The 140,562-nt window shown below is 56.5% G+C and overlaps 1 protein-coding gene and 1 non-coding gene across 3 annotated transcripts; both read left to right on the plus strand.

Moving 5' to 3' along the window:
- Positions 1-15,231: 15,231 nt before the first annotated feature.
- On the plus strand, positions 15,232-106,068 carry PDE9A (phosphodiesterase 9A). Of its 2 annotated transcripts, none has more exons than XM_047099463.1 (19): positions 15,232-15,473; positions 43,722-43,792; positions 45,405-45,482; positions 49,724-49,767; positions 78,602-78,656; positions 79,939-80,009; positions 83,558-83,642; positions 89,471-89,552; positions 91,337-91,411; positions 94,009-94,095; positions 94,852-94,956; positions 95,275-95,357; positions 96,493-96,649; positions 98,846-98,959; positions 100,823-100,927; positions 101,593-101,721; positions 102,868-102,963; positions 104,432-104,552; positions 105,633-106,068. In XM_047099463.1, exons 1-18 carry the CDS (start codon positions 15,405-15,407, stop codon positions 104,534-104,536), a joined length of 1,611 nt encoding a protein of 536 aa, XP_046955419.1. In that variant the 5' UTR covers positions 15,232-15,404; the 3' UTR covers positions 104,537-104,552; positions 105,633-106,068. The 2 variants fall into 2 exon arrangements, with proteins under 2 accessions (XP_046955419.1, XP_046955420.1); XM_047099464.1 differs by lacking the exon at positions 15,232-15,473 and adding an exon at positions 37,544-38,649.
- Positions 90,507-90,591, plus strand: TRNAG-UCC (transfer RNA glycine (anticodon UCC)). The gene has a single exon. It is a non-coding gene; the product is annotated as a tRNA-Gly (tRNA).
- Positions 106,069-140,562: the final 34,494 nt, after the last annotated feature.

Raw genomic sequence — 140,562 nt, forward strand, 5'->3', positions numbered from 1 at the left:
GGGCTCGAACCCATGAACCATGAGATCATGACCTAAATTGCAATCAAGACTCGGATGCTCAACTAAGTCCCCCAGGTGTCCTGTTGGGCTATTTCTGAGCAAAGTCCTAAAGCTGGCTCTGCTGACCTACAAAGCACAGAGACTGCCTCCTGGTCGCAGCTGCCCCCCACAGAGGGCCGACCACAGCCCACAGGGTAGCCTCCTCCAAGCTCGCGGCCCAGCGGGTCCCAGGAGGACGAAGTGACAGCAAGGGCTTTAGCACCGGCCTGCGGGAGACCTGCCCCAGGAGCAGACCCCGCCCCACATACTTTTATAAAGCTGTGGGTTTCACCAGGTGGGCTCCGAAGGGCCCGCTTAGGCTAGCTGGGTCTGGCCTGGGGACGCAGGAGGGGCAGGTCACTTTGGATGAAGGGCAAGGCGAGGGCTACCTTTCAACAGTGAGCTCTGACGTTGCCATTTCAACCTTGGGCCTCCCACCAAGAGGTCCGCTGCTTCGTTCTAAATCAGTGCGCGTTCCTTCTCGGCCAGCATCGTCTTCATTTTTATACCTGCCTGGGTGTGAGGCCTTCCCTGGCTGGTCCGGCAGGTCCCTTCCCAGCGTGTCTGTTTATTCCCTCACTAGCCTTTGATGGGAGCCACTTGCCGCCCGCACAGGAAGCTCTCACGAGAACATCCTTCCTACTGTCTCAGTCTTTCCACAGACTCCGAGTCCTGCCCCAGCCGGGGCAGGAGAAGGGCACCCGTCCAGGCCCTGCATCGCACGCGGTGCAGACAAAGAGCCGCACGGCCCCCGAGCTCCACAGCAGAAGGCTAACTCCCCAGACACTGCTGGGCAGGGAGCCTGGGGCGGTCCCGGAGCCGGGCAGCTGACGCCATGTGCTGGGTCACCCTGGCAGCCTGCCCAGCTGGACACTGCAGGGTCAGATGTCCCCCTCCTCACCTCTGCATCCGGGTGGCCCGGCCCTGAGATCCCGCCCACCCCAACAGCAGGACCCGTGGATCCCGGACTTGAACAATTAAGCAAAGGATGAGGGCGGGGGGAGCCAGATTTCCCACCATGGCCGGTGGGGAGGGGACGGAAGCCAAAGGAGGGGCCGGAAAGATCCCTTTGTGTGGTAACGGGTTAAAGTTGGAGATGCCAGGATGGTCGCATCTGATGCAATATAGATACGGAGGCTGTGAGTCTGTCAGTCTATCCACCTATATTTTCTTGCTCTGTCAGTCGAGGCAGCCCAGAAGCAGTGAGCCCACCCGGCCGGGTGTTGGTCTCATACACCGTCCTCCAGGCCGAGGCCCCGGGGCTCCCGGGGAAATGGCCGATCCAGGACTAGGGCAGGAATTACACGAGATAAGCCGAGTATCTTGCAGCTGTAGAAAGTTAGGAATTAGGAAGGAAGGAAGGAAGGAAGGAGATAAAGAGGGGGAAAGAAAGAAAGAAAGAAAGAAAGAAAGAAAGAAGAAAGAAAGAAAAGAAGAAAGAAAGAAAAGAAGGAAGGAAGAAAAAAGGAAGGAAGGAGAGGAAGGGAAGGAGGGAGGAAGGGAGGAGAGAAAGAGGGAGAAAGAAGGAAAGAAAGAAAGAAAGAAGAAAGAAAGAAGAAAGAAAGAGGAAGGAGGGAAGGAAGAAAGGAAAGAAGGAAGGAAGGAAGGAGAGGAAGGGAAGGAGGGAGGAAGGGAGGAGAGAAAGAGGGAGAAAGAAGGAAAGAAAGAAAGAAAGAAAGGGAGGAAGAAAGAAAGAAAGAAAGAAAGAGTAAGGAAGGAAGAAAAGAAGGAAGGAAGGAGAGGAAGGGAAGGAAGGAGGAAGGGAGGAGAGAAAGAGGGAGAAAGAAAGAAAGAAAGAAAGAAAGAAAGAGGAAGGAGGGAAGGAAGAAAGGAAAGAAGGAAGGAAGGAAGGAGAGGAAGGGAAGGAGGGAGGAAGGGAGGAGAGAAAGAGGGAGAAAGAAGGAAAGAAAGAAAGAAAGAAAGAAAGAAAGAAAGAGGAAGGAGGGAAGGAAGAAAGGAAGGAAGGAAGAAAAGAAGGCAGGAAGGAAGGAGAGGAAGGGAAGAAGGGAGGGAGGGAGGGAGGAAGAGCCCACATACAGGAATGTCAAAGGGACCCAGGAACCTATTGAAGGAGCTCCCAGTGACCAAGACTGGGACAGTTGGAGCAAGAAAATAAACAGTGGGTTATAACCCAGAGAAGAAACTGAATATCCAAGAGCCCGTACAGAGAAAATAAATGGTTGAATAAACAAATACGTAGGGGGAGAGCAGACCAATTTCCCACGCAGAATTCAGAACCACTTCTGTGAATGGACGGGGGCCACGCTCACTCTCCTCCCGCGCAGACTGGGCTCAGTGACCTCCCCCCAAAGAGGACACCGTGGGAGGGCACGATGGGGTGGCTTTGCAGGGAAGCCGCCTGACAGACACGTCCCAGCCCGGGGATCGGGCTCGGTGCCGACAGTGACGGGGCGTGTTGACAGCATGCGCCCTGGTCACGACACGGTCGAAATGGCTCTTAACCTCTGTGGCCGTCCTCCCCCCGCGCACACCCCAGTCTCATCATGAGAAAAACACCAGCCAGATGTCAGCGGAGGGGCGGCACAGCTGACGAGGGCTTCTTAAAACTGGCAAGGTCGTCGACAGCCGGGAAGGTCTGAGACACCGTCACAGCCAAGAGGTGCCTCAGGAGACCTGATGACCGAATGTAAGGGGACTTCCTGGGTGGGATCCCGGAACAGACCAAGGATATTAGGGAAACGAAATAAAAGAAGACAAAAACGAAACAAGAAACCCTGACCAAGTCTTGGACTTGCCACAAGAATACAGTTATCAAGGGGGTGCCTGGGGGGGGCTCAGTCGGTTGAGCGACCGACTTCGGCTCAGGTCAGGATCTCACGGTTCATGGGATCCAGCCCCACGCCGGGCTCTGTGCTGACAGCTCGGAGCCTGCTTGGGATTCTCTCTCTCGTCTCTCTCTAGCCCTCCCGCAGTCGTCATATCTCTCCCTCAAAATAAACAAACTTAAAAAAAAAATTTTTTTTTTAAAGAATACGGCATCCATAGCCGCTCACTGTGACAAGTGTAGCTCACGAAGAGAGGGCACTCCCAACGGGGACACCGTGCAGGGTATACGAGAGCTTTCTGTAGGACCTTTGCAAGTTTTCTGTAAGCCTCGAGCAGTTCCACCATAAAACCTTGGTTTTATAAACGTCATGAACTGTTCAGCCTGTGACTCACGGGTCGTATTGCCTGGGCAGTGACCCAGACACCTCGGCCCCTGCTGCAGTGACTCACGCTGGGCCCCGTGTGGCCCTCCGGGTTCCCTCCGGGACGCTGCTCACCCAGCGCCCAGGAAGGTACCCTCTGCTCGGGTCACAGGGCCGACAGGACGGGGGCTCCGGGCCGCCAGCCAGCCCTGGCACGGGCCTCAGGGGGAAGGGGCGTTGGGCGGAGGGGAGACAGACGGATAGACAGACACAGACTGAGACCCGGATCAGGGCAAATCCAAGCGTCCTGATACCCCTGGACGTAAGGAAGCCCCGCTCCGCGCCTCGGATATGACGTTTTACCCTGCGTGCCGTCCTGTGCTTTAGAACAGGGAGAAATTCGGAAAGCCGTGTCTCGCATCGTCGAAAAATTGGAATTTTTATGGGGCACGTCCAGAGGAGAAGCCCAGACTGAGTGTCCGCCGAAGCACCGAGCTTTCGTCTACACGGTGGCTGGGCCCCCTTGAGTCCCCCTGGCGTGTTATGCGGCTGAGGACTGGCCGGCCCTCGGAGGGCACCGCGGAGTTTGCCGCTAGGCTACTCTGAGCTCGAGGGGAAGGAGGGGCAGGAAGTAGATTCTCGTGCGGAGGACGCCGACGACACCCCAGGCGTGTCCCGTGACCACAGCTACAGAACTCCTCCTGTTCAAATGCCACCGAAATGCGGACGGCTGGTCGCCAGGGAGATGGCCTTTGGGAAGGGTGGCTCTGTGCACACAGGCGTCCCAGCGGGGCTCTTGGCTGATGCGTCAGCGGGATGGGCTCCTTTCCTGGAAGGCGGAAGGCGTGGGGGGGATGGGAAGCCCTTGCCAGGCCCCAGGTGATTCTCGTTAAGGACGGAAGTGACCCCGGGGGCGGGGGGGCCACCCTCCCAGCAGCCACGCTTCGCTGGGCGTTAGAAATTTTCTGTCGTGTTCAACTTGCTCTCAAGGGGCCTCTTTAGCAACCCTTAAACCTCCGCTGCCCCGAGGGGGACAAAACCACCACTGCCATGGCAACCGTGATCCCGTGCCTGTCACACAGCAACCGAGCCTCACAGGGCTTCCACACAGTGGTGTCAATTCTATCCACATACATTAGAAAGCACGGGGCGCCTGGCACCCGACCTCGGCTGAGGGCATGATCTCGCGGTTCGTGGGTTCGAGCCCCGCGTCGGGCTCTGTGCTGACAGCTCAGCCTGGAGCCCGCTTCGGGTTCTGTGTCTCCCTCTTTCGCTCCCTCTCTCTCTGCCCCTCCCCTGCTTGTGCTCTTTCTCTCTCTCCCTCTCTCTCAAAAATAAATAAACCCTAAAAAAATATTTGAGAGAAAGAAAGAAAGAAAGAAAGAAAGAAAGAAAAGAAGGAAGGAAGGAGAGGAGGAGGGAAGGAGGGAGGGAGGGAGGAAGGAAGGAGAGAAGGAGGGAAGGAGGGAGGAAGGGAAGGAAGGAGGGAAGGAGGGAGGGAGGGAAGAAGAGAAGGAGGGAAGGAAGGAGGGAAGGAAGGAGGGAAAGAAGGAGGGAGGGAAGGAAGGAGGGAGGAAGGAAGGAGAGAAGGAGGGAAGGAGGGAGGGAGGGAGGGAGGGAAGGAAGGAAGGAGGGAGAAAAGAAGCAGGGAGGGAGGAAGAAAGGAGGGAAGGAGAGAGGGAGAGAAGGAAGGAGAGAAGGAGGGAAAGAGGGAGGAAGGGAAGGAAGGAGGGAAGGAGGGAGGGAGGGAAGAAGAGAAGGAGGGAAGGAAGGAGGGAAGGAAGGAGGGAAAGAAGGAGGGAGGGAAGGAAGGAGAGAAGGAGGGAAGGAGGGAGGGAGGGAAGGAAGCATAAAGAGTCAGGACGGGGAAGAAGAAAGGCACGGATAGTCATGCCAGGTGCTGTATGTATACACCTCTACCATTTAATCCTTGCAAAGGCCCCGTGGGCCCATTTTACAGAGCGGAAAACTGAGGCTTAGCAATTCAGCCAGTGTTGCCCAGCAAGGAAGAGCTGGACTCCTGGTCCCGGGACCCGCGGCCCTGGTCAGCCCGGCCTCCTCTCACACGTCGCTTGCAGCCACGTCAGTCAGCTCTCGCCGCAGCTTTTGATCCTCCGGTGGCTTTCGTCACACCTGGAATGGAGCCCCAAATCCTGCCAAGCCGGCCTCTCTGACCCCTGCCCGCTCCTCTGCCTCCCCCGCCCGCCCCGTCTCCCCACCCCAGCGCTGGCTGTGTCTGGCTTCTCCTCGCTGCTGCTCCCTCCGTGTGCCCAGCTCTCCTTTCCGACAAGTCTCCTTCACTTGACTCAGTGTCTGCTCAAATGTCACCTCCTCCGTGACGACTTCCCTGACCGCAATATCTACAATGTCAGCCTAAGAAACTCTGTATCCTCTTTCTCTGCTTTATTCGTCACGTTACGGGTCTTATCTCTGTCCTGGTGTTGTACATCTATTTATACGACGTATTGTACGGTGTTTCCTCCATTGCCTATCTCCCCGCCAGAATACAAGTCCCGGGGCCGGGGGGGTGTTTGTGGTCGGTTTCCCCACCAGAATATAAGTCTCAAGTTGGTAGAACTGTGCGTGTCTTATTTACTGATAGAGCTTTCCTCCAGCCGCCCCGGAGAGAGGGGCTTAGACTGTGCGTGTGTGCGGGGGGGGGGGGGGGGGGAGGTGGGCGGCAACGGTGTGTCTGCTTTTGTTTTTTTGTTTTTTTTTTTTTTCAACGTTTATTTATTTTTGGGACAGAGAGAGACAGAGCATGAACGGGGGAGGGGCAGAGAGAGAGGGAGACACAGAATCGGAAACAGGCTCCAGGCTCTGAGCCATCCGCCCAGAGCCCGACGCGGGGCTCGAACCCACGGACCGCGATATCGTGACCTGAGCTGAAGTCGGACGCTTAACCGACGGAGCCACCCAGGCGCCCCTCCCTCTCTGTCTGCCTCCGAGCTCATCAGAGAGCAGGACCAGCCCCACAAATCTTCGCCCCAGGCCTGCTCCAGGCTCCCAGCTCCCTGCCCTTGGCCCCGTGCTTCACCCCGACCGATGCTCGGTGAGCTTTATTTGCTGTCGTCTGAACCGGGCTGGACCCAGAGGTCGGAAGGCCTGATGGATCCCGCCAGTCCACCTGCTTCACGCTTGGCCTTCGCGAGGTTCCGGTCAGAAACAGGCCATGAGAGACGCCGGTAAACCCTCTTGATTCCCCCCGTCTCCCACCTGGCCTAACTTCGTAGTGGAAGCTTCTTGGAAAATCTCCAGGCTTATCTGGTCCACTGATCAAGAAAAATGCTGTCCTTCACTTAAGGGTGTCATGATGGTGGTAAGAATAAGCCAGGCCCGGCGGCCAGGGGGAGGAAGGAAGGAAGGTAAGAAGGAAATCCACTGGTGTGGCGGGGGGGTGGGGAGGGTGGAGGGGGGCGGGAGGGCAATTTAAGGGAGCTGTGGAACCAAGCAGGGGTGGGGGGTGTCCAGGGGGTGATAAATCTGTCCTCTGGCGGCCGTAACCCAGCCCAGCTGCAGTCTGGAGAGACGGACTGGACGCACCTTTCTGAGGGGGAGGGCGGCCCAAGGCGCACGAGCCGACGCCGGGAACTTCACCCAGTCCCCGGCTCTCAGACCCAAGTGATTTAAATGAACAAATACCAGTAACAGCTCAGTTGCTAAGAAAGAAAACAAAAAAAGGAACGGGCTTTTCCTACTGTTAAGATCTCTCTTTGCCATCACGCTACCGTTTGCAAACTCTAGTCTGGCACCTGTTGGCGGAGGGGCGCGTTGGGTTTCTGCGCTTGCGTTTGGCGGAAGCTCGAGAAGACACCGGCAGGAAGGAGCCGTGTCCCCCACCTGCTGGGAGGATTCAGAGGCCCCTCCCGTTGGCCTCATACACCTCTGGTTTGGGTCCCGTGGGAGAGAGAGGGCGGCTCTCAGGCCAGGGGACAGGGAACCTCCAGCTCCTGTGGACAGGCGGGCACTTAGGAAATTAACCACAAATGTACAAGAGGCGTGGCCAGGGCGGAACTTGGAGTTCACGGAAGAGGTTCTTGCACTAAAATGCGTACCGGCTCTGACCCCTTAGAACTCGCATTGGGTGGACCTTTTTTTTTTTTTTTTTAATTTTTTTTTCAACGTTTATTTATTTTTGGGACAGAGAGAGACAGAGCATGAACGGGGGAGGGTCAGAGAGAGAGGGAGACACAGAATCGGAAGCAGGCTCCAGGCTCTGAGCCGTCAGCCCAGAGCCCGACGCGGGGCTCGAACTCACGGACCGCGAGATCGTGACCTGGCTGAAGTCGGACGCTTAACCGACTGCGCCACCCAGGCGCCCCAGGGTGGATCTTTAAGGTACCCCAAGGCGTTGTGGAAGCCATCCAAAATCACAAGCCTCGCGCTCAAGGACCACCCAGGAGGAATCCCGTTGAGCCGGAGTGCTAGGATCGGTGGACACACGCTGTCGGCAAATAACCAAGGACGGGTCTGCATAACAATGACTCTGGGCCCTATTTCTGGAAATGACGTCATCGGCCTGCCGTGGATCCCACGCACGGCCACCGGGTCAGCCTGGGCCGGGAGGTCATCTGGGTTCTCGGACCAGCCTGGATCCTGACTTAAAATTCTGCAGCTGCCCCACACGGTCACCGAGGGCGCTGCCGCACGCAGGGGGCGCGAAGGACCCACTCGGTGGCCCAGCACGGTCTCCAGCACCTGCCCAGGGGCCCGGATAGAAAGAAGGCAGCGTGCTGGGCAGGTGTCTGGGGCAGCCATGTCCCCACTTGCCAAAGAACCTGGGGTGACGGGGGCCGAAATGAAGGCGGGGTGGGTTGGCAAGCTGGGACCCCCCCCCCCCCCGGTGACCTGGGCCGGCGTGCGCAAGCCCCCACTCGGCCCACCTTCACACACCTGGAACCTCCTCTCGTTTTCAACGACGAGCCTGGTCTGTGTCCTTCTGACTGTTGACACGGCTCTGGGAACCAGAACGTGCTCTCCGCTCTGCCCCCGACCCGATCGCACGGAACACGGTCCAGAGAGACTGGGGGTCGCTTCACAGGCCGGCAGCCCCCGACCCAGGGCACGTGTCAGTCATTCGCACTCACCTCCGACCTCGGAGCTCCTCGCAGAGAACGGCCTGAGACACCAGCCAAGGTCCCTTGAAAGGGTTTGCAAGTCGAAAACGCACAGCGGTCCAAAGGGTGGGTGGCAGCCACGGTCAGCACTGGTCTGTGCGACAGGTCGGGGAGCACGAAGCCTCGGTGGAAAGTTGGGGGGGGGTCTGCCCGGCAGACGTGCGCAGGGACAGGTGAGGGTGCCCCAGAGAGCCCACTGTCAGCTGTCAGCTGACCAGGCCCCGGGGCTGCAGTGCGCGACTCCTGAGCTTCCGGTGTGCCCCTGTCCAGCTCTGCGGGGCAGACGGGAACCAAGTTCACCCCGAGGCTGGAGGGCGAAAGACGCCCTTGCAGGGTCAGCACGAGGCAGCCTTTCCGTCCTCGGAAACGTCACCGTAGCCAAGGCGTCCAGGATGCACGGTTGGCTCCCAGGACCCTCTTAACGTCCATTAAGGGCAAGGCCAAAAATTCAGCACAGGCCACGTGCAGAAGGAAGGCTGGCCGCTGAATCACACACGGCCACTCGTTCCTTAATGGGGTGCGGTTTGTCCACTCAGCCCCAGGAGGAGGGCCGGCCCCCATCGGGAAGACCCCCCACAACTCGGTCTTCCCTCCTGACGTCATAATTCAGCGAAGACGGTGGTAGTCACCACACCCAGCACAACGCGGCTTATTCCTGACACGACAACCACACGGCCCCGTGCTCCTACTGCGCGCCAGGCCCTGGGCCGGCGGACTCCCGCGCGTCGGCCTGTGCTCCCGACTAGTCTCCAGAGGGCTCCGGGCCGGGTCGTCCTCCCCATTTGATCGGTGAGGATCCCGAGGCACAGGGAGGGCACGTAAATTGTCCAGGGCCAGATGTGGGATCGCAGAGGTGTGGTGGGTCTCAGGGCCCCAGGGCAGGAGCTCCTTGCCTGGCTCCCGAGGTCAGGGGGTTCAGGGAAGTTGGCACCGTGTAGGTGATCCCTTAATGGAACTTGAAAAAGAGGTGATCAAGGGGAGGAGTGGATTGCGGCTCAGGCGATGATCTCAAGGTGCGTGAGGTTGAGCCCCGGGTCCAGCTTTGTGCTGACAGCACAGAGCCTGCTTGGAATCCTCTCCCTCTCTCTCTGCCCCTCCCCCACTCACAATGTCTCTCTCCAAATAAATAAGTAAACTTTAAAAGGAGAGAGAGAGTGGGGCGCCTGGGTGGCGCAGTCGGTTAAGCGTCCGACTTCAGCCAGGTCACGATCTCGCGGTCCGGGAGTTCGAGCCCCGCGTCGGGCTCTGGGCTGACGGCTCGGAGCCTGGAGCCTGTTTCCGATTCCGTGTCTCCCTCTCTCTCTGCCCCTCCCCCGTTCATGCTCTGTCTCTCTCTGTCCCAAAAAATAAAATAAAAACGTTAAAAAAAAAATTAAAAGGAGAGAGAGACAGAAAGAAAAGAAAAGAAAAGAAAAGAAAAGAAAAGAAAAGAAAAGAAAAGAAAATGCCTAGAACCCTACCCCCTGAACACACAAGCATTTCTTACTCCCTTTCCAAACCAGTTCAGCTCTGTGGCGGTTTTCGCAGAGCAACCCCGGTGTGCCACCTGTGCAGCCTGGGACGGTCCTGTCCCCGGCACGTGTCCAGCTTCAGCGTGTGGCTCGCGCCCCACGGACGGATGGTATGTGGGAACAAGAAGCCTGCGTGCAAACGCCTCTGCAGATCCTGCCGCGTCGCTGAAGGTTCCGTGCGTGACCTTTCCCTGGGTCTCCACACGCTCGTCATGATTTACCCTGTTGGATTCTCCCCTCGGCAAATGTGCCACAATTAGTTAGCCCGTGCCAATCTTTGGAAATGCAGGTCGTTTCTTTCTTTCTTCTTTTTTTAAAATTTTTTATTATAGATGGTACTTCCTTTCCAAGCTGAAAGGAAACCCAGAGTGCCCCCCAGAAGACCAAGAAGGGCCTTGATTCCTCACACACATAAGAGGCACATTATAAAGACACCATGAATAAAGCTGAGAGATAAGCCAGCAACTCGGAGGAAATATTTGTAAAATACACGATGGCCGATGAGCTGCTATCCTTTGCACACAAGGAGCCGGTTAAAAAAAATCCATAATAAGGGGCGCCTGGGTGGCTCAGTCTGACTTCGGCTCAGGTCATGATCTTGCAGTTCATGGGTTCGAGCCCCCCCACCGTCGGGCTCCGTGCTGACAGCTCGGAGCCTGGAGCCTGCTTCGGATTCTGTGCCTCCCTCTCTCTGCCCCTCCCCTGCTGGCGCTCTGTCTCTCTCTCTCTCAAAAATGAATAACGTTAAAAAGAATGTATTTTAATCAATAATAAAAAGATTTTTTTAATAAAACAAAGGGCAAAGCAAATGGATTTGCCACAGAAATACAAACGGCCCACAGTCCGGAGAGACGTCTCCCCTCGCTCGTAAGCACAGACATGCAAGTCGAAACAAGACGTCTCTTCCCTCTCCAGACTGGAAAACAAACAGGATTAAGTCGATCTTACTTTGCGGAGAGTGTGGCGACACGGCACCCCCGCTTTCTGACGGCGGGCACGTACGTCAGCCGCACCGTCACAGGCGGCAATTAAGCAAAATAAAAAATTGAGCTGTGCACACACTCCCACCCAGAAGTCTGACTTCCAAGAATGAGTCGCACAGAATAACAGCACAACTACCCAGGGATACGCAGCGGGTTGTTTTTGCACCACGGGCAACCACGATGTGCTGGGAAGATCTCCAGGCCCGTCCCGCGGGGAACCGGCGAACGAGGGGAGAGAAACGAACGTACGCGTGTCAGGGACCCGCGGGGGCGCGGGTTCGGAAGAGGGGACGTCCCCACCTCCGGATCCGGATGGGACTTTGCCTCTTCCACTGCACCGTTTGAAGCATTTACAACCGGTCGTAATTCTGTAATGACCAAAGCCATAAAAAGAAACAAGCTGATGTGGGTATAAATCAAACGCCAGGAACGCTGGCACCCGGATGGCTGCTGCCCGCACGTTTCTCCTCCCTTTGCCCCGGAGCTCGGGGCGGGCCGGTTCTCAAACTCTTGGCGCATCCTGCCCCACGGCTTTCCGCGAGGGTGAGAGCAGTTTGTGGGGTATTCGGTGCGTTACGTACGTGTGAGGCAGGCGGGTCCCTCCGAGGGGCTGGCGGTGCGGCTGTCAGAGGGTGACGCGCCTGATCTCTGGGCAGTTCATCCGTTTCCCTGCCCTACGGTGCTCCCAGAGTCCAGGGCGCTCCAATCCCCCTTCATGAGGCCGCTCGGTGACTGGCGTATGGGGGGCACTAATATACTCTGCTTGTTCAACGCGCTCATTCGGCGCCCCGCCCCCCCCATGGTTCGGAAAAAGAGTTGGCAGAGGAGGAGGTTGGATCCTTTTCAGGATGGTTATTACCAACACCAGGTAGACCCAAGAGAGAACAGGAAGGCGGTGTCCTCGGGGCACAGCAGCCCGCTGACCCATTTCCCCGCCCCGCCCCCCAGTCCCAGTCCAGGGGCCCCGCCAGGAGCCAGCGCTGGGCGCTGCTGGCCACAGGGGAAGACGCCGTGCCTGGCCCGGCCACTCCGGACACGCGTCTCCCTCTGCGGTTGGATGCATCCTCTAGACTTTTCCCGAGTGCCCGAACCCCCTTCCTCATCTCTGCATCCTTGCTGGAGACTGCCCACCCTGAAGGGACAGGGCAGACCCTCTCTCCTCCCCGTGTGGCTCCGTCTCCTCGAGCCGGAGATGAACAGCCGTGGGACCCGGGGCCCGGGGCCCGGCCCCTCCAGCCCCGGTCTCGGCTCAGCCCCTGTCATCTTCATTTTGGCCCTGATGCCTTACTCTGGCGTCTCCCTCGGCACAGTCCTTGTGGCAGATTAAAAGAGTAGGTTCCGCGCACAGGAACGGGCTTGAGTGTGTGGTACCAGAAGAAATGTGGTCGACGTGCGGGCCAGAGACGGAGCTGGACCCAGCCCTGGCTCTCAGACGCCGGGGGACTTTGCGCCTCTGGGGGCTCCTTCTCCTCCCCCTTCCCTGTGAGACTCGGGCAGGATCTGGCACTCGGACCTCCCAGACAACCAGAAGCTTCCTTCCCTGGGACTCCCCCTGGGACTATGCGAACGCAGCCGCCAAGTTCCTATAACGCTCTTGGGGCTCCTGCCCCCCGCCCCCAGCCCACCTGGCAGAGGCAGGCGGTTTCTTTCGTTTTTGTCTTGATTCTGGGAACTTACGTTGGCTGCATTCCTGGTGGCCAAGCCAGGGTCAGGAACACAGGTCAAGGACACCGGGGAGACGCTTGGGCTGATTTGGTGCACAGAGGGGAGAGCTGGCCCCTCCGAGCCTACCCCAGGGGCCGTCCAGGATGAAGGGGCGTGAATTTAGGCAGGAACACATTATATAAAAGGGAAGGAGAGCAAAAAGCAGAAATAATGTCAACCTAAGCAATGAGCAGAAAGGAAAGATCTGAGCAACCTCCCAAGTGGTTAAGGTTCCAGCCACTTCTCACGGCCCTGGTCCAACCACCAGTGTTCTTAGCAAACGCTACCGTAGGGGTGGGTTCTCGGCTCTCCCTGCCGCAGCCCTGCTGGCCAGCAGCGGGACGATCCTGTCCAAACACCAACACTCGAGTAGACCACATCCCGTGGGGCTGGCCAAGGAGAGTGCCACCGGGTCACTTGCGCGGTCCACATGGGGGCCTGCCGCCCCCTCGTCTCTGGGACCTCACTTCCCACTCCAGGCCCCCTCTGTCCACTCCCTCCCGCCCACCGGCCGCACTGGCGTGGAGGCTCTCCACACTTCGCTAGAAGGTTCTTTGCTCCTGGCTCCCCGACGCCTGTGTGCTGTCTACGTCAGCTCCCCACATGCCCCAGTTTGTATCTCCTTCCCCCGTGACGTCTCTCCTTCACACTCGTCATGACCCCACAGGCCACAGGTCACATTTGTCTGTCCCGTCTCGTCTGCGTCCCAGCGAAACGCCAGCTCCTCCAGGCCCAAGACCGTGTTTCTTCTCTCCTGACCGCCAGCTCCTAGAGACGCAGCGACGCACAGTGAGGACAGTGCTGGCTAGATCCGCCGGCCCGCTCGGGAATCAGGTGACGGCGGGTAATCCTCTTGGGCCCCCAACGGCTGCAGGCTCCCTGAACGAGAATGTGTGCGCAGGGCCGGTCCAGGAAACACTCAGGAGAGTGATTATTATTATTCTGAATCCAGACCCAGCCAGCCAGTGTGAGGACGCCCCCCCCACCCCGGGACGCCGGGAGCAGTCACAGAGCCCCACGCTCCGATCTGGGACCCAGAGCTCCGTGGAGAGCCGCACACGGCCTTTCCGGGGCGCCAGAGGGAGATGATTGGAGAGGGTCAGACCAGATGACTGTAAGACACAGGGAATAAACAAGCACCGGGCTAATGAGCCATCTGCTGGGTGGTGAGATTCCCACACCACACAGCGCACCAGCCCCACGGACCCATCGCTGGCTTAGCCCAAACAGCATCAGAACATTCGACAACAAAACTGAACCATGACAACAGTGCTTGCTCCAATTTTCTGGGGGCACGTGATCACAACTGTGAGTCAGGTGACCGACGACAGCCACCCAAACGAGGCCACCCCCGCACCAAAGTTCCCTTGCTGCCCTCTATCTCCCCCTAGTCACTTCTGAATCAAGTCTCGTGTGCCCAGGCTCTGACGTGGCCCCTTCGCTGGGCTGGAGGCCAGGGCAACGCTACGGGGACATGAAGCCACACGTGCCCGACTGTCCAAAGGCTGAGTGAGGAAGACCACTTCGCCTAAAGACGATGAGCCCCACCTTCCCCGGGGCTCCAGCCTGGCCAGTGCTCCGCGTGGCTGGGGTGGGGGGGCTCTGGAAAGCCTGGGCACCAGGTGAAAACCGGGTGGCCAGAGAAGGCAAAGGAGGTGACCGTTGGCAGTGGTCAGGCTGGCTCGGGCCGGCGTGGAGGGCGGGAGGAGCCTGTGTGCACCGGGCCCTCTCTCAAAAAGCAACACCCGGTTTTCACCAGCCCTCCCCCCATCGGGTTCCCACTGGGAGATCCCAGAGAACTGGGAGCCACAAAGGAGCCCCCACTGTGGTCTGCAGATCTCTCGCTGCCTGAAATCCCTTCTCTTTCCCTCCTGCCTTTCCCATACTCCCTGTAGCCACGAACCAGGTGTGGGGAGGGTGGGCAGAACAGCGCGGAAACCAGCACAGAGCCGGTGGCTGGGTAATCCTCACTCTGGCTCCAGTAAGGACAGAAATAAAATTGCCATTTCAGCTCTGGGTGCAGCTGGGAGAGGCTGTCAGTCCCGAGGATGTACGGAAAACTTAGGCGAGGGATGTGCATGAATGAGAAGCAACTTTTCTCATTTCCTCGTCAAATTAGGCGAGGATAGCAATCGCAGCAGGGGGAGGCTGAACCCAGGGGAGCTGCCCGATGTGAAACGGGGCCCGGGGTTGGCTAATGACTGCAGGTAGCCTGGGGGGGGGGGTGCCCCCAGACCCTGATGTGTCTGATTAGCCACCTGGGGCAAAGGAGTCACTATGGGCAACTGTCCGTGTGGGGAGGTGACCAGCCTGCAGCCAGAGGGGGTCGCTATGGGATTTTCTGGCCGGCGGAGGGGTGACCAGCCGGCAGCTAGAGGGGGTTACTGTGGGAATCTGGTCACATGGGGAGGTGACCAGCCTGCAGCCAGAGGGGTCACTCGCTATGGGCACCTGTCCAGAGGTCACTTGGAGGTAGGCTTCTCTCTTGGCCTGGTCCCCAAGGAGGCTGGAGTCAAGCGGAAGAAGAGGGGGTGTGCCCTAATGTGGGAAGGGAGGGAAGAGGGAGGAGGGAAGAGGTGGGAGGAGGAGGGAGGGAAGGGGAGGAATCGGGAGGGAGGGGGAGGTGGAGGAGGGAGAGAGGAGGTGGGAGGGAAACGGGGAAGGAGGAGGGGGCGGAGGGAGGAGGGGGGAGGCCGAGGCCGGAGGCGGAGCACGAGCCTAGACGCGCGCGCCAGAGGCGGCGGCAGAGCCCGCACCGGTGCGGCGCGGCGCTCTGGTTGGCTGGTCTCCTCCTCCCTCCCGCCGCCGCCCCCTCCTCCCTCCCACTCCCCGCCCTCCCCGCGGCGGCTGGCGTCGAGAAAGTACAGTAAAAAGTCCAAGTGCAGCCGCTCGGCGCACAAGATGGGGTCCGGCTCCTCCAGCTACCGGCCCAAGGCCATCTACTTGGACATCGATGGGCGCATTCAGAAGGTAGCCTCCTCCCCGCCCTTGCAGCCCCCGCTGGGTGCCCCCACCCCTGTGCTCCGTCCGCGCCCCCCACCCCCCTCCCCTCGTCAGCACCGTGGCCCTGCGATCCCGGGCAGTGGCCCCTCCCCGGGTGAAGGGCGACGCGCGGGGGAGGGGGGGGGGTCGCCGCGGCGTGTGGGGGACCGTCGTCTGTGCGTCCGCGCGCGCGTGGTGGGTCCGGGCTGCAGCCTCTGACAACTTGGGCTGGGGGACGGCGGGGCCCTGCGGAGCTGGCATCCCCACGCCTCGGGCCCCGTGGAAAGGGGACGACCCACGCGGGGGTATTTTTTCCGCCTCATGGGCAGAGCTTTCTCTGTAACAGATCTCATCCGGTTGAGTTTGCATGTTCAGAGGGCTGGTACGTTAAGCCTTTCATTTCGCTCGAAACGACCCCGAAGCAGACACCGCGGAGCCAATGGGCAGCGATGGGCAGCCCTGGGGGATGTGGTCCCCGCGCAGGGATGGTGACCGTGGCACTGAGGGTGACCGAGTATGCCGCCGCCCCCCCAACCCCCGGCCAGTAGCAGTGCCTCCTGCCCAGTGGGGAGCAGGTGCGGAGGGGGGATGGGGGTCTTAGAGAGAAGAGACCCTCGTACCTGCCCCCACTCCCTCCGTGTCCCCTCCCAGGCAGGCGGTCGCTCTGACCGCAAAGGGGGCTCCCTGAGGCTGCTCATCACCGCCCCCCCCCCAAAGCGACAGGCTCTGTGGTCCCTCTGCCCTTCTCTGGAGACATGAAGCCCTCCAGATGTCCAGTGACCCTAACCAACTTGAGTCTCATAGGAGAGGCTTCTGGGACAGACCCCCCCCCCTCTTTGTCCCGGGCCCCTCCCTTTCTAAACCCCTGGCCTGAGCCCAGAGAGTCCCGGACCCGTGCCTCTGATTGGCAGAGAGGGACAATAAGAAAGCTGGCTTTGGAGGGGGGATTTTCAGCTCTTCCTGAAGGCCCCGGGGGAGGGGGGGAAGCCACCGTGAGGCAATGACTCCCATTCTTCAGCTGCACGTTTCACGGAAGCCCCCGTAGCTGCCGTCTCTCCCCTTCTCTTCTCCAGGACCCCCCACCCCCACCCCTGCCAGGAAGCCAGGGGAGGGTGCCCCCGCCAGTCACGGAGTAGGCAGGGGGCAGGAGAGGGTCTCTCCGAGAGACCTGGAGTGCCTCTGCCAGCTTGCCAACAAGCCACCCTCACTGCCACTGTCCCCATGTCCGTCCCGGGGACGTGAGAACCCACCCTTCCCCCACCCCAGCCCGCCCTGGTCAAATCAGAGAGCAGGGAACAGGAAGCATCTGCAAGGGCAGGCTGGCAACCCTCTGGTTTCATGAGCGCTGGGCAGGTGGTCAGGACGGGCCTCCGGCCTCCCGACTTCAGGACTAGGCGTTTGCCGGACCGCTTTGGAGCCTCAACGGCCTCCTCAGAGGAGGAAACGGCCCCGCTTCAGGTGCACGCACACGCAGCCCCACACACGCACTTACACGCGTGCACGCGTGCTTCCACGCACAACGTGCGCACGAAACCATGCGTGCACACAGCACACACGTGCACAAACACAAACCCGCACACCCGCCTGCACACACACGAGCACACGCTCTCCCGCCCTGCCGGATGAGACTTCTCTGAGGCCGGCCCCCTCGATCTTTCGAAAGAGGTGAGATGAGACCCTGCCGCCGGGTCAGCACTGACAGCTTCTCCCCCAGAGCTTCCCAAAGGTCTCCCCGAGAAGCTGGATCGGAAGCGGGTGAAAGGCGGAAGGCGGGTGTCGGAGGGTGCGAGGGGAGGGCTGAGTCTGGGGGCTCCCGCCGGCGGTGCGGGCAGGCTGGCATGTAGGAGCGGACGCACCTGGGGTGGGGGCGACTTCCAGAAGGCAGCCCTTGAAGGCACACCCGCCCTCAGGAGCGGGAGGCCGCGGCCTCCGAGGGGCCCGATCTGCTGCCCCGGGGCGGCTCCACCCCTTCCCGTGGCTCTGAGCAAGTCCCCCCGCGGCGGAGCTGGCCTCCGCGTCCGAAAAGTGGGACGATCGCATCTGCTTTAGAGACTGGCCCGGGAAGCAGCAAGAGTGGGCGGCCGGAGCGCCTGGGGCTGCGGGACCCGGGTGGGCATCGGGCGCCCACCCCCGGCTCCGGCCACGAACGGCCTCTGGCCGCGGCGCGCAGGGGAGGGGAAGTGCGGGCAGGCGTCTGCAGCGCCTGCTACTGTTCCTCGACCTTGCTCGGAGCGCTCTGCCTTTGCCCTTGACGCTGTCGGAGGCTCGGCTGGACTTGCAGCCCTGGGCAGAGCCGCGCATTTGGGGTTTCCAGGCACGTGCCGGAAAATGACAATGGGCCACTCACCGCACGCCCAGCAGCACCGTGGGGACGTCAGACGTCTCTGCCGAGAGCGCTTCCAGCGGTGTTTTCTGTGGCTGCGCCCTCCTTCCTTAAGGTCACAGGCGCCCGGTTGATTCTGAAAGGTCCCCGCGTGCTGGCCGTGCTCTGTCTCCCTTTAACCCAGCAGAGCCCTCCTCCCCCACCGAAGGCCGTGGACACAGACCCCACGTTGCTTCCAAGGGGAAAGCGTGATGGGGGGACGGGGGAGGGGTTGAGGCGCGCGTCTTCTGGCGTGTGCGCTGCTTTGCCCCCCTGGTCACCAGTCCCGTGGCTCCGCCTTATTTCTGCCCTGTGCTCCGCGACTCACCCGGCTCTTGGTCACTGCACGCTCCCCCCAGAGAGGGCACAGATGCAGGGGAAGAACGCCCCCAGCAGTGACCCCCGCACATAGAACCGGGTCCAACAGAGCTTAGGGGGATCGTCCGGAGTTGTCCGAAGGGAGGCCGCCTTCCCCGTCCTGGGGCGATGAGGCTGGGGCGTCTCAGGTGCCCGGTGACACCATTGCAGCCATCGGATAGTTGGTTCAGTGCTTTTTGACATGAAGGCAACTCCAGACGCGCACGTCACATACAGTCCCCGGGGCATACAGTGTGACAACAGCAGTGGGAACTGGGGGGATCCTCGGACCGCCTTGGGGAATCGATCTTTCTCCTGCGAGCTTCCCTTCAGAGGCTGTGCACAGCGGGCTCGGAGGGCACAGGTGGCTTCTGCTTGGGGCCCGCCCCCCTCCTGCCCCCCCCCCCCAACACACACACAAAGGCAGCACACAGAGCCAGGCCGACCGCGGGCCACACTCTCAGAGCCTCACCCCTCCGTCCACATGGCCTGGGCGCGGTCCTTAACCTCTGCGCAAGGTGCGCGAACCGCCAGGGCTGCTTGACGTAGAATCAACGGGACAAGGCGAGTCACTTAGCCCGCTGTCCGGACGAGCTGTTGAACAGCTACCGTGTGCTGAGCGCTGGGTCCGGCGTGACCGTGACACCCACGATGCCATTCCCCCCGGTGATGGCCTCACAAATAGGCAACCACAGCTGCCGCAGGGCGCCCCGGGACAGACAGAAGGACACGGGGGCGGGGCAGGACGTGGGGGGCTTAATGAATACGTTCCCTTCCTTGGTTTAGACTGGCTGGGGTCGGGGGGCGTTTCGCAGACTGGGAAGCCTTAGGATGACCCGGATGGGGAGCCGCTGGTTGGCTAAGGGGACGGCCTCACTCACCTCCACACACCTGTCCCCATCACCTCTCCTCCCCTGCACCAGATGAAGCCGTCCCCTGCTCGTGTCGAAGGGGGAGCCGGGGTCCCCAATCCTGGATGGCTGGGAACCCCTGCTCCAGAGGACTCTTCTCTAGAAGCTAATGCTTCTTGTCTTCGCCCAGACGGTTGGCTTTTTTCTCTCCTCCGCGGCCCCCGGCCTCAGTACCTCTGCCTTCGCACTCACCTACCGCGCCCACGGAGAAAGGGTCCGCTCAGCTGGGATGTCCAGGGGATGGCAGGATGATACAGGTGGCGTTGGGGAGGTTGAGGGGCCCCTGCCTGGTGGCACGTCCAGGCATGGGTTTGATGACCTTACGGAGAAGACTGAGGCATTCATGTGACCCTTCAGCCTGGCCTTGGGCTTGGGCTGGTAAGAAGCCTCATGTGGACAAGAGTGGGCCTCCCGGCGCTCCCGAGGATAGAAGGGGCCACCTCTGCTGGTGCATCGCCCTGGGCTGGTGGCTCCCTCAGGGACAGTCCCCTGCCGATGGCACCCTGCCCGGCCCACCCTCAGCCCCCACTCCGAGCCATGGCATTCTTGTCCCAGCCTCACCGCAGCTGGGACCCCAGCCTCGCTCTGAACCTGGAGCCCAGGTCCCCAGAAGCAAACGGCCGCTTGACTTGGTGAAGCTGTGTCTACTCTAAAACGAGGGAACAAATGAGAAAACCCGAAAGTGGAGAGCGGTGTTGGAAAGTTGTTCTAGTATCTGTGAAAGACTGCTGGGTTCACCGATTGCGGTCGCCCCACCCGCTGACTGCAGTCCCTCCGCCCCAGTGCACCCGGCTGTCCTCCCTTCTCACCAGGAGCCGTGGTCCCCGGAGCCTGGGCCTGCAGTGCCTGGGTCCCGTTGAGTCCCTGCGGTCTCCTCTGCGGCCAGGCCTCCAACAGCCCTGCCTGCCGTCCCTCTCCCCGCCGCCTGCCTCCCTGTGCCCGCCACCCGCCCTGCTCCAGCCCTGCACCTTCCAAGGGACTCCAGGCTCCTCTGCCTTCCTTTCTTGCCTTGGGCACAAACAGCTATTACACTTCTTTAGGGCAACCCCACCTTCTCTTTTGCGAAACGTGGAGCTGCCCCTGCCCCCCCCCCGCATGTGGTCAGCACAGCCAGGCCCGGAGACCCCCTTTGGGGTATCTCCCCCCTTCCTGGAAAATATGTCTGTCTTGCCACCTGGCAGAGCCTGGTGAAATTGTCCTTTGGAATCTGAGATGCGTGCACCTGCCCTGCCCACGTGCAGAGCCGACGACGGAGGGGCCTCCGCTCCGTTTGCGCAGGACCGCGTCCACTGGCCGTGCGGACCCGTCGCGAGTTCTCGGGGCCTGGGCGCCGCTGTCACCCCTGCACGACCGCCAGGTGACGGCGACTCCCCGTGGCCATCCTCGAGCGCAGTCTGCTTGTCTTCCTTTAAGTGTTTGTAACTTACGATATTTAAGTGGATACTTGAAATGGTAACGTAAGCTAATCGCCAAGTTCGGAGACGCCCAGGTTCGGAGAGGGTCTCCAGCTGGAGATGGTCCGGTAGTGATGGGGGAGGAGGCGTTTTGCCTCCAGCTCTGTCCCCCTGGGCTTGCGATGACCCCTCTGTCTCCAGCTGGGTGGGAGCTGGGAGGGGGGATGTAACAAGAACGGGGGTGTCCGGTCTCTTACTGGACAAGTAGATCGACCAGACACCTCTCGGAGAGGAGGCCTGTCCAATCCTGTCTAGCCCGAGGGCACCGACGAGTCAGGGAACCACTGGTCTCCCTCCCCCTTCCCATTCGCCATGGCCCGAAGGCCTCTTAAACAGAAAGACGCGGAGATCTCTCAGACGGCCTGCAGCTCACCCTGTCTTGGAGGGGTGACCGCACAGAGTGGCGAGGACCACGGGCCCCGCAGACCCGGCTCTGTGGCTTGACCGCCAGGAAGCCCGAGGGAAGTCGCCTTCTCCTTGGTACAGTGGGCACGGCAGAGGCGCCCCCATGGGGTGACCGCGGATGGCACCAAGTGACAGGCAGAGTGCCCAGGGCGGAGCCGGCCCCGCAGGGAGGCTCACGTCCTGTCCTGATAGCAGCCCCCGGCCCGGCACCCCCCCCCCCCGCCACCCCCTGCCCCTCCCTCTCCCCTGGGAGACCGAGGCAGGAGCCGAAACAGCACTCTTGTCACTTGTCCGCATCTCTGTGAGGCCACCGCGAGCCCGAACTCAGCCCCCAGGACCCCAGGTGCCTGCTGGAGACACGACCCCTGGAGCCCCGAGCGGCCTGGGCCAGCGGCCTCCCCGGGGCCACCGTGGCCTCAAACACGTGCGGAGCACAGCTCTGGTCTTCAGGGAAGGAAAGCAAGGGCAGAGGAAGGGCTTGGTGTCCCATCAGACAGCTCACGTGACTTGCAAATGAAAGACGAATCAGGGACGCGGCCGAGCCGCCGATGTCAGTGCCGTTGACGGGGAGCCCAGGGCCCAGCCCGGCGGTGGGACGGCAGGGACGGGGGGGGGGGGCACAGGCAGACTTGGCTCCCTGGAGGCTGGGTCCCCACACCCTGGCTTTGCCTCCTGGGAGTGGTAGGCACGTCCCCAAGGCCCTTCCCCCAGCAAAAGGCACAGGCCGAGCCGCCTACATCCAGCCCCCGCTTCCTCGGCTGCCGATGACCCAGCGGCAGCACTACTGGGAACTGGGGCAGGTCTTTGGCTGGAAGGGATAAGGGAGTCCCCGGAAGACGCGGAGGGCCCCCCAAGTATCCACCTCGACAGCAACCCACCAGCTGATCTTGCCCCTAGGAAGGATGTCCCCGCGCGTCCTAACTCCCCCCTCGGGCACGCGGACGACCAGCTGAGAGGCGGCCGCCTCGAGGCACGTCCAGGCCCAACATTCCCGTCCTCCGCGGAGGCACGAGCTCCAGGCCGCGGGGACCGCTCGAAGCCGGCGCGGTTTGCAAGTTAGTGACCCTGGCCCCGAACTGGAGCTGGACCCACAGCCTCTTACTCGGCTCCCGGGGCCATCTCCTCCCGCTTGGTGGTCGAGTGTCTGCGTTCCCAGGGTTCCGGATCTTTCTGAGCAAAAAATATCCTAAGCGCGCACGTCAAGAGCCACCTGCGGGAGCGCGAGGAGCACGCGGCGTCTCTCCCCGGGTGTGTTGGGCACGCGGCCACGTGGCGGGAGGTGGCCCCAGACGGTTGCAACCTCAAAAAAACAAGTCTCTGTAGTTGACGGTGTGGTTCGTTTGCCTTGAGCGCACCCTCCCTGTCCTCCCGTCCCCCCTCGCCCCCGCCGCGGTACCACGCCTGCCCCCCGAATCCCCAAGCTGATCGCCCGAGGGGAGCGTTTGCCTGAACAGAAGCAGTACCCCTAAAAACACGGTCTAGAGCGTTAAAGTGGAGCTAGAAAGTCTCATCGAGTTAGCTTTGGGTGCCCTGCGCGACTTTTTTTTTTTAATTATAGCAAAATACATATAAAATTGGGGGCGCCTGGGTGGCTCGGTCGGTTAAGCGTCCGACGCTTGATCTCGGCTCAGGTCACGATCCCAGCGTTTGTGGGATCGAGCCCTGCATCAGGCTCTGCGCTCACAGCGCGGAGCCTGCTTGGGACTCTCTCACACGTGCGCGCCCTCTCAATATAAATAAGTCAACTTGAGAAAATAACGTGTAAAATTTACGATCTTAACCACTCCTGGCTGTAGAGCTCTGGGGCATGAAACAGATTCACAGTCGGGTCACCAGCATCCCCCCCGACCATCCTCCCCGCCTGAAACTGTGTCCCCAGTACATGCCGCTTCCCCGGCCCCCGGCGCCCACCCTCTGCTCTGTCTCCGTGGACCTGGCTCTCCGGGCCCCTCGGACGAATGGAATCAGTGCTTGTCCTTCTGTGCCTGGCGTGTCTCCTTGAGCACGATGTCCACGTCGTGGCATGGGTCCGCTTCCTGACTCCTTAAGACTGAATAACATCCCCCCCGTGTGTATGGCCCACATTCTGTCTCCTGGTTCCACTCTCGGTGAACCTGCCTGACGGTCTTTCAGCCTCCGTCGTTTCCCTTCTTTCCTCAGCGTGCAAAGCGCGGGCCGTGCTGTGGTGGCCCTCTTATCGTCTTTTCTGAAAAGCGTTGTCCTCCCCAAAGCCCTCCGCCGTTTCCTGGCCGCAGTTGCGTTGATCGAGGACGTGGTGTGTGGTGTGGCCGTGAAGGGTGACATGTTACAGGCGGGGACGGTAAACAGTTCGGGGAGGGTGGGCGCTTCTCGGATTCAGTGACGCTCTGTCCACGTACCGACGTTATGATGTCACAGTCCAGAGCACGGATTCTGGGGCACGCAGGCAAGTTCCTCACGTGCCTCGGTGGCTCCATCCGTGAAGGGGGGTAGAGGGAGCGTCTCCCTCGGGGGTCATTCGGATGAGACACAGGACTGTGTGTCCAGTGCCGAAGCGGGGCCAGACGTGGTGAGTGCCGCGTAGAGCCCTCGCCGCTTGTATTGATCTGTTGAGAGTTTATCTATTCACGCTGCGGACGGAAGGCAGTCAGATCCCCGTGTCTTGTTGGGAGGGCCTCGCCGAGACCCCCAGTTTCCCGCTGCGGGGCGGCAGGTGGCTCCCGGGCAGCTGGCCGTCAGTCCCCGCGCCCGGCCCGTGCCCAGGCGCGCTCTGTGACATGCAGAGATGCTTCCCGCCCAGGGACACCGTGCTTCCCGGGGCAGCCCTACGTCCACCCTCCTGCCCCCCAGCCTTCTCACCGAAGAGAGGACCCACACTTGCCTTTCCTTTCTCTTCTCGCCGGTTCAGAGGTGGGGCCACAGGGACTGAGGAGAGGAGGGAGGGCGGGCGGGGTGGCCGCTGACCCTGCCACGCCCGCTGCGCAAGATGAACGGGGACAGCCTGCCCCCCGCCCCCGGCCGCATTAGGGCTCCAGGCTCAAGCTTCATTGGTTTTGCCGGAAGGGGTGTGGGTGCCGCAAACACTCAACAGTAATTGTGCTGTTGAAGCGAGCGGGCCTCGGGCTCACGGTGTGTGGCTGGTCGCTGCCCGGGCTGCCCGCGGGGGGCTGCTGGCCACACCTCCCCCCACGGGCCCTTGGCCCCCCATGTGCAGCCCGGGGGAGCACCTCAGCCCTGGGAGAGCTGGGAGGTGCTTCGGGGAAACAAAGTCAGAGCCTACCCGTGCAGTGGCGGGAGTTGGCGGGACCTGGTACGTTCCCCGCTCCGTTTAGCCCAGAACACGGCCGTGAGGAAAAGCTGCCACCCTGTCCTGCCATCGGCACCACCAAAGGGACGGTCAGGGTAACGGGCATGGTGTCCAGATGGAGTCTGGTCACCCTGGAGGCCGGTCGCCCACTGGGCCGATTTGTTTTGTAAGCAGAACGGTTAACGGAGCCCTGGAGCCCGGTGATTCAGGCTCTTTATCCTCCCAGCTTCTGCCTTCCGGGTGTTTTTTGTTTTTTTTTTTTAAACTTTTATAGTCTTACAAATGCCAGAGAGAGAGGCAGCACCCAGTACCGCTGACATTATCCTCTAGAATCTTCAATAACGTTGAATTTACATTCGCAAGAGGGGCTAACCCCCGGGTGCTTACGGAAAGGCTGGCTGTCCACCGAAGCCGCTGGGTGCTGGGCGTGGCTGGGGAGCTGAGCCATTTCCAAAGTGCTGGGGGGAGGCCCCCAAAATGATGTCTTTGCCCAGAGTTGCGTTATATAAACTTCACACAGAGAACAGTTAAGATGTGAGCAGTGCTTAAAGTTTCATACATCCCCTCAGATCTCTAGAAGCTTCTGAAGCCTGAGACATCACTGCGGAGAACAGAAATTCCGGAGCTCAGAACAGACACCAGAAGGGCTGGGAAACAGGACTCCAGAGATGGCCGCGGCCTGCGGAGCCCTTAGGACTTTAGACTCCGCCCTCGAGCCGCCAGGGTGCAGAGCCGCGGTCCCATCCCAGCGTCAATTTGATCCCGTTTCGTGGGTGTTGTTTGGAAGGCTGAGCCCTAAGCAGCCGAGGAGGGAGATGGCCTCTGTGCCCCCCAGCCCAGAAAATTCCAAGGAGCCGGGGTCCAGAGAGGAGCTTCCCCTAGCAGAGGAGTGAGTAGGGAAGTGTAGGAGCAGTGAAGTCCCCGCCCCCGCAAATATTTCTGGAAGCGGTGCCGGGTGGCCCGGGGCTGAGCAGGTGAAGGAGGTGGGCATCAGCCTCGGGGCGCTGCGTGGACACGTGGGCAGGTGGGCAGGTAGCATGAAGGTCGGCGGGAGGTAGGGGGAGGCGCTGAGAAGCGACAGGTGGGTGGGGAGAGGGCTTTCTTGGAGTCAGAATCAGACCTGCCCCCCAGGTGCTGCCTGTGTTAGAGCCCTAATCAGTGTCGCCAGTGCTAGCGCCGTGGCCCTGAACGAGCCTGGAGGGCTGTGGCTGGGCGCGCCGGCTCCCACGGGCTCCTGTCCTGAAGGTGTAGACGCGTCACAGGCCACCCCACACCCTGCGCCCCACCTCTTGCCCGGAGCACCCTGTTTCTTCCAGCTAGCTCCCTGGCCTGCAGCTTCCCCCCCCCCCCAGGGCTTCCCCTGAAGCCCGGGGCCTCCCCAGGGATGGGGACCCTGGGTCTCCTGGGTGTTGGTGCGGGAGCAGCCGAGGCCGCAGGCTGGATGCAGAGCCCCTGACCCCCCGGTGTGGGTTTCTGATTCGGCCTCAGCCCCTGCAGTGAGCCCTCTGTGCGTCCTCCAGAGGGATCCAGGAGCAGACAGCTTGAGAGGACGCCCCGGAGCGAGGCGGGTCCAGGCAGCAAACGGACCCCTCCTAAGGGCCAGGCTCTCCTTCTGGAAGAAGGAGTCGGGGAGCTGGCGGCTTTCACGCAGCTGCTGTGAGCCCCAGGCATCAAACTAACGGTGAGCCGCGTGCGGGCCTTTGGCTCGGCGGGACTGCGGAGACACGGCCCGCGGCTGAGGTTCCGTCGCGGTGACAGGCCACCCCCAGAGTCCCATGGCGTTGAGCAGAAACCCTGACCTTTGCAGGGACGTGTGGCAGCCACCCAGGAGGCACGGGGCGTTTCAGCCTGGCGGGTGGAGGCCTCTGAAGGACAAGAGGCAGGGCGGGGGGGGGGGGGGCCACTCCAGCCACCTCGGCGGCAGGCACGCAGCCCGCTGGGACCAGCGCGAGGCCCCTGCCGCCCACACCCAGAGACACTTGTTTTCTGGCAGGAAAACCATCCTCGATTTTTCTGATGAAATCTCAAGGTCATGAAAAGGAAAGGGAAAAGAGGAGACCCCGGACGCAGGAAGGAGGGACTCCTCCCCCGTGCAGATGAGGGCTTCTGGATCCCTCCGCTCCGGGCGGCCACCCAGCTGCCCACTTTCTCCCACGTCTCCGATTTCCACGCCCTTGGCCTCGGCTCACCAGGGTGGCTGGGTGAGGGCGTCTGGCCCCGCCTGCCCGCGCCGTCCCCTCCCTGTGCCGCTGCCGGCGTCGTCCTCAGCTCGTGACTGATGCCGGCTGAGCTGTCCCCATCCTAACCTCCAGTCCTTCTGGGAGTATTACAGTTATTTCAAAGAGGATTTAAAGTTATATTTGGAGGAGCGTCATGAAAAAGAACTTTGAATAAAAACATGCCCCTGCCTCCGTTTGCCTGCCTTCCGCGCTGGCAACAGAGTGGCCTTGTAGAGGGAGCGGTGTGGCGCAGGACGGTCCCCGTGGCGTCACTAGCGGGAGGGAGCGGGGTTTGCCCGAGGCCGGGACCCCGGAAGGTGGACGGGAGGACGGAAAAATGTGACCCGCTTCTCCGGGTCGTCCTGGGCTGTCTCTGCTCACGGAAGCCGTGGGTTCCAGATTCCATGCGAGTTCAGGCCATCGTGTGTCTCGAGGCGGCCAGAGGTGGTGAGTGATTTCTGGGGTTCCGTGAAAATACTTGGATAAGGAGAGAATGATGGTGCGCGGATTCCTCTCGAGAGAAGTCGCGGTCCCCTGTGTGATGCCCGGGAAGGAGGCTGGAGAAGGAAGGGGCGTGAGCCTTCTGCCTTGACGGGTCTCCTCAAAGGGCTGCAGGACCCGGATCCCCAGGGTTTGCGCCCCGCTCCTGACCTCAGAGCCAACACCTGCCATTCGGCCAAAGCCTCTGGGACACCGTGCAGGACCCACTTCCCGCGAACAGCCCCTCCGCCCGCGCACTTCTGCCTCCCCCCCCACCCCCGATTTCGTTCCTGCTGGGACAGACGATGGAAGTGATGCCGCTCGCTCTCCAAGGTGCCGGAGCTCGGGTCTCCCTGGGGAGGGTTTTCCTGACTCCCAGGCTAGGTCTGGTTGCCACAGGGCTTCCCCACGTCTTTTCACCCTGCCCCGCCACCCCCTCGCCCCTCCCGGATGCGGCTGCGGGCTGCAGGCTGGGGGTCTCCCGTGGGTGGCCCTCCTCGCGGCCCCTCCCCCCGGGCGCGAAGGAGCCCGGGGCCCAGAACGGTCTCGCTGGCCGCACTCAGCCTCTTGATACAGCCGAGCCCAACAGAGCCCTGGGGGACAAGGGTGCAGGTCGGGCAGGAGAGCCAGGCAGGGGCCCAGTGAGGGGACACGGGACGGTCGGGCACCCTTGAATGGGACCCAAGAAGTAAAGCAATTGTCCACCGGAGAGACACCTTCAGACATGTCCCCACACAAAACGGTCCTTGGAAGGGGACTCCACCCCCACACATTTCTTACCCGTTCGGCTGTCGGCTCTTTCCATTTTCCGTCCCCTGTGGTCCATTATTTATCACGGCGGAGACTGGCCTCAGACACCAGAAGTAGAAAACGAAACAGAGCAAGCCGGAGAGTGACACGAGGGGTGAATGGGTCGGCCATGACAAATGGGTTCAGCGCGGAGGGGGCCGTGGGCCCTCGCAGACACAGGCGCAGGGAGAGGGGCCCTGAAATCCTGCCGAGCCCAGGCCCGGAGCCCGAGCTGGAGGGCTGTTTAGACGGTCTGGGCGGCCGTGTCCTGCTGATGAACATTGGCGACCAGGACAGGAGTTCCCATGGGTCCCCAGTCTGCTCTTGTCCGGCCTCCCCGCCCAGGCCCACATCGGCCCCTCCAGGAGGGGGGGGCGGGGGGACAAGGTGATGGGTCCCCTCTCTGGAATCCGTCCCCCCCGGCCCCTCCTGGGGTTTGCCCCCAGTCATATCCGCACTCCGTGCCTCACACAGCCTCAAGGATTCCTATTCTCTGCAAAGAGAGTCCAGTCTTAGAATGGAGGCCAAGGACGCAACGGCTCCTGGGACGACACCAGCGCATTCCCACTGTCAGCGTCGCTGAAAACAGCACCAATTTATTCTCTCGCGGTTCCGGAGGCCCGAGTCCAGGATCAGCGCCACGGGGTGCTGGCAGAGCTCCCCTCCCCCCCCCCCCGCCCCCGGAGGCTCTAGACGGAAGCATCCTTTGCTGCTTCCTACTTCGGGGGGCTGTCAGCACACTTTGGCTCGTGGCCACACACTCCAGCACCTTCCGAACCCTCTGTCTTCACATCACTCCTCCTCCCGTGTCACCTCTCCCTCTCTGCGGCCTCGCGATTCGGGGGTTTCCCGTACGGCCCATCCAGAGAATCCGGGCCAATCTCTTCCCAGGATCCTCAATCTTACCGCGTCTGCCGAGGCTTTGCCTCGGAGGGCGGAGAAGGACGCCACAGGGCTCTTAGCCGCCCAGTTGTACGTGTTTCCGGCCTCGGATTAAACCACAGGCCCTTGTCTCCAAGGCTCCTCACATAACGGCTGTTCCCCAAAGCCGGCGGGATCATCGGTCTGGAGGGCGGACGGGGCGCAGTGGGGTGGTCGCACCTTCCCTGCACCCGCGGCCCGGTGCGTCGTGCTCCTTGTGGCCTCCCGTCCCTCAAGGCCGGCCCTCCTTCACAGATGGGTCACATCTGCCTTTATTTGTGCGTGTGATGACGTCACTGCCTCCCCTGCCTGCCGGCTGCCCGCACACTCCAAGCAGGGTCCTACATTTCTGTCTACTCTACTCCCACACCCAATTTTGCTGTTCATTTTGACGGAGTTAACTCATGCCGTGCTGAGCAAACGTGCCTCCAGACCCGTTCACTTAACAGACGAGAGGGCCCCCAGTGCGTGCACGGGAGCCGAGAGGAGGTGCCTGGTGGGCCGCTAGCCGTGCGCCCGCCCCCCAGCCCCCTGCGCCACCGTGGCCCCGCTTGCTTATCCGGCAGCCCTGGGATCAGCAGACTGCAGTTTGCATCTGGCACGGACACGCGTGTAGCTGTAGGATCCTGACCCTCGGACTCCACACCTGTGCCGCGGGGATAGTCCCTGCCCAGCACACATCCGTCTGGCGCCCACGGCGTAGCAGGGATTTGCAAGTCTTTTACAAGGGCGACCAGCGTCTCGTCTGCCCCGAGTTGCAGAGGAGGACAGCGTGCCCACCAGCCCCGGGGCGCGTCAGAGGCAGAGCTGGGGCCGAACCAGGAAGGCTGGCTTCAGGTTCCGCGCGCCACAGCACAGACCTCAGGGAAAGGTCTACCCATGGGGTGCGAGGGTCACTCCAGCCCTCGGGCTCGGTGCGGCGACCGCCCTGTGGGGGCCTCCCGGCACCTCGAGGCACGTGGAGCTGTATTACCCCCACCGTGAGGATGAGAGGGCCCTGCAGGGGCAGGGAGGGTGGCATTTGGGGGATTCCCCTTGTGTTTGCGCCCAGCTAGCCCTCCCACGATTCCGGGAGACTTTGTGCCGCGTCCGAGGGCGGTCATCAGTAGTTCCGGTGTCCTTCGTCACCCTGAGCCGTCGCGTCCTCACCCCTCCCCGCCGACCATCGCCCCTCTGCCGGACACTCACGCACGCCCTTCCCCTCCATCACCGCTCCCTCGCTGTGTGACTCTGGAAAAGTTCCCGACGCTCTCTGAGCCTTCCCATCGACAAAACGGGAAGAAGGATACCCGCCCTCGAGCGTACTTTGAGGATCAAAGGTCATGAGCGTTCTTCACCAAACCGCGCAGGGAAAGGAAAGGGGACCGTGTCTCACACACTCACACTCGTGTTTGTTTTCAATTCGGGATCCAAAGCTGGCCCACACATTGTATTTGTTTGCGGTCTCCCTAAGCCTCTTCCTATCCGCGTGTTTCGTGCCCTTTACGTTCCTTGCCATTTATTGGGAGATGAACGCTTGCTACTTCTGATCCTTAAAGACACAGACACGGATACAGGCCCGGATACAGACCCAGATATGGAAATACAGATGCACCTGTAGCTCTGACGCCCCGAAGGATGATAAGGCAGATTGTTGTTAGTTTTCCTTCCATGTGAATATCGCCCCGTGGCTGTCTTGAACCGTAAGAAAGGATCCCGTAGGTTAGGGATCCACCCTGACGGGCATACAGATGAAGCCATATGTCTACCCTGGGTTTTCAGTCACCCCGCGGGGGAGATGTCAGGGTGCAGATGACTCGGGCTGGGCCCGTGCTGGTGGCCGTGGGGGTCGGGGGCCGCGGTGGGGCCCCGCTGGCGTGCACGCTCGAACGTTTCCAGAGTACAAAACTTCTCTTCTGTAGAGGAATGGATGTAATGAGTCTGACACATACTTATAAATGGTAGTTTCTGCTGTTACTTTATATTCTCTTCAAACGCAGTGACCAGAAAAATACCTCCTAACTTGGAAAGGGAAATGAGGCCTGATAGAGAGTTTATTTTAGCGGATTGCCTGACAGTTAACTGTAATCCACTCTGTGGCATCATCCTTGAGGGTTCGAAAACAAGGGGCAAAACAGTGAATACTGTGCTCACATTTACATGACTGTAACATTTGTAATTAGAGGTGAATTGCAGACAGATTGCAGACATAGATAGATGGAGAGAGAGGTAGACGGCCCACACGCTTCCTCGGCGACACGTGTTTATTTCTTGAGTATTTAAAAACATAAAATGTGGGATTGTGGTCTTGGTCTCTTTTTAGCCTGTTCTCTATATTAAACACTTGTAATTCTTGGGCACTAAAAAGCCGGTGGAAATTCGTCTTTTAATTCCCTCAAAGATAGAAAAGTTGTGAGTCCAGGGATGGGCCGTGATTTGGCCGCTTTATGGGCTGTGCGGGTTGAGCTCTAACTCCTGGAGCTGGGGCATGAGATCCGGGAGTCAGACTGAAATACCCTGGTTTGCTTTGAAGGCAGACAAAGCCTTATAAAAGCTTCTAGAAGCGGATGTAAACCTGAATAGGTTCTAGGAACTACAGAAAGTAAGTCACAGTTTGATAGACGAAAGATAAGGAATTTGAATTGGCTTCTTTTCCTCTGGGAGAGGAGCCTAAGTCAATATGCCACCAGAAGTACCGATAATTGAAAACAAGGCAAACGGAGGACGTATACGCCATTATGGGCAAGTGACAGTGGCAGAGGCCAAGAGACCACTCCTGCTTCCGTGCAGACCGCCCCTAGAGGTCTCCGTTCAGGAACGGCACGCGGCCCTGGGTTCAGAGCCAGGCGGGCCCAAGTTTGCATTTGGGACCACGCTGGCCAGGCCAGCTTCTTCTCTCTCTGTGGCTCGGAGCCCTCATCTGTGACAAGGGTGATGATGATGTCCCAGGGTCACTGGGCTCAGATTCTGGCTCAGGAATAGTCGTGATCCTGTCAGGTCGTGGTGATGGTGGTGGTGGTGAAGATGTGATGACAGACGTCAAGGTGGAGGTGATGGCGGAGGTGACAGTCGAGGTGACGATGGTGGCTCTGGCATCATCAGGGGTGTGACACAAACCAGCGGATGCAGATTTCAGCCCCAGCTCGTTTGCACAGGCCAACGCTTGGGTGCCAGTGCTCCCGGATCTGAGGGGCAGATCCTGTGCTCCGTGGGAGGCACAGGACCGCCCACAATTCTGCCCTCGGGGACCTCATCTTCCGAAGACTTTCTTCCATGTTTAACGAAGACAAAACGAACCCGGACCAGAGTGAGGTCACGCTGATCCCTGGGCCCAGCAACGTTTTCTCAACTCCTGCTTGGTGATTCGATGAACTAATCCATACCCGTCTGCGACGATCTGACCCCAGTTTTCATTGCACTTTGGATGTAGTTGAATGTGGTTAATGAGCAGTACAAGGAAATCAGAGCGATGGAACCTGCTCTGTGCCAGCTTTCCCAAGATAACACGTCCTTTCGTGCCACACTCTGCTGAAACACCCAGGAACGCCAACACGTCGAGGTCGAAGCTGTGTGCCCTTGCTGCCTCTTGCTTGTGAAAATGGCCTTTCACAAGGGGTCAAGGAGGAGCCTCCCCAGCCCCATCCCCAGGGAAGGGTTTCAAAGGGCCCCTCCTGTAATCACAGCGGCCACATAACTTAGCACTTAGTGCACACCAAGCTCTCTGTGTGTCATGATGAACCTTCCTGACATCCCAGAGGCACAGGAAAACTACTTTCCTCACTCTGCGGGACAGTCAGAGCCTCAGAGCGGTGAAGAAATCTGCCCTGGGTTGAGCCGGTAAGAGGAGAGGCTGGAAGTGAACTCACGTCTGTGGCTCCTCCCTGCTCACCCCTCTGCCCTGCACGTGCCTGGAGCAGTGCACAACACCAGCGTCCAGCCAGGGGTAATCCAAGGGATGTGAGACAGCTAAAATGGCCTATGCTCCAGGCAAACCAGGACCTGCCGGTTCAGACCAAGCCAGCTGAGAGCAGCCGCTCACCCAGCTGACTTACTCATGGCCAGACCCACTTACTCTGCCCTGATGGCCAAAGAGTTAGTGCTGTGATTTGCACAGTGCTAGCAACCCATCTGGTCCCCCCCCAACACACACAAAATTTTACACGCAATGCTAATATGTGAAGCTTATATAAAGTTAAGTGACATGTGTTAGTACCCATTTGTCCTGTGAGTTCACATCTATAGCACGCAGTAAAGAATGAATGGGAACAGAGGGGGTCCCTGCGTGAGCACTGGGGTTAGAATCGGGAGCTCGGGGCGGCATCCACCGGCTAACGGCCTCAGCGTCAGTTAACGTCACTGGCCCCAGATTTACTGGCCCCCAAGACACTCCCTGAGGAGCGCACCCTGGCCCACACTGTCCTGCGGACGTGAGCAGGGCTGTGTGGCCCCGTGACTCGGGGGCCAGGACTCGGCCTTAGGACAGCGGTCAGGGGCGGCCTCGTGGGGGCCAACCCAGCGGACCTGACCCCAAAGATAACGTGTCCCCCCCTCAGATCGTTGATACTTGGGTTATTACAGCCGAAGGTTTGCTTTGTAATTACATCTAAAGGAGTTTGAGGCGATCTACTGGAAGGAAGGAAATCTGAATCAGGGGTTGCCAAGACCCCGTCCTGCGCCCCCGTGCCCCAGGGCGGCTCTGGTCAACCAGAATGCGCCCTTCAGAAGTCAGCCGCTTCCCGGCCTGAGCCGGTCTCGGCCCATCTGTTGGTCTGGACTCTGCAGGGCCCCTGAGCCTGCTCATTGCAGCTTCCTCAACAGGAGGCCCCGGGCCTCCACACCCTTCCTGGTCCCTGGTCAGCAGGGCCCTGAAGATGCATGGGTCTGAGGGGCGTTCCAGTAAGGTCTGGAGCCTAGGAATTCTTTAACAGGGAGTTCCGGCCCGTGGGGGAGCACCTGGCTGCGTCTCCAGCACTCACAGCACCTGCTGGGGACGGGAGCACCCCCCGGCCTCCCCCTTCCGTTTCCCCGACTCGGGTTTCCTCCGGGTCCCAGTGCCCCGTGGGGTCCCTCCAGGCCCCAGTTTTCTTTCTCACCTCATTCTGCCCCAGGAGGCACCTGGCCTCGTTCTCTGCCCTGGATTCTTGCTCTGCCCTCCCCCCAATGCCTTCTCTGGGTCCCCCCACCCGCCGCCGGCTCTGCACCCTGCCCCCCATGTTCCCCTGGTGCCTCCCTCTCACGCTGGTTCCCACACTCCTTGCTGAGCGCTATTTAAATTCTGGGTTTTGTCCTCTGGTTAATTTCCTCATCTGCTTGGCGTAATGCCAAAGAATATTCTTTCCGAATAAAAAATGGTAAAGGCCGTTATTTGTCTCCTAAGAATTCTATGTAAATGCAGTACAGCACGTGCTCTCGGGGGGGAATGTTCATAAAGCTACTTCTGTTATCAGTTGCTAACCTCAGCTTCCAGATCTAGATAACTCTTGCTTGTGAAAGCCCTGCAGAGTCACTGTAGAATATTTGGAAAACGCAGAGCATATAAAAAGAAAAGAACCCATCGTGCCACCAGACGTTTCGGGACCTCTCCCGAGGCTGTGTTCTCATGTGTGTGTGCGTGTGTGGCTCTCTTTTATTTACATAATTCTTTACCCTGATCATTTCACTCAGCATTACGTCAGCCGTACTTTCCGATAGAACGTGAAGTCGTCTTCAGAAACATGATTTTAGTGCCAACATAATGTTCCGTGCTGGAGACTAGCTCAAATGGAGTCATTTCGTCGTTTATGTGATATTTCTCCTAATCCCATTTCTCTGCAATAAATAACAGGAGAGGAGCCTCCCCGGCCATGGCTCTTTGCTTGCAAAGCGGCCGCGCAGGTCAGGGGTTTGGCTCGCCGTAGGCGTGAGCTCACTCGTGAAAAGGGCCCGAACGGTGTTGGAAGGGCACTTTATAAATGCTCTTATTATTATGTTCGCTGTTATTGTTTCCCTAAGAGCGGTTCCTGGAAACGGCTTTCTGGGTCAGAGGGCACGCGTTTGCCAAACCCCTTTCCGCCAGGGCCGTGTGGGTGCACATTCCGGACAGGGCGCCCCCTCGCGACCCCCGGCCAGAGCTACCGCACAAAACCTCTTGATAGGTAGACACACAGTTGTAGCAGAGAACACAGAGAGGGGCGCCTGGGTGGCTCAGTCGGATAAGCGTCCGACTTCGGCTCAGGTCACGATCTCACGGTTCGTGGGTTCGAGCCCCGCACCGGGCTCTGTGCTGACGGTGCGGTGCCTGCTCGAGATTCTCTCTCTCCCTCTCTCTCCCTCTGCCCCTCCCCTGCTCCCTCTCTCTCTCTCTTTCTCAAAATAAAGAAATAAACTTAAAAAAAAACAGAGGGAAACCCAGTTTCCCTCGTGGCAACTTCTTGCAAAATTATAGGAGTGTCACAACCAGGACGTGGACGCTGAGTTGACCCAACACCTCACTCAGATTTCGCCCGCTTTATCGTGCTTGTTCGCGTGTGCGTATTGCGTTGTATACGTGTTTGTCAAACGTACAGATTCTCATTGCCACCCCCCCGATCACCCCTTTTGAGACCCCACCCCCCCATCCTCCCCTCTCCTGCCGCCACCCACCCAGTCCCCAACTCCTGGCTGACGCTAATCTGTTCTCCGTGTCTAAAGTTTTGTCATCTCCGGAGTGTCATCTGAATGGAATCACACGGTATGGAACCTTCGGGGATTGGCTTTTACTCACTTGGCACGAATCCCTCCGGATTCATCCGGTCGTTGTGCGGACCGATAATTTGTTTCTGTTTCTTGCTAAGCGGTGTTCCGTGGTGTGGACAGACCCCAGCGTGCTGGCGTTCACCCGTTGAAGGGCGCGTTCGTCGCTTCCAGATTTGGGCCGTCTACCACTGTTTCACCATTGTCAATTTGGTTATTTCCTCCTATTTTCTTGGAGGCCGATATGGCTATTTTTAGAAGTCCGTACCGTTGTTTTGGTGGAGTACAGATTTCTCATGTCAGCGGGACATTTATAATTAATGAACATCATCATCAATTACAAGAGTAAATACAAGTTAACACTGAGATTTAAAATGCCCCGGGGGGCTGAGATCAACAGCCAGTGTGAACAGAGCGAGGAGGAGTTGGGGGGGGGGGGGCCAGAAGCGAGCGTCCCGGAAGCATCCATCCAGTTCTGATTAACCAGAGGAGGCCACACAGAACATTCCCTGTGTGGAGAAGCAGAGCTCACCCGTTGCTCCGCGGGAAGGGGGACTTGGTGGAAGAGGAAAGCGTCTTCCCCCCCTATGCTGGGACCCCAGCAATGTGGTGTCGTGGCTCAGTATCCTCAGCGGAAGCCTGTAAAATCCCTCGGGGGGCAACACTGCAGGAGAATCGTAATGAGGACAGTTTTGCCTGCGATTCGTTACCCCCAGGTTCTAAGCAGCTCTGTGAAAACTGTTGCTAAGGCAATTGAGTAAAAAATTTCACAGGCGCCATACACGGGAACAGCAAGACAATGAACGTGATTGCATGTTTTACAACAGCCAACCCCGAAAGCACCACATATCTGACACCGAGAGTTTTTTGATGATTTTCAGGGGTTCCGGGGACGTTTTCCGTGACTTTGAAAGGCGACTAACGCCGTCTGGTTCGCCAGCTTCGTGAGACTGCCTGCGCCCCCATCGAGATGGTGGCCGGCCTCGCGGAGGAGATCCCCGGGGACGCTCAGCTCCTTCGGGAGGCCACCCCCGCCACCCCCACCCTGCCCGGTCCCTAGTCCCCTCCCGACATCCGCAGACTGAACTTTTCTTCTGCGATAGTGGCGGTCGCCGTCTTTCCCAGGCTGCAAAACTCAGCCCAAACCCACGCAGCCACTTGGTCATCCTACTTGTCCGGATGGGGAGCATTTCGTAATGCAAAACCACAGATATCTGCGCAGGAAACCCAGCTTCTAGTGGTCACTGACTTCGTGCCAGTCCACCCGAGAATGTGACAAACCCAGCAAGAGTCGTTCTCAGCAGCTGCGGGGAAGCGCCTCGGCCGGGCCCCCGCCTCCCCGAGCGGGTGTGGGAGACCCGGAAGGAGAGGGTGCGGGAGATCTGGAAGGACAGGGTGCAGGGCCTGGGGGGGCGCTGGGGTGCGGGACACCCGGAAGGGCGCGGCGCGGGGCTTGGGGGGGCACCCACAGGCCTGAGCCCTCGGCGGCTCTCGTACTCCTCCTGCCCGAGCGCCCGACGGCTCCCTGCTCTCCCGGCTCTCCTACCTGCCCGAGCGCCCGACGGCTCCCAAGAGGGGGTCACTTCCTCGGAGACGGTGCCAGCCACAGCTGGCAGAGCAAGGCCCGCGGGCAGGACGCCACAAGTCACGTGTGTGAAGGCCACGAAGACGCCGTCAGCCCGCTTCTGCGCACCTGCCCCCTCCGGAGCACAAGCGCCCACCCGCCCTGCGGCCCTCCCGGGGCAGCTGGGCTGGTTCCGGGCACCGGGACCGCGGGGCCCAGCCCGGGGCTGTGCACCCCCCACGCTTTGTCATCGTCCTTACCCGAGGGGAAAGTGGGAACAAAAGGAGAACAGATGGTGGACATTAAGACCAGCTTTCCTCAAACATTGCTTTGTCTGTGAATCGCACGTGAATGTGTCATGAGGCATGACACATCCTTCAACGGTCCCCGTTATCTGGCCAACGTGGGATGCAGCACCCCCCCCCCCCCCCGCCACGGGCATCCGGCATTTCCTGAGCGTCCGCCACCCGCTGGACCCGCCCCAGGCTCTGGGCACAGCAGAGCGAGACACGGACGGTGTGGCGGCCACGGCCACCCGTGGTCAGGGCTGGGGTGGACGTGGAAGCAGGGGCCGGGCCGGGAGCCCGGGGAGGGGTGGGGACGCGCGGGGACCGGGGCGCACACCAGCCACCGCCTCCCTCCGCTGGGGTAGGAGCTTCGTAAAGCCTGTGAGTCACAGCCTGGCCGCTGCCCGCGCCATGCACACTGCCGCCGAGTTGAAGACTTGGCCACCAAAGGTGTCTCGCCAGGCCAGTCCCTCCATACTGTTGGGCGTAACACCACACCTCTCAGGTTCTCGGAGCCAGGTGTGGTGACGCAGGAGCGGTCCGGGTGAGAGGTGACAGCCGGAAACGGGAGGGGGACACGAAGGAGCCCTGGCAGCTTGCCACTGGCCGAGGATGAGGAAGCCCAAACCGCCAGGCCCTCTGAGTAGGGGAAAGAACCTTCTGGAAAAGATCCGGGCGCCCCCCCCCATCTGTGGGTGAACGCCTCATCACCTGTGCTGGTCTCGCCGAAGCCTGGAGCCCCCACCGCACCCCGTCCCCGTGTCACTGCTGGCCCGCGTCCTGTTTCCCAGTCAGTGTACCCGTCGAAATCCTGTTTCTGCTCCGGAACATCCCAGGCGGCTCATCACTGTCACTGGGGTCTCCTCTCCTCGCGGGATGCCCGCCCACATCCTCACCGCGCGCTTCCTGCCGGATACACAGCTTCATCGCTCCGTGGAAGGTCCTGGTTGAAAGCTCCCGGAGGGGACTTGGGAACAGCGCTGTCCTGCGCGTGGGTTTGCAGGCAGACCACACACAGAGTGCCCTCCGGGAGCCGCGGTTCAGCCACGATCAAATCTTCACCCGCCTAGCGTTGTAGCGGGGAACTCGTTTGCCTGGAGCTGGCGCTGTGGCCCGGAGACCCCGTCCAGCCCCCTGCCTTTGGCAGGGCAGCAGCGCAGTGTGTGGCCGGAAGCCGGAACCTCGAGGGGCCCTCCCCGCACGCTCCCTCCACGAGCCTCTGAAAGGGGAGTCCGGGGAGAGCGGGGAAAACACAGACCAGGGCCCTCCGTGAACAGAATCACATTCCGGGAAGAGGCCTCTGGACCCAGAATCAGAGAGAAGCCACACCCCGTCCTCTAGAACCGGCCCATCCTGTGTCTGTAAGCCGCAGACCACCCGGACGCGGGTTTGGTGGCCGATGGCCACCCTCTCTGCAGCCACCAGCCCTGCTCCTCTAAGTACGTCGGTCGAGGTGCTTTTGATACTTGGAAACAGAAGTGGGGTTATGTCAGTTCAGGAAGCTCAGGGTTCGCGGTGGACGGATGTGAGGAGGTGTGTACGGGCGGGTCCCGATCTGGGGCTGCAGGAAATGTGCTGGGCAGCTAGCGGGTGGAGATGCCCTGCGCTCTGACTGGTATGCATTGGCCACTGCCGTCCCTGCGCCTTGAACCTGAGTCCCCACCTGTAAGGACAGTCCCGGAGGACGCCTGTCGAGAAGGAGCCCCGCTCAGCCAACCTGGCCAGAGCCCCGGGTCTCAGCCCTGGGCGGCCTGATAGGAATGGGTCAAGGCTGGTCCCAACTGTGAGCTGAGCCAGAAAGTCCAGTCAACCTGGGCTCCAGTGACACCTGCCTCTCTTCCTCGTCCTGACCGACTGTTGATCAGTGCCACAAAGCAGCAGGACCGTCCTGCTGTGAGCTTGGGGATCCCCCTCCCAACCCCTGCTTCCGTCTTTGCCTTTCTGGAGTCAAGCGTTGCTCCCTCCCCAAGAAACAGTGAAGCAGAGAACTGGGTTAGATGTTCCTTCTTCAAGCCCTGGAAGTCCCACAGGCTGTAAATTTGAAGTCCTACGAAAACAAAACTGGGTGCCGAACAAAATGGAGCGGGAGGTCCTCCGGTGCGTTTGGCAACCCGGAGCCCCCGGGAGACCGGCACCCAGAAGTGCGGGATTCCAGAGCCACCAGGACCCGTGAGGTCCGTGCGCAGTGGAGACGGCTGGCGTTGGGGTTGTGTGGAAACACGGTGTCCGAACGATGCCTTCAGCCACCCGCCCTCCCGTGTCGCTCCTCACGGACCCGAGAGCAGGTGCGCCTGATGCGATGGGTGCCCTTTGCAGAATGGCAAACCGAGGCTCCAAGGTTACCGTCTTCCCGGTGAGGGGTGGGGAGGGCGAGAGAGGAGCCGGTGGGGACAAGCCCTGCCCTGCCCTGCCCTGTCGCTGGAAGGAGGCTGGTGTGAATGCAGGCACCGAATGACACCCACGACCTGGGAGTCTAGGTGCTGCGGCCAGGTGTGTGCACGGGGCGGGGCGGCCCTGGACGCGTTCCGACCGCCACTGGCTGGCGGGGCCTGAGGGGGCCTCTTTGGCTTTGATCCCGGCATGGGGCTGGGCTTGTGGCCCCCGTGCCCCTCATCGGTTATGCGGCAGCAGGAAGGTTCTAGACACGGAAGCTCCCGCTGGCATCACGGGCCCCAGCTGAACAAGAAGATTAGCACCCAGCAGGCGAGGGATGGGTCCTCGTGTGTTTCTCGTGTCTCGCTCTAATATCACGGTGCTGCCAGTCAAACCGCGTGAAAGGGTCTACTTACGAGCGTCGGTCGCTGCCTCAAGCCGGATGGAAATACGAAATCTGTGTTTTTCTGCGGGCTTGCTCCCCGTACATCTCCCGTTTACATTTCCTGGTTCCAGCACTCTTTCTTGGCTGCACAAAAGGGAAAGGATTTGCAGAATGATTCGGCGCGGGAACCAAAAGCCACGGGGCCCCCTGGCAAGGCTGCCCGGGGAGGGGGGGGGCAGTCTCCCGAGCCAAACAAGCGTCTCCCACAGCCAGGAGCACCTGACCTCGGCTGGGGAGCCTCTCCTGCCACCAGCGAAGAACCCCCGTCCCAGCCCTGCCACCATCAGGCACGCCCGTCGCTGTGCCCCAGCCTCTCACCTGCTCATGGCGTATTCGGTCAGGGGAAAGCCTGGCTCTCGCACACATGTAAGACGGCCCCACATCCAAGACGTCATTAGCTGAAGGGGGGGACTAAGAAGTCACAACCAGCACAAAAGGGAAATCCAAGGACCATACGCCTGCGTGCGGTAATCTTTTTTTTTTTTTAATGTTTATTTATTTTTGAGGGAAGGACAGAGCGTGAGTTGGGGAGGGGCAGAGAGAGGGAGACCCAGAATCGGAAGCAGGCTCCAGGCTCTGAGCTGTCAGCACAAAGCCCGATGCGGGGCTCGAACTCACGAACCGTGAGATCACGACCTGAGCCCGAGTCGGACGCTTAGCCCACTGAGCCGCCCAGGCGCCCCTTGCGTGCGGTAATCTTGAAACAGAATCACAAGTGGACGCGGCGTGACCTTCCAGTGGAGACACCCAGCGTCATCTGTTTTGTTTACCCCGGATTTCCTTCCGGCCTCCTGGCCTGTTGTCAAAAATCACCTCGACGGGGGGTTATTCTGGGTCTGGAGCGAGGCTGGCCTCGCTCGGTGTGGCCGGGTAGCTTCCACGGGGCAGCAGGCGGGCCGGGGCGCCTCGTGAGCCTGCCTGACCTCGTCTCAGCGGGAGACCCCATACGTGCATTTTTTCAAGCTTCTGTTATTAGCTGTCCCGAGGCCGGGCGGGCGAGCAGGACAGTGTCTCTCTTCCAGCGGCCACAGGCGGCACTTAGATGCCGGTGAAGCCTCTGCGGACAAGCACAGGACACGCCCCCCTGGACCGCGTTCCCGTCCACCGATTGTGGGCTGAGTGAGCCCATGAAGCTAAAAAGAGTCTAAAAAGTCCAGCTAAAAAGAGTCACGGTCTGAACGCTGTCTGAGCGAGGCCGTCAGAAGCCCGTCCCCGGGAGTCTGCCCCTTGGCGTGGAGGTAGTTTTCGTCCCGTTCTCTGGGGCTCCGAGGTGGCCCTTCCGGGCGGAATCACAGCCTGGCGTCTGGCTGATGCAGAGACACGGCATAGACGTGACTCTGCCCAGTTCTGCCCGTTCCCACAGAAGAGAAACTTGAAGCGCAGAGAAGCTTGCCCAGGGTCGGAGAGGTCAGAGGCAGCGCGTCAGCGTCCCCCAGGCGCCCCGGTTCCCACGCTGTCACCCCAACCGCTGCAACAGGAAATCCCCGCCCGCGGGCCGGCTGTGCTGGGCAGGGTCAGAGGAGCCCTCCCCGTCTCAACGGGCTGCGTTCCTGCATCTTCGGGGACACTGCTGTCCACGCCCCTCCTCGGTCCAGCCTCCAGGAGCCCACGGCGGAAGCTGGCTTTCCAGAAGAAGCTGGAGAGAATCTCGGAGACCGCCCCTGCCTGTGAACGCTGCAGGCTGGCACAGGGCCCCGACCCGCCGTGGGGAGCCGCCGTGCACATGAGCCGCGTGGGCGGCGACCTCTATGAAGGAGTCGCATCTGCCTGACGACGACACGGGTGCCCCTTCTCCTGGTCTGAGGCAGCCCACCCAGCCCATCCAGGCCTCTGGGAGGGACCTTGCTGCGGTCAGGCAGGGAGGGAGGAGCGCGGGGCTCACGGCAGCCGGGAGACCCCCGGCTCCTAACCCGCGGTTCCCGGGGCCCAGCCCAGACCCTCTGCCCCAGAATCCTCGTGCCGGGGCCCAGACATCGGCGTTCTTCCGCCGAACACACCCTTGGAGGAACATCTCGTCAGCAGGGCCGGGGGGAGAAGTGACTCTCCGTTCCCCTCTGCGAACGCCCTCGCCTGCCTCCTTTGTGCACCCCTGCCCTTCACGGGGGCCTGGAAGAAAGCCCCCGGTCAACCTCACAGAGGTTCAGGACGAGAACGTCAGAAGTGGTGCTGTGCCGGTGGGCGAATCGCCAGGACCCCAGACCCAGCCCTGCCGGCCCTGCCCGCTCACGGCACGGCCAGAAAAGCCGAGGCATAGACTGTGGCGCTCGGGCCTGCGCTGGGGTCACTGGGGATGCGCCGTCGTGAAAATGCGGGCCTGGCACACGTCAGATAAAGGCGAGGCTCCTCTCCAGGGGGCGGGGAGGCTTCGTAATGCAGCCAGCAGTGGGGGGAGGGGCATCCAGAAAGCAGGGGTGGCGCCGATCGGAGGGCCCGGGGAGGGGCGCCACGGCCTGGAGCGAAGCGGGGGCGGCCCCCGGCGAGGCCCCAGGCCGGAACCCCCCCGCAGCCAGCTAGGACGCGGCCACACGGGCAGCCAGAGTCCCTGCTGCACAGGAGAGTGGCACGGCCGTGTCCGAGTCCCAAGGCTGGGAGCTGGGGCAGGACCAGGAGCGGGGACAGTGCAGGGGCCACTGCAGGTCGCCAGGCTGAGCCAGGGCGGCGGCCACCAGCGCGGGGCGGGCCACCAGCGCCGTGACTGCGGGTGCAGATAGGCCGGCGGGGAGAGGGCGCGCTGGCTGGGCCTCAGCGTGGCCAGGCCAGCAGCGCACGGCGAGTGGCATTGGTCACAGAAAGGCGAGGTGCACGGGGGAGAGTATTCACTGCGTCCTGTAAAGAGAGGCCCAGAGGGTCTTAGAAGAGAAAGTGGTGCTCTGGGCACCGGAAGATGCCCACCCATCCCAGGGCTGCTTCTCGCCACGCAGGGACGAGGGGAGGGGCGGTCAGCCAGGGACAATGTGGAAGGAAAACGTCCAGTGGGTGGAGACGGGGGCTTTGCCGTGGACTGTCCACACCCCGTCAGCCACGGAGATCGGCCGCTCCCGGGGAGGGATTCAGAGCAGAGACTCACAGTCGGGACCCCTTGGACAGAAGACGCTGATGCAAACGTGTTTCCCCCCCCCCCCCGTTCCCGGGGCGGGACCCCCCGGGCGCTGTGCACCTGCCTGCGTGCTACGTGTTTTGCTGTGGAGACCACTGGTTGGCCGGTTCGCTTTGGCTTTTCCCGTGGTGATGCCCCCTTGGATTTAGTCCTACAGCCTCAGCCCCCCGAAGTCCACAAGGGCAGCCTTTTTTTTTATTTAAGTTAATCGCCTTTAACAAACTTTTTTCCATAACGGTCTCCAGGAGTCATTGGAGACTCCCCGCAATGCCGTGTCACGAAACCGAGGGGGTCAGCCTGTGCGTCAGACGTCACTGATGGTGAGCGTCACCCGCAGGTGTGCGCCACGGGTGAGAGCTTTACCTCTCGCGACATTTTCCAAGACACAAAGAAAAACTGAAGTTTTCACGGTCCGCGTGGATGGGCTGAATGAACACACATTCTTACAGCATTCCCGTGCCCACAGTTCTATTGTCTCTTTTTACCGTGAACCTGCAGGCTGGGCGGGAGGCAGGGCTGGAGGCACCTGGCGTCGCCATGGAAACCGGCACCCCGCCCCGCCCGCCCGTCACCTCCCTGTTGCTTGTGTCTTACAGGTGGTTTTCAGCAAATACTGCAACTCCAGTGACATCATGGATCTGTTCTGCATTGCCACCGGCCTGCCTCGGTGAGTGATCCGGACGCCCCACTGCCGGCCAGGCCTCGCCAGGCCAGCGCACCTTGAGGGGAAGGCGCCTGGGAAGGAAGGGCGAGCTGCCAAGGCTGAGGACCACAGGTGCACCAGGGCCCGGTGGGCTCGGTTCACACGTGGGAGCCCTTTCGGATCGGTGAATGAGACCCCGCGGGCCTGGGCCACGGCCTGCGTTCATGGAGGAAACCGCTGGGCAGAATTAGGCAGAAACCACCGTCTTCCGAGGGGTTTTTTTCCTTTTATTTATTTGCTTTCAAAGAAAGGCCAAGGGAGGGTGGTTGTGTTTTGGCTTTAACACAGGTGAGATTTTTCCATCTCGGGACGGGGTCTGGTAGCCACGGGGCGACATTTGGGAAGATGGGTTGAGAGTAGTTGAAAAGGCCAGTGACTCCCTCCCAGAATCATCACAATTCCAGAAGAGCTATTTCCCCCGATCAACAGTCTGAGTGCAGTCTTTCTCCTGACTTTTTTTTTTAATATTTATTTATTTGGGGGGAGAGCGCAAGCGGGAGAAGGGCAGAGAGAGGGGGACACAGGATCCGAGGCGGGCTTTGCTCTGACAGTCGGACAGCAACGAGCCCAACGTGGGGCTCGGGCTCATGAACGGTGAGATCGTGACCTGAGCCGAAGTCGGACGCTCAGCCGGCTGAGCCACCCAGGCGCCCCTCTCTCCTAACTTTCCGATCGTAAAGAGTGGTCAGGAGTGGCCGTGGCGTGGCATCTCACTCCAGAGCTGTGGCCCCGGTCAAGGGCCGGGACGGAACACCAGGAGCGTCTCACAGACAGGGGAGGAAATTGCGTGCCTGGAATGACAACGAATGGCAGTTTGTAGCTGCAAAACCGGCCCGCGGTCCCGGGCATCTTTCCCTGACCATTGTGCTGAACAATACACGTGTATAATTCTTGAGAACAACCCGGGATCTGGGTATCACCCCCCACAACCCCGTGCACGCCACAGAAGGGCAGAGAAGCTTAAATAACATGGTCAAGGCCACACGGCTTAGGCGAGACCCCAAGGGCGAGAGGTCGGGGGAAGATTCAGCTCACCCACTCGAAACTGCTTCGTAGGAGAGCGTGCCCCGCTTACACGGGCCCCCACAGTGCGGTCGGGGAGCAAACCGAACTCGTCGTTGGCCGACATAAACGCTCCTTGCTGTCTCGCTGCCGTCTCCTTGATCTCCCGACTCCGTAACCTAGACTTCCTCCGATTGCCATTTTAAATTACTTAAAAATGGGGGCAGCTGGGTGGCTCGGTCGGTTAAGCAGCTGACTCTTGATTTTGGCTCAGGTCACGATCTCACGGTTTGTGCGACGGAGCCCCGTGTTGGGCTCTGCGCAGACAGTGCGGAGCCTGCTTGGGATTCTCTCTGTTCCTCCCCACCTTGTGCTCACTCTCTCTCTCTCTCAAAATAAACTTTAACAAAAATTATTTTAAGTTACTTAAAAAAGGACAAGGTGAACCCCACTTGGAATTACGCATGGCCACTTGTGTGTTACAAACGCAAGTGTCGTGTCTGCGAGCCGGGCTGGCCCCGGGACCCCTGTTGCCCTTTTGCGCGTGGGGACGCTGACGCGGTGTATCTTCCAGGAACACAACCATCTCCCTGCTGACCGCGGATGACGCCATGGTGTCCATCGACCCCACCATGCCTGCCAATTCAGAACGGTAAGCAGCAGCCGGCCGGCCTCGGCAGCTCGGGGTTCTTGGGGCGTCTCTGACGCTTCTCTACACGCGCGGGAGGGGCTCTAGGTTGTCCTTGCAATTTGCTGCTGTAGGAAAATCCGAATTTAAGCCAAAGATGGGGTAGAGGCGGGGGGGGGGGGGCGAGGGAGGCTTGTTCCTTTGCAGACCAGTCCCTCCCCAAGACAGTCACATTTGCAACAGTGCTCAGGAGGGCTCGCTCTCAACAAGAGTCCTCTGAGGAGCCACGGATGGGGAAACTGAGGCACAGAAGGCAGGCGAGGAGCAGTGAAGCCAGGTCCCGGGGCCCTGCGCTGACGGCCCCACTGTCTGCCTCCAGAAGGTTCCCTGACCACAGCCCCGGGGGTGTTGCGTTCACACTGGAGCAAGATCTGGTGGTGGCCCGGTGCTGCCTGCCCAGACCAGTGTGCACAGGAGGTGGGGGGGGGGGGGGCCTGGGGGCCTGAGGAGCGGTTTCGGGAGACCTGGAAAGTGAAAGGGACATTTGCAAACATGAACATTCATAAAATCGGCCAAGCCTGCAGTATCGCGGGAAGAAGGACAAAGCCTCTGGGCAGGGGCCCCTCCCCTCCCTGAGCAGCCCCCTGGCCCAGCCACCTACCGAGTCCCCGGGCCTCCGCTCTATGTCTGCGCCTGGGCAAGGTGGGCGAGCAGGGTCCACGGGGGACGCCCCTCGAGACCCCCCCCCCCCGCAGCCCCTCTCCCGCTCCTGCTTCCCACTGAACATCTGCTCCGAGGGACATTTGTCACTCCGGCCATTGGGCTGTCCCACCTGATGACTGAGCCCTGCCGGCCATTCCCAACCTGAAGGAGAAAGCATGCCCCAGGCGGGCCCCACTCGTGCCCCAGCAGCTGGAGGGCCCACGGTGCTTAGTGACAGTTGGAAACATTTGGGCTCCGTGTGATGGGGTGGTCTGAGACCCTCACTGGAGGCCCCCAGAAGGATCCCCCCACCCAAAGTGTGTGCACACCTGAGCACCCAGAGGTGCCCCGGGCTGGGTGCCGGGTCCCCCAGGCCCTGCCCAGGGTGCAGACCCTCCCCCGCACAACTGAAGGCTTCAGTGCAAGGAGCCACACAAAGCCGCTGGGAGGCACAAAGTCCTCGACCGTCCTCGTAGCCACACCGTCTCTCAGGCCCGGTGAGCCGTGGTGGGCGCTGTCCTTCTCCACGCACCCAGTTGCCTCCGCCAGGCCTCCCCTCCACCGTGCCCATCGGTCTTCCCAAATTCCGTCCGTTGGGAGCTTCTGCCCCACACCCTCGGGCTCCGATTGCCAGCCGCGGGCTCCCCAGAAAGAGCGGTGCGAACCTGCTCCCCAAAGACTCCAGCGTGAGTCCCGTACATCACGGCACACGCTCGGCCAGATCGCGCTTCAGGAGCTGAGTCTTGAGCGACCTGTCACCCCCGACGTCCACAGACTAAACTGACCTTGGGGTGGGGGGGGGGGAGGCGTTCCACTCAAACCAGCACAAGCTGGTCTCTGAGCGAAACGGCATTTCTCCTCAACAGCGGTTTGTCCGTAGCTTGTCTGTCTGTACTTTGTGGCTTCCGAATGTCTCCTTTGTACTTTATTCTGCACCAGTGGCTCTCGGCAGGGGAGGCGTTGTTCCCCTGGGGACACTGGGCGGTGTCTGGAGACACCGTGGCTGTCACAACTGGGGCGGTGGGCGGAGAGTAGGGCTGCTGCTACCCATCCCACTGTGTGCAGGATGGCCCTACCATGCTCAGGATGGTCCCACTGTGTGCAGGACGGTCCCACTGTGCACGGGACAGTCCCACTGTGTGGATGGTCCCACTGCGCGCAGGATGGTCCCACTGTGCACAGGATGGTCCTAGTATGCACAGGACAGACCTACTGTGCGCAGGATGGCCCTACTATGCGCGGGGTGGCTTCCATGCAGAGACCCGCTGCCTGAAACACCAGAGGAGCCGAACTTAAGAAGCCCGGGTTTCTGTGCTCTCTGGCATTTTCTTTCCAGAGCTACCCGTTCTGCTCACAGGTCACCCTGTGAGCACCCTGTGGGGTGCGCACAGCCCCCCACCCAGCTGCACAGGAGACTTCCCGTCCTCCCTCCCCTCCCTGCCCACGCCTCAGGTCCTCACACTCTGGATCTGGGCTGGGGCCCCAGAATTTGGTGTTCTCTCGGCTCCCAGGTGGTGGTGGCGATGCTGGGTGGATGCCACTTCCCAGGTCACATCCCAGCGGCCCCCAGACCCCGCCTGCCCCAGGTCTCTCCAGGCCACTTCTCTAGTTGCCTGGGGGTCCAGTGCCGCTAACCCAGTGACTTGCAGCCCTCCCGCCGATCAAAACCACCAGAGAGCATCACAAAGGCCCTGAGGCCCAGACCCCGCTAGGACCCGCCCAGTAAATGTGAATTTTTGAGGGATTTTTTTCAGTCTCACCAGGTGATGCCAGTATACAGCCCTGGGGGAGAGCCACTGGTATAGAGTGTGGAAAACGTAAGAAACTGCCCTTGACCCCAGGTCGGTGCTCACCAGAAAACTGTGTCCACCAGACACAGGGTTTCCTCTCTGGGAAAGTGCTGGCATCTTGTTTCTTTCCAGCAAACAGTGGCCAAGTAGGCCGTGCATGTGGTCAGGCTGTCTCTCCAGCGTCTTCCACTTCTGAAGACATTCGCAGCCGCTCGTCGCCTGCTTGCTTCCCCAGCCTCAGACTCAGGAGCCGTCTCGCGGGACAGGGCTGGTGCTGGTGCTCCTATGATTGTCAGCTTTCCAGGGTCTCTTCTCCAGATCCCGAGGGCTCGTGACCGGCCACCTGGCTACTGATGAGAAGCGGGGTCCCGGTGGCCCTCAGGCCGATGCTTTTGGGCTCATTTCAAAGCAAATGTCATAATCGTCTGAGTCTTCCTTCAAAATACGTTTCCCCTTAATGCCTTCTTTCGATGCTCCCAGCCAGCCTTTGCTTTGGACTCTCCTACCCCTCCTCCGGGCTTTGCGATGCACAGACGCCTGGTCTCTGCTCCAGGTGCCCCTCAGCCGAGCCCCGTGCACCTTCCAGGAGACTTGGCCCCAAACACAGCTTCATCGCAGTGCTCCCGGCACGGCCTGCTTCGGGGCCTGTTGGCCACAGGGCATTGTCCAGACGCCTCTAGTGCATCCTCAGCCCCCTGTTGACTGGGGCCAGAGAATTTCTAGAGCTTAACCATTCAAGCAGTGCAGGAACACCTGGCCCTCTAATGCGTATTTGAACGCGGAACGTTACCTCCGTGAGGACAGGAGCATTTTTGTCTTTGTCACCTGTACCTGACCTGTGAGCCCTCCGGGAACAATTTATTGAGTAACGACCTGAACACAGGACACGGGACGATATCCCCACGGGCTAGTAAGGTTTCACCTGGTACGTTTGTTCCTAAATTCTTGCGCTGAGTCAAGGTCACGTGATGGCCTGTCAAGATCAAGGATCATGCGTGGGCCTGTTAACCGGTCTTGCCAGGACTCCTTCCAAGGCTGTGACCGTTCATACTCCCCCAGTGATGCTTTTTCACCTGCTTCCCTGTGTCCTTGCAGCCTCCCTGTCACGAGGTTTTGCAATTTTGCTAAAAAAACAAAAAACAAAACACAAAACCAAAAACCCAAACAGCCTCTCTCTTGAGGTTCCTCTTTAAAAAACTATTATGAGCTATTGCCTATGCTTTTGAACTATTTTCTGTTGGCTCAGTCGTCTTTCCCTCCCCCCGTCCTTTGCTGTAAGTCCTGGTGTGTCAGGGGCAAACCTTCTGTGTCCATCCCCTCGGGGCCTCGTGATGACTGGGGATGGCGTCACCAAGATGCCCGTGCGTGTTCACCCGGGCGGCTGACACCACCCGCCCTCGTGCACTTGGGAGATGTGGCCGTCGGGAGCTCGGACCGGGCCAGGGGCAGAGTGCCTTCCCTGTGCGAGTCAGGTGCTGGCACGGACGTGCTTCCCGGCGGGATCGCGCACCCGAGCGTCAGTGGTCCCGATCACCAAATTTGTTGAATTCACCACATGTGAACGTCAGAGAGGAAGTTCATCATTTAAATGATATGTTTAAAGTATTCGGAATTCTTCCGAACAAGGAAGCTCAGAACAGCCAGAGAAACTAATTTCAGAAAAAAACCCTAATCCGCTGGATTCCAATTTCTCCCGGGTGCTTATCTCCCATACCAGGCGTGCTGGGAGCACCTCGGACGGCATCTCACAGAGAACTGTCTTCTGTCTTGCAGCACCCCGTACAAAGTGAGACCGGTGGCCATCAAGCAGCTGTCTGGTAAGGCCCTGCTATCATTTTTAAAATTAAGAGAAAAAAAAGAAGGCTCCAGGCTGCCCCTGTGATTGAATATATATTAGGTAAGCATTTGAACGTAAACCCTGTGCTGTTACAGAATCTGAAACCCTGTCTTACGCTCCACCCTTGACGACCCCTCGGGGGCCTCCCTCCCAGGCTGTCCCCACGGACTTAGCAGACCCTGGGTGACAGTCTGCCCTTGTCTTCCTGGGCGCGGAGTCTGGCCTGCGCGCTCAGACCCAAGAGCCGCCAAGTCCGCACGTCAGACCGTGGGCCGTCCGCGGCCCCCAGCCCCCAGCCCCCAGCCCCCAGGACGCCGGGTGCGGTCAGTGGTGTTATGGTGGTAAAATCCCATTTCCTTCTGGATCTTTTCTCTCTCGTATTTACGTATGATTCATGCAGAATACAATGTTCCCATTTAAGTGTATATTTTGATGAGCTTTGAAAAATGCATACCCCCTCGTAACCGTTCCCAAAACTAAGACGCGGAACATTTACGTCACCCGAAAAGGTTCTCTTGTGTCCCTTCCCAGTTAACCGCCCCCCCCACCCCCGCCCATGACCCCTGGCCTCTGTCAGCAACCCACCTGCTTTCTGACCCCGTAGATTTAGCTTTTCGAGAGCTTTGTATAAAAGAGATTACATAGGATGCCTCCTGCTTTTTGACTCGGCCTAACGGCTTTGAGACTTGTGTGTGCGTCAGCTGCCCCAGTGGTTCATTCCTTTGTATCGCTGGGTAGTGTTCCCTGGTGTGGCTGGACCCCAGGGTGGTTCCCCACCCATCTGTTGAAGGACAGCGGGTTATTCCCAGTCTGGGGGCTTTTAGGGTAAGGCCGCCATGAGCATTCAGGTGGATGCCTTCGTGGGGACGGACGTTTTCATTTCTCTCGGATCGAACGGGACCGCTAGGTCGTAGCGTTAAGTAATTCGCTGAAGAGCCTGCCCATCGGTTTTTCCAAAGTGGCGGCACCGCCTGACCCTCCCACCCACCAGGGGTGAGCAGTCCCCGGCCGCGCTCGGAGTCGTCAGTTAATCATTCTAATGGGTGTGGTGTGATATTGCGTGTGGTTGGACTTTATGCTTCCCCAGTGACTAATGATGGCGAATGTATTTACTAACCGGTCATAAATCTTCTCTCATGATCCGTCGTGGTAGGTGACTGCTTTCCTTATTATTGAATAGTGAGTGTCCCTGATTTATTGGAGACCCACACCCTTAGGCAGACCCGTATCATAAATATTTTCTCCCAGCCTGCAACTCGCTCCTTCGTTTTCTTAGCCGTATCTTTCAATGAGGAGAAGTGTTCCATTCTGATTCGGCCCGGATTATCAATTTTGATCTTTTTATGGTTTGTGCTTTTCGGTACCCTACCCGAGAAATCCTCGTTCGTCCCCTACCTGTGAGGTTTTCTGCCGTTCTCTCTTCCGAAGGTTTTGTATTTTTAGTTTGTCCCGTTAGGGCTGTGATCCCTTGCAAGGTGACTTTTGTGTATGGCCTGAGACAGAAGTCGAGGTTTATTTTCCTTTTTAAAGTGTAAAGTTAATTTAATTTTGATTTTTATAAGCTTGATGGCCACAGAATAGAATTTTGAAGCCACCCATCCCATGCTGGCCGGGATGAGGCACTTATGTGTCTGCACCTTGTCTCATCTTTAAGGTGACAGTTGTCAGGACACCTGGGTGCTGGGCAGCTCAGTTGGTTAAGCATCCGGCTTCAGCTCAGGTCATGATTTCACAGTTTGTGGGTTCGAGCCCCGCGTCGGGCTCTGTGCTGACAGCTCGGAGCCTGGAGCCTGCTTTGGATTCTGTCTCTCTCTCTTTGCCCCTCCCTTGCTCGTTCTCTCTCTTTCTCTCTCCTTCTCTCTCAAAAATAAATAAGCATTTAAAAAATAAAAAACAGGAAATCTTCTGGATCTAAGGGGAAGAGTTTTCAGACTTGCCACCAAAAATCACATCCACCACTTGGGGCGCCTGGGTGGCGCAGTCGGTTAAGCGTCCGACTTCAGCCAGGTCACGATCTCGCGGTCCGTGAGTTCGAGCCCCGCGTCGGGCTCTGGGCTGATGGCTCAGAGCCTGGAGCCTGTTTCCGATTCTGTGTCTCCCTCTCTCTCTGCCCGTCCCCCGTTCATGCTCTGTCTCTCTCTGTCCCAAAAATAAATAAACGTTGAAAAAAAAAAAAAATCACATCCACCAAAGGAAAAATTGATAGAGGTGCCCGGTTGGCTCAGTCAGTTAAGCATCTGACTTCGGCTGAGGTCATGATCTCACGGTTCGTGGGTTCAAGCCCCGCATCGGGCTCTGTGCTGACAGCTCCGAGCCTGGAGCCTGCTTCGGATTCTGTGTCTCCCTCTCTCTCTCTGCCCCTCCCTGGCTCATGCTCTGTCTCTCAAAAATAAAAAAAAAGTTCAAAAAAATTTTTTAAGTGACAGCGTTTACATGTGGGCACTGATTGCTTTACATTTTTTTAATGCTTGGGGCATCTGGGTGGTTCAGTCCGTTAAGTGTCTGACTCTTGGTTTCGGCTCAGGTCATGATCTCTCAGTTCATGAGTTCAAGCCCCACTCTGGGCTCTGTGCTGATAATGCTGAGCCTGCTTGGGATTCTCTGTCTCCCTCGTTCTCTGCCCCTCCCCCACTTGCACTCTTTCTCTCAAAATAAATAAATAAACTTAAAATAAAATAAATGTTTTTAATGCTTCAGTAGCTCTTTGAAAACTCTTAATTCAATTCTCTTGATAGTAGATGTTAGAATAAAATAGGAGTTCTAACTTTTTCTAGAAGGAAAATTCCCTTTTTAAAACAAAAAGCAATCGAGCCCTTGACTTGATAATGAATGTGACTTTTTTTTATTAACTAAACCCCACACTTTATTCAGATTTCACCAGTTTTTCTCTGGATGTCCGTCTTCTGTCCAGCATCCAAGCCACGGTCCCGTCTGTGTCACACTGGCCCTTGGGTCTTCTCCATTGGCCCCGTCTGAGAGGGCCATCTGACTCAGACACTTTGGAGAGTCTATAGAATGTCCCCCAGGCTGGGTTTGTCTGAGGTTTTCTTCAAGATCAGCCCAAGGGTATGGATCTGGGGAAAGAATGAGGGGACCCACGATATCCCTTTGAATCCCTGGCTTCCCCACTGCCGAGTTGCTGTTTTCCCCTTCCTTACTCTGCTCTTTGGAAGGATGTCGCTCAGTCTAGCCCACCTTCACGCGGGGCGGGAAAGGACTGAGATTCATTCTCTCTGCATGGATATCCATTTGTTCCAGAACGTTTGTGGAAAAGACAGTCCTTTCCCCCCATCGAGCTATCACGACATCTTTTGTTGTTCCGGGTTCCTTGTATTTTCAAATAAATTTTAGTATCAGTCTGTCAGTTGCTACGCAAAAAAAAAAAAAATTCTTTCAGTGGGACTTTGAAATTGTACTAAATACACAGAACAATTTGAAAAGAGTTATTGTCTATATTGCTGAGTCTTCTGATTCATGAATGTGGTATCTCTCGATTTATTTGGGTTTCTTTTAATGTTTCACAATAACATAGTTGTCAATGTAAAGTTCTTAAATCTGTGTTCATAAATTTATCACTAAGTATTTAATATTTTAATGTTACTGTCAATGGGTTTTTATTTCAATTCCCAGCAGTTTTTTGTTTATAAAAAATATAATTGGGAGTGCCTGGGTGGCTCAGTCGGTTGAGCGTCCGGCTTCGGCTCAGGTCATGATCTCGCAGTTCGTGAGTTCGAGCCCTGCGTCGGGCTCCGCGCTGACAGCTCAGAGCCTGGAGCCTGCTTTGGATTCTGTGTCTCCTTCTCTCTCTGCTCCTCCCCTGCTCACATGCTGTCTCCCTCTCAAAAATATATAAAGATTAAAAAAAAAACAATTAAAAAAAATATATAATTGGTTTTGTGTATTGATTTAGCTAAGCTCATTCAGTAGATTTAGTACCTTTTTGTCGATTTCCTGTGACTGTCTACATCTGCAGATAGAGAATTGCTTCTTCCTTTCAGACCTGGATGTCTTTTGTCTCTCTTACTTCTCTTTCTTGCCTTGCTGCTCCTGCTGGGATATCTAATATGAGAGAAGCACATGGTGTGAGAATGCATATTCTTGCTCTGTTCTCATCTTAGAGACAAAGTGAAGCTTTTCACCATCAGTTATGATGTCAGCTGTAGGGTTTTTCTGTAGATGCCCTTTCTCGGGTTGAGGGTTTTGTGGGTTTTTGTCCCCTTAATTCCTAATTGGTTGAGAGTTTTGATCATAAATTAGTGTTGGATTTTGTCAAATACTTTTTCTGCCTCTATTGAGATGATCATGCTTTTTACTCCTCTGTTCTGTTACTGGTGGACGTACTGATTGATTGTAAAACTTTAACCTTGAATTCCTAGTGTAAGCTCCAGATGATCATGCTTTTTACTCCTCTGTTCTGTTACTGGTGGACGTACTGATTGATTGTAAAACTTTAACCTTGAATTCCTAGTGTAAGCTCTATTTGGCCACGGTCTACTATCTTTTTGCTTTGGATTCAATTTAAATATGTTTTGTGAGGGGCGCCGGGGTGGCTCAGTCAGTTAAGCGTCCGACTTCGGCTCAGGTCACAATCTCGCGGTCCGTGAGTTCGAGCCCCGCGTCGGGCTCTGTGCTGACCGCTCAGAGCCTGGAGCCTGTTTTAGATTCTGTGTCTCCCTCTCTCTCTGACCCTCCCCCGTTCATGCTCTGTCTCTCTCTGTCTCAAAAATAAATAAACGTTAAAAAAATTAATTAAATACGTTTTGTGAAAGGTTTTTGTTATCTGTATCAGCAAGGATTGCATAGTTTTACTTTCGTACGGTATGTTCATCTGGTTTTCGCATTAGGGGATGCCGGCCTCGTGGGAAGTGGGGAGGTGCTCCGCCCTCCTGCTTTCTGGAAGTTTGTACAGGGATGGCACTATTTCTGCCTTAAATGTGTCCTAGAATTCACCAGGCAATCCTCTGTGCTTCGAGTTTCTTTGTTGGAAGGTTTTAAATTATGAATCCGGTGTCTTTAAGAGACAAGTATGCCCAGGTTTTCTGTGTACTTGGAATGAACTTCAGGAAGTGGTACCCATTCGAGCAAAGATTTCATCTAAGAATTTGTTGGCAGGATGGAGTCTGGGAAGTGCTGGTCATCCCCTTTATGTCCATGGCATTGGCGTGAACTCTGCTTTTCCATCCGAGATACCCGGAAGGTAGACCTTCTCCGTTCTCGAGTCAGTCTGATTTATACATTTTCTTGATTTCTTTTTTCTAAGAGCCAGCTTTGAGCTTCATTGGTTTTCTCTATTGTTTGGTTCCTCTTTCACTGATTTCTCCTCTCATCCTTTTGATTTCCTTCCTTTCCTTCCTAACTCCACATCTAGTTTGCTCCTCTTTTTCCAGCTTCTGAAGGCGGAAGCTTAGATCGTTAATTTTAGATCTTTCTCTTTTTTCTGTAATAATTCGAAGCTAACGGTAGCCCTCTAACTATAATTTAGCGGTATCTCATAGATGTCGATGCGTTGCGTTTTCGTTTTTATTCAGCTCACAATATTTTCTAATTTACCTTGGGGTTCCTGCTTGGATCTATTTGTTATTTAGAAGCGTGTTGTTTAATTTGCAGATGGTTGTGTATTTTCCAGTTACCTTTCTGTTATTGATGTCTCAGTTCATTCCACCGCAGTTAAAAGTGGACCCTTGGGGCGCCTGGGTGGCTCAGTCGGTTAAGCGTCCGACCTCGGCCCAGGTCATGATCTCACAGCTTGTGAGTTTGAGCCCCGCGTTGGGCTCTGTGCTGACAGCTCAGAGCCTGGAGCCTTTTCAGATTCTGTGTCTTTCTCTCTCTCTCTGCCCCTGCCCCACTCACACTCTGTCTCTCAAAAATAAATAAACATTAAAAAAAATTTTTTTTAAGTGGACCCTGGATGGCTTCTGTCTTTTCTAATGTATTGGAATGCGTGGTGTGGCTTGGGGATTGTTCCGTATACACCTGAGGAGCATGTGAACCCTGCTGTTACTGAGCGGAATATGCCACCAATATCAGTTAGGTCGAGTGAGTTGATAGGGTAGTTCAAGTTTCCTCCGCCTTCATTTTCTGTCTATTTGTTCCATCAATTGCTGAAAGCAGGGCGTTGAAATATACAAATGCCTTGTAGATGTATCCATTGCTTTTCTCAGTCTGTCAGGTTTGCTTCATGCGTTTCCCTTCCTGTTATTGGGTGCATACTTGTTTAGGATTGTTCTATACTCTTGATGGATCGATCCCTTTATCCTTCCAAAAATGTGGCCTTTGTCCTTGGTACTATTCTTTGAATGTCCTCCTTGTCTCATATTAATGCAGCCACCCCAGCTTCCTTAGGCTTTAGTGCTCACATATTATACCCTTTCCATCTTTTTATTTTACTGTGTCTGTGCCTCTGTATTTGAAGCAGGTTTCTTATTGGCAACATTTATCAATCTTGGCAATTTCTGCCTTTCAACTGGAGCCGTGAAACCATTTACATTAAAAGTAATCATTGGGGCGCCTGGGTGGCGCAGTCGGTTAAGCATCTGACTTCAGCCAGGTCACGATCTCGCGGTCCGTGAGTTCGAGCCCCGCGTCAGGCTCTGGGCTGATGGCTCAGAGCCTGGAGCACGTTTCTGATTCTGTGTCTCCCTCTGTCTCTGCCCCTCCCCCGTTCATGCTCTGTCTCTCTCTGTCCCAAAAATAAAAAAACGTTGAAAAAAAAATTTTAATAAAAAAAAGTAATCATAGATACAGCAGGGTTATCTTGCTGCTACCTTCCCACTCATTTTGGCTTATCTCATTCATTATTTTTTTAATTTTTTCTCTCTTTTATTATGTCTTCTGGATCCTGACCATCTTTTCTCCACTCTTGGTCTCTAAACTGTACTTCTTTGTCTCTTCTTGGCTGCCCTTGGTTTCACAATCGGTATCACCGACGTATCGCAGTCTTCCTTTAAATTGTGTCCTGCCCCTTCTTGAAGGAGTGGGTTCTCAGAGCCGTGTGCTTGTGTGTGCCCCCACCCTGTGCTCTATGTCATACATTTTACTTGTGTGCTACATATGTTTTTAGGCCCATAATCCACTGTTACTCATTTTTTGCTTTCAACAGTCGATTATATTTCTTTGTATAAATCCACATTTGCATTTTTTTTTTTTTTTGCTATATTGTTGATCATCTGGATTTCGTTTTCTCCCATTAAAGAGTGTGGGTTCTGTCCTGGCAGGCAGTTCGGTCACTTACAATTCAGTTTGATGCCTTTGAGACCTGCCTTTAGGCTTTGCCAGGATGGTTGTAGTGCACCAGGATCCGGGGATAGTTCAGTCCTACTGCTAAGGCGTGATGCCTCCACGGTGTCCCTTGAACTCCTGGAGATAAGGTTGGGGGTGTCAGGGGCTCATCATGTGGGACTTTGAAGGCCCATCAGGAGGCTGTAATTCCCGTAGGCAGAGAGGAGCATGGAGGCAGCGGGGGTGGTGAGGAGTGGCCGGATTCTGGCACGTTCTCCTTTTTTTTATTATTAACGTTTATTTTTGAGAGAGAGAAAGAGAGTTGTGAGCGAGGGAGGGGCAGAGAGAGAGGGAGACACAGAATCCGAAGCAGGCTCCCGGCTGCGAGCCGTCAGCACAGAGCCCGACGGGGGGCTCGAAGTCACGGACCGCGAGACCGTGACCTGAACCGACGTCGGACGCTTAACCGACTGAGCCCCCCAGGCGCCCCCAGATTCTGGTGTGTTCTGAGGGAAGAGCCCTGCTTATTTCCTGAGTGGACATGGGACATCAAAGAGGAGTCAGAGGAGCCCACAGAGTCGCTGAGGGGACGGAAAGGCACCCCCCACGTGGGAACAGGCTGAGGGCGTCTGGCACACGGGAGGAGAAGGCGGCTCACGTTGGGACATCTCCGTGCGGTGTGGCTGTGGGGCCACACCTGGGGGGCGTGGCAGGCGTACCCAGGTGTTTACAAGATCGTCTCTGGAGGAAGAATAAGGAGGGATTTTTGTGTAACTTCGGGGCCCAACTTGGACCCGTGGAGGTGGGTCTGTGCTCCCTAAGGGAAAGAACTTAGCGAAAGCTGGAGTGCACCTGACCGTGTGGGGACTCACTCAGCCTCCCGCGGGAGCTGGCACAAAGGCATGTGTTCTCTGCAGTGACGGCGAACGGGTGTCCTCCAAACGTGCACATCCCCCAGCACCGTGAACACCCGCGCGGGGCGGTTCCCGCTCGCCGTCTGCACACTGATGGGCAGGCTCACACCCTGGTGCACGAGGACCCCTTGTCTACAAATGCACAGTATCCTGGGGTTTTCCTCTGGGAAAAGAGTTGGTATCAGGTAGACCCCCGTGGTCCGAGCCTTCCTGAGACAGGTCAGGGAATGGCGCTGTGTCTTTCCGTCTGGAGCTTTTTCTGCAAATGGGAACTCTCGGCTCTCGGCAGGAAATGCCCCTCCTTCGCCCACGCACCGGCGCCCAGCCCGGCCTTGCTTCCAGAGCCTCTCAGCCTCTCCCAGGGTCAGTCGTCAGCCCCGGCCTTGCTGCCCTGAGTGTGGCGGGAAGGAGCCCCAGCTGCCCGTGAATCAACAGGCCACAGTCACAATGGCAGGAAGAAGGTCAGGAAAGGAAGTAGGAGCCTGGGGTCCAGACTTCCATGCAGCTGCTGAGGCCCCTGGCCTGGCCTTTCCTGGGGGTCGCCGTCCTTCCCGCTGGCCCCACGTTTTGGTCAACGCTCCTACCTGGTCCTGGGGGAGCCCTGGTCTCTCAGGGCGGCAGAAGCTACGTGTTGAGAGCCACGCTTCTCCAAGGGAGCGTCTTCAACTTTAGGACTGACAGCAGGTCCCCCCGTTCCCTGCCCATCCCTAGGACCAGGACACATCGCACTGCCCGGCTGCACCTCTGCTGGCCTCTCATCCGGCGGGCTGGTGGGGGCGCCCCGTGGGGGCTGCCCCTGAGGCTGGCTTTCATTTCTGTCCCCCTGGGCAGAGATCAGGGGTGACTCCAGGCCTTCTGGCTTCCAAGAGCTTCCTTGTCCTTGTTCCCAAGGACAGACAGAGAAAGTGAGCCGTGAAGACACATCAGAAGCACCCCCACGGAGCCTGCCTGTGGTTTTGCAAGTCACAGGTGACAGGTCGCTGGGGGGAGTGACAAGTGCTGGCCGCGCCTTGAACGTTGCCCAGAATTCCAGCAGGCCACATGCAGCCCTGTCCACAGGGCGTTCTCCTGCCCTTTTCCCTCCCCAGTTTAGTGTGAGATTCAGGGAGTCCTTGCCAGAAGGGCCCGTCTGGATGTCCCCACGTGTGCTTGCCTGCTCGGGTCTCTCCAAGACACCCAGCGCCCCAAACTTGCTCGCGACCGCTTAGGAAACAGGAGTCACAGTGCCTGGGACTCACCCTGGCTGAGTGGTGGCTTGCTGAAATCCCAACACCGCAGAGCACTGCGGTGACGGACCCCGGAGCTGTTCTTCCAGGAGGGGACCAAGTGTGTGCAAGGTCACCGCGGTCCAAATGCGGAACTCACACTGGATTCCGAAGACTCCGTAAGGATAAAAGAACGTGCAACACCTTGCTACTCGTTCTCCGATTGCACGTTTTCCTTGTGAGATAGAAACATGGAATGCGCCGTTTTCACGTGACAGATTCCATGGTTTCTAGTACATTCATTTTGTTTTGTGCAACCACCACCACTGTCTAGATCCAGAACATTTCCGTCACCCCGCAAAAAACGCCCGTGCCTATCGGCAGTTACGCCCATTGACTTCATCCCACCCCCCACCCCCCACCCCCCCCGCCTCCGCCCGGTCCCTGGCAACCACCGTTGCTATGGAGATGCCTGTTCCGGATGCCTCCTGTGATGGAATACGCGGCCTTGTGCGTCTGGCGTCTTCCCCGGAGCAGCGTCGTCGGGCTCCTAGGTGTCGTACTGCGCTCCAGTTCCCGGAGGAGCCACGTTCTCGCGAGACGTTGGGCCGCGTTTTTTCATCAGCTGACGGCATCGGGGTGGGCTCCACTTCGGGCTGTTGCGAGTGATGCTGCAGGGAACGTGGGTGTGCACGTTTTCGTGGGATGCACGTTGAGATGAGCTATATTGGGTCAAATAAAATACTGACATTTTTTCAAAGTCCAGCCGGTGCCCAGCAGCGCAGAGCGGAGGCCGCTGGTGCCACGGGCGCCCACGGCGTCCTCCCACCCAAGCTCCCGGCCTGCCTGTGGACCTCCTGTGCACAGGGCCCACCAGAAGTGGGGAGGGCTTGCCGCCCCGGGAGCAGTCCCCGCCTCGAGAGGGGGCCAAGGGACAAATGCACCTCGGCGCCCTTGCCGATGCTGGGAGGCCCTCTGAGGTGGCCATAACGGTTGCCCAGGGGACCCCGTGACAGGCCTATGCTGACTTGCCCTCCATGCACTCTCTTCCGTCCCTCGCCTCGGTCCCACGTGCCCTCCAGGGCTTGCTGGGGTCCCTGCTGCACCCATCTCCCCGTCTGTGGGTCGGCTTCCAGGCGCCAACCTGAGAGCTGTCCCCAGTCCCTTGTCAGTTGGGTGAAATGGCCTCAGGACGGTTTCCTACCACACGGCGCCTCAGTTTCCCTGCAGAACAGGGAACCCACCCCATGGGTTCTTGGGAGGACAGATGACAGAATTCATGCACAGTGTTTAGCCCAGCGCCTGGCATGTGGTAGGTGCTCAGTTAACGGTAGCTGTCGTCGGTAACAACCCAGGGGCTGCAGTCACGCCTCTCTGGCACTGCTGCCGTTTCCTAGGACAGGAACGGCCCTGGGGTGGAAAACGGCACGTGCCACTGGCTGCTGTCCCTTGCGAGTCTGGTGCATGCCTGGAGATAAGCACAGCGTTGCTGATGAGACAGTAATGCTCTTCGTAGTATTTTCCATCCTTAGCTCCGCTTCCGCCTGAAGAGCCTCCCGATCACGGCCTCGGTCACCCTGACGTGCGCCACTCCTGAGACACAAAGGATAACCAGCCCTGCTGCCCTGCCGCCTCCAAGGGGCTTACCCCACTCCCGCGGGGTCCTCACCGGATTGCACGACCCGGTCCCACCAGCAAAGGCAGTGGCTCCTAGCACGTCGCTGCCAGATGCGCGGGCATCACACGGTCATTCGGGGCCTTGGGGACCCGTGTCCTGCCCCCAGAATTTGGTGACGCAGAAATGGCGGGGTCCGAACATTACCTTGAGGACCCCAGGGAGGCCGCCGCTCCGAGCGCTGTCTGCCTCTGGGCATGCGTGAGGACCTGGCGGAGCCACATACGCCTGCATCCCGTGCGGCTGAGACACGTGCACCCCCGAAGCGCACAGTTTGATGAGCTCGATGACAGGACCCACACGTGTAACCCCCATCCCACTGAGATGAAGAGCAGTTCTGTCACCCTGAAAAGTCCCCCGTGCCTGCTTTCAAGTCAGTTCCCACTTAGGAGACCACCGTTCCGACTTCCATCAGCACAGACCACGTGGTCCTGGTCCGGAGTTTCGCGGGAGCGCAGTCATTCCATAGATGCTGTTCCGTATGGGGGACTCTGTCGATGTCATGTTTTTAAGACGCATGCGTGTAGTTTATTAACTTCCATGTTGCAGAGTAGTGTTCCACTGTGAGTTCCCCGCCGCTGGCTCTCCTGTTGAGGGACGCTGGGTGATTTCAGCATGCACCGCTGTAAAAATCGTACAGATCTTACTGTAGGCATCTCTGTCCGTTATCTTGGGCCGTAACCATGAGCGATGTCGCTGGTTCATATGGTAAATGGATGCTTGGCTTTATAAGAAACTGGCCAACTGTTTGCCCCAGTGGTCGTGCCGCATTACATCCCACCAGCCGTGTGTAGGTGAGCTGGGAGCTCCACATACAACCCAACACAACGTCTCAGCTTTTAACTTTTTAGACATCAAGTAGGTATAAAATCATATTTCATCATGGTCTTTTTGGTTTTTTTTTTTTTAATGTTTATTTATTTTTGAGAGAGAGAGTCAGGAAGGGGCAGAGAGAGAGGAGGACACAGAATCCAAAACAGGCTCCAGGCTCTGAGCGGTCAGCACAGAGCCCGACACAGAGCTCAAACCCACGAACCTCAAGATCTTGATCTGAGCCAAAGTCGGACACTTAACTGACTGAGCCACCCAGGCGCCTTTCATCATGGTCTGAATTCACATTTCTCAGATGACTTAATGACTGTTGAGCATGTTTTTACATGCTTATTGGCTGTTTGAACATCTTTGTGAAGTGTCTGTTCTATGTGTTTTGCTCATTTTGCAAACAAGCGTGTGTCTTTTTGTTTTTGTTGTTTTTATCACTGGTTTGTAGGAAACTCTCTATATTCTGGATATAATTCATCTGTCAGATATATGTATGGCAAATATTTTTTCCCCCTTCATGACTTGCCTTTTTAATTTTCTTAATGAGAGCATTTGATGAGCAGAAATTTTTGACCTGATAAAGTCTAATTTAACAAGTTTTTCTTGTATATATTGTATTTTCTGTGTCTTCCCTACGAAACTTTCTCCTACCCCCAGGTAGAAGAGATAAGATAAATTTTTAGGAGATTTGAGAGTGATAGCTATTATGTTTTGGTCTATGATCCATTAAAAATTTTTTGAATGTTTATTTATTTTAGAGACAGAGAGACAGAGCACAAGCAGGGGAGGGGCAGAGAGAGCTGGAGACAGAATCTGAAGCCAGTTGCAGGCTCTGAGCTGTCTGCACAGAGCCCGACGCAGGGCTCGAACCCACGAACCGTGAGATCATGACCTGAGCCAAAGTCAGACACTTAACCGACTGAGCCACTCAGGAGCCCCAATCTATGATCCAATTTAAATTAATTTTGCATGTGGTGTGAGGTAGGGATCGACCTTTTTTTTTTTTTTTCCCTGTATGTATATTCAGTCATCATAGCACCACTTGTTAAAAAGACTTCCTTTTTTCCATTGAATCACTTAGACACTTTTCTAGAAAATTATTTGTCTCCATGCATGGGCCTCTTTGTAGTCTTTCTGTTCTGTTTCATCCGCCTGTGTGTCTATCTAGACACCAATAACACACTGGTTTAACTGCTAGGGCTTGAAACCAGGGAGCCTTCCACATTTGTGTTTCTTTTACAGTTATTTTGGTTATATGGGCCTTTTTCTTTTCCCTACAAATTTCAGAATTAAGAATCAACATGTCAGTTTCTTTTTTAAAAAGCAATCTATGACTTTGATTGGGATTGCATTCAATACAGAGGTTAGTTTGGGAAAGCTAACATCTTACCAATACTGAGTCTTCTAACCCATGAACATGGTACATCCTCCACTTACTCAGGTTTTCCTTAACTTGCCTCAGCAAAGTTTTTTAGCTTTCAAGATGAAAGTCCTGCATATCTTTTGTTAAACCTATTCCATGGCTGGGGCGCCTGGGTGGCGCAGTCGGTTAGGCGTCCGACTTCAGCCAGGTCACGATCTCGCGGTCCGGGAGTTCGAGCCCCGCGTCGGGCTCTGGGCTGATGGTTCGGAGCCTGGAGCATGTTTCCAATTCTGTGTCTCCCTCTCTCTCTGCCCCTCTCCCGTTCATGCTCTGTCTCTCTCTGTCCCAAAAAAATAAATAAACGTTGAAAAAAAAATATTTAAAAAAAAAAAAAACCTATTCCATGGCATTTTCCGTTTTCCAGTGTAATTGCCAAGGGGACCTGAATTTAATTTTCCATTTGTTTTCTGCTCATTATTCTAAAAATACAGGAGATTTTCGTATATTGACCTAGTATCTTCTGACGTTGCTTAATTCATTTCTTACCTCTGGTAGTTATTTTCTAGATTCCTAGGATTTTCCATAAAAACAATCATATCTTCTAATAATAGAGACACTTTGACCTCTGTTTGTTTTCTATCTCTTTCACTTGTCTTGTGGCCCTGGTTGAAACTCTGATACAATTAAGTAAAAATGAGGGCAGGCACCCTTCCTTTATCCCAGCCTTAGGAGAAATGCGTTCACTCTCTCCACCAAGTGTGACATGAGCCACAGGTGTGTTGTAAATGCCTCTTATGGGGTTGAACACGTCTTCTTCCCCTAGGTGCTAATAAACATTTTCCATCAAATGTTCTTTGACAAAATTCTTGGTAAACTGCATCAGGTGTTATATTTGCATCTGTTGAGATGGGTTGCGGCAATCTTTTTATTCCTGGGTTTCTAATGTTTTTTTTTTTTTTATCATAAACAGGTATTAGATTTTGTCACATACTCTTTCTTCATCTAGTGGATGATCATTTGATTTTTCTCCTTTATTCCATTCAGATAGCGAATTACGTTGACTGATTTTTAAACGTTAAAACAACTTTGTTTTTCCATGATTGCTGCACTTGTATTCCTTGAAAAATACTTAGGAATGAGTTTTTTAAAAGGTATACAGGATCTCTACCCTGATGTAACATGTATTCTCTTTTACATATTGCTAAATTTGATTTCCTAATAATATTAATAATTGTTAAGGATTTTTGTGTTAATGTTCAAATGGGATACAGGTTTGTAACTTTTTTCTTGTAATGGCTTTCTTATGTTTATATATGGTTATAATGGCCTTATAAAACATGTTGAGAAGGGCACCTGGGTGGCTCAGTCAGTTAAGCGTCTGACTTGAGCTCAGGTCATGATCTCACAGCTCATGAGTTCAAGTCCCATGTCAGGCTTTGTGCTGACAGCTCAGAGCCTGGAGCCTGCTTCAGATTCTGTGTCTCCCTCTCTCTCTGCCCCTACCCCGCTTACACTCTGTCTTTCTCTTTCTCTCTGTCTCTCAAAAATAAGTAAACATTAAAAAAAAATTGGGGTGGGGACACCATGTGGCTGAATCAGTTAAGCGTCCAACTTCATCTCAGGTCATGATCTCGTGGTTTGTGAGTTTGAGCCCCACGTCGGGCTCTGTGCTGACAGCTCAGAGCCTGGAGCCTGTTTCGGATTCTATGTCTCCCTCTCTTTCTGCCCCTCCCCCACTCACACTCTGTCTCTCTTTCAAAAATAAAATAACGTAAAGAATTGCACACTCTTCTAACTGAGCCAGCCAGTCGCCCCTAAAAGTAATTTTTTATGGTTACCTACATGTGTGTCATTTCGGGTGCTTGTATTTACCCCTGTAGATTCCAACTTCTAACTGGTGTTTTAGGCCTTCAGCCTGAAGAATTTCTTTTTTCTTTTAACATTTCTTGCAGTGCAGAACTGCTAGTGACTGACTCTGTCAGATTTACTTATCCAAACATATTTCTGTTTTGCCTTCCTGTTGAAAGATGGTTTCTCAGGGTATAAATTCTGCATACGTGGTTTGGTTTTGGTCTTGTATTTTGAGGGAAGTTTAAAGATGTTGGATCCTTTTTTTCTGCCTTCGTCGTTTCTGACGAGAAATCAGCTTTTCCTTTATCATTATTCCCCTGCAAAGAACGTGTCCTTTTTTTTGGCTACTTTCAAGGTGTTTTTCCTTTGTCTTTGGATTGCGGCAGTTTGATTATGATGCACCCGGCCCTGGTATTTTTGTTTGTTTGTTTGTCCTACCTGGTATTTATTGAGTATCCATGGTCTGTAAACTCGGGTTTTCTCCAAATTTGTGAAATGTTCAGTTTTATTTCTTGGAATGCATTCTACGTGGCATTCTATCTCACCTTTCCTTTGGAGATTCTAATTGCACGTATGTTAGAAATTTGCTATTATCCCTCAAGTGGTTGGCTCTGGGTGTTTTTTTTTTAATGTCTTTTCTTTGCTGCTCTTCAGGTTGCATAATTTCTGTTCATCAGTCCTCAAGTTTCCTGACTCTTCTGTTCACTCAAAGTGCTGTAAGCCCATCCATGAATGTTTGGAGATATACTTTTAAGTTCTACAGTTTTCATAGGATTCCTCGTCATAGATTTCTGTCTTGAGAGTCTCCATCCGGTACTACCCACTAACATCCTTTTCTCACAGTCCTTGGACGTGACTATAATTTTGCTTCATTAAAAGTTTGGTCTGCTAATTTCAACATACGCATCATCTTGGGCTTCTGGGGGGTGATTTTTCTTCTTGACTGCATATCACATTTTCCTGTCTCTTTGCATGTCTCTTTTTTAGTGTAGACTTACACTACGAATAATACATTGCAGAGACTCTGGATTTTGTTATCTTCCTCTGAACAGTGTTTGTTTTTGTTCGAGCTGGCAGCTAAATTGTTGAGTGATCACTTTGGTTTGGGGGGAGTTGTTTTGGTTTTTTTAAGTTTATATATTTTGAGAGAGAGAGAGAAAGAGAGAGAGAGAGAGAAGCCTGGACTCAGACTCCAAGCTTTGTCTCCCATGTGGGACCACTGATATAGACATATCAGTGCTAAGCTCTCTCACCCTACTAGGCACATAAATGTGTAATTCAGAGATGGATTGGGGAAGGAACAAGGGAGTTCTTACAGAACTGGTCACTCCCAGCCACAGACTTCCTTCTTTGAGAGTTATCCCTTTCATTTCCACTTTCTCTCTGACAATCCCAGGCTCTGCCCTCTGAACCCTCAACCCCGTGAACCTGCAGCTTTCTGCTTACATTCTACCCACCCCACACTGCAAGCTCACTCCACAAAAGAACTTAGGAACCGTCTTCCTTCCTTCTCTTGCAGCCCAGTCATGGGGATGTACCATAGTTTATCCAGCTAGTCCCCCATCATGGATATTTATGTCGCTTCCCATCTTGGGCTGTTACAAACAGTAAGTTAGCCATTTTCCATTCCTCTTGCTACAGCCCCTACAACCGTGTGCGATGTGTTCGAGTCCATAGATGGAGCGAAACCTTTAGTCTGTCAGTCTTTATAATCTTTAATAGATTTTTGCAAAAGCCTTGTCTTTTCTACTATAACCAATTCGTTTATTGGGTCAGAGTTTCTCCTGCAGAATTCTCCCCGAAATTAATCTTGTGACATTGTTTTGATATGTGCAGGTTATCATACGGTGGACAGAGTCCCAGCAACATGTACAGTCCACTGCTTGTTGCCAACTTCAAATCCCTCTGGGGCATCCTCACTAGAATATCATACCCACACCCTTCTACCTCAGAAGCACAGCGCACCTCGTCAACCATGGGGGAGGGTGTTTCTGAGAGAGGAGAAGTGTGTGCGGAGTATATTTCCCGCATGGGTGAGCGCCATCCCGCCCCGTCTTCGCAGCCCTAAATGGAAACATGACCCGGGTAGGGCAGGATGAGTTTGGCCACGTCATGACTCAAGCTGCTCGCTTTTATCACCCAGCCACATCGGGTTACCCAGAGGATTAAATGACCGATCTGTGCAAACCACGTAGGACAGTGCCTGGGCCATAGGAAGAGCTCAGTACAGATTGTTGTGGTTGCTGCAATCTATAAAACAATAAAGGAAAATTGCACTGCTGGCTGTCCCAGAGGGAACTCCCCTCACGGGTAAGTTGTCTTGCAAACCAAGCCTAAGGAGGAGAGAAGGGCAGAGAGAGAAATCGTGTCCAGACATCTGGGATCAAATTAAACTATGCAGAACACCAAGTCCCCCTCTCCAAAACCGAAAGGGGAAAAGCTCCACCCTGTTCCTGCCCCTGAGGTGCCATGGGTCCCTAACGACCCTGCACGTAGCCCGGGCAAGACGGTAACAAGATACGCTCCAGAGTTTCAGATGTGGTCATCAGAGTCCTTCGGGCCACCTTGCTTTCTGTTACACCTGACGGCTAACAGGAGACAGAGGAATCACTCAAGGTCACCACCAGTCACAGGGAAGTGTCCCTTTGGCTGCCGATAAACATGAGTGATTTCTCGGTCGGACAGACCCTGGAAAGGGCACCTGTGCCTTTAAGAAGCAAGGTGAGTTCACTGTTAATCATATATCTTTACTGTGCTCCTGGGTTATTAGGGAAACATCCTCATTCTGCATGTCTGTTTTATGATGTGCATAAACACTGAATTGCCGACGGCTGTGCCCTGGGCCAGAATGTCCTCTGCCGGCTGGAAGGGCTGGGGGAGGGACACCAGAGCAGGGGTGAGTTCACCCCTCTGCTTCCCTGGAGAAGGGTGGTGACACTCCGAGAAGGAGGGACAGGGCAGGGGATGGGCAGGGGCGGGCGGGGACTCCCCTTCCCTGTCCCCCGAGGCAGAGCCCTGGGCAAGAGGGACAGAAATGTGCACCTTCACTTCAGGGCCTCGGGGGCGTCTCTTTGGTGCCCACTAATGGGCATCGTTTTCCCCAGTGCGAAGTAAGATACCCCTTTCTGAAGGGAGAGCACGAGAGTCTTGTTTTGTAAATGCTCTGGGAGAATGTCTCCAGTCCGTGTTTCTGGAAGGATGCTCAGCGTCTCACCCCACTGCTCCCGGGTGAGACTGACGAGGGGAAACACCGCTCCCGCGTCACAGGAGCCGCTGGAGCACGGCAGTGGCATCGTGCGACACCGGCCCACTCATCCGAGAGATGGTTCTGGCCCGAACTCGCAAGCACCCCACGCGTGCTGGGGGTCAGTGGCGGGGCCGAGGTCCCCACGCCGCCTGCCCTCGGATTGCGGGTTTGGGGGCCGGCGTCCTAGGGCGCGGTTTGCGGTCACTTGCCCAGGGGAGAAAGGCACAGGTGCAGACCGGCTCAGGTGTGTGAAGGAGGACGAAAGCCCGGCCGTCACCGTTACTCTGTTCAGGACAAGATGGAGAAGCGCCCCGGCCAGCTCGCTGCCGATCGGGTTAGCGCATCGTGTAAACCACCCCTTAGAGGAGGAATTATCGGTTGGGCTGTGCTGTCGATCAGTTAAGCCAGATTTCCATGTCGTTCCGTGGCGGGGGGGAGACTCGGGATTTATCTGAAACAAGTAAACAATTCCTGGAAGGACTGGGAGAGGCGGAGGCGGGTTCCGAGAACCGTGTGCAGCGGCCGAGGCGTCGTCGGGCAGCGGCGGACTCTGCCCTGGTCACTCGCGGGAGCCGCTGGGTAAACGGCGTGGGGGAGGGTGCCCGGCCTGCCCCCGGGCGTCCCCTTGGCTCTGTCCCGGGGGCCGGGTCCTGGGGCCACTCGAGCGCAGATCGGGGCCTGAGGCTGCGCTGATCTGACAGCGTCCTGGCAGCCGGACCCGGCCTCCGCCAACCTCCGGGGCTGCCCTGGAACCAAACCAGAGTCTGCCGTGGGAGACAGTCTGCCAGCCACGGCACGTCCCCGCCGGCGCCTGCCGCCTGGGAAGCCCCCGGACGCGCGCCCACGACGCCCTGAAGGCAGCCCAGGCCTGGCGAGGCGACGGGGAGCCTGTCGAAGCCTGTGTCCTGAGCGCTGGCCGTCGGGGCAGCCAGATCCTTTGCCTGTGCTGGAGCCACGGTGAGCTGGGAGCAGCGGTCTCCGCACGGCGAGCGGGCTGCCCGCGACCCTCAGCTGGCTCTCCCCAGCCTCCGTCGCGTGGGGCGGCGGTGGTTCATCCGGGCCTCCCGTCCCCTCGGAGCCTCCTTTCCACACCCCCCATTTTCCAGCCCCGAAGTGCCCGGCCGTCCGCGTCGCTGCTGGTTGCTCTCAAAGCGATTCAGAAATTCTCAAAGCTGGGGCCCCTGGGTGGCTCCGTGGGTCGAGCACCCGGCTTTTGACTTCGGCTCAGGTCATGATCCCGTGGTTCGTGGGATCGCGCCCCGCGTCGGGCTCTGTGCTGACAGCTCGGAGCCTGGAGCCCGCTTCGGATTCTGTGTCTCCCTCTCTCTCTGCCCCTCCCCTGCTCACGCTCTGTGTCTCTCTGTCTCTCAATAATAAATAAACGTTAAAAAAAGTTTTTTTTCAAAAAAATAATTTCTCAAAGCAAAAGACCTCAATACGCTTGAATTTTTAAAATTCAATATGTGCCATGCCACATTTAGGAGAAAGAGGTGAGTTTCCTATATAATGTCAGATTTGTCCGAGTCCCAACCGGGAAGGTTGGGAATAACTGACATTTGTGATTGAAAACTGCTTGCTGTTCCCCCTGATCCAGGGGTTTAGAGCCATCAGAGGGTTCCAGAGTTGCCAACAGAATGCAGGCAGGATGCGCCCCCCACCCGGAGCTCAGCCTGTCCCCCAGGGGCTCGCCAGGACAGGCACTGAAAGGAGGAAAGGGTGTCCAGGAGGGCTCGTGGCCGTCAAGAACCCGCAGTGATTTAATGGCAACGACATCCGATGGCTCCCGCGGGCAGCGCTTACCGTGGGCCCGGCGCTGGCCTGAGGACTTCCCACACACGAAATCACAGTTCATTTTCAGTTCTGAAATCCACCGGGAGGAAACGCTGGCCCTCTGTAGGAGTCCCAGCGAGCCTGGTGGGGAGGGGAGGCATCCACTTCCTGATCAGGGCTGTTTGTGGATGTGCGGGTGTGGTTGGCCTTTGAGCACATAGGCATTTTTGCCTCTTTCCCCTTGCAAAGAATGCAGGCCGTGCGAGTATCTAAAGCACGCGGGAGCCACGGTGCCGTGGCGGGTGATGGTGCCCGGCGGCTGTAATCACCCGGAGCTCGGCCTCCTCTCGGGCCCCCTCTGAGAACAGCGGACGTAGAGGCCTGAGTTGGGCTGATGCATAGCTGTTAACAGAGACCAGAACACCCGTGTCCCACCCTGGGACTGAATGAGAGATGGGAAGATACAGGATGAGGGGACAAACATCTTTATTAGTGCTTTTGGGTTGGAAATTCGATTTAGGCATTAAAATCCAGAAATGCTCAAAGGATACGATGTCGAGAGTCCAAAGGAAAAAGGAAAATTGCTCCTTAACTTTTCTATTCCATTCTATCATATTTTTTTTATCAAGCTTTTTATTTTTATTTTTTTGAGAGAGAGTGTGTGTGGGTGTGTGCATTTGATCAAGGGAGGGACAAAGGGAGAGAGAGACAGAGAGAGAGAGAGAGAGAGAGAGAGAGAGAATCTTAAGCAGACTCCACGCTCAGCGCAGGGCTCGGTCTCAAACCTTGAGCTCGTGACCTGAGCTGAAATCGAGACTCAGATGCTTAACCGACTGAGCCACCCAGGCTCCCCTTAGCTTTTTATTTTATTTAAAATTTTTTTTAACGTTTATTTATTTTGAGACAATGTGAGAGACAGAGCACAAGCGGGGGAGGGGCAGACAGAGGGAGACACAGAATCCAAAGCAGGCTCCAGGCTCTGAGCCATTAGCACAGAGCCCGATGCGGGGCTCGAACTCACAAACCATGAGATCATGACCTGAGCCAAAGTCAGATGCTTCACTGACTAAGCCACCCAGGCACCCCAGCTTTTTATTTTTAAATAATTATAGAATAGTACACAGTTGTAAGGAAAGGTACAAGAGAGCCCACGTACCTCTTACGCATTTTCCCCTGCGGTAACATTTTTGAAAACACAGTAAGATGTCACAGCCGCACCCCGTCGATACAGTCCAGATGCACAACATTTCATCCCCACCAAGATTCTTCCTCCTTAACCCCTGACAGTCACGGTGTTCCCCATGTCCATGGTGTTGCCATTTCAAGAGTGTTCTATAAATGTAGTCACTCAATAGGTACCTCTGGGGATTGGCTTCTTTTACTCAACATAATTCTCTGGAGATCCATCCGGGTTGTTGTGCAGATCACTAGTGTGTTCAGTTGTTTTTCATAACCCAGTTTGGGGCTGTTACAAACAAAGCTGCCGGGACCGTCGTGTGCAGGTTTTCGTGTGGCCGTAAATTTTCATTTCTCTGCCCCGGGGAGCAATTGCTCAATTGTACGGTGCATGTGAATTTAGTTTTTTCAGGAAGCTGCCAAACCATTTCCCAGAGCGGTTGCACTGTTTTGCATTCCCTTCAGCAAGGTGTGAGTAATCCATTTCTCCCCATCGTTACCAACACTTGGGGTTGTCATCGTTTTTTTTTTTTTTTTTTTTTTTTAGCCTTTTTGACAAGTACGCCATGACATTTCACTGTGGTTTTAATTTGCGTTTCCTAATGGCTAACGACGCCTACGCTTGTGCTCCCTCTGTGTTTGCTTCAGGAAAACGTCTGCTAGTGTCTCCTGCCCATTTCAGATTGGGCTGTTCCGTTTTTGACCGTTAAGGGGTTTTGAGGGGAGGGGGTTGTCTGCAAAGTTTATCTCACAGGGCTTACGTGGAGTTTTGATGGCTCTTTTCACGTTCTGCATTCAAGTCTCTGTCAAGTGGACTTTGTGAGTCTCTGTCGAGTGGACAGACTGTAGCCTGTCCTTTCGTTGTCGGTTTCCCAGTCCCGCTCATGGCCAGAGCTTTACTTCTTTTTTTTACCTTTTTTATTTTATTTTATTTTATTTACTTTTAGTGTGTATTTATTTTTGAGACAGAGAGGCAGAGTGTGTGGGGGGAAGGGGCAGAGAGAGAGGGAGACACAGAATCCAAAGCAGGCTCCAGGCTCTGAGCTGTCAGCCCGACACGGGGCTTGAACTCACGCACCGTGAGATCGTGACCTGAGCCAAAGTCAGATGTTTAACTGACCGAGCCACCCAGGCGCCCCAAAGAGCTTTACTTCTGACGAAGATCACTTTGTCCATTTTCCCTTTTATGGATCATATTTGAAGCATCAAGTCCGAGAACTCTGCCTCCCTCAGGAACCTGGAGATTTTCTCGATTTTTTTTCTAACAGCTTTATAGTTTTGTATGTTCCATCCACGGTCCATTTCACATTAATTTTTACATAAACTGTGAGGTTTAGATCGAGTCTCATTTCCCTGCCTGTGAGTGTTCAACTGCTCCAGCACCATTTGTTGAAAAGACGGTCTTTCCTGCGTTGGATTGCTTTTACATGCTGGTCAGAATCAGTTGGGCATATTTGTGTGGGTATAACTCTGGGTTCTCTGCTCTGTTGCACCGATATCTGCGTCTACCCCTCCGCTCGTATCACACGGCCGTGATTAGTGTCACCGTACACGGAGCATACCTCGTTTTCTTGTGCTCCATTTCATTGTGCTTTGCAGATACTCTTTTTTTTTTTTTTTTTTTTTACAAATTGAAGGTTTGCCTCAAGCAAGTCTGGTGGCACTACTTTTCCAACAGCCTTTGCTCACTGCGTGTCTCTGTCACGTTTCAGTCATTCTTGGAATAGCTCAGGCTCTTCCATTTTTATTGTATTTGAACGGCTGCCATCTCATGATAAAATTGTAACGGATGAGGAGTTGCTTGTTAGGGATGAGCAAAGAAAGTGGTTTCCCGAGGTGACATCTACTCTTGGTGAAGATGCTGCGAAGATTGTTGTCAACAAAGGATTCAGAATAGTACCTAAAATTCATTGAAAAAGTAGCAGCAAGGTCTAAGAGGACTAACTCCAGTTTTGAAAGGAGTCCTCCTGTGGGCAAAATGCTTTCAGACCGCATGCCTATCAAGAGAAACCTTCGCGAGGGGCGCCTGGGTGGCGCAGTCGGTTGGGCGTCCGACTTCAGCCAGGTCACGATCTCGCGGTCCGTGAGTTCGAGCCCCGCGTCGGGCTCTGGGCTGACCGCTCGGAGCCTGGAGCCTGTTTCCGATTCTGTGTCTCCCTCTCTCTCTGCCCCTCCCCCGTTCATGCTCTGTCTCTCTCTGTCCCAAAAATAAATAAATGTTGAAAAAAAAATTTAAAAAAAAAAAAGAGAAACCTTCGCGAAAGAAAGACCCACGGCCTGGTCAGTCAGCCATCATCCCTATTGAGGCAGGACCCTCCACCAGCAAAAGGATTGGGACTCATTGAAAGCTTAGACGATAGGTAGCATTTTTTAACAAAAAAGTACTTTTGGAATTGAGGTATGTACATTTTTTGGACATAATGTTATTACACACCTAACACACTGCAGTGCAATATAAACATAACTTATACACACTAGAAAACCAGACAGTTCATTCTGACTCAGTTTATCGTGATGTTCAAGTTCGTTGAACCCAAACGTACGATATCTCTGAGGTCTGCCTGTCATAGGTCTTAAACTCAGATAGACTGATTCAGTACACTTTATCTTCTTTTTAAAAACAGTTTTGATGGGTATTGAGGAGGGCACCTTTTGGGATGAGCACTGGGTGTTGTATGGAAACCAATTTGTCAATAAACTTCATATAAAAAAAAATAAATAAACATGAGCAACAAAAAATTAAAAAAAAAAGAAAAAATAAAAACAGTTTTAACTCTTCTAATTCCTTTGCATTTTCACATAAAAGTCAGAATCGGGGCGCCCGGGTGGCTCATTCAGTTAAGCGTCTGACTCTTGATTTCGGCTCAGGTCATGATCTCACAGTTCCTGGGATCAAGCCCCGCATCGGGTTCCGCATTGGCATCAAGGAACCTGCTTGGGATTCTCTCTCCCTCTCTCTCTCTGCTCCTCCCCCACTCACACACTCCTTCTCTCCTTCTCTCTCTCTCTCTCTCTCTCTCTCTCCCTCAAAATAAATAAATAAATTTTTAAAAAGAATAATTGTGTCTATTTCTACAAAAATCTTGCTGGAGTTTTGACAAGAATTATGTTAAACCCATTTATGAGTTTGGGGAAAATTGACATCTTTACTATATGGAACCTTCCGAACCATGAACATGGTATGTCTCTCCCTTTATTTAGATCTTTTTTTATTTCTTTCATCAGTGTTTTGTAGTTTTCATCATACAACTTCTGCATATGTTCTGTTATATTTATACACAAGTTTTGGGGTTTTTTTTCTTTAGCGTTTATACAGTGGTATGGTGATTCTAATTTTGGTGTCTACATGGTCATTGCTATGTATGTAAATACAATTTTGTGTATTTATCTCCTGTCCTGTGACCTTGCTGAACGCATTTATTGGTTCTAAGAGAGTTTTTTGTAAATGCCTTGGAATTTCTGGTGTAGACAATCATGTCATTGGCAAATGGGGACAGCTTCGTTTCTTCATTTCTGATCTGCTTTGCTTTTTCTTCCTGCCTTGTTGCACTGGCTAGAACTTTTAGCACTGTGTTTAATGACAATAGTGAGAGTAGACATCCCTGCCGTGTCACGGTTTGAGCAAGAAGCAGTCTTTCACCATTAAGTGTAATGTCAGCTGTAGGTTTTTGGTAGATGTTCTTTACCAACTTAAAGTTCTCCTCTATCCCTGCTTTTCTGAGGTTTTTTTTTTTTTAATGTTTATGTATTTTTGAGAGAGAGAAAGGGAAAGAAGGAGAGGGCCCAAAAGAGAGGGAGACACAGAATCAGAAGCAGGCTCCAGGCTCTGAGCGGTCCGCACAGAGCCCGATGCAGGGCTGGAATCCACAAACTGTCAGATCATGACCTGAGCCAAAGTCGGACGCTTTACCGACGGGGCCACCCAGGTGCCCCTTATGAGAGTTTTATCAAAGGAACAGATGTTAAATAGTTTTTCAAATGTTTTTTCTGAACTGATAGATCATGTGTTTTTTTTTCTTTAGCTGTTAATAAAGTAGATTGCTTTCATTGATTTTCAAATATCAAAGCAGCCTTGCATCCCTGGAATCAACCCCATTTGTTCTTAATGTATAATCCTTTCTATATTTTGTTGAATTCTAATTGCTAATATTGTGTTAAGGGTTTTTGCATCTATATTCATGAGGAATATTGGTCTGTAGTTTTCTTTTGTTCGGTTGTCTTTTTCTGGATTTGGTATCAGGTTCATACTGGCTTCATAAAATGAGTTGGGAAATGTTCCCTCCTCTTCTATTTTCTGGAAGAAATTGTTTAGAAATGTGTTCATTCCGGGGCACCTGGGTGGCTCAGTTGGTTAAGCGTCCAACTTCAGCTCAGGTCATGATCTCATGGTTCGTGAGTCTGAGCCCCGCATCAGTGCTGACAGCTCAGAGCCTGGAGCCTGCTTCCGATTCTGTGTCTCCCTCTTTCTCTGCCCCTCCCCTGCTCGCTCGCTCTCTCTCTCTCTCTCAAAAATAATAAATATTAAAAAAAAATTAGAAATGTGTTAATTCTTCTTCAAATGTTTGGTAGAATTCTCCAGTGAAACCATCTGCCCCTGGAAATTTCTTTGGGTAGAGTTTTAAAAGTAGAAATTCACTTTCCTTAATAGTTATAGGCTGTTCAAATTACCTGTTTTATATTGGGTGAGTATAGTCATTCATGCTTGTTAAAGAGTTGCTTCATTTTCCTCTAAGATTTCAAATTTGTGTGTGTCAAGTCCCTTATCCTTCAGGATTTGTAGCCGTATCCCCTCCTCTTCCTAACGTTGCAAATCCGCGTCTTCTCTGTGTGTTATTTTTGTCAATCTTGCTAGAGATTTGGCAACTTGTTGATACTTTTAAATAACCAGCGCTTGGCTTCATTGATTTTCTGCCTTGTTTTACTAGTTGTTTTTTTTCTCCATTGATTTCTTTTATTACTTCCTTTCATCTGCTATTGTGGTGGGTTTATTTTGCCCTTCTTTTCCTAGGCCGTTGGATTAGAGTCGAGTCTTTCCTCTCTTCTAATGTAAGCATTTAGTGCTATAAATGTCCCTCTCAGCACTGCATTAGCTATGTCTCACAGCTAAATTTGGATATATATTGCATTTTCATTTTCATTCAGGTCAAGGTCTCTTTTGTTTCCTTTGAGACTTCCTCGTTGACCCCTGAATCACTTAGGAGCGTATTGTTTCATTTCCAAGTGTTTGAAGATTCTCCTATGATTTCTGTTACCGACGTCTGGCTGGATTCTCTTATGGTCAGAGACCATACTCTACATGGTTTCAATTCTTTTAAATATTTTGAGGTTTCTGTGTGGTCTGTCTTAGTCTGTGCTTCCTAGGCATCTGAAAAAAACACGTGTTCTGCTGTTGTTAGGCGGTGTGGTCTATAAATATCGATTGGTTGATAGACTTCTAAATTTATCTCAAGACCTCGAGATCATTAACCCTCGAGGGCTCTGTGCGACACCATTTTCGCCAAAGATTTCGGAGTAAGTGATTTAAAATCCCGCTGAGTCCACCAAGGAGGCCTGTGACGCTTTCTCACCGGTGGCTCTTGCTGGTGGAGTCGCCGTGTCTCTCCCCTGGGGTAGGAGTAGGCTCCCTAAAGGACAGGGCCCCGGGTCAGCCAGCAGCTCCACCAAGGGCTCTCTTAAAGTTTCCTGGATGACATTTTCACTCCTCTAACAGTGTCTTTTTTTTTTTTTTTTTTTTTTAGACAGAGAGAGACAGAGCATGAGCAGGGGAGGGGCAGAGAGAGAGGGAGACAGAGAATCCGAAGCAGGCTCCAGGCTCTGAGCCATCAGCACAGAGCCCGATGCGGGGCTCAAACTCACAAACCGTGAGATCGTGACCTGAGCAGAAGTCGGACGCTCCACCGACTGAGTCACCCAGGCGCCCCATACGGTTTCAAAAGATTTAACAAAACATCGTTTTTCTTCTTCTCATCGGGTCTCAGAATGCTAATGCCACAGAGAACCTTGGTCCATCACCCTTGCATTCGGCAGGTGAAGGGATGAGAGGTCTCAAGAGGCTAATCTAGATTGTTTTTTAAATGCTTTTCGTGAAATTAACGTGCGTTCATTGTAGAAATATATTAGATCTAGGGAAACAAAAGGAAGAAAAAAGTGCACCTATAATCTCACAACCAACGTGTCTCCTCCCAATGTCTTCGAAAATGAGAGCCCACATTTGCATTACTGGTTTGCAATGTCTCTCTCTCTTTTTCTTTTTTTTTTTTTTTAATTTTTTTTTTCAATGTTTATTTATTTTTGGGACAGAGAGAGACAGAGCATGAACGGGGGAGGGGCAGAGAGAGAGGGAGACACAGAATCGGAAACAGGCTCCAGGCTCTGAGCCATCAGCCCAGAGCCCGACGCGGGGCTCGAACTCACGGACCGCGAGATCGTGACCTGGCTGAAGTCGGACGCTTAACCGACTGCGCCACCCAGGCGCCCCTCTCTCTCTTTTTCTTTAACCAGAGACGTGAACGTTTTCCAAAATATTATTTCTGATAGGAGACTTTATTTCCACAGGACAGATGGGCATCATTTACTTAATGTCCATTTGATGGGCACTTGGGCTTTTAGAGGCCCCGCTAAGTTCAGTAACACTGTGATGAACGCCTTCTGTGTACATGCGTATGTTCCTTCCTAAAAATGGAGACCGCAGATCAGAACGTGGGAACGGGAGCTTTTTTTTTTTTTTTTTTTTTTTTTTTTGTGGCTTTAGCGCCCCACTGCCAAACCGGATAATTGAGATTTCGTGTTTGTCTGGGCAGGTTTGGTTTGCTTTTCGTTCGTTTTGGTTTTAGGCATAGAGCCAGCAGAGATTACGTGGCTCAGGAGTAAGTCCTGTGCGGGTTCTCGGCGTTTTAGGGCGTGGACGAACGGCCACCTGAGGCCAAGGCGAGCGAGCCGTCCCCCTTCCCAGGAGAGAGAGTGCTGGAAAGAACAGTGCCGTGAGCGTCTGTGCCTTCCTATGAGGCATCTGGCGCTGAGCCCAGTCAGGAAACAGGAAAACTGGCAGGTTATATTCAGCCCGGGACCGGGACCTTGTAAAACCATCACGCGGCCCAGGTTTACGTGCAGGAACAAACTCGCTCACCCTGGCCCACTTCCTCTCGCCAGGACCCGCCATGAGAACGCCGTGTTTTATGTTTGGAGCATGCCTTGAACTTGCTTTGTCCTAGTAATTGCCCCCATAAAATGGAGCGGGGCACTAAGTGAAAACTTCCCGTATTTAGAGGCCCAGTCCTGCCTGCTTTTTATGACTCGTGCTGACTCCGGTAGGACCAGCTCTGCCAAGAGGCCACTTACACGCAGGTTGGCGGGAGCAGGACAGGAGGGAAGAGCCTCTGAAGGTGGCCGGGAAGAGCCCAGGCCCTGGGGAGGCCCTGCGTGCTGACCGTGGGCCAGAGCGTCCCCCCCCCCAGGTAGCCCAGGCCGCTCCCTGCCCCGGTGTCACCGTCACCCGCCTCGACATCCCAATTCAGGCCACAGCGGGCCACGGACTTCTCCCTTTCTCCATCTGCCTTTCTCTTTTGGTCTGCAGAAAAAGAAGAATTAATCCAGAGCATGCTGACCCAGGTCGTAGAGCAGTTCTCAAGGTACAGAATCTTCTAGACACATAGTCTCTGCAGAGGTACGCTTTTCTGCTCACGGCAATGGTGGGGCCTCGCTTGGAGGCCGTGCTGGCCGGCAAGGCTCTGGCACGTCGCTCACCCGGAGGGGCGGCCTTCCAGGGGGAGTCCTTGCATGACCCCCTGTAGCTGAGCCAGCGCGGGTGGGACCCAGGAAGCACTCGCCTTATACCGAAGAGCAGGGCCGCTGGGCGCTGGGAGCGTGAGAGCTCACGCTGCTGACAGGTCTCTCCACCGGCTCTCCTGGGCTTCAGAGGTCAACCTACAAGAACTGACACCATTTTTGTTTTATTCACTTATTTTTTATTTTTTTTAATGTTTATTTTTGAGGGAGAGAGAGACGGAGTGTGAGTGGGGGTCGGGGGGAGGGGGCAGAGAGAGGGAGACACAGAACCCGAGGCAGGCTCCAGGCTCCGTGCTGTGAGCACAGAGCCCGACGCGGGGCTCGAACCCACGAACTGCGAGATCACGACCGGAGCCTAAATTGGACGCTTAACCGACCGAGCCACCCAGGCGCCCCTTATTCATTTATTTTTAAATGTTTTATTTATTTTGAGAGAGCACAGGGAAGGGGCAGAGAGAGGGGGAGAAAGAGAATCCCAAGCAGGGTCCACGCTGCCAGCACAGAGCCTGACGTGGGGCTCTAGCCCACGAACCGTGAGATCATGACCTGAGCTGAAATCTGGCGTCGGGCGCTTGACCAACTGAGCCACTCAGACACCCTGAATTGACACCACTTTGAAAATGGGCCTGAAAACGAGCATTGCCACGGAGATCCTGTGTAGACGCGGGCTTCCTTCCGCTCCGAGTTGTCCTGCCCGTCCCGAAGTGATGCCTTCCGCCCTTGGTTATTTCGAGGTGGCATCTTGCCGTCCGGGGGCATATGGGTGACCCGCCCTCAAAGCCCAGGCATTGCTGCGCCGAACGGGCTGGGCCCGGAAGGGACGCGGCGGGTTTGCAAAGGGGTCTGTGTCCGGCCAAGCAGGGTGCAGGGCGAGGGCCGTCCCACCCAGGTGTGGGGACGTGAACACACCCCGTGCCTTCTGTCACGGAAGGACGTCAGCCGAGGGCGTCTTCCCCCCTCCGCCCGACCCTCAGACACCTTGAGCTCCTGGAGAGCAGCCCCTCGCCCCCCTGTGCCCCCTACAGGGGTGAGCCTACCCACGGGAGGGGTTCGGCAGGGGACCGCCAGGCCCATAGTAATTCTGAAGAGTTTAAGACTTATGTGTTGACTCGTTTTCATTCCTAGAGCGTTTAAGATCAACGAACTCAAAGCCGAAGTCGCGAATCACCTGGCCGTGCTCGAGAAGCGCGTCGAACGTGAGTGAGCTCCCTGCTTCTCTCTCCTTGTCCTTTAGCCTCTGCTTAAATCAGCCGCCTAATGGCCGGTGGTGAGCGGCGAGGGGAGTGAGGCGAGGCTGGAGGTGAGCGCCCGTGTCTTTGGTGCCCGGGCGAGAACAGTGAGCACTTCCTGTCGGAACACGTGACACGGTCCGCGTGCGCAGCGGCTCGGGCCACGGTACGTGTCCAGCAGCGGTGCGTGGCAGCGTGTCTGGGTCTGAAAGGGGCAGAACGAAACCGCGGAGTCCCCCAGACCAGCCCCCCGGAGACGAACTTGTGCTGAACATCTTTGTGCCTCTCTTTACGCAAACGAGGCCTGCCGACGCCCTCCCTGACGTCACGATTGGTTCTGGACCACGTGTACCAAATCATCACCTCCTGCTCCCCAGTCACCACCAAGGCAGCAGAAAAACTACCAGGAAGCACAGGAGAGTGGGTTCGGGGCTTGACTCAGGGGCCAGGGTGCCCAGGCCTGCACCAGACCCCGCACACCGGGAGAGCCGGCCCCGTGACACAAGGTTTATTAATGCCAGGTCGTGCCAACGACCCAGAAGGCTCGAAGCTAAAAACCCAGGCTTTTCTCCGTGCCACTCGGGACGTGTGCTTTATGCACATTCCGTACCAAAACCGTTGGGGGGAAACGTTGAAATGCAGCTCCAGTCATATGTGTCTTTAAGGAACTTTCGTTAGCTCTGGAGCCGAAGGAGGGCCCTGCCTCCCCGGCCTGTGCTGTTGCCTCTGCCCCGTGAGACCCCTTCCCCCCATGCCGGCACCCCTCCCAGAAAATCGTCCCCAGAGGCTCTCCTTCGAGGCACCCTGTGACTCGCAGAGGCGCCCTGGGGCTCCTGGAGGGGGTGGCCAGGCTTGCGTGGGGTGCTAACCACGAGTCAGGCAGCTGTGACCAGTCGGGGGCCAAAGCCTCTCCTCGTGGGTGGACTCCAGCATCCCTTCATGCTCTAGCTTGGGGTTCCGCTCTGTGCCCACCTATTGAAAGTGTGAGGGCGGACGGGTGAGGCCACACCGTCGAGGCCGGACATCCAGCCTCACTCGAGAGCCGTTGCCGGAGTGAGTGCAGGACTTTTAAGGGGTCCCGCACCGGGCCCTCTCCCTCCTGTGCAATGGGGGCAAAGTGAAGCTGGGACAGGCCAACCAGGTGAGCAGTGGAAGGTTCCAGAGGCAGCCCGGAAAGGACAGGGGCAGCAGACACGGGCGTGCTGATGCTGAGGGCCAGGCCCCCTCCTCCCGTGTTCTGCCTTTAATCCCACGACCTGTTCTCCTCCCGTTGATTAATGCACAACTTTGCCGTCTTGTCACTCACTCTCCATTTCCTTGGCAACCAGGCTCTTCATAAACGTAATCGCCATAAATTCTGAATCTCTGGGACTCAAATTAGTGATATCGGACTGTCTCACCCAAAAGGCTTCGTTTGAGCATCACTCCCAGTAAATGGCCCGGAAACCTGATCCACGTGAACCAATATCCAATAATCGAACATTACGCCCCCACTGAGAGCTGCTAACGCGGGGCACGCCTTTAACTTACTCACAACGGCAAATCAGCAAGTGAGAAAACAGAACAAGCCGTATGATCCCAATTTTGTCTTTTTAAAACTCCGGATGGACAGATAGCTGTGTCGATGCACGGGGCTGAGAGAGAAACACCTGGAAAGGCACACGTCAATAGATATTAAGTGGGTTGTTCTCGGGGCCCGTAGGACCATAGATAAATTTTAAAACATTCTTTGAGATGCTCCGTATTTCCCCCATTTTCTACAACAATCAGATGTAACCGTATCGAGAACATAGTAAGGGGAACCCGGGACTGTAAGTGGCAGGGCACCCCACTGCGTGGCTGTTCACTTTGGGGATCAAAGTCTGTGCAACATGCAGGGACTCTTCTCCAGATCTGTTCACTTTCGGGAATTTTCTGCCACACGTCGCTGGGACGTGGCTTCCCCGAGGCTGAGCCTCCTGCGGTGTGGCCCAGGGCCTGGACGCGGCGCTCTGGGAGGTCCAGATGCAAACCGGAAGGGGTGTGCGCTGGCCTGCTTTGCCCAGAGGAGGACCCACGGCTTCCGTCCACTTCCCAGTAGGGTCCCTGATGCGAGAAAGCGCTAAGAACGCCCCACTCCCAAAGGAGGGTGTGGGCTCTCGGTGAGAGAGCGGACCGTCCTCCAGCTCAGACTCTCTGCATCTCCCCACCTGGCTGCTGCCACCCAGCCCCTTGCACTGACGGCCCCGGGCTTCGGTCCCGCGTCCCCGGGCCTTGGTCTCACATCCCCGGGCCTTGGTCCCGCGTCCCCGGGCCTCAGTCCTGCATCTCTGGGCCTCGGTCCCGTGTCCCCAGCCCTTGGTCCTGTGTCCTCAGGCTCCGGTCCTGCATCCCCAGACCTCAGTCCTACATCTCTGGGCCTCGGTCCCATGTCCTCGGACTTCGGTCCCATGTCCCCTGGTTTAGGTCCCATATCGTCTCGGTGGAGCTTCACACAACATCCCCCAAGTGGCACAAGTCGCCGGAACCAGACCCGAATATCAGATCCTCCAGATTCCCACCACTCTGGGCAGAAAGAAGAAATACTTTCATGTAGCCTTGCCCCTGCGTGGCTCCTGGCCCCGGAAGCGTCTAGAAAACTGCCCGGGGATGCTCAGGGCTCCGGCAGGCTCTCTCCCCACACTTGCTTCAGAACGGCTTCGGAGGCCAGGGGACGGAATTGTCTCTCCCCGTTGTGTGCTTAGGCGCTCAGACCACGTTTGAGGAAGAGGGGAATAGAGTAGCATCGTGGGCCCCGTCTTTTTGCAGAGAAACCGAGGTGCGATTACAGAGTAACGAGGCTAGTCTTTTCTGTTGCTCGCGAACTGATCTGATCTGAGCGGCTTTCGGAAGGGAAGCCGCCTGCTTCGTGGCAGCCTTTCTGGGCTAAAGGTGCACCTGCCGGAGCAAACGTCTCACAGGTGAACGCTCCCGGGGAGGCACGAGCCCCAGTTCCTTCCGGATCTTTCTCTGGTGCCCCGTGGTGTCCGGACGTGGCAGACACTCCTGTGTGGCGGGGCTGCGGGAATGTGAGCCGGCCCGGCTCTGCTGACCCACGACCTGTCCTGTTTGCCTGCCCCCAGCCCCCGCCCCCGCACGTCCACACCCCTTCCTGGCTAACGGCTCCGGCGGGACCTGAGAACTCGGAGGTTTTCTGCTACTACGAGCTCATCCTCGCCGGGAAGCCTGTGGTTTTGCCTGCTGAGCCTCTTGCTGGGTTTTAATGCGCGGCGGCCACATTTCCTCCCCTTGTCTTCTTAGGACAAGAGATTTCTTTGTCCCCGGTCCTCAGCTGGGGAGGGGAGAGAAAGGGGGGGGGGGAGGGGAGTGGGTGCAGGGAAACTCAGGACTTGGGGGAGGGGAGCGGCGGTCGCCGTGGCGGGGACCAGGGCAGGAGCCCGAGCCAGCCGTCCTCGCCGCGCGGGGCCAGCCCCGGTTACAGCCTTGCGAGGTCCTCCACGTGTCTCCATGGTAACCCCTGTGTCTCCTTGTCCCAGTGGAAGGCCTGAAAGTGGTGGAGATTGAGAAATGCAAGAGCGACATCAAGAAGATGCGGGACGAGCTGGCGGCCCGAAGCAGCAGGTGAGGTCAGGCCCGGGAAGGGCTGCCCTGGCCGGGCCCCCCGAGGGGGCTCCGGGCTTCGCTCTCCCGCAGAGCCCGGCGGCGGGGCCCCGACCCAGCGCCGGCTGCGGCGGGCACGGTTTGGCTGGGGAGCGCTTGTCAGTTGCGCGGCCTCCTTGTCGTAGAAGAGGGTCCACGTCCAAGGCGGGTGGAGGCGACGACATTTCACAGAAAGGAGGAAGAATCCGCCCGCAGATCAAAGCCTCAGGATTAACTTACCCAGCTCGAGAGAGGCTGGAGAGAGGTTGGCATCGGTTTTTGAAGCAAGGGCCCGGTTAAGAGGAACGGGCGTGAGGCTCACAGGGGAGGGCGTCCTGGTGCCCAGAGGCCGTGCTCCTGGGTGGCCTCCCCCCCCCCCCCCCCCCCCGGCACAGAGCAGGGAGAAAGGCCACAAGGCCTCGGGCCGTTCTGGACACAGAAATCACTCTCCCCCGGGGAGCCGAAATTCGTGGGAAAAAACACCCCGGACTTCATGCCGCCCCCTCGAAAGCAGGTTTTTGTCCAGCAGGACCCTCTCCCGAAGCTGTGAGCACAGCAAGTGTTTGAGCTGGCGGCAGAGATGAGGAGGAGAGGGGGCGGGCACGTCGAGCACTTGCTGTGTGGGGACCTCACACCTGCCGGCCCTGCGAGATGGCCCCCAGCCCCCCTGCCCCCCCACGGCCACTCCCGGGAGGGGACTCCCAGGAGGGGGCACAGCCGGGCCTCAGCGGGGCTGAGGGGGAGACAGGGAACCTAAGAATCGCCCCGCACACACACCGGGTCGTCTTACGACGACTCATCTGCCACTCTGAAGATCGTTCCCTGATTTTAAAACACTGAGGGCGACCGGCTCAGCGAGGGAGGCCGGCTGTGCAGAAGGGTCTCTGAGGGCAGGAGGTAAAGGGGAAGGAGATGGTCCCGGCGAGGTTCCGTGCGATGCAGAGGGGCCGGCCTCGGGGGGGCTCGGGGAACAGCCTGATGGGCTCAAAGCCACGTTAGTGTGGTCCTCCAGGGACCAGGCCCCGTCCGTATCACACCCACGTGACGCCTGATTTGGATCTGGGGATGTCTCAGCCCATTTGACTTGGGGACGTCAGAGCGAAGGCGTTTGGGAAAGTGCACAGAAAACTGGGAGTCAGTGATTCATCTTCGACATCCCCGCAGTGAGAGGCTAGCACCCTCGTGTGACCGGGTCAGGGCCCTGGACTGGGCCGGGGACGGGGCTGGGAAGGATGCTCACACCCACCCCGGCTGTGGTCACGGAGTCGCCCTCGGGCTCAGCCCCGGGGCCGCCCTCGTGTGCCCCAGCCGCCCTCCGCCTTGGGGCCAGGTGCGGGCGGGCCGATCCGCCGGGGACGGTGGCTCCGGCGCCCCCAGCGTTACCAGCCTCATCCGGCAGCTGCCAGGGAAGGGAACTAAGACTGGAGCTTGGCTTCGGTCTGAAACCAAAGAATCTGAACTGGCCTCCTGGCTTCAGCGGCTCGTCTGTACCGCGGGCCGAGGAACCTCACCACCTGGGCGGGAATGATGCCCCGAGCTCCCTTCCCGCCTCTGTGGGCACCGCGTCACTCACTAACGTGCCCACGGAGCCTGCGGAACACCCACGGGACACATTTCTGAGGCAGCCTCTTGTCCCTTCTCAAATGACCACATCCTACCACCTGCCCGAAGCAGCCGGGGTGAGTCGCGAGCCCCACCTTTGCTGGTCCCGTCCCTGCCGTGTCCCAGGCGCCCCCCGGCCCCCACCTCCCCCCATCCCGTGGAAGCGAGGCATGTGCCAGCCTGGCGTCCCGCAGGTCAGGCTGCAAGGGGACACTAACGTGGCCCAAGTGGCCTCGCACGCCTGTGGCGGCCATAACAAAGCACCACGATCGGGGGGCTTTCTCACGCTAGAAATCTGTTCTCTCAAAGTTCTGATGGCAGACGTCAGAGAGGGAGGTGTCGATGAGGCCATGCTCCCTCTGACGGCTCCAGGGAGGGTCTGTTCCAGGCCCCTCTCGGAAGCTTCTGGAGGTCGTCGGCAGTGCTTGGGGCTCCTCGGCTTGTAGCTGCATCATGCAGTCTGTGGTCTTCACTCGGCCTTCTCCCTGTGTGTCTCTGGGTCCAGATGTCCCTCTTTACAAGGACACCGGCCGCACCTTAACTAATCACACCTGCAGTGACCCTGTTTCCAAAGGAAGTCCCGCTCGCGGGTGCTGGGGCGTTAGGACTTCCAATGATCACTTTGGGGACGTGATCCAACCACAACGCGGCACATGGGGACCATACGCCCGATTTCAGAGCCCACGGGAAGAAGCCCACCCGGGAGCCGAGAGGCAAAACGTCACCCACAGGCACCCATCTGGCCAAGTGGGCTAAGCCGAGGCGTGGTGGGTGCCTGGGCTCATCCCCGGAACGGAGCTCTCTTCCTCACCGCCCAAAAAGCCCATTTTTAGAGCTCCCGATGCCATGATCCAAAGAGAAGCCTTCCCGGTGCCCTAACTGCTTCGAGAGGCGATATTCTCAGCAGACGGTTTTCACAGCATCCCACGTAGGTGAGAGACGGGTAAATGTGACTCTTCAGTCACAAACAGAGGGGGGTAAAAATCTCCAACATCGCTGACACATTTAGAAAAAAGAACCCCGGGGGCCTGGGCTCGGGCCTCACCCGCAGCCACGCCGCCCACCCCGGACCCTGGTCCGGGAGCCCGGCAGCCCCTTCCGTGCCACACGCTAACGGCCCTCTTGCCCTTGCTTCGCGGAGAAGGGAAGCTGGGAAACAATCAGCCGCTCGCAGTCCCCCTTCTGTCTCTGTTGGCTGCAAGGTTCCGTTGTAGTGGTGCAAGGACGTCACGCAGCATTTAGCGTCCCTGGGATCAGGCTCCCCGACACCTAGCTTCGCCTCACTGCGGGGAGAGAAGGGCGCCCCAGACAGCTCTTTCCAGTGATACCCACCCGCGAGGTGGCGACCGAGCCTCCCCGGAAGTCGGAGGGGACATAGGCGGCGGGCAGGGGTGAGCCCAGCCCCGTACCCGCAGGGGTGACTGATGACCCACATTCGCCAGCACGTGAGCCCAGCCCAGCGGGGCCTCGGCACCAGGGGCCCCGCTCTGGGAGCAGGGGTGGGGTAGCGCCGTGGGCAGGCTCCCAGACGCCCCCGGAACAGGCCGCACGCCTCCCAGACCCACGCCCTGGGCTTCTCCTGGTCCAGGTTCCTGCTCACATTCAGGGCAGGGCCAGGCCTAGCTGAGCACAGAGAGGAGTGCCGCCCCGGGGCCGGGGAAGGGCTGCGAGGGCCTGGGGTGGCATCTGAGGGCTCTGGGGTCCGCGGCCCCCACTTCCATCAGAAACAAAGGGCCTCGTCCGCCGGATGAGCCACAGGGGAGGGGAGGCCGGGGGCCCCTGGAAATGAAAGCAAAAATAAGCCCCAAATAGAATGAAAAGAAAAGGCAGCGTGCCAGCTGCTCCGTGGCTGGAGGAGGCTGGTTCCCATGGCAACGGGCACAGAGGGGAGGGCCCAGGTGGGGAGGCCCCGGGAGAGTCGCCAGGCGCCCCCGGGAGGGTCAAGGAAGCTTGCCTCGTGCGACCACCCTCCTGGGACACGCACAAGGCGTACCTAGCTGGTTTAGTTTAAGACAGAGAGAGAATGAGCAGGGGAGGGGCAGAGACAGAGGGAGGGAGAGAGAATCCAAAGTGGGCTCCACGCTGTCGGTGCAGAGCCCGACGCGGGACTCGAAACTCACGAGCTGTGAGACCGTGACCTGAGCCGAAATCAGGAGGCAGAAGCTCGACCGACCGAGCCACCCGGGTGCCCCAGTGCCGTCTCCTTCCTCAAGTGCACAGACCACGCTTGTCACTTCTCAGAAACGTGTAGGCTGCAATTTCTCGTTCACGGGCGACCACGGGAATCATCCGGTCGGTGTCTTCTGAGGGTTCGTCGGTGACTCTTTGGCTAAATCTGTGTGAAAACCCCCTCCCCACACGGAGTCGGGTGGGTTTTGTGAGCATCTGGGGGAGGGAAAGAGCACGACACCATTTCATTCCGAAGGCGCCTGTTCCAGAAGGAAAACAGGCTTGTTACTCTGAGCACAGCCCCCAGGTAAAAGCTCCAGACCGAACGGATGAGGGGGCGAATCCCCGGCAATGACCACGGCTGGCGAGGCCCCCGCCTAAAATCTGGACGCCGGGCCGCCCAGATCCTCTAGGTATAAGTACCTCCTTTTGAAAAGAAACACTGTGTTGTAATCTTTTTTCACTTACAACACCGTGAGCAATAAATAGATCGAATTTTAACCAACGGGCGCCTGGGGGGTCGGTCGGCTGAGCGTCCGACTCTGGCCCAGGTCATGATCTCACGGTCCGTGAGTTCGAGCCCCGCGTCGGGCTCTGTGGAGCCTGCTTTGGACTCTGTGTCTCCCTCTCTCTCTCAAAAATAAATAAACATTAAAAAAAAATTTTTTTTTAATTTCTTTAACCAACTTCATCCAGCTCATCCTTTTGTCCAGGAGGCCACAGTCCCCTCATTGTCCGTCCACAAACGTGGTCTTTTGCCCTCGTACCTCGGTGGATTCTTTTTGCGTTACCTTTCGGTGCATACCGAATGCAACCTTTCTTTTTCCTCTCTCCCCTAAACTCTCCTTACTTCACATAATACTCATAATTACCTAAAGAACACGTAATCGTCCGTCGTGGTTTAAGCTCTTTCCCACATTTCAGTGGCTTCCGGTTTGGGGTTGTGTTTTCGTAACGACAGATAACGTTGCAGTGAATACCTTTGCGCACGGGGATGGCTGCTTGCATCCAATTCTTTTCTGAAGATAAATTCCCCAGGGTAGACACACGGGCTTCATGGACATGAATTTCTCTGTGGCTCTTACTATGTGGTACTAAATTGCTCTCCCAGAAGGTGGACTTTATTTACAAAGTTTGCCAAGTCCGAGGATAGAGAGCGTGTTCACCTTCCGAGAAGGTGGGGAGGGGGCCACGTGCAGCCCCCCCGGGGTACGGCCAGGTCCGCGCTCTCTGCCCTGACGGTGGGAGGAGGCTTTCCCTGCAGAGCACCCCCCGTTTGGTGTGTTCTGTCCCCGTGGAGAATATACCTCGATACTGAGGGACGAAGGAAGGCAGATAGCAAACGCATCTTCCGACGGTAGGCGCTGGGGGAAACCGGAAACATCCTCCACGGCCGTGCTGGGAGACTGGTAACACAGCCACATCCGGAAGCACTGGGCAAGGATCTGCCTTGTCCCGAAGCCCCGCTCTGTGGGGCGCCATGCAGTGAGTGTGGGATATATGAGGTGAGAAAAAAAAAAGTTGCAAAAGAGGAAGTTTGGTACAATTCCATTTGGGTTTAAAAAAAAAAAAAATACAAGGCGCTATCCCTGTGTGTCCATGCCTAGGAAAATTCTGGAAGGATACGCCAAACTTAACTGAAGGCATCCAGGGTGTGAGGCTTAGGGGAAAGAAATAGGTAAAGTGGGGCGGGCGGGGGGGCCAGGGGGACTTGCTTTCTTTTTTTTTACACCTTACCTACTTCCTTGTTTGAATCTTGTAGAATCCAAGGGTTTTACCTGCGTCATTAAAAGATATTTAGGAACCTGTTTAAAATGAAGCTGATGTGTTTTCTGAGAGCCCCAATATCATCTCAGGAGGTCCAGGCAGGGTCCCTGGGGGTTAGCAATGAGATATCGCCGGATTTAGGATTTACTGTCCCGCAGCAAGTAAGGCCAAGGGGTCTGTGGGGTTGGGGTCGGGGTTGCTCCGAGGAGGTGCCCCAGTGGACACCCCGCTAAATGGCGATGCCAGAGCTAACCCCGACTTTTCCCCTTTAGGACCAGCTGTCCCTGTAAGTACAATTTTGTGGATACCAACAAGAAGATGACGCCCCGGCGTGATGTCCCCACTTACCCCAAGGTGAGAGGAGGTTCTGGCTCTGACGAGACCGCGGCTGTGCGTCCACCGCCAGGGCACCGGGCCCCGAGCCCTCAGCCACCCCGACTTGCTGGCCAGGCCCCCTCTGGCTGCGCCTTCGCAAACCCAGCTCCCAAGCGGCGCCGGGCTGTGGGACGCTCCTGCTGTCCTCGGGCAGGGTAGTGTTTTGTTTGCCGTGTGTCTGCCGCAGGAGCCCCGGGCCCGGCCTCCCGTGCCAGCAGGTGAGGGACAGCCCCCTCCCCGTCCGCCCGTCGCCGACGAGGTGAATGTGTCCGCACTCTCATGTTACTGCAAGGAGCTTTAATTTTTTAATTTATTTTTAATGTGTATTTATTTTTGAGAGCGGGAGAGACAGAGCACGAGCAGGGGAGGGGCAGAGAAAGAAGGAGGCACAGAATCCGAAGCAGGCTCCAGGCTCCGAGCCGTCGGCCCAGAGCCCGACGCGGGGCTCGAACCTGGAACCTTGAGATGATGACCCGAGCCGAAGTCGGATGCTTAACTGACTGAGCCGCCCAGGGGCCCTTGGAGCTTTAATTTTTAACTAAATTATCTCAGATCTGCCTGGTTGGATCTCCCGTCCCCGAATAATACGTAGTGATTACGAGAAGTTTCGCTCTCTGGTCTCAGATCTCTCAGTTACAGGAACCCAGGCCCTGGTGACAGGAGCAGCGCCCTGGGAGTTGAGGGGGGTCTTCAAACACCACAGAGAAGCGTCCTGTGGCGTCAGTCGCCATCTCAACAGTACCTTCAGCTGAGTTGGCAAAACCCTGGCCCTGCTGACCACACGCTCTCGCGCTAAGATTCAGGCTTCCGCGTGCTGGCGCTGAGACCGGTGTCCCGGGTCCCCAGGGAGTCATGAGACCCAGCCGGTGCCCAAACTGAAAGGTGTCTTTCCTCTGTAGCAACTCCCTTTAAAAAAAAGAACAAACCAGGGGCGCCCGGGTGGCTCAGTCGGTTGAGCGTCCGATTTCCGCTCGGGTCATGTAGTCACAGTGCGTGGGTTCGAGCCCCGCGTCGGGCTCTGTGCTGACAGCTCGGAGCCTGGAGCCTTCTTCCGATTCTGTGTCTCCCTCTCTCTCTGCCCCACACCCCCCCACACACACTCTGTCTTTCTCTCTCTCAAAAATAAATAAACATTAAAAAAAAAAAAAAAAGACCTAGGGCAAGGTTATATCTAATCCCGGAACCCTGTCATCACGGGGTTCGTCCCTCTACGATCACAGCCTCAATCTCCTACGACAGTTTGACCCGAGCTCTGGTTTCCCCTCTGCCCACACCCCTCAGCGAGCTGTGCTGCATTAGCGTATGGCCAAAGCAGGGACAGGTTCCCTCAAAAAAGAAACTCCGAATAGCTTCTCAGCCAGGATTTGAATGTATGCCACGTTCCCTGGACTTCACTTTAGTGTATTTTTTTCAAGTCCGGTGTATTGAGAGGTAATTGACACGTAGTGAAGTTTCCCTCCTGTGGGTGCAGAGTACTGCGAATTTGGAAAACCTCAGGTGACCTCCAGCAGTACCAAGGGGCGGCACATCTCTGTCACCCCACGACCTTCCTCGTGCCCTCCCCCTGCCCCCGGCAGCCACTGATGGGGTTTCTGCCCCCGGAGGTTGGCGCTCCCCAGAATTCTGGTAGAATGTGGGCCTGGAGCCTGTGCACAGGTGTCCTTGAAAGGGGACAGGAGGAAGTGGGGGAAACATCCCCCAGCCCGCGTGCGGCCGGTGGCCTTTGTCTCAGCCCAGAGGCTGACGGTCCCTGTCCTTCCCAGTACCTGCTCTCTCCAGAGACCATCGAAGCGCTCCGGAAGCCCACCTTTGACGTCTGGCTCTGGGAGCCCAACGAGGTGAGTGAGGGGCCCCCGTGCCAGCGTCACAGGCACCCCAGATCTCTTCCTCCTCTCTGGTCTTTGTTTTTTAACTCGATTCTCCAGGTTTTACTCCAAACTGACTCTGGGCGGGCCCAGGAGGGCCCCAGAGACGGGACTCAGCGAGGGGGGTGTCGGAGCAGAGGCGTGGGCGGTCAAGGGCAGGAGGGCTGGGCCGTGGCGCCCCTGGCTCCCCACCCCCCAAGCACCCTCCTGGGCGGCTGCCGTGCCACCAAGGAGAAGCCCGGGAGGCGTCCCCCACAGCCAGCGGAGTGGGACGCAGGACGCGGAGTCCCTTTGCGCAGCGAGAAGGATCTTTACGTTGTCCGTTTTGCTGAGAAAACACGAAGGTGGAGACTTCCTGTTTGTTTGTTTAGTCTAATAATACCAGTTGTACCCCTCCCTTTGTGAACCCCAAGAAAACAAAAGCCGTTCATCATGGACACCGGGCCCAGCAGCTCTACGGACAAATTGTCCGGCTTTCTGGCAACACAGACGTGTAGACAAGCTGCCCCCGGCAAGCCCACCGCCCGGACAGCAGGTCCGCTGACGCGGGAACTTTGCGGGGGCTTTGCGCCCTGAGCGGGCGCCGTCTGTGTCTCCAGGGCCTGGGCTCTCGTGCTGTCGTCCTTGCCGACACAGGAGAGGCCTCCGCCCCGCCGCGTGCTGACCCGGGTCCCAGGGGTCGTCCCATAGCCAACACTGAGCCAGACGACACGCGGCCACCGAGGAACATGTGGACTGGAGCGTGCGTTTGGAGGGGCAGGAGGCTGGCCTTGCCCGCGAGGTCGGTGCGTGACCGGCAGTGACCGGGAGGGTGGGAGGTGGCGTGGCCAGCAAACAGCAGTTGGGTCTTGAGGACGAGCGTCGGGACTAAGGTCTGAACGGGGGGCCCAGGCTGGGCCGGGCCCGCCGGATGGCGAGTGGACTCAGCGGGGTGGCTCCACGTGCACAGATTCCCGCTTCCCGCGGGTGGGCAGGAGCCCTGCCAGAGCACTTCTAGAAGAGCCGACGCTCCCGGAAGTCATTCTGGCCCCGGCCCACCGGGAGCGAGAGCAAAGCCGGGGCCCCCGGTGGCAAAGCACCCACGTGGACAAGGGCACTCACTGCCCGAATCTCACCGAGCACAAGGCTCCCTGTGGACACGGAGGCCACGCCGCCTCATGGGGAGGTTGAAGGATTCACGCATCCACGATGGGAAGGCCGCCCGCCCGCCCTCCCACAGGCAGACCCGTCAGGGGCCCCGGACCCCTGCCGCTCTCCAGTTTCCAAAACCCGGCGCCCTGGACACTATCCTATCTGCATCCATCCTATCCCCTCCAGGAAGACCGGTGTGTGGTCAGCTTCCAGGACGTTCCAGGACGTTCCAGGACGTTGCCGGCTCTCCCAGGACCGCGTAGCCGGGAAGATGGCTTTGGGGTGGCAAGCCCTATGTTAGCTCGGGCAGCCACGACTCAAACCACATCCTGGAGGCTGCAGGTCCGAGATCCAGGTGTGGGCAGGGCTGGTGTCTCCCACATCCCCACGCGGTAGTCCCTCCTTGCATGTCTGTGTCCTGGCCTCCTCTCCTCACGGGGACACAGGTCCTGGTGGATCAGAGCCACCTCAGTGACCTCATTTAACCTGGATGACCTCTCTGAAGGCCTGCTCTCTGCACAGTCACGTAGGGGGTTAGAGCTTCCATTGACTGATTTGGGGGCCACGGTTCAGTCCACAACACGCCCGTTTGGGAGGAGGTGGTCACACCGTGACCACAGACAGCCAGGGAGTGTGGCCGTGCAGGCCCCAGGTGGCTGGCCGATGGCATGGCGGCAGGGCACAATGTCACACCCCGGGCCGCCAGGCGATGCCTAGAGATCCCTGCTTTGCGCGTCGCCAGTCACCCTGGGAGACATGCCTCCCGGAAATCAGAGCCCGTTTTATCAGACTCCCACTTTGTAACAATCACTTAATCTTTCTTCCCTGGTTTAATGAGCTCCAGAGCTCTGAGCTGTATTTAAATAGATCGCCACAATAACAGCACATCCTCTTTGGGACTGAAAACAAATCTACTTCAACCTGAGATTTCTACAGAAGACAGCTCAGTGAAGTGAAGTGAATTCGGGGCAGGAAGCTCACCTTCCAGACCCTGTAATTAACGCATTAAAATGTGTGTGGGGTCCCAGCGGGCCCCCGAAGGGCAAAATGGAGCATGTGGGGGATGCAGGCCGTCAAGGCTCAGCCTCTGTGTCCGCACACGCACCTGCTCTGGGGTCTGCGTCCGGGGGATCTGTGCCCTGGCCAGTGATGCCCTCAGGAGACGGTTTCTCGTGTGCCGAAGTTCACCGCGTCGCCGCTGACACGATCATCTGGGGGCGCTCCCTCTCACCCCATCGCTGTCCTTCTAGGGGTCCTGAGACAACAGCCCCCCACCCGGCCCCAGTCAACACGGCTCCTCCCTCCGGGCCTCCCGGGAGGGGAGAGCTCATCCTGTAGGGACAGGCCCTGGCCCTGCGCGCGTCCCCCAGGGCTCCGGAGGGGCCGTGCCGGACTGGCTCGCTTGTGCCGCTGACCGCCTGCCTCCCCTGTGCCTCCAGATGCTGAGCTGCCTGGAGCACATGTACCACGACCTGGGCCTGGTCCGAGACTTCTCCATCCACCCCGTCACGCTCAGGAGATGGCTGGTGAGTGCGGGCCCCTCACGTCCCTCTTGAACAGCACAGTGCCTTCCGGTTACTCGGGAACAGACCGGCCAGGGACCTTCCTGGACGGACGGAGGCGACGTTCCCGGGAGAATTTTGTGAGAACAGGTGGCCAGTGTCCGTCTGTCTCCTGCCAGAATACTCAGTCCCCCTAAAGCCCTGCTCTGGCGGCGAGAGTGAGAACGAGGGAGGGGCCGGTGAAGCAGCCTGTGAGGGTGAGTGTGCAGGAGTGTGTGTGTGAGTGCGTGTGCAGAGAGCAGAGTGCGTGTACGTGTATGAGTGTGTGAATGTGTGTTTCACAATAGATTTTTTTTTTAATAAAAGATTGCTCGGAACCAAGTAGGAAAAGCTCAAATGTCAAATATGAAAATATGAAAACGTGTGATGGTGACTGGGACCCAGAGCCCCTCCCGTAACCCCCAGCCCTTCCCCTGGCTTCACATCCCCACGTGGCCCCTGAGAGCCCCTCTGGGGGCACCTCAAGTCCGTGAGCCCCGGTGGAAGCCTGTTCCCCACCTGCCCTCTGAGGCCACAGGGAGGCCAGTGGGCGTCCTCGGGCCCCCGGGCCACTCGTCCTTACCTCCAGCAAACACAGGAACACAGCCGGCCTCTGGGTCGGCCGAGGATTTCACAGAGCGCGTCCGAAACGCCAGCCGGCTGGCGAAATCGGAGGAAAGGTGTGCAGGGCGGGGAGGGCGGGCAGCTGCGTGCCAGCAGCCGGGGCCTCTGTCTCTCCAGCTCTGCGTGCACGACAACTACAGAAACAACCCTTTCCACAACTTCCGGCATTGCTTCTGCGTGACCCAGATGATGTACAGCATGATCTGGCTCTGCCGGCTCCAGGTGCGTCTCTGGGGGGCTCCTGCTGGGGGCGGGGGCACCTCGCTCACGGACGCCGCCCCCACCCGGGGCACGGGCTCCCCCACCCTCCCGGGGAAGCCACCTCGCCCCTTGCTGTCCTCAGGCGAGCCGGTGGCTCCGTGCTGCGAGCAGGGGCGGGGCACCGGGCAGGTGCGGGCCCGCCCTCCCGGCCCCACCCCAGAGAGCAGGCCGGTCCTCCCCATAGGCCAGCTGCTAGGGGACTTCGTCCTACCCGCGTCCCCCCTCTCCCACCCCCTTCCAGCCCCCTCCTCACCCCCTCCCACCCTCTCTCTAATCCAGGAGAAATTTTCCCAGATGGATATCTTGATTCTAATGACGGCAGCCATCTGTCACGATTTGGATCACCCAGGGTACAACAACACGTACGTGCACGATTTTTCTCTCTCTCGTTTCTTCCTTCTCAAGGGCTCTCTGGTTGTCAGAGGTGACCTCTTCAGCTTCACGCACAGACCAGTTCTGACGTGGGGCTGCGGCAAAGGCCTCACCAGCACCCCCAGCTCAGATGCTTAGGACACGGCTCCCACTTTGGGACTTTGTCCAGGGCCTCGGGCCCCCCCCCCCGGGGCAGACCCTTCCAGGTCGCCAAACCCCGAGGGGCCGCCGCCCGCCTTTGCGGTCCTGCTCCAGACCCTGCACGTCCCTCTGCACAGGCAGAGCCGTGGTGGTGCCCAAACTCCCCTCCGCCCGAAGCCGGGGGCAGTACCCACACAGGATGCCCATTCTCCGGATCTCACTCCCCAGCCTGTGTCCAGCAGCAACAGGGCAGAGACTAGGACTGAGGGAGAGAAGGAGTGCAGGCCAGCAGGGGGCGGGGAGGCGCCGTGGGGGGCCAGGAGGACAGGCCAAGCTTGGCCGAATCGGTGATCCGCTCCCACCCCTGCGGTGGGGGGCAGAGGCACGGAGTCCACCCCGTGTAGCCATCAGGTCCGGGCCGCGTGGCACCCGTTCGCATCCCTAGTGAGGCACCTGTCCTTTCGGTCAGATGCGTCTGTGCGGTGACATCACATATGGCCGGGAACTCGCCGGCGGCTTTCATGGCCTCCGTCAGGACGGGAGTGGGTTCCACGGTGTAGACGTCTGTGTTCCTCAGAGGAGGCCGGCACCATGAGCGCCCATTCCCCCATTTCACACTCAAGATGATGTGCACAGCACAGGCCAGCAAAGGGGTCTTAACCACAGCCTCTGACCTCAGAACACATCTTGGTTCTTCTCCCGAACGTCTGCCTTTTGCATATGCCGATGTTTGCAAGGGGCCCGAACAGATTCCCTTCGGGGCGGCATGACTGGGAGAAGTCGAGGTGTGTTGGTGGTGTCTACTCGGCGGGATTCTAAGACCTCGAGGGTGTCTCGTTAAAGGGGCGGCAGAGTCAGAGAGCCCAGGGGAGCAGGTCCCCGGCACCTGCAGGGCACGCCCGGCTTGCCTTCCAGCCTCTGCGGGCACCGCCGCGTCCGAGCGCAGGTGCCCGAGGCTCCGTTTGCTCTCTCCTGCGATGCCAGGTACCAGATCAACGCCCGCACGGAGCTGGCCGTCCGTTACAATGACATCTCGCCCCTGGAGAACCACCACTGTGCCGTGGCCTTTCAGATCCTCGCCCAGCCCGAGTGCAACATCTTCACCAACGTGCAGCCGGACGGGTTCAAGCAGATCAGACAGGTGCGTGCAGGGGCCCTCTGACCGCAGAGTGGGAGGCGGTGAGCACGACCACGGAGTAGAGCCCCTCCCGCCAGCGGCCGAGGCCCCAGAAGCCCCTGGTCCCACCAGGGATCCTGGGGAACCCATCCCCCACTCCTCGCCCACCAAGGCCAGTGGCATTCCGGGGAGAGGCGCGCCCTCGGCATAAACACACGGGACCCCACTGACCTGCATTTCACATCCAGTGTTTCACCCGAAGCCTTTAAGATCCGTCCTCTCTCCAGCTTGCAGCCCGGGAGAGTGGGGGTTACAGAGGTGAGGGGCACCGTGGGAACGTGCGGGCCCTGGACAGATGCACCTGCTGAGTCCAACCTAGCCGACTGTTTCCCCTGCCCCCCAGCTGCCTCCCCCTGCCCCACCCTCACCCGGTCGGCCCCACCGCCCACTTCACATAAGAGACCCTGGGGAGGCCTCTGTCGCCCTCCTGTCCTGAGACAGACATCCACCTCGCTGGAGGTAATGACTCCTCCCACGCAGGAGGTCCCACGCTGAGCACAGCTCTGTGCGCCACCCTCTCATGTTTTCAGGGGAGGGAAGATACCAGAATGATCTCTTGGAAGAGTGTATGGGTTGAATGGTAGCCAAAAAAACATTGTATGTTCACTTCCTAACCCCCAGAACCTTTTGTATGTGACTTTATTTGGAAAAGAGTCTTTGCAGTGGTGATTAAGTTAAGATCTCTGCGTGAGATTAGCTGGTGCTACCCAGGTGGGCCTAAAGCCAGTGACAGGTGTCCTTAGAAGAGACAGAGGAAGAGACAGATACATGGAAGAGAAATTGGCCTAAAGACGGAAGCAGAGGCCAGAGTGACCCGGGGCCACAGGAGCAGGAAAAGTCAGGAAGGACGTTTTCCCGGCGCCTTCAGACTTCTGGCCTCCGGACTGGGAGAGAATGCCCCGCTGTGGTTCTCTGTCACCTGGCACGCGGCACTCGTGTGGCAGCCCCAGGACACACGCACAGGGAGCCACCCTCGCGGTGAGGCACCCTACTCTGCTGTCCCACGGATGACAGCCTCACCCACCGGGTGCCCGGGGCCTCGCTTCAAGGTGCACCTGTTAAAGACGCTGGGACCCGGCCGTCCCTCCTGGAGGTCTGACGGGCTGCACTTCATCAGAGAACACCGTCCCTCCATCTGCCGTGGAAGCTCAGAGCCGAGGCCAGTGCCGAAGGACAGTCCCCATCGAGTCGCCGATTTCCGGCCCAACCATGTCCCCTTTATCTATGGGCTTTCTGGCCTCTCTTCCGTGTTCTGGAGCCGCCGGCCGGGGACGCCGCGAGCTGTTGGGATGAGCCCTGACGTGTCTTCCTCTCCAGCGTGGGAAGGGGCGAGCCGTAGAGAGTCCCCGAGGGCTGCCGGTGAGGAGCTCCTGTGGGGAGTGACCTGGAGAAGCGAAGCAGCCGGGTCCCCTTGGCGTGTGCCCTGCCCTCCTACCCCGGGAGCAGTCAGAGCAGCGTCCCCAAGCAGGGGACCCGCCTCCCTCACGCCGCCCGCCATGGGGACGCACGACGCCTGTCAAACGTCAGACATGAGACTTTCCTGACCGTGAAATCATCCGGCCCGATTTTTAATAATGTTTTGTCATCGAGTACCTTGCTTACCAAGGTAGTAAGGTATTTGTAGTTAGAGAATCATCGCGTTCTCGCTTACGAATGTGTTAGTAGAACGACGCTGTCAAACGCAAGCGGGCTTTGACCACCCCCGCGCAGTGTGCGCCCAGAGTCACGTACAGATGAGACGCGACAGGGGAAAGAGACTTCTGGAAGATCGGCGATTGACCTCCGGCAACGGGACGTGAAAGGAAGGATCTGGATTCCTGAATTGAGGGGGAAGTATCCGTCCTCAGTCAAAACCGACCGTCATCGCCGGGAAGCCCAGCGCCGAGCCGGCCATCTGCAAGCCGATGGGCCTGCCCCCTCGTGGACTCGGCCCTCGGGGCCCATTTGCAGCGCACGGGTGGGCTTGAACCCCCAGCCTCCACTCGCCAGCTGCGGCCCGGGAGGCTCCCCGGCCTCTCATCTTACAAATGAGGACGGTGTTGTGCAGACGCACACGTAGAGTTGGCCCCGGACCCGGGGAAGGGCCGTGCGCCCAGCCGGCGCTCGCTGGGTCCTTGCCGGGGTTCCGCCCGGGGCTAACGCTTTGCTCTCACTTTCCAGGGGATGATCACTCTGATTCTAGCCACTGACATGGCAAGACACGCAGAAATTATGGATTCTTTCAAAGAAAAAATGGAGAATTTTGACTACAGCAACGAACAGCATGTGACCCTCGTAAGTAGATCGCTACACCCGTTTTGGGGGCCCTGGTGCACGCGTCCTACGCTCCGGCCCAGACTGGACACCGAGACCCCAAAACCCTGAACCTTGCCCTGCAGCGTCCAGCTCTCCCCGGGCAGCCCCCAGCGGGCCTGTCTTCCGGTCGAAGGCAGCTTTTGTACCTCCTGTGCCGCCTTCTGATTAGAAGGTGGTACGTGGGGGAGAGCAATCCGTCCTGCTCAGTCCCAAGAATAAAGTTGGCTCTCCCACGAAGGCGGTGCCCCAGAAAACACTCCAATTACCAGCTTCCGGGCGGGCACCCCAATTACCAGCTTCTGGACGCAGCACCCCTCCCGGCCCGGCCCTCCACGAGCAGGGCCAGCTGTGCCGAGAAGGGCAGGGAGCCTCACCGTGAGGAGGGCCCGCCTGGGTCTGCACCCCACCTGCCCTTCGTAAGAGAAACACGTGGAAACACCCTTCCCCGTCTTCGGAGAAAGGGGTTCTGCTGAGCCTTGTCTGGGCGTCAGGCCTGCTTGCCGGCCTTCTCTCTCTCTCTCTCTGGCTCTCTCTTTTTTAAAACCGATGGTCACTTTCTGTCCCTGGAAGCTGATGAACAAGGAAGCCCTCTGAGATCTGGCCGCCCGTCTGACGTCACGTCCCCAAAACTGATTCGTAGCTAATACACAGGGTGTGCAGGGAAGGACCTCACGTTCTGCAGAAGTTACACGGCAGGAGAAAATGTCCCCTGGGGCCAGGGCCTCCCGAGGCATCGCTTCTTGGGGACGGGGTGCAGAGAGATGCAGTCATGTGGGAGCCGTGTCCCTGCTCCCGAAAACCAGCGGGTGTGGGAGGGGCCGCCTGGCCCTACGGCAGGGTGAGGGCGGTGCGTCTGGAGACAGAGGGACGAGTAGACGTGCCCCCTTTGCCTCCGTTTTCCCTCTGAAACGTAAGGAAAGACCCTGGAGGGCAGAGGCCACACGTCTGCTGCCAGTGTCGAGACCGTGAGCCGCACAGAGTGACCATCACCCCTTTACTCCCTTCCTTCAACCGTCCAAGCAGGGGTGGGTGGGGAAGAGGCCCCGGGTCCCCGGGGTTCCATCCACCCCCACACCGGGCGAGGGGTGGCGGCCCGCAGCACAGACCAGGGGATCGTGCCCTGGCCGGGGAGCCCCCAGATCTCCACTTGTTCGTGCAAAAGGGCTGGGGGAGGTAGAGGGGAGGAGGCCCCCAGGAGGAGGCCCGAAAGCTGACGAGCTCCACGCGGCCGGGCCTGGGGGCCTGGAAGCTTCCCGCCGCCTGGCAGCACCCAGCCTGTGCCCCGGGCCCGGCGTCGGACCGCTGCCCCGAGAGGCCTGCCGGGCAGAGCCCTGTGATGGCCTGTGTTCTGGAGTCACCTGAGCAGAGACAAGGAAGGCCGGGATCGACTCCCGGGGACTGACAAGGGGACAGGGACAGGGGCAGCCGAGTCAGCCCAGGTTCAGCTGAGGCCGTGCCAGGGTTTGAGCCGAGCAGAGCCTTGCCGACTCGCCTTGCCCACTTGTGCCTGCCGGGAGGCCGGGGGGCGCCCGGGGCCCGCAGCCCCGAGCTGATGTGCCCGGGAGCACCGCCTGCTGAGTCAGCGTCACACCCTGAGCGCCGGCCCACACGTTGGCCCAGGACATCGGTGACTCCCGGGGACGGTCATGTGCCGGCCCCGAAGGCACCCGCCTTCGGGCACAGGGGCAAACACCCTGGCCCGACCGGTCTCCTGAAGTGCCCACTGGGCGCGCAAACCTCACCAGACTTGGAGGGCTGGTCTCCGGGGAGGACGAAGTCCAGACCCAAACGGCAGCAGGGGGACGTGCTCTGGGCCCCGCTGATCCCCCCCTTGTCTTCCAGCTGAAGATGATTCTGATAAAATGCTGTGATATCTCCAACGAGGTGCGTCCGATGGCAGTTGCAGAACCTTGGGTGGACCGCTTGTTGGAAGAGTATTTCATGCAGGTGAGAGCGTCCCAGTGCCACCAAACCCCCTGCGGGGGCCCCGTGTTGGAAAGGGGGATGGGCGTGCCCGGGGGACGAGTGGACGGGAGCGGACGGTCTCCGGCCCCCAGAGAGCCTCACGGCAGGTGCACATCCGAGAGGAAAGACGGCCACAGCCTGCAAAGTAGCGTCGACAGCTGCCACCGGGGACCACGAAAGAGCAGTGAATGGGGGCGGCAGCGTCGGGCAAGTGGCCTGAGAGGGAAGAGGCAGAGGCAGGAGGGGAGGCTCCCCCGGGGCGGGCGACACCAAGCAGGTCGGCCTACGCTTTGAGGCCCGGGGAGGCCCTCAGACAGAAGACCCACCAGCCCACGCGGGAGGTGCCGGAAGGGCCAGTAAGGCGCTCGCAACGGCAGCGCGGTGGACCCCGGGTTCAGAGCCGAGAGCCGAGAGCCGCCCGGCGACTCACCCCCCACCCTCCACCCTGTCCCTCTACCCTATCGTCGCGGCGCGGCCCTGCCTGCCCAGCTCCCGCCACCCGTCCTGGTGACTGTGAACGTCCCCACGACAGAGCGGGCTGGCTGGCGGTGGCACGTTAACCTGCCTTCTGCCCTCTGAGGCCGGTGACCCTCGGGGCCCCCCAGATTCCGCGCTTTCCAACGTTTCGGGCTGTTGCCTCCCTGCAGAGCGACCGCGAGAAGTCGGAAGGCCTTCCCGTGGCCCCTTTCATGGACCGGGACAAAGTGACCAAAGCCACGGCCCAAATTGGGTTCATCAAGTTTGTCCTGATCCCCATGTTTGAAACGGTGACCAAGGTGAGTGACCATCACCACATGCTGAATGACGTCGCGCTGAGAAGCACACACGTGCACACACGTGCACACACGCACCAGCGTGCTGTAGCTGCCTGCTCAGTGCCCCCCTCCAGCACGCCCAGAACACCCTCTCGTCCCCCCTGTCTTGTCCCTCCCGGTCTTCCGGCCTCCCTGCGCCCTGGGGCCCCCCTCTGCCCTCCACTCCCAGGGCACCTCTGCTGACCTGCCCCATCCACGGGCACACGGCCATCCCCAGGCAGATTTCAGCAAGGAGACTATCTCTGCCTCTCTCCCGAACCTTCCATGGCTCCCCACTGCCCACGATGCAGGGAAAACTGCCCGCCTCATTACACACAGTCCCCCACCCTCCCTAGCACTCCGGTCGTGCAGGACGGCCCCCAGTTCCTGGTCCTCCCCTTTCTTCAGACCACCTCTGACTGTGTCCCCTCAGCTGGCCTTGGCCCCGTCCCACCCGCCAGCCTTCCAGAACCGCCTCAGCGCACCCTTCCCTAAACCCCATTCACTCCCGCTTCTCTGGGGCCTCGGCCTTCCTGCACATCCCTTCACGGACTTCTGGGCCTTCGCCACGGCCAGCGGGGACAGGGGCACAGCGCTGCCACATCGGGCCTGCCCCCCTCCGGCAGCAGGATCGGGATGTGACTGGGGAGGCACGGAAGGCATCCCGGGGCCCAGAGCTACGTGCGCAGGGTTCCGTGGGGCCAGGATGGCCCGCGTGAAGGCGGACGGCCAAGGCCCTGCCGCGGGAATGGCCTGTCTCCTCCGGCCACCGCGGCTGTGCAGAGACCAGAGGCGAGGCTGGCGTGTGGAAGATGGACACTGGGGGACGGGCAGGTGGAGGGCAGGTCCGTGCAAAGGGACAGGGCAGAAACAGAGCAGGACCCGGAGGTGGGTGGGCAGGGGCAGGTGGGAGGGTCTCCAGGAGGGTCTGCAGGAGCCACTGACCGGACGGCCTCAGAACCCGGGTCAGCGTGGACCCTGCTGCGGGCGGGACCCCAGAGCTCCACAGGGTGCAGGGGACTGACTCACTGCCTGAGCCACTGAGCCACGCAGGACCCGACACCTGGCCTCCCGGACGCCGCGGCTGCGTGGAGAGACAGACTGAACGCATCTGCTTGTCCCTCCCAGCTCTTCCCTGTGGTCGAGGAACTCATGCTGCGGCCCCTTTGGGAATCCAGAGACCGTTACGAGGAACTGAAACAAAGAGATGACTCCGTGAAAGAGGTAAAGCGAGCCGGGCAGGAAACGCGGTCCTCCCCGGGGACGGGCCGAGCCAGGCACCCCTGCAGGGGCTGCTGTGGACTCATTTCCACCACCACCCCCCGAAGTCCAGACCCAGGCAAACCGGGGAGCGTCTACTCTCAGCGAAACCAAACGGCCCCCGATGGCCCGCGCCCCTCGGAGGGGCCACGTCGTCCCCAAAACCTGTGCTGTAATCGGGTGGGCCAGGGCGTCAAGGCATCTCAGACCCCCTCGGAGCTGCGCCCTGGCCCCTTGTGGGTCCCCGTCCTCCAGCCCTGGGGCTGGCCTTGCTCTGTGAGAGGGTGGTGGAAGGAGGCGCTCCCCACGGCACAAGAAAAGCATCCTGGAGCTCTCACACACGGCGGCTCGGCCCCCTCGGGGTCGGGGAGACGGGGCCTGGCCCCAGGTCGCTGTCAGGACAGGACCGTTCGCAGGAAAGGTCCAGCTCACGTGGGCAGAACCGGCACAGACGCTTTCAGCAAAGCGTGCGAGTGGGCTGACCACCCCAGGGCCTCCGCACGCTCACGTCTCTGCTTCGGGGACCCCCGCGGGCCTCCCCTGCGTGACGTCCAGCCACCAGGGTGTGCCTCCCCTCAGCCCCCCGCCGCCTCCTCTCCAGCGTCCCTGCTGCCTCTCGCTTTGTCCTGGTCTGGCCTCCACCAGCGTCACACACCCCGTCCCGTGCCATCCCCCGCTCACTTCAGTCGGGGCTCCCTGGTCATGGCGTCCCCCCACCTCGCCACCGGGAACCCCCGAGCCCCACTGAGCGCTGAGCGGTTTCCCAGGCGCCCCGTGTTGCCCTCGCCACCCCCCGAACTGCTCTGTGTGTGACGCTGGGCACGTGTCAGTGCTCAGGAGGTGCCTACTGGTCGATGGGCATCCCACGACTGGCCTCTCTAGAGGGCTCCCTCCACTACAAGGTCCCCGAGAGGTCCTGAGACTCCAGAGGCTAAGAGCAAATGGTACAGAGAGCAATGTCAGAGCAGGTGTGCCCGGCGGGGCCCCGGCAGGATGGCTAAAGCACACCCTAGCCGTCGCTATGAAGGTCCCAGGCCCCGCTGCCCAGTGGAGGCCCCCGGGACCTCCAGGATGCTTCCCTACCCCCAGAAAGGACAGACCCCCCCCCCCCCCGCCAGAAGAGAAAGGGTGGACGGGCTCCGTGCTCCCTTCCGCCAGGCCACCGGGCTCGGCAGACACCGTGAGTGCATTGTCCAAGCTCCGGACGCTGGCCGAGAAGGGGAGGCCTCCCACAGCTAGGGAGGTGGCTCGCTCACAGAGCCGTGTCTGCGACGTGCAGCTGCGTGTGTTTCGGCACACCGCGGCCGAGGACCTCTGCCTCAGTTACACACCTTGGCGTCTCAGTCAACAGGAAGCACTTTAGCAGACAGTCAGGTCCTCACGGTCTCCTGGGACCTGATCGTTGCCTTCTGTATACCTGTCCTGGTTACAGAGGGAGACGGAGAGCTTGACGGCGGGGGGCACTGACACGTCGTCGTCGTCCAGAGAGAAAAGCAGAGATGTGAGAAACAGAGAAGAGGGTGCTATTCTGAACTGACGTCTCGATGCACATGGTAACTCAGAGCCTAAAACCGGGCGGCACTGAAAATCTCTGGGAGGGGGGAAGGAAAGAAGGTGGGGGCAGAAATCTGAAAGACAGATGGGTTTTTTCAAGTTTTTGGAACGTTTTTTATTTATTTTGAAAGTGAGAGAGGGCGTGCGCACAAGCAGGGGTGGGGCAGAGAGAGAGGGAGACAGAGACTCCCAAGCAGGCTCAACGCTGCCAGCACGGAGCCCGATGCAGGGCTCGAACTCACGAACCGTGAGATCACGACCTGAGCCGAAATCAAGAGTCGGACGCTTAACCGACTGAGCCACCCGGGCGCCCCTGAAAGACGGATGGTTTTTCAGTAAAGTGAGACTTTTATTCCTGGCCTATAATTCTTAGAATTAGGCTCTGAAAGAAGGGGGGGGGGGTCACGCTTGGGTTGATAGCCAAAGATCGGTAATTAGCCTATGTGCCGCTTATAAGGAAAAGCACGTTTTAAAATCTTTCCAAACAAAGCATTTGCGTCTGTCGCCGTGAGCGTTTTCCTGTGCCCCTGACGCAAGCTGTTCGTTTAGTCCGTGTCAAAGGGAAACCAAGCTCATTCGGCCTCTGCGTGGTAAGGTCGTGGCACACGCACGTCTGAAGGACCCCTGGATAGATTCTCGGGACAAAGCTTTCCAGGGCACGGGGTGTGGGAACCTGCGTCTTGTTTGCTGCAGAGGGGCAGTGGCCAGCTCTGGCGTCCGAGAAACTGAGCGCAGCCAAGTACAAGCTGAGAGACCCACACAGGCGTCTCAGCCTCTCTGAGCCTCAGAGCCCTCATCTCCGGCCTCGAGATAATCACACCATTATTACCCCTTCCATGAGCAACATGCCGGTCCATCAGAAGCGCTCGGGAAACACTGGCTTGGCGTGTTTCGGTCACACCCTATTTTTTAGTGGTTCAGGAGAAGGATCAAAATCGTTTCATTTGGCCTAAATGTGCTCAGCCGTGTGTCCAGTCCTTAAACATCCCACGCGTCCTCCCGTGACGATGTTGATTGTGCCCGAACGTTTTCAGCCCCCACGAAGACAAACCAGTAGGTCTTTTCCCTCTTCCGAGCAGACGGAGCCTGGAGGAGGCAGGACGATGCGGGCCGTGGTTCTGGACCAGGCTGGCCGAGCCTCGCGAGCCGTCCGCGCGGGGGAGAAGTTCATTCCGAGCGCCTGACTCCACGAGACCACGTTTTCTAAGAACTGTTTTGTTCACTGATACAAAAAAAAAAAAAAAAAAAGGAAAACGGAATTCATGATGCTGTACAGAATTTTTATTTTTAAACTGTCTTTTAAATAATATATTCTTATACAGAAACGGGTACTGTACTTTTTCTTTGTAGTGTTGTGTATCCGGGGGCTGCGTCTGGCAGTCCCCAGAGCCCCCGAGCTCTCACGGGGGGACAGGAACTGTGCTTTGCTCGCAGATGTGTCTGCGCGGTGTGATGTGACGCTCCCTCCCGTGTAAATTCAGAATTAAATGCCAGGCAGTGCCCGGAGCACAAGGACGTGCGCGTGTCCTGTTTGTGAGCAGCGAGGGGGCGTTGGTGGCTGCGTGTGGGGAGGTGGGAACGTGCCACTTCAGTCAGCAGACTGTGCACAGCACGTCTCAGGGGAGGACAGCTGTCCTTTCTTCCTGCCTTTGCTTTTGGGACCAGCACTGGGGACAATCTGGGGGGCCCCGTGCCCATAAAGGGAGACCCGACCCCGGCTGGCGGGCGGTCACGCTCTCCCTCGGCCCCGCTGCGTGCGTTTAGACCCCGTGACGCTTCCCAGGGCCACTGGCTCCTTCCCTGCACCCCCTCGGGACAGAAGAGGCTCCTCTCGGATGAACTGACCTGTCAGGCCGCCCGCCTAATCTGAGCTCTGCGGACATTTCACCCGCTGCCGCGGAGTCTCCTCGGAGCACGCCTTGGTGAATTCCAGAATATTGCTTTCCACCTCTGAATAATTCATCTGTGGGCTGTGACATTTTCCATCACTTCTCAAATCCAGTTCCGCATGAACGGCGACCCCGGTTCTATTGCTCTTCGCGGTTCTGTTTTTCATGTTAATCCCGTTAAAGCCCGTGCACATGGCCACGACACGCGCAAACCCAGCAGGTGTCCCCGATGCAGGTCTCCCCCATGCCTGCGTGGCGCCCTGCACTGAAGTCCGTGACCCGCTCCCCCCAGTGAGCCAGCCTCTGACAAGTGCCCCCCGCCTGCCCGCCCGTGAGCCCGGCTTCTGGCCAGTTCCCTCCACGCTCCCACCCCCGTGAGCCAGCCTCTACCCAGTTCCTTCACCTGCTCCCCCAGCGGGGCAGCCTTCTGGCCACCTGCTAACTTGTGCTCCACACCCACTTGCCACACTCTGCCCCCTTGTCAAAGTTTACACAGCGACCTCTGAGTTCAACACTTGGGCACACACACACACACACACACACAGATCCACACGCGTCTGCATAAGCATACCCATGCCAACATACACAGAAGCACATCCACACACACTCACACTTGCATGAACAGGTGCACAGGGCTGCACACGTGTGCTTGCCCACCGGGTTGTATGTAGACACGTGCCAATGCATGCACACGCACGCAAATACACAACATGCTCACGTGCACGTATCCACATAATCACACGGACGGCTGCAGACACACACACGTATACACACTCCTGCACACTTTGTCTGCATCACGGGGTTGCGGTCCCACCAAGTCCTGGAACGAGGAAATCCACAACTAGGAGGGGCCTGTAAGGAGAGGACGTCGGTGACAGTCCCCCTCCTTGTGGGACAGCCTGGGTTCCTAGCGGAAAGCTTAGACACGGGGACAAGAGCATCAGCATCAGCGTGAAGGAGAAAACGTTCAGAGCCGCACTGCCCATCAGAGACATGCGGCGCCCGGCGCGGTCCAAACGTGACACGGGCAGCCAGCCCCACACATGGCACATGGCAGCAAGACACCGGCACCTTCCTGCAAACTCCCTACGCCCCCATCACCCTGTGTTCACACGAGGGGACAAGAACACGCTGTGTTGCATTGTCTTCCTCTCCCAACTTTGTAGCGATTCAGGGAATGATGCGTGGGGTCAAACCCCAGCTCCGACGGACCCCCCCCCCCAAACCCCGCTCCCAAATGTCCTGCCCGAGCCGGGCCCTGACGAGGCGCTGGGCAGGCGGCTCCCGGCACACCCCTTCCCCCCCTGCTGAGGACACAGCAGCCTCTTGTGGCCCCAGCGCTGAGCCCGGGGGGAAGGAGACAGGAAAGAAGGAGCGTCCGTCACTCCCACCCGGGATGGTGACCCCGGGCCCGACACCCCCACACCGCCTGTCTCTCTGCCTGTCGCGTGTCGGACCACGGGTACCGTCCGTGGCTTCCTCTGCTTGTACTGTCCGAGGCCAGCGGGACAGTCCTTGCGTGCTGGCATCTTTAGCCAAATCACATCGTGAAACCAGTTCCACTGGTGGAACGGATGGACATTAAACACGCAAAATCCCTCATCTCGGCCGAACAGCCGTGGGCGGGAACCGCTGGCTTCCGGTTGCCTCTGCCCCACGTGGCCAGCCGGGTGCCACAAGGCCACCCGCCACGTCCCCCGCAGGAGACGCCCTATCCGGCCCGGGCTCCAAGGGCAGCCGCGGCGCCAGGCCCCGCCGCCCCCACCCCAGGAAGGGCCGAAGAGGGACAGTGAGTCGGGCCCGTGTTCCAGACGAGAGGCTTTGCTCTGGCTCCCTGCTCTCCCAGTATCGCCGCTGGGGAGTTTGTAAAGTTCAAATCAAAAGAATCCAACTGCGGTTTCTCTAAGGGGCGGATAAAAGTGTCGCTCCGGATTTTGGGGGGCCATTCTCTGTCAGGAGCCCAGAGGAGCTGCATGAGGCTGCTGGGGACTCACAGTGAATCCACGCGGGGTCCCCACGTTCCCCCAGGCTCGCCGTCAGCCTGTGTCCAGCCGGGCGATCGACGGAGTGAGCCCGGCAAAGATCGGACAGTGTGCTAGGGGCCCCGCGGCAGTGACGGGAGGCGGGCTTGTGAGCTTGGCGGCGAGTGTGTGGACGGCGAGCCTGGGGCAAGGCGGGGCCTCCTGGAGTGTGGCTGTGCAGAAGGGCCACACAGGGAGGCCGGAGGCCGGTGAGGGAGACACCCCGCGCCATCCAGGAAGAGAGGGAGGTGGGGTCTGAGGGGCCGCGCAGGCCCTAGGCCCAGCTGGACGTGGTGAGAACAAGGGGGGGCGATGCCCACCCGGGGTCCCCACCGAGCGGGCTTGACCAGCCGGTGACCGGGCCCATCTGGGCCCCAGCCCTTCCCTGGCTCGGATGCCCGGCTCCCGGTTCAGGTGACTGGAATGGTTTAGAAAGGCAGACGCCGACACAAAATGATCTCCCAGGACCCCACCCACGTTGGGGGCAGCCCTGGTGATGTACACGTTACGAACTCAGACATCTGCCAACTGATGAGCGAGTCTGCGTTCGTTTGTGGTCGCTGACCGAGAAATCGTGTAAGGGGAAAAAACAGCAAAATGTGTGTGTGTGTGTGTGTGTGTGTGTGTGTGCGCGCGCGCGGTGGGGTCAAGGATACTCAGGCAGGTGCCAGGGGTATAGGCACATACCCCTCCTGGCACAGAGGCCCCGCTCCCAGCTGGAGAGGGAAGCTGGAAAGATGGGAAGATGGGGGCACCGAGTCCAGGCCTGACAAACAAGGAACGTGTGCGCCTTGTTCAGGGGGAAAGGGACAGGTGTGGCTGCGTCACCCCAATCTCTGCTGCCACGTGGCCCTCCTCCCTGTGTCTCTGTGTCCAGATGTGCTTCTGCTATGGGGACATCAGTCACTGCATCAGGGCCCTGCCCACCTCAGGGCGACCTCATCCTAACTTATTATTCTGCAAAGACCCTATTTCCAGAGAAGTTCACGTTCACAGGTGCAAGGGGTTCCGCTCTTTCCCGGGGGGCTGGGGGGCACAGTTCAACCCCCTACGCGCTCAGTCTTAGCTTTCCCGTCCGTCCATCTCTGCCTCTCCAGCGGCCGTGCGTGCCGAGCCGTCAGCATGAGGTCTGGCTCTCAGCTCTCCATCGACAGCAGGCCCCTCGGGAGCCCGCCTCTCTCTCTCTGAGGGTTGAGGCGTCACTGCTGAGGCCCCGGGCAGGGCGGGGGCTCAGCTCTTTGGGGATCCGAGGAAGGCAGAGGGCAGGTACCCGTGAGGCGGGAGAACGGCAGACTCAGAGTCCAGTGCAGACACAGGAAGGGACAGCACCGGGCGCAGGGGGACTCACAGGGGACGGCTGACAGCAAGGGGTTAGGAGGAGATGTTGACAGGAAGGTACAGACCCAGGAGGACAAACTGTGACCATCTGCCCGGGGAAAGCTCAAACCTCTGGCTACAAATGGGAAGCGTACCAGTCAGCTCTTGCTGCATAACAAACCGCCCTGAAACTTAGGGACTGGAAACCACATCGCTTTTCACTCCTTGTGGCTCTGGGGGTTGAGGGGCAGGATTTGTGGTCTGGCCTTGCTCAGCTGGAGCCGGTGGGTCTAAAGGGCCTTGGCCACATGTCTGTGGAGCTGTTTGGTACCAGCCAGAGTTCCAGCCCCGGGCTATGTCGCTGTGCAGCAGGCCACGTGGTTCATCCTCAGGGTGGCAAAGTGATCCCAGTGGCAAGAGCGCCTAAGCCCCAGTGCCCGGGCACTTTTCACGCCTTGCCACACACACGGCTGTTACGTTACGTCCATCTGGCCACAGCAAGTCACGTGGTCAAGCTCGGGTGTAAGGGGGGCAGGGACAGACTCCACTTCACGACAGAGGGACACGCGGTTTGCCATCTACCAGAGTGAGGAGGCCCGTGGTCTAAATGCACAACTGGCACCCACGCCCCAGTTTTAGCCTCTTCTGCCCGTGCCGTTTCGGGAGTGACAGCTCCCCACAGACCCCGTGTCACTGAAAAGTTACCTCGGCATCCCGATGCTGCGATCGTTGGACTCCCACTGAAAGGGTGTGGCTTGGAAGCTCTTGAACGCTTCCGTGTGGTCCTCGGAGGGCTTCCCAGACGTGCCGTGTGGTCTCCACTCGGCTTTCCCACCAGCTGTGGCAGCCGTCTGTTCCGACCGCGAAGTCGGGGACAGCATCACGCCCCACTTTCAGGGCCACGTGCCGCAGCCCAAAGGGGGTTTTCCTGCCCCTGGCATTGTTTCGTTTCACCAGATTCTCTGGACGGGACTCACTGCGCCAAGCCATCAGAGGTACCTAATAAAACCTAAAGAATTTTTAACCATTAACCTTGCAGCAAAAGCATCTAATGAAGGGACTCTAACAACGAGTGCAACCTTTTACTCTGAGCCCCCAAGAGCTCACGGAAGGTGTCACATTTGGTCTTTCAAGTGATGGGAGAGCAGGAACGCTCAATTTTCTGAGACATTCAGAGGAGGCTGGGGTTTCCAGGCAACTCTGAGGAAGGTGGGACCAGCGTCTCACGAGTGGAGGAGACTGCAGATAGGCCAGGGCACGCCCACAGTGCGCCACCAGCCGAGGCCGGAGCCAACGACTGTGTGCTTCGAGGACACTTCACGTCGTTGAAAAATGCTCATTAGGTGATGCCAGACTGGGCAAAGTGGATGCAAAATGGTTTGTACGGTCTGATCCCGATTTTGCTGAAGAAAAGTGTTAACAACGGCTATATTACAGTAGGTTGTTTCCGCGTAAAATGAAAACCGATGTTTTTCCAGCTTATTTTCCTCATCTTTTACAAAGAAAACGTATCATTTTTCAATCAGAAGATACAACCGCGAGCAATACTATATTTGGACGGGGTAGCTTGGCCAGCGGCCTGAGGCTCAGAGGTCGGACCAGGTCGCAGCCAAGAGGATGTAAATGCTGGAGCCCAGCGCCTGTGCGCGGAGCCCGGTCCAGGCGAAGAGGACGCGTCTCCGCGCCGCCAATCAGGTGGTAAGATTTTTCTTTCTGCTTATTGTCCGAGAAACGCCACCCCCGGAACGGTAAAGGCAGCCCCGGCTAGGGGCGCTCAGCCCAGCCCCACCCCGGGACCCCAGGCCCTCTGAAGTCCTAATGTTCCACGCTGGGGCCGAGGACACCCGGGAACAAGAAGCCAGGCATGGGGGCACCTGGGGGGCTCACTCAGTCGGTTAAGCATCCGACTCTTGATTTCAGCTCAGGTCATGATCCCAGGGTCGTTCAGCTCTGCGCTGACAGCACGGAGCCTGCTTGGGATTCTCTGCCTCTCTCTCTGCCCCTCCCCTGCTCGTTCTCTCTCTGTCTCTCTCTCTCAAAATAAATAAATAAACATTAAAAAAAAAGAAAGAAAGAAAGAAAGAAAAAGCAGCAGCCAAGGCATGCCACGGCCCCCACACACTAGACCAGCCACCTCTGGTAGGATTTCACAAAACCCCTCGGGGAAAAGCACGCCGTGTTTTCTCGATCCGCTGTGAGGGGACACTGTCCACCATTTCCACTAAGTAGGTGCTGAATGTATTTGTCTTTAGGAAAATAACGCCTGTTCGTGTTCAGAAATGAAAGGGTATAAGGAGGGAGGCCACGGGAGGATGTCAGCACCACTGCAGAAGGGAAACGGGGTTCTTTTCTCCTGGTCATTAAGGGTCATTTAAGGGGCAAAAGGAGACAGTTCTGTTAGCATCATCCCTGACTCGGAGAAACCGAGTCAGGGATGATGGCAGGGGACAGAGACTTGCCTGGGTCAGCGCCAGGTGGGGCCTCCTGCCTCCCCCCGCGGCCTGATGAGCGAGGGGCTGGTGGGGCCACGCAGCACCCTGGGGCAGGTGCGCGGTGACACAAGCCCACGAGGTGCCTGCATCTTCGACGATTGGCGGTGGCCTCCTTGCTGAGAAGCCTGGTCTCCTGGTCGGTGAGTCACCATTACCGCCCGCTGTGCTCACAAGGACAGCAATGAGGGACCCTGGCCCCCAGGGAAACTCATTGCTTCCAGCAGGCTTCTTGGGAGCTAGAGAGAGCCCCCCACTCCAGGTGGGTCTGTCCCTCCTGGGCCATTTCTCGCTGTGACTCTGGGCACGGCACCGTAGCCTCTAGGGGCATCCATGGCGGTAGGCCAGGCCTCCACGATCCCCTCCTCAGCAAGGCTGGGGGCTGGGCGACCCATATGGCTGCAGACTGCGTCCCTCACACCCTGTATCCCCTCAGCTCACAGGCTGCCCCCCCGGGACACCCCCACCCCACAGGCGGCCCCCGCCCCAGACCCCCTACCCCACTCACAAACTGCCCTTCCCAGGACACCCCACTCCCCAGCTCACAGGCTGCCCCCACCATCCCCAAATCTTGGGAAGCACCATTCAAAGTCGACAAGTGAACTGTTTTCCCTGCAGTGACCCTGTCAGACTCCCATTCCCACGGCCAAGTCTGACTCCAGCCTGAATTGCTGAGGGCAGGACTGGATCGGCAGGTGCCCAGGAAGGCAAAAGGGATTCAGGAGTGGTTTGTGAGAGTCCTCCCCGCACGGGGATGTCCGGGAAACGTGGGAAAGTCTAATGGTCTAATACATTCACTTCTCTTCAACATGCTTCACGTCATAACCAAGAAAGTGACCATTTTTACGTTAAACTCCTAATTTTGAGACAACTGTAGATTCCTGCGCAGTCGCAAGAAAGACTGGAGAGTGAGCCCGCGTGCCCTTTACCCAGATCCCCAGTGGTGACACCTTGCAGAACTCCAGTGTGCGGTCACGTCCGGGATGGTGATGCTGGGGTCACAGTGTGGGTACCGGGCGCTCCATCCCGCGGGGGTCCCCCTGCCGCCCCCTTCCAGCCCACCCACTGTCCTTCCACCGGCCCCCGCAGTCCCTAACCTCTTCTCCATCTCTGTAATTTTGTGATTTGCTGAATGTGACATGAATGGGGTCACGCAGTGCCATTCTGTGGAGGTTCATCCAGGTTGTTGTATCAGGAATGCATTCCTTTTTCCTGCCGAGTAGTGTTCCGCAGCGTGGACAGATCGCCATTTGCTGAATCATTTACCGGCTGAAGGATGCAGGCTGATGCCAGCTCGGTGCTGTGACGAATAAAGCTGTGCACACTTGCCCACCGGCTGTGTGTCACTGTGACTCTTCCCATCTCTCTGGGCTGGGTGCCAGGAAGGTGACACTGGGTCACAGGGCAGTTGGGTGTTTCTTCTTTCAAGAAACGGCCAAGCCATTTCCCAGAACGGCCCTACCACTTTCCGGTCCCACCAGCAATGCACGAGTGATCCAATCCTTCCCCGTTTTCGTTAGCATGTGGCACTGTCACGATCTCATTTTAGCCACTCTGACAGGTGCATGCCAAAACCCAGCAGGGCTTTGATTTGTGTTTCCTCCAATGGCGAAGATGCCGAACCTCCGGGAAGACGAACTCTAGTATCCTCGGTAAAATGTGTGTTCCTGTCTTTCACCCACTTTCAAACCTGGGGGGTGTTGGGAGGGTTTGTTTTTTTTTTTTTTTTACTCTTTTCACCATTGACTTTGAGAGTGCTTTGTATATTCTGGACACCGCTCCTCTGTCATACGTGCGGCTTGTGACGCTTTTCTCCCAGGCTGTGACTTGTGTTTTTTATCTTCTTCACAGCGGTTTTCACAGAGCAAATATGCTTTGCAAGTCGGACAGAGTCTGATTCTTGAACGTTGCCTCTTACCCATCTGCCTTTTGGTGTCAAGTCTAAGAACTCTGTGCCTAGTCCTGGACCCTGAAGATCTTGTGGGTTTTTTTTTTTTTTTCCAAAAGTCTCATAGTTTTACCTTTTGATCCACGATCCAACTTTTTGCATGAAGAGGTCTGTGTTTTCGCCTCGGGATGTCCGGGCCTCCGGCACCCTCTGTGGACAGGACTGTCCCTGGTCCGCTGACCTGTATTTGCACCATTGTCCACAAACTGCTGGCCGTGTTTGTGTGGGCTTCTGTCTGGGTTCTCCGTTCCGTCCCGCGGATCTCTGTGTCTGTCCCTCCGCCAACACCACACCGTCTTAATTGCTGTAACTGCATAATAACTTGAAATCAGATACGCTGATTCCTGTCATTTATCTTCAGGTTCAGAGGTGTTCAGCTACTCCAGTCTCTTTACCTTTCCATAAGTGTCACAATCATTTTATCCGCACCCTGGGATTCGGACAGGCACGGCATTAAACACGTTATTGCACATACCGAAGAACCAACATCCCTACTGTGTAGATTCTTCCCGTCCATCACCGTGGCGTGCCCTTCCTTTTTTTAGATCTTCGTGTACTCCCTTCAGCCGTGCTTTGTGATTTTGAGGATACACATTCGGTTTGGTGAGATTACGCCTGCGTATTTCTTTTTTGTTTTGGGTGACTATGAATGTTACTGTATTTTTAACTTCAGTGTCCAAGTGTTGTTAATCTATAAAAATGCAATTGCTTTTAATATCATTTCTTGTCAAATTGGCTAACATACAGCGTGTACAATGCGCTCTTGGTTTTGGGGGTAGATTCCTGTGGGTCAACACCCAGTGCTCATCCCAACAGGTGCCCTCCTCGATGCCCATCATCCATTTTCCCCTCTCCCCCACCTCACCCCCCAACAACCCTCAATCTGTCCTCTGTATTTAAGAGTCTCTTATGGTTTGCCTCCCCTCTCTGTATCTATTTTTTCCCCTTCTGGTCTTTCCCCTCATGGTCTTCTGTTAAGTTTCTCAACTTCCACATATGAGTGAAAACATATGATATCAGTCTTTCTCTGACTGACTTATCTCACTTAGCGTAATATCCTCCAGTTCCATCCATGTTGCTGCAAATGGCCAGATCTCATTCTTTCTCATGGCCAACAGACACATGAAAAGATGCTCAATGTCACTCATCATCAGAGAAATACAAATCAAAAATCACACTCAGATACCACCTCATGCCAGTCAGAGTGGCTAAAACTACAGTTGCTTTTTAGGGGCATCTGGGTGGCTCAGTCGGCTAAACATCTGACTCTTGATTTGGGCTCAGGTCATGATCTCTTGGTTCGTGGGCTTGAACCCCGAATTGGGCTCTGTGCTGACAGTGTGGACCTGGCTTGGGATTCTTTCTCTCTCTCTGCCCCTCCCCACCACTCTCTCTCTCTCTCTCTCTCTCTCTCTCTCTCTCAAAATAAAGAAACTAAAAAAATTGCTTTTTATGTATTAATCTTGTATCCTGTGACCTTGACTCATTCGTGTACTAGTTCTAAGAGGCTTTTGTAGATGTCTTAGGACTTTCCACGTAGACCATCAAAGTCATCAGCGAACAGGAACATTTGAACAGTTTTTGCTTCCTTTCTGAACAGAATGCCTTTTATTTGCTTTTTATTTTGAGAAACCTAGCCTTTGTTGAACATGGTGCTGGGTCTCTTTTCACAGAAGAAGGTATTAACACACAAGCACCTACGCACTGAAGCAATTCTGGCTTTCTTGGATCAGTAAAATCAGGGAAATCGCATGCAGTGACCCTGAGCTGGGATTCTGGTCTTTGTCGGAAGCACAAAGGTAAGTGTGATGCTGAGTAGGAGGGGAGACAGCAGAGTTTCTGTGCTTCTGTCTCAAGGTGGGAGAAGCGTGTCGATGCAGCTCGTGGCCGGGCTCCTGCCTCTCCGTGCGTCTCTCTCTCCACACATGCTTTGCGGGGTGGGGGTCTGACTTGTACCGTCAAGTTCTTTGTGTCCCGGCTTCATGCAGAAGAAGAAAACAGTTTCGTTTGTACAAGTGTTCTGTGTACAAGTACTCGTGATGTGGGGGCGTATCATTGTTAGCTGGCTTTTGTGTGTCGGCTTTGTATCAATAATGCAGAAGAAGGGCCAGTCTGGTGTGGGAGGGCTGGAGGAGCAAACAGTTCCAAGAGGAGACCGCTGCCCCCACCCAACATGCTCATCTTGGGAAATGAGTCCCCAGAGCTCCCCATGGTGGCGGCTCGGTGCTGGGGACAGAGGGGCAGCACTGCGGGTGGGAGTTCAGGGGTGGGGCCAGGGACTGGGGGGCTAGCATGGCCAGAGTCCTCTGAGGCAAGGCGGCTGTGGAGGGGACAGTAGGGCTCTGGATGCAGGAGGCCCAAGGGCTTGCTGGCCAGGCCCAGGGTCAGGTTCTGGAGGGAGGCTCTCCAGGGTGAGACCACAGGACAGGGCCCATGCCCACCTGACTCGTGGAAGAAGGCCTCTCTGACTTGGCCCATGAGGGATGGGCACAGCCCCACTCCTGCCCCAGTCAGCATCCTAGGGCTTCAGTGGGAGGCAGTGAGGTAGCAGATGCCAGGCTTTGAGGGTGTGCTCAGGAGCCCCATGCTGTCAGCACTCCCACTGTTGTCCATGGTCATCTGGCCAGAGGACCTGTCAGATGAAGCACTCGGTGACCAGGCCAGCTCTGCGGAAGGCACCCAGGGGACCCCACACTGTTGTGTCCTTTGTTGTGTCCCAGAAGAGGCTGGCACAGTGGCTGCCACAGGGGCGCATGGTGTGCCACTTGGAAGCGAGACTCTCTCTTTCCTTTTCTTGCCTTATTGCATTGTCAGAATGCCCAAAACCACGTTGAGTAACAGTGGTGAGAAGAGACATCCATGCCTTGTTCCCAATATTAGGGGGAAAGCATTCAGTCTTTCAGTGTTAAGCATAACTTCTGTAGACACTCTTGGTCAGCTTCAAGAAGCTCCTCTCCATTCCTGTTTCTCTGACAGCTTTTATCAAGAACGGCTGTTCTATTTTGTCGAATGTTTCTTCTACATCAATTCATATGACCTTATGGGTTTTTTCTTCTTTAGTCTGTTAAAGTGGTGGATTATGTTGATCACTTTTTGAATATTAAACCAGCCTTGCATCCCTGGAATAAACTCCGCTTGGCCATGGTGGTTAATTCTTTTTACATATTGCTGAATTTTATTTGCTAATATTTTAAGAACTTTTGTAATATCCTAAGGGATATTGGTCTAGTTTTCCTTTTTTTGTACTGTCTGGTTTTTGTCATAAAGGTGATACTAACTTCATAAGATGTATTGGGAAGAGCTGCCTTCTCTTCTATTGTCTGCTGGTGACTGTGCAGAATTGGTGTTAATTCTCCTATAAAAGCCTGGAAGAATTCTTCATTGAAAACATCTGGGTCTGGGAATTTCTTTGGGGGGGGAAATATTTTAAGTACTGATTCAACTTCCTTAATGGTTACAGAGCTATGCAAAGTATATATTTCTTAACGGGTGAGTTTGCTAGTTTGTGCTTTTCAGACAACTGATCTGTTTCATGGAAGTTGTAAACTTTGCGTGTGTAGAGTTGAAGTGTTCTCTTATGATCCTTTTGATGTCTGCAGGGTCTCTAGTGATATCTCCCCTTCTGTTCCTGGTTTGGGTAATCTGTCTTTTCGCTGTGTCTTCAGCCTTGCTAGAGGTTTTGTTTCGTTGACCTTCTCTGTTGTGTCTGTTTTCAATTTCATTGATGCCTTCTCTTTATTGTGTCCCTCCTTCTGCTTGTTTTGGGTTTATTTTGCCCTTCTTTTTGAGCGGGGAGCCCGGACTATTGATTAGGGATTTTCCTTCTCTTCTAATGTAAGCATTTAGTGCGATAAATTTCTCTCTTGATCTTGCTTTGATGTGTTATCTTTTCGTTTTCATTCAATCCGATGTATTTTTTATTTCCCTTGAGAGCTTCCTCCGTGATCCATGGATTATTTGCGCCAATTCCAACTGTTTGTGGAGGTGGTCCTGTTGGCTTTCTGTTACTGATCCCTAGTTCGATTGTGCTGTGGTCAAAAAAACACACTCTGTGTGATTTCATCTGTTATTTGTTAAGGTGTGTTTTATGGCTCATGATGCCATCTATCTTGGGATACATCCCATGAACCCTTGAGAAGCGTGTGTTCTGTGCTGTTGTTGGGGGAAGTGGTCTATGAATGCTGAGTAGATCCTCTTGGTTGGTGGTAGCATCGAGTTCTTCTTGTGGTTTCTGTTGGTGGTAGTGGTGGGTTTCTTAGAGAGAGAGTGTGTGTGTGTGAGCTGGGGAGGAGAGGGGCAGAGGCAGAGAGAGAGAGAATCCCAAGCAGGCTCCAAACATGGGGCTCGATCCCACAACCCCAGGATCATAACCTGAGGGAAACCAAGAGTTGGATGCCCAACCAGTCATGGCATCCCTTGTTTTATGTCCGGCCACAATCTTTCACTGAAGGCCACAGCTGCTGCCAGCCTTCTGCCATGTGGCCACGCTCTCTGGACCCTAGAAACAGTTTCCTCCCTCACCCTTGCAGACCAGATCCTTTCCAGATGCCGAGCACCGTTCTCGTGAGCCCTAGGATACTGGGTTCTCTAACTCTGCCCCACCCCACCGCACTGTCACTTTCCTCGGTGACCCAGTTTTCTGTGCCATCTGTTTCCTGCTGTGGCCTCATCACATGAGACATATCTCAGAGGGCTACTGCTATTACCCCAGACTCCTACGGTGGATATTCCCACCAAAAAATGAGCTCATGGAGTGAAATAGTTAGGTTTGGGCTGCCATAAAATGCATAAGAGACTTGCATTTCCACTCAGAATGCTAAAAGCTGCAAAGAACATCCCTCCCACGCTACAACGGTGAAAGTCAGATGATGAGTCACAAAGGAACAAAGTAAACTGAATTCCAAAAAGGAATGAGCCCCTTCAAGGAGAGAGAGAGAGACAGAGAAAGGGCACCAACTGTTTCATCTTTGATGGGACGCGGAGGACGTGACCACCGCACAAAAAAACTCAGTTAATCTGAAGAAGTTCTTAAAGGCTACTAAGTATGACAGCTGGTTAAGAGATGGGGTCCTGTACAGAGAGCTCTCTGGGTGACACAGGTGCGCATGGAGGGACCAGCGGCTCCTTAGTTTCCCCATTCTTCCCAGACTCACACCAGCAAGAGTCTTCAGCTGAGGGAAAGGCATCAAACAGTCACACCCCTGAGGCAGAAGCAGAGACCCAGTGGTCTCGGGAGGCTCCGTGGGGCCGTCCTGCAGGGACAGCTGAAAGCTGAGGGGGCCAGGAAGCCTGAGAAGGACCCTCCCCTCCAGCACTGCACCCCAGTGTAACTGCAAGGCCACTGCAACCCACAGCCTGAGGGGTCTGAAGTCTGCACCGAGGTAACCATGGCAACAACAAACCCCAACTGGCCGGGCCCCTGACCAGATAGAGGCCCGCGGGAGACGACGGGCGCGGCTAGCTCTCTGGGCCCCGGGGACTTCCGGCCACTTGTCGTATCCATTACTGAGAAGGCAGCACGCAAGTGTCCGGCCGTGACTGTGGATTTGTTTACTTCAAGACTCAGTCCCTTCAGGATTGTCTTCATGTATCTTGAAGCTCTGATATAAGGACACGCACATTTAGGATTTTGATGCCTTCCTGATCGCTTGACCCCTTCACCTCTACCCCTGGCAACGGCCAGGTCATGATGTCCCGGTTCTTGAGCTCAACCCCTCGTCGGGCTCTCTGCTGTCAGGGCAGAGCCCGCTTTGGATCCTGTGTCTCCCTCTCTCCTGCCCCTCCCCCATCTGCACTCTCTCAAAACTAAATAAAATATTTTTTTAAAAATTAGAAAAAAAAGGAGGGCAAAGTGCATGCCTCCCAGGTGAGTCCCTTTACAGGACTTGGAAAATGAGGATCCATCCAGGGGCGCCTGGGTGGCGCAGTCGGTTAAGCGTCCGACTTCAGCCAGGTCACGATCTCGTGCTCCGTGAGTTCGAGCCCCGCGTCGGGCTCTGGGCTGATGGCTCGGAGCCTGGAGCCTGTTTCCGATTCTGTGTCTCCCTCTCTCTCTGCCTCTCCCCCGTTCATGCTCTGTCTCTCTCTGTCCCAAAAATAAATAAACGTTGAAAAAAAAAATAAATAAATAAACAAATTATTTAAAAAGTGCATCCCTGGGGCGCCTGGGTGGCGCAGTCGGTTAAGCGTCCGACTTCAGCTCAGGTCACGATCTCGCGGTCCATGAGTTCGAGCCCCGCGTCAGGCTCTGGGCTGATGGCTCGGAGCCTGGAGCCTGTTTCCGATTCTGTGTCTCCTTCTCTCTCTGCCCCTCCCCAATTCATGCTCTGTCTCTCTCCCTGTCTCAAAAATAAATAAACGTTGAAAAAAAAAATTAAAAAAAAAAAAATGAGGATCCATCCAGAAACATTGCTTACATCTCTCCAACCCTCCCTGCCTTCAGAGAGGCAGGGAGATGTGTTTGGTCTGCTGGGCACAGTGATGCCTCCGCAAAAGAGAGGCCTTCCGTAAAAGGGAAAAGGGAGAGTAGACACTGGCCAGGCAGCCAGCAACCTCTTTCTCAGACTGAAAAATTCTTCAGGTGGAAAAAGGGGCTACGTAAAAATACAGTCCTGAATCTCCTCTTCAACATGAAATCGTTGTTCGTTTACGACAATTATTTTAATAAGGAACTGGCTGATTTGAACTCTTTGTGGTCAAGATTAGAGGCATAAGATGTGCTCCCAGTGCCTTCCCAACCCCCTCTCCATGTCCCTGCGTCTCCAGGGCGCTGAGGCAGAGACAAAAGAGAGCAGTCTGGATACACGGATATGAACGCAAATTGAAAACTGCTCAGCCAAAGCGAATTAGTTCAAAGAAACGATAAATTCGGGGAGCTGGTCACTTGGCAAATTGGCTCTTCAGAGAGCTGGCTTTTAGTGACTGCCGCCCACGCGGAAAGAGGGATTCAGGCAGAAGCCCACCCCGATGGGGTGGGGGCGTCCCTTAAGGACTCCTGGGGGGTTTCTTGTGGGGCTGGTAGGTTCCCCACCAAACTCGGGGAGGTCCCACGGGCTGGAGCACTGTTCCCACTGCGTAACAGTCACGCCCCTTGAAGTGTACCGTTGACGTCCTCTGGAGAGGAAGAAATGAAACCCAAGCGGAAAGACCGCTGACTTGAGGAGAGATCGTGTTCTGGAGAAAGGCGTGGAAATGGGTCCTCTGCGCACTGGAGACCGAACCTGCTTTCAGGACAGGGCGCCTTGGCAGCTGGGGCTGCAGCAGGAGTCTCGCTGGAGAGACACCCAGGTGGCAGGAAGGGGCACGCCCAGGGGCTTCCCAGTCTCCCCCGCAGCTCTCTGGGGCTTTCCATCAACCCATCCAAAGTCCTCGGGAACTGAGAGCGACCACTGTGTGCACCTGCTTCCCGGCAAAGCGTGCACGCGCATGGTCATGCCACAGGCCTTTCCTGCCGGGGGGCTCTCAACCTTCTCGGCCACCAGCACTGGCTGAAGGTGCTTTCTACCCTGCGCTGTCCTGCAGCCGCGTCCTGGCAGCTCGCTGACCACCGACGAAGGGCCACTCCCCACGTGACCCGGGGAACACACGTAGGGTCGGCCGGCCACCAAGCCCCGACACGGAAACTCTTCGTTTTCATTCCTCCATCAGAAACTCATTTAAGGAAGTGTCCGTTACTAAAGGGTAACATGACAGGAAGAGGTTTCCAGTGGTGACTTCCAATCTACAGAGAGAAAAACAAAAGCACCTCGAGTCCTGGGAGATGGAAATTGAAAACCCCAGGGGAGGGGGAAAAAAGTGTTGCCTGCTCCTATTTGATTGCACAGTTTGAAGCAGGAATAGTTAGAAGGAAGAACAGGAAATTATTGGATTGGAAACTTTCTAATGGTTAAAGAGAAGTGACGAGCTGATGCATCATTGGCAATTTAATGGGAACCGGTCCTCCGATCACGTCTGACTGTAACTGACAGGAAAGGGCTTCTCAGGAGACAGAGACCCAATCATCCCGCTGCGGGCGGGAAGGGCTGGGAAACGCACTGCTTCACGTGCCCTTGAGGTGACTTTCTTGGGAAACCGCTGGCTCCGAGCGGGAAGGGGCCTCGAGGGAGGTGAGGGGGGCGCTGGGACCTGGACGGGCTCCCAGGCGCGGCCACGGGGCAGAAACTTTCCCTGGACCAGCAGGGACTCTGGGCTTTGCCTCTGAAGCCGAATGGCCGGGTTCAAGTTCAGGACCTATTCTTTGCTAACCTCCTGGGCTTCAGCTGCCCCACTTAGAGAGGAGTAAGAATCACATCCAGCCATCACGAGAACTAAACAAGAGTTAATCACCAACAGCCAACGATCTGATCAACTGTGCCTCTGTACTGATGCTTCCATAAAAACCCTAGCTGAAGTTCAGAGAGCTTCCAAGTTGGTGAACACACCCACCTGCCGGGGGAGGACACGCCCCAACACCCTGGGGATGCACCTGCCAAGGGAGAACAAACCCCAACACCCTGGGGACATATCTGCCGGGGGAGGACACGCCGCAACACCCTGGGGACCCACCTGCCGGAGGAGGACACGCCCCAACACCCTGGGGACGCACCTGCCGGGGGAGGACAAACCCCAACACGCTGGGGACCCACCTGCCGGAGGAGGACAAACCCCAACACCCTGGGGACCCACCTGCCGGGGGAGGACACGCCCCAACACCCTGGGGACCCACCTGCCGGGGGAGGACACGCCCCAACACCCTGGGGACGCACCTGCCGGGGGAGGACAAACCCCAACACCCTGGGGACGCACCTGCGGGAGGAGGACACGCCCCAACACCCTGGGGACCCACCTGCCGGGGGAGGACACGCCCCAACACCCTGGGGACCCACCTGCGGGAGGAGGACAAACCCCAACACCCTGGGGATGCACTTGCTGGAGGAGGACACGCCCCAACACCCTGGGGACCCACCTGCCGGGGGAGGACACGCCCCAACACGCTGGGGACCCACCTGCCGGAGGAGGACACGCCCCAACACCCTGGGGACGCACCTGCCGCGGGAGGACAAACCCCAACACCCTGGGGATGCACCTGCTGGAGGAGGACATGCTCCAACACCCTGGGGACCCACCTGCCGGAGGAGGACAAACCCCAACACCCTAGGGACGCACCTGCCGGAGGAGGACACGCCCCAACACCCTGGGGACCCACCTGCCGGAGGAGGACAAACCCCAACACCCTAGGGACGCACCTGCCGGAGGAGGACACGCCCCAACACCCTGGGGACTCACCTGCCGGGGGAGGACATGCCCCAACACCCTGGGGACGCACCTGCCGGGGGAGGACAAACCCCAACACCCTGGGGATGCACTTGCCGGGGGAGGACACGCCCCAACACCCTGGGGACGCACCTGCCGGGGGAGGACAAACCCCAACACGCTGGGGACCCACCTGCCGGGGGAGGACACGCCCCAACACCCTGGGGACCCACCTGCCGGGGGAGGACACGCCCCAACACCCTGGGGACGCACCTGCGGGAGGAGGACACGCCCCAACACCCTGGGGACCCACCTGCCGGGGGAGGACACGCCCCAACACCCTGGGGACGCACCTGCGGGAGGAGGACACGCCCCAACACCCTGGGGACCCACCTGCCGGGGGAGGACACACCCCAACACCCTGGGACGCACCTGCCGGGGGAGGACACGCCCCAACACGCTGGGGACCCACCTGCCGGGGGAGGACAAACCCCAACACGCTGGGGACCCACCTGCCGGGGGAGGACACGCCTCAACACCCTGGGACGCACCTGCCGGGGGAGGACACGCCCCAACACCCTGGGGACCCACCTGCCGGGGGAGGACAAACCCCAACACGCTGGGAACCCACCTGCTGGGGGAGGACACGGCCCAACACCCTGGGGATGCACCTGCCGGGGGAGGACAAACCCCAACACGCTGGGGACCCACCTGCCGGGGGAGGACACGGCCCAACACCCTGGGGACCCACCTGCTGGAGGATGACGTGAGCCAAAGTCGGATGCTTAACCAACTGAGCCACCCAAGCGACCAAACACATTTTTTTAAAACAGTCTCTGCTTTTAAGACTCAATGTAGTTGTTGGGGCACCTGGGTGGCTCAGTGGTTTCCGCACCCAACTCTTGATTTCTTTGGCTCATGTCGCGATCTCAGGCTCGTGAGTTCGAGCCCCACATCGGGCTCTGTGCTGACAGTGGGAGCCTGCTTGGGATTCTCTTGGGATTTTCTCTCTCCCTCATTCTCTCCCACTCCCCAACTTGCACTCTGTGTGTGTGTGTGTGTGTGTGTGTGTGTGTGTGTGTGCATCTCAGAAGTAAATTAATTAATTAACTTAAAAAGGAAATCTAGTAGAGGAAAAAAAACACACAGACTCATAACACAGCTGATATTCTGGCCGGAGGCAGAGGGGAAGCTAATCCGCCCGTCTCCACCTATAGCCATGGGGCCTCCCACTCGGACTGGAGGGGAGCGGAGCATGGGCTGGGCTCCGGCACCCAGGGACCCTCGGCCACACCCCTCCCCCGCCCCACCCTCTTCCCACCACCTGCTGGCAGGGGGCTTCCTCTAGGTATCTTTTCCTGACTCTGTGGATTAAAATCTTCCTATCCCATTTCTCTCGCTACTAACGAGAGCCACTCACTTACTCTATCTTTATTTTCTAGCGGTGCCGTGTACAATTTTCCCTGTCTGCTTAGACCAGGCAAGGCTGAAGTCACTTGCGCGGCCCTCCTACAAGACACCCACCCCTCGGGGGCCCCACGCCGACTGGCCCCTGTTGTTTGCGTTACTGTGGCCCATGGCTCGGGGGTGTGCCCCTGCTGTTTTAACGGCTCACACAAGACTCTCTCACCATCGTTTTGATCCTCCGCAGTCAACACGTTCACGCTCACCCCCATCTCCCGCTCTTGTTCACCGGTCCCCTTGCATCCGAGCTGTCTTGCTCTGGCCTTCACTTCCCGTCTCGGTGAGCCCCCCGCGGGTGTGCTTGTTGGGAAACGTCTTCGTGTCATCCGAGTTTAGGAACAACAACTTAGACGGGTTAACCCATCCTCGGTGTGCACGCTGACCATCCCACCACGTTTCCAGCCGTCTTCGCTGCTCCTGAGAGGTCAGCGGTGAGCCCACAACCGCCATACCCAGCGTCCAGCTTCTCGCTCCGCGTGCCGTTAAGATTTTATTTTTGTCTCCCAGCTGGCAGACGGAGCAGCGGGCCGGTTTCAGGCAGAGATCAGGCAGGAGAAGCGTGGGACGGACCGAGTACAAGATGAACTTGAACTTCGCACCTTTAGATGAGCCGCGGCAGAAAAGACGAAGACACGAGGCGGTAGGGGGACACAGACAGTGTGACGGGGGGCAGTACTGCTCCCACCTGCCTGTGCCTCGTCTCTGCGGCTTGGCGAGCGAGCGTGGGGCTGGGAGGGAGTGGGCCTGACAACAGCAGACCCCACAATAAGATCATACGTATTTAGTGAATTTTTTAAATGTTAATTTTTATTTTTGATAGAGTGTGAGCAGGGGAGAGGCACAGAGAGGGAGACACAGAATCCGAAGCGGGCTCCAGGCTCGGAACGGTCAGCACAGTCCGACACGGGGCTCGAACTCACAAACCGCAAGATCACGATCTGAGCTGAAGTCGGACGTTTAACTGACTGAGCCACCCAGGTGCCCCTCATATGTATTTATTAAATAAGCATCTTCCTGCTCTGCCGTCCCTGGTGCAGTGCCTCACAGGCCAAGATGGCTGCTGGAGCACCAGCCATCATGACTACATGCCAGGAAGGAAAATAGGACCCAATATTTTCCCTCACGTTTGGAAAATGCAGTCCCCTGGCTGGGCAGCAATGTGCCTGGCTAAAAGCCAGAGTCCACCACCGAGAAGAAACGCATTTGACGACGAGCTGTGCGTGCACCTCACTAAATGATGCTGTTTCTCTTTACCAATAAATTCTTTTGAGATAAATTCCTTTAAAATTTTCATTTCATCAGGACCTTGCCACCTGAGCTCTCCATTCCTTATCCCCCAGGGAGATCACGCCAGAGAAAGAATCAAGTGTGTTCGCCCACATCGCACACACTCCCACCGGCTTCCCAGACAGGCTGATCCCCACCCCCAACCGCATCTCAGCTTCCGGGGCTGACTCCTGGAGGCAGAAGGAACACTCCCCCATCCTTGCTGTGTGGAGGCGGCGTGCCTGGCGGGAAAGGCTTGTGGAGGCTGAGCCTGGCCACAGGTGTCCATCCGTCTTCCCAGCTTGTGGGGACACTGTTGTCCTTATCGAGTACAAAGCCAGGTCCGGAATGACTGATCACTCACTGCCAGGAAGAGGTCGTTATTCCGCTATGATTTCCTTCTATAATAAACGTCCTTTGTTTTAGCAGATTGTGGCACTGAGAGAAGAGAAATCGAACGTATAGCCTGCAAAACAGCGGCGCAGGGAACAGGGGAGATGGGAACAGAATCGATCGAAGGAAAAGGGGTGGGAGGTGGCACAGGAGGTAATAGAAGACGCAGACGAGACGGGTCAGCGTGGGCCTAACGTACCAGTCATCACACTTCAGAGAACCACATTGGGCTGGTCAATGACAAGAGATTTCTTAGAGAAGGAAGGCATTCGGCCACCTGTTGTTTACAAGAGATGCACCTAAAATACGAGGAAGCAGGAAGGCGTAAGGAAGGCTGGGGAAAACACACGAGAGGGTATTAGCCAAGGAAGGGGATCCCGCAGTCTGGATGCCACGTCAAACTGCCTTTGAGGAAAGGGCATCCTGGGGGAAGGGGATGCCCTGCGTCCTAAGAGTTGAGTGTCTGAACCGCGAAGTAGCGTTTTCAGAAAGTGGGTAAAGCCAAGTTGCAAGAAGGAATTAACGTGCTCAGCTTCCTCCCTTCACGTCCTTAATCGTTAGACAGGCAGGGCCGTGGCAGAGCCCAGGGCTGCAAGAGGGCAGGGCTCGGTGCAGGGGGGGTGGGGGTGCAAAGGCAGCAGAGTTTCATGGGATGCATGGGCGGGACCCAGAGAGAGTGGCGGTCTGTGCCCGAGAGCCCACGCTGTCCGAGCCTGGCATGGCACACGATGAGGAGGCAGCCCCAGGTTCTGGGCCCAGCAGCGGCCCGGCGCAGGGTTCCAGAGCCCGGAGGGGGTGAGGAGGGCTTACTCGTGGGGAAAGGGAGCAGTGAGGGTGGTGGCCCACCGGGTGTCACAGCCGGGCCGGGTGAGCAGGGTGTCCACACTAGGTGTGGTGCCGTCCGGGGGAATGGCCAGGGCCAGGGGACGCATCCAGTAGTAAACACACTGGGGACATCGGGAGCCAGGTCCTTGCAATTGGAAAGGGGAGTTGCAAATATGGAAAAGGAGAAAACAAAATGAACTCTGTGGTGTTGCTCTGCAGGGGTCCATGGCAGCTCTGGGGCCTCAGTACCTCCAGACGAATGTAGAAAGGCATCCACGCAGAAGCACGTGTACTCATGTCCTCACCGTGCCCTGGGAGGGGCTCAGGCCATGACAGCCACGAGGACAGCACTTGGACCCTGGTTTCCAAATGCCGCTCCGCAGTCTACAGAACCAGGCTCGCTGGAGAAGCACGGACCCCAGGGCTTGGGCAGGGAAGTCACAAGAAGAGCCTGAAACCTCTTTGTACGGAGAGTAAGACAGAGCTCACAGCGATGGGACGTGTCCAAACAAAGAGCCAGGATGACCACACTCTCTTTAGCCCACACTCATTTTTAAGTAGCGATCCTAATGGGTGTGAGGTGGCATCTTCTTGTGGTTGTGATTTGCACTTCCCTGATGACCAGTGATGTGGAGCGTCTTCTCACGTGCTTGCGGCCACGCACATGCCTTCCTCGGAGAGTGCCTATTCAAGTCCTTTGCCCATTTTTGTAACTGGGTTGCTTTGTATGAACCCCTTATCAGATATACTATTTGCAAATATTTTCTTCCATTCTAGGACTTGCCTTTTTACTGTTGATGGTGTCTTTTGATACGCAATTTTTAAAAATTTTCATGAACTCGAGTTTGCCTGTTTTTTCTGTTGTTGCCTTTGGTGTCATATCCAAGAAATCACCTCCAGATGCAAGGTTGTAAAATCTTACTCCTATGTTTCTTTTAAGAATTTTATCGTTTTAGGTCTTACACCCTGGTGCATGTTGATCTTTGATTCATATTGTTAATTTTTTTTTATTTTTAACATTTATTTATTTTTTGAGAGACAGAGAGTGAGCAGGGGAGGGGCAGAGAGAGAGGGAGATGCAGAATCTGAAACAGGCTCCAGGCTCTGAGCTGTCAGCACAGAGCCCCACGCGGGGCTCGAAGTCATAAATCGTGAGATCATGACCTGAGCCGAAGTCGGTCACTCAACCGACTGAACCACCCAGGCTTCCCATATTGAGTTAATTTTTGAATATGGTATGAGGTAGGCATCCAACTCATTCTTTTGCATGTGAATATCCAGTTTTCCCAACCATTTGTTGAAGAGACTGTCTTTTCCCCATTGAATGATCTTGGCATCCTTGTCGGAAGTCATTTGACCATAAATCCAAGGGATTATTTCTGGGCTCTTTATTCTATTCCATTGGTCTATGTGCCCATCTTAATACTAACACCGTAGTGTTTTGATTACTGTAGCTTATAGTAAGTTTTGAAATCAGGGAGTGTGAGTCGTCTGGCTCTGTTATTTTTCAAGATTGTTTTCGATATGAAGGGTCCCTGACATCCCATATCTCTAAGTTTACAATTAGTTTTTCTATTACTGCAAAAAACATCCTTGGGACTTTGATACTTATTGCACTAACTCTGTAGATTATTCTGGGTGGTATTGACATCTTAACAATGTCGTGTGTTCCAATCCATGACCCTAGAAAGGGTTTCCATTTATTTACGTCTTCATTAGTGTCTTTCCAAAATGTTCAAATGTTGAAAAACTTTTCAAAATTGTTTCATTGGACAAGTCTCTCCCTTTCTGCATTAACTCTAAGTATTTTATTCCTTTGATGCTCTTGTAAATGGAATTGCTTTTGTAATTTCCTTTTCAGATTGCTCAAAGTTAAGTGTATAAAATGCAAGTGATTTTTGTGTGTTAACTTTGTAGCCTGCTACTTTGCTGAATTCATTTTTTTAGTTCCAACAGTTTTGTTTTGTTTTTTTTTTTTTACTGGAAACCTTAGGTTGCCTACATATAAGGCCATACATCTGTGAATTGGGATCATTTCACTTCTTTCCCAATTTTTACTCCAATGTTTTTTCTTTTTTTTGCCCAACTGCTCTAGCTAAAACTTCTAGTACTACCGGGTCCTGGTCTTAGAAGAAAAGCTCTCAGTCTCTCCCCATTGGGTATGATGTTCACTGTGGACTCTCCATAGACAGTCTTTATTTTGTTGAGGGAGTTCCCTTCTATACCTAGTTTGTCGAGTCCTTTATTATAGAAGGGGTGTTGAATTTTGTCACATGCTTTCTCCACACTGAGATAATCATGTGTGCTTTCTTCCTCATTTGATGGTTTATCACATTAATTTTCATGTTACACCATCTTGCATCCCAGGAATAAATCACACTTGGTCGTGGTGTCTAATCCACGACCTGAATGCGGCTGAATCTGGTCTGCTAGTGTTTCACTGAGGACTTCTGCATCAATGTTCACAAGGGATATTGGTCTGTACGTTTCTTTTCCTTGTAACGTCTGGCTTTGGTACCACGGGAATACTGACCCCACAGAACACAATAGGACGTGTTCTCTCCTCCTCAGTTTTTTGAAGAAGTCTCGAAAGTCCTGACTGCTCCTTCTTTAAATGTTTGTTAGAATTCGCCAGTGAAGACTTCAGGTCAAGGGCTTTCTCTGTCGGGAGCTTTTTTCTTTTAAGTACTGCCTCAATCTCCTTAGGAGTTATAGGTCTGTTCAGATTTTGTATTTATGATTTCGTCTTAGGAGGTGATGTGTTTCTAGGAATGTGTCCATTCCATCTAAGTCACCCAATTCGTTGCTGTACCACTGTTCATGGTACTTCCTTACAATCCCTTTTAATTCTGTAGAATCAGTAGAGAAGCCCCCACTTTCATTTCTGATTTTGCCATTGTGTCTCTTTTTTCTTAGTCCATCCGACTAAAGGGTTGTCCATTTTGTTGATCTTTTTAAAGACCCAACTCTTGGTGTCCATTTTCTCTACTTTTTTTTTAATTCCCTGTTTCACTTATGACTGCTCTAATCTTTATTATTTCCTTCCGTCTGCTAGCTTTGGGATTAGCTTGTTCTTTTTCTAGAAACTTACATTCTTGGTTTCAGATCTTTGGTTTTTAATGTAGGCATGTAGAGCCATAAATTGCCCCCCTCAGCACTGCCTCTGCTGCACCTTGTGAACTCTGGTATGTTGTTTTCCTTCGTCCCTGAGTATTTTCTAATCTCCCTGGTCATTTCTTCTACGACCCACTGATTGTGGCCAATCACAGTCCGTGAGATTGTGGAAGGGTGTGTTCTTCAGTTTCCACAATTTTGGGAATCCTCCAGTCTTCCTTCTGTTATTAACTTCTAACTTCATCCCACTGTAGTCAGAGAAGATTCCTTGCGTCATGCCTATCTTTTTACATCTACTGAGACTTCTGTCCTAACACGTGGTTCACCCTAGAGAATGTCGCACGTGCACCAGACGAGAATGTGTGCCCGGCAGCTGGGTGAGCCCGCTTTGCTGGAGCAGTGGGGTTATCGCGCTGTGAGTCCTGCCTGGTGCCATGTCCATTACTGCGAGTGTGGTGCTAAAGTGCCCTGTTACTGTACAACGGTCTGCTTCTCCCTTCAATTCTGTCCAGTTTTGGTTTATATGTTTTGATGTTCTGTCATTGGTGGGTAAATGTTTACAATTATTGTATCTTCTTGCTGCCCTAAACTTCTCCCTAATACATACTATGCCCTTTTTCATCTCTTGTAACCTTTTTAAATTTTTTTTAATGTTTATCTATTTTTGAGACAGACCGAGAGACTGAGCGTGAGTGGGAGAGGGGGAGAGAGAGGGAGACACAGAATCTGAAACGGGCTCCAGGCTCCAAACTGTCAGCACAGAGCCCGACGTGGGGCTCGAACTCACGAACCGCGAGATCATGACCTGAGCTGAAATCAGACACTCAACCGACTGAGCCACCCAGGTGCCCCCCTATTTATGCAGTTTTTGAATATCCTAGTCTGTAATTTCTGGTTCCGCAAAGGAAAAAAAAAAAAAGTGAAAAATGAAGGGGAGAAAAAAAGGACAAGGGCCCTTTAAATGCCCTGGAAGCTGTGTGGGCTGCAGAGAGACGGGCTTGCAACAGCAGCGGGGCAGGGGTGACAGCACTGGCTGCCCTCTTCTCTGCACCTCTGTGATCGGAAGCAGCAATCGGCAGTCAGAGCCCAGAGCCCCAGTGTTTGGGGGACACAGTCCTTCTTACCCACCCCACCCCTCACCCACTGTGCAAGCCGCTCCGGGAACAGGTGTATCGCTGCCTGCCACGTGGCTGGGGGTAGGTGCTACCATGCTAGGAGCTAAAAGTGACCAAAATTAAACACCCAAGCCCTCCCCTGGAAGTTGCAAGCCTTCAGTAGACTCCACGGTTCCAAAATGGTGACGTCAGATGGCGCCAGGGCGACAGCCGTCCAGGTGGGGAGACAGGTTCCTGGTGCTTCCCACTCACCGTCTTCCAGAACCCTCCCACGTAATCCTGAGTGCCTCTCATGTGGGGGGGGGGGGGGGAGTGCACAAGGGCTCAGACACATAGAAACAAAGAAAACAAAACTGCGTCTTATCTCAAGGAGACGACGACCCGGCACACGGGCAAGGATGGACTCTGGAGGTGGTCACATCACTTCCGCCCCCGGCTCTGGCACCTGCACCTGTGTGTGCGTCACCCTTCCCCCGCCCCTCCACGGGGACAAGTCACTGAGCCTCGGGCTCCTGATCTGGAAAGTGGGATGAGGACAATGGTCGTAGAAATCCAGCAAGATGGCCAACAAAAACACCTCCCACGGCGGTTAGCCAGTCAGCGGTCAGCAGCACTCAGGAAATACTTTCCCTCCCATCTCCATGGAAACAGCAGTCAAAGTCTTCAGAACCACTCTCCCCCAGATCCAAAGATCTCAGAGGGGAAACCGCTTTTAAAATCAGAGGAGTTACGGGGCGCCTGGGGGGCTCAGTCGGTCGAGCATCCGACTTCGGCTCAGGTCATGATCTCAAAGCTCGTGGGTTCGAGCCCCACGTCGGGCTCTGTGCTGATGGCTCGGGGCCTGGAGCTGCTTCAGATTCTGTCTCTGTCTCTCTCTGCCCCTCCCCTGCTCACGCTCTGTCTCTCTCTAAAATATAAACATTTTTTTTTAAGTTGTTAATAAAATAAATAACATAAAATCGGAAGAGTGACCCCTCACAGCTGGGCACTCCATCCTGTCATGGTCCCCCGATGGGAACCACCGAGCCGAAGGACGGACCGGTGTGTGCTGTGCCCATCAGAGGGACAAACCCAATCCACGAACGTGCAGTAGAACGTACGAGCTAACAAGCAGGGGCTCCAACGCATGCACGCTTGAAACTCATTTTCCAGACCAGCCGGTCATTGACTCCCTCACTCATCCGTGCTGTGACTGAACCCTCACACCTGGAGAGACGTGCGCTGGCCACCCACACACACGACACGTCAAGCGTGAACGGTCGTGGCGGCACGTGGGGACAACGTAAAACTGTAAGGCAAGGCCTCCCCGCCGCACCGCGGATGACCCTCACCCCTTCACGTGAGACAGAGAAGCAGACGCAGAACGGAACATACGGGGCGATTCCACACACGCCGAGCGCAAAACCAAGCAAAACCAACATGTGGAGTTAGCATCAGGGTGTGGCTCCCAGGGAGCGGGGGCAGTGAGCCCAAGAAGGTTCCAGGGAAGGGGCTGCCACGAGGTGCTGCGGCCCCGTCTCCTGACGTGGGAGCAGAGCACGCAGTCAGGACGGCGAGGAAGCCGCGGCGTCCCCACACGAAGCCACGGGCCGCGCCCTCACAGTCTGCGCACGCTGGCTGACGGGCTCCCCACCGGGCCGGGAAGCGAACGCGTTCGGGTTAGAAGGCAAAACCAGGAGATGCCGCTGAGCGGGGTTCGAGCGGTCCAAGCTGTTCTGAACTAGAAGCCGAGAGCGCTTTGCCTGCACGCTGGGCCCGAACCTCAGCACGGCCCATCCTGCTGACTGCCCACGGAGGTGCCAAGAGCGGGCCTCGCTGCCCACAGCCTCAGTGCGTCCAGGAGGGGTGTCCTTGGGTGCTGGCTGCCTCTGCAGTTAGAGGGGGGCAGGCAGATGGCGCACGGGGTGCGGGAAGCACCAGCGGCTCAGGCCGCCGACGGGGACACCGATGGTACCCGCGTGATCGGCCTCAGACCAGATGCAGAGCCACCGGGCCCTGGGCGAGCGTTCTCACCCATTCCGCCGCCCGCTCCACAAAAACAAAACCACGTTCCGAGCTCTGGATCACCGGCCTCGCCCAGCTGTCTGCAGGCTACCTGTGGTCGCCTGGGCCTCCTTCCGCCCAGCTCCACAGCCCGCAAGTTCTGTAAAGAAGGTCCGAGGAAATAACAGGGCAAGGACGGAAGAGGGTCTGTCCACGCGGGGCCCGCATGCTGCCCGTCCGTGGCACCTCTCGACCGTCCGTCATAATCTAACTGCGCTTCCCTCGATGCGCGCAGATTGAGAGCTGGCTTAAAATAACCGAAAAAACAACGTTTAAAAGCTCAGATTCCTGATCAGCTCCGTACCCTCGGAGCCTGGTACACATAGTCAGAGCTCAGTAATTATTTCTTCAACGACTTCATACGGTGTTCTACGGTTTACAATCCTAAAAACAGCAACATACACGACATACGCGTTTCTCACTCGGGATCTAACAGGCTAACATTTACTAAGGGCTTATTATGTGCCAAGCACGGCTCTCAGCAAGACACGGGGATACGTGTCGATCCTTCCGCACGTAACTGTCACAAACCTAGGGGGCGGGCGTTCTCATTACCCCCGCTGTGCCGATGGGACGATAGCAGAATGAGCTCCCTCATTGCCCACAAGCACGGTAAACTATCTCGTCTGAGCATTCTGTTACAGACTGAATGCTTGCATGCCCCCAAAATTCACGTGCCGAAACCTGACCCCCGAGATGTCGGCGTGAGGAGGTGGGGCCTTTGGAGGGGATTAGGTCATGAGAGGTGCCCTTATGAAGGGGGGCCCATGAGCGCCCTCACCCCTTTCCCCACGTGAGGACCCAGCGAGGAGACGCAGCCTTCCTGTGAAGCAGGAGAGGCCTCCCCAGACACTACACCTGCCACCTGATCGTGGACTTCCAGCCCCCAGAAGTGGGAGCCACAAATGCACGCTGCTCAGGAGCCCGGTCTGGGTTTGTGGCATTCTGTTAGAGTGGCCTTGAACGGACAGAAACCTCCCAACATCTCTGGATTTTCTCATCTTCCTGCTACGGACATGCATTTCTAAACAAACCCGGCTTCAGAATAGTGGTTTAAAAAGCACAAACAAAACAATACCGTGTCGGCAAGGAGGCAGAGTGAATGGAACCGTCACACATCACCCGCGGGGTTGTAAAATGATATTACCGTTTCGGAAAAGGGGCAGTTTTGTACATTTCTTTTAATGTTTATTTATCTTTGATGGAGAGACAGAACGCGAGACAGGGAGCGGCAGAGCAAGAGGGAGACCCAGAATCCGAAGCGGGCTCCAGACTCCGAGCGGTCAGCACAGAGCCTGACGCGGGGCTCGAACCCACGAACCGTGAGATCTTGACCTGAGCCGAAGTCGGATGCTTCCAGGCGCCCCTGGAAGTTTTTAAATAGTTACAAATACACTGATGACCCAGTAATCCTATCCCTAGACACTTACCCAAAACACAGGAAAGCATGTGTCCACAAAAAAGCTTGTACGCATTGTTCACAATAGCCACAAACTGAAAACAAACCAAATGCCCAGGAAAAATCAAATAGCGGGGTATTCATCCAAAGGGAGAAACACAATTAAACAAGGTGCTAATATACACAGTAACACGGGTGAGTCTCAGAAACATGCAGAGCCAAAGAAGCCAGACATGAGAGACCACGTATCGCCTGACTCCATCTGCATGAAGTTCTGGGAGCAGCAAACCAACCCGTGGGGATGGGAATCAGCCGAGGGTGTGCAAGGCACCGGGCACGGGTACGTGTGTTATTGCGTAAGATACAAACGTATATACGGGTAAATTTATAAATACGTTCTCTCCTTTTTTTTTTTTTTTTTTTTTTGCAGAGGTCCCCTGCCTACATAAAGAATTTGGTTTAAAACTATACTATTGGGGCGCCTGGGTGGTTCAGTCGGTTAAGTGTCCGACTTGGGCTCACGTCATGATCTCACGGTCTGTGAGTTCGAGCCCTGCATCGAGCTCTGTGCTGACAGCTCGGAGCCTGGAGTTGCTTCGGATTCGGTGTCTCCCTCTCTCACTGCCCAGCCCCTGCTTGTGCTCTCTCTCAAAAACAAATATACGTTAAAAAATTAAAAATATACATCCAATTTATATATATAGTATATATTTTATATATACACATATTACATATATACATATAAATATATATTTATGAATTACACATATATGTACTATAAAACTTATGGTCCAAGAGAGGCACCGTGGTTCCCATCAGGAAAGACCTAGAACACAGAGCAGATGGGTTTACTGACCCATGACAGCAGCATCTGTCCCTGCCCTTTACCCGCGCATGTGCCGTCTCTAATTTCCCGTCTTGCACTGCAAGGCCGGGGTGACAGTGCAGCTGTCACTCACGGTGCACGGCCCCTGGGAGCCTGTCTGCACGGACCCGAGCCAGGTCCTCCTGCCTCTGAGTGCCCCAAGGCCGCCTCCTTCATGCTGGCCCACGGGGACTCGGACGCTGGCTCCCAGGGGCTCGCACGCGCCTAGCGGACGGGGGCCACAGGTGCAGGTGTGAACGATACGTCATTCCCCGATTGTGCTGGACTGAGGATTTTCTGTGGGACAGCATCCCCCAGCCACGTCTGCTCCTGGACTCCGCAGCTGACCACCGCCATCCCAGGACCCTCAGGGTTGCCCTCGCCCGTGTCCTCCACGCTGCCGGTCAGGGGACGGGACGGGGGGACGGGAGAGGGGGCAGGAGAGGGCCGGGGGTGGAACGAGAAGGGACGTCCCGTTGGAATATGGAAGGTCCGTCCCTTTCCCCACAGGGTGAGTGTGACAGCAACACCCTGATCAGAGGCCAGCGAGGACAAAGGTCACTGGTGTGAGAGCAAGGGTGTCACAGCCCTCGGTAGAGATGGGTGCCGCCACCCCCACGAATGCCTGACAAGCGGCGTGGAGTCTGCGGAGGAGACGGGGTAACGGTCCTGGAGGCGGCCACGGGGGCAAAGGGCAGCCGCCACGCCACCACGTTTAGGTGCTTTCCGCAAGAGGCGGGACGGGTTAGCACACGGAAGTGCAGGCAGAGGCCAGGCACGCGCACACTCACACACACCACGGAAGCCACGGGTGAGGGGTGGACTGGCTGATCCGGGAGGAGCGGGTACAGGGGGCCAGCGTGCCCTGGAAGGGAAGGAGGGAGATCAGCCATTCCCAAGCAACGGAAGGGCTTGGAAAATTCCGAGGAAGGAACCCCGGCGTGTGGGCCCCGGTCCAGGTGTGTACTGGGGAGGCACCGTCAGGAGCCCGAGAACGTCTGGGGGGACGGAAGCGCTGTGCACCTTCACCAGACAGCGTCAGTCTGTCAGCGCTCGGCCACGGCGTCTTAGATCTCTCCATCCCACTGCATACAAACCAACCTCCACCCCAGAACGCAGCCAACCCCGCGGAGGCAGGAACGGCCTCTCACCCTCGCAGAACCCCCTCCGCCGACCCCCCCACAACCTTATCGATCGCTCCCTCTCTGCCTGTTCACTCCCAGAACCAGACCAAGCATGTCCCACGTTTAGAGAAGCATTCCACTCGGGTGTGTGGCTGACCCGGTGGGCGGAGCGTGCGTCTCTTGATCTCGGCGTCGTGAGTTCAAGCGCCACGCTGGGTGTAGGGATTACTTAAATAAAGTCCTAAAAAATGATTATAAAAATAAAGAAGCGTTCCCGGTATTGCCATCTCCGTTTCAGTACCCAAGCCAGGCTCCCACCCTGCATGGTCCTTTCACGGTGGCCGCGACCCTGGAGGGGGAGTACCGTGGAGCGTCTCCCGTGGTCTGCTGGACACGGTGCCACGGGGTTACGCGTGCAGGCAGGAGCCCCCCGGCAGTGACACAGGGTCCTTCTCAGTGCACCGTGTCTGCGTCTGAAACCGGGGAGGCGGATCTTGCTCAGCAGGCCAGGGGGTGTCTGCCGGGGTTTCCGCTGCGGTTTTCCCCGTCCTTCACGAACACCTCGCGGGAGGACATCCTGTCGTTCGTCACACGTTTGCCCTCGGTGCCGGTCAGCCACCAGCGATCCTCGCTGCGGTGGCTCGTGGTGATCTGGGGTCTCTGCTGCCCTTCTGCAGTTCACTGGCACTCTCCCGTCGGGAACAACTGTCCCCTCTGCACCAGCGGTTTCTGTGTTGGGTGATTGGATGACCTCTTTACATCTGCAGTGATTCGTGGATGTTTACGTGATGCTTGGCCTACAGTCCGACTCTGCCATGACTTCCCATCATCAAAGCGTCCCGGCTCCTTCAGGCCGGCCGCTGGGTGCTTCCAACAAGCGCCCATCTCTTCCGAGCACCCTCACCTTCTGGTCCCACGGGATGCTCCGGGCTCGTGTTCCTCCCGGCCCCAGTCCCGGCCGCCAGCCGCCTCTCCAAGGGTCCCCGTGCAAAACAAACTTCCCTTCTACGGGACAGTGTTTCCAGCTGGTCCTTTCTGGCCTCCAAAGACAGCATGCAGTCAAAGTACCCTGTTCCACACGGACCTACGCTGGTTCCTTCCTTCCCCACCCCCTGCAGAGTCAGCGCCCCGTTGGCACCCCCCCAACCCGCTTCCCAGCTGCTTTTCATCGTCTGCCTCCCTCCCACCCCCGTCGTGCCCACCGCTTCCTTCAGTCTCCAATCCACCCCCCCTGTATTTCTTTTGCACAGATGCGCTGATGCATCCACTTTCTTCCACCGCCATCCTGCTTACACAGACACGCGTCCCGTACACCTAACACGCAAGGTAACCCAGCAGTCCCTCCGTGGGTCCATGGAGACCACCCCCACCCCCCGTCAGAGCCGCGCCTGTCCACGGTGTCCACGCACCACGGTCCACTTCACTCTCCCATGGACGGGCATCTGCACCGCCCCCGGCACCCTGATGGCAAATCACGCTCGCGCTTCAGAAGCAGGAGTGTGTGCGCAGCTTCTCGGGCACTGCCAGCCCCCCTCCAGGGTCGTGTGGATCTGCGTCCCCACCAGCGACGCGAGAGGGCCGGTGCACACGTGCGCGGTGGTGATCCGATGACACACACTGTGTCACTGCCGTCTCCAGCTGCCATCTCTCTCCGTACGAGGGAGCCCAGATCTTTCTCCACGTTTGAAAGTCATCCCTGTATCGTTGCTACAAACTGTTTCTCCGTACCCTCTTCCCGCTTCACCCGGCTTGGGGTCCCGTCTCTCGTTTCTTCTGACGGCTCTTTAGAAGTCGGGGATGTTGTGAAGGGACGGTTCTTGGTGGCAGGTGCTGCGGTATTTTTCCCACTTTGCCAGTATGTTTCTAGTCTCTTCGGCCACGGGAAAAAAAAAAAAAAATCTTCATTTGTGTGCAAATTCCTCAATCCTTTTTTCTTACTGCCTGTGAATTCTGAGTCATCGTTAGACTTTCCCTACACCAGTTAACAAGATCCATTGTGTGGTTTCACTTCTTCACCTCCTAACGATGCGGATTTCATTCTTGTGTGGGGAGTGAGATCGAATCTAATTTTATCTTCTTCCAAAGGGCCGTTTAGTCGCCCTGGCACCACTTAAAAAAAAAAGACTTCCTTCCTCACCCAGGGATCTGAGACACCCCCTCGTCAAGCACTCCACGTCCACACGCGCCGGGGGCCACCTGCACCCTCTGCCTGTTCCACCCGCTGTCTACACGCGGGCCTGAGCCACACTGCGGCCACAGACCCCCGGCCTGGCGTGCCAATGCAGAGGGCCAGTCCCCCTCGCGGTCTCTCTGGTTTCCCTGGTTATTTCTGCACGTTTGACTTTCCATATGAATCTCACTACCAACCTGCCAACTCCATAAAATAGCTAGCATTTTTATGGGGGCCACTTTAAATTTACAAAGTTAGGGCAACTGGACGTATCTGTAAAGTGTAGCCATCCTGTCCAAGCGCAGACGTCTTCCCATTTGTTCGAGGCTACTTTTGGATCTTTCAAGACTGTTCTAAAATTTTCATGATAGAGGCCGACACACTTCTTGATTTTACTTCTAAGCAACCTCTTCTTGGTTGCTATTATAAATGGAACCCTTCTCTGTCTTCTGTTTACTGTTCATGTATATAAAGGCTGTTTTTTATGTTCGTTTTGTATCCAGCTACTTACTGAATTCTGAGGAGCCTGACCACTGGTTCTCTGGGGTTTTCCAGATAGATCACCGGGTCACCTGCAAACAGAGACGGTTTTACTTCTTCGCCGACCGTGATGGCTGTTTGCAGCCGCACTGGCTAACACTCCCAGGGCGAGGCTGGACAGAAGGGGGACGGTACTCTGATTCCTCACCTTAGTGGAAATGCCTCTGGTCTCTTCACCAGGAAGACGCTGACTTCAGGACGAAGATATACATCTTATCAGGCCAAGGATGGACCCTCCGCAAGGCTGCACTACAATGCGAACGTACTCAGTGCCACCGAACTGCACACTGAAACGTGGCCACGGTGCCAGATTACATAGGGATCTCACCATGATTTGTTTCTAAAGCATCACTCATTCCCATTTTCCAAAGTAATTTTATGGAGGATATTGGATTTTGTAAAAGACCGGTACCTATGGAGATATTTATCTTACTCGTACACTCTATGAATTTTTTTCCTCAGATGGAACAAACGTACGTTCTTAAGATAAATCCCATTCAGTCACGGTGTATTATTTTTATGTGGTGCTGGCCTCTGGCTGCTGATATTTAGTGTGTTTGCACTGACATCCTTCACTGCTATCAGCGATACGGGTACACAGTCACTTCTTTCCTTTACACTGTCTTTACCTGGTTTAAGTATCCAAATACACTTGCTTCGTAAAAAGAATTAGGAAGTTCCCTTCCTTTTCAACCTCGCAATATCTGATGACACACTAGGGTCTTTGAAGTTTGACAGAATTCCCTTGTGACAGCTGGGCCTGTGGTTCTCTGGGGTAGTTCCTTACTAACTCCAT

This window comes from Lynx rufus, unplaced genomic scaffold (genome assembly GCF_022079265.1).
Source record: "Lynx rufus isolate CCGP_SWC_20201006 ecotype Redwood Valley unplaced genomic scaffold, mLynRuf1.p SCAF_5, whole genome shotgun sequence".
Taxonomy (NCBI): Eukaryota; Metazoa; Chordata; class Mammalia; order Carnivora; family Felidae; genus Lynx; species Lynx rufus.

Coding starts and splice junctions, on each gene's coding strand:
- PDE9A (XM_047099463.1), top strand. CDS start 15,405: ATGGGGTCCGGCTCCTCCAGCTACCGGCCCAAGGCCATCTACTTGGAC. Junction 91,412..94,008: donor GGCTCTGGGAGCCCAACGAG/GTGAGTGAGGGG, acceptor CTGTGCCTCCAG/ATGCTGAGCTGCCTGGAGCA. Junction 98,960..100,822: donor ACGAACAGCATGTGACCCTC/GTAAGTAGATCG, acceptor CTTGTCTTCCAG/CTGAAGATGATTCTGATAAA.